Source organism: Lepisosteus platostomus, chromosome 2 (genome assembly GCF_059453375.1).
Source record: "Lepisosteus platostomus isolate fLepPlt1 chromosome 2, fLepPlt1.hap1, whole genome shotgun sequence".
Taxonomy (NCBI): Eukaryota; Metazoa; Chordata; class Actinopteri; order Semionotiformes; family Lepisosteidae; genus Lepisosteus; species Lepisosteus platostomus.
Window position 1 is genome coordinate 71,554,268 of NC_142612.1, and position 144,179 is coordinate 71,698,446.

At 38.6% G+C, this 144,179-nt stretch overlaps 2 protein-coding genes and 1 long non-coding RNA gene across 7 annotated transcripts; 2 read left to right on the top strand and 1 right to left on the bottom strand.

Annotated features, from left to right (window-relative positions):
* Positions 1 to 539: 539 nt before the first annotated feature.
* ccdc50a (coiled-coil domain containing 50a) lies at positions 540 to 32,537 on the bottom strand. Of its 2 annotated transcripts, none has more exons than XM_088616681.1 (12): positions 32,242 to 32,537; positions 21,431 to 21,493; positions 17,851 to 17,980; positions 16,201 to 16,291; positions 15,216 to 15,321; positions 10,006 to 10,569; positions 9,530 to 9,654; positions 7,555 to 7,599; positions 6,611 to 6,715; positions 5,428 to 5,507; positions 4,227 to 4,321; positions 540 to 2,995 (listed from the first exon to the last, which is right to left on the bottom strand). In XM_088616681.1, exons 1-12 carry the CDS (start codon positions 32,291 to 32,293, stop codon positions 2,970 to 2,972), a joined length of 1,482 nt encoding a protein of 493 aa, XP_088472807.1. In that variant the 5' UTR covers positions 32,294 to 32,537; the 3' UTR covers positions 540 to 2,969. The 2 variants fall into 2 exon arrangements, with proteins under 2 accessions (XP_088472807.1, XP_088472808.1); XM_088616682.1 differs by having other exon boundaries at positions 540 to 3,064; positions 32,242 to 32,536.
* An 8,922-nt stretch (positions 32,538 to 41,459) lies between these two features.
* On the top strand, positions 41,460 to 43,178 carry LOC148677012 (uncharacterized). The gene is made up of 3 exons (XR_015940926.1): positions 41,460 to 41,501; positions 41,949 to 42,036; positions 42,636 to 43,178. It is a non-coding gene; the product is annotated as an uncharacterized LOC148677012 (long non-coding RNA).
* Positions 43,179 to 46,684: 3,506 nt separating this feature from the next.
* Positions 46,685 to 92,743, top strand: opa1 (OPA1 mitochondrial dynamin like GTPase). Of its 4 annotated transcripts, XM_088616685.1 has the most exons (31): positions 46,685 to 46,871; positions 49,038 to 49,350; positions 51,472 to 51,568; positions 52,450 to 52,557; positions 53,525 to 53,578; positions 55,928 to 56,001; positions 57,127 to 57,234; positions 59,112 to 59,165; positions 59,680 to 59,784; positions 60,144 to 60,230; positions 60,641 to 60,754; positions 61,103 to 61,183; positions 61,463 to 61,537; positions 62,051 to 62,122; positions 62,471 to 62,570; positions 63,124 to 63,254; positions 64,056 to 64,128; positions 64,733 to 64,805; positions 64,901 to 65,016; positions 66,643 to 66,707; positions 67,194 to 67,270; positions 67,895 to 68,060; positions 68,817 to 68,969; positions 69,148 to 69,256; positions 69,861 to 69,940; positions 71,177 to 71,317; positions 71,967 to 72,083; positions 73,076 to 73,169; positions 74,004 to 74,114; positions 90,128 to 90,200; positions 90,472 to 92,743. In XM_088616685.1, the coding sequence occupies exons 1-30, from the start codon at positions 46,843 to 46,845 to the stop codon at positions 90,190 to 90,192; spliced, it is 3,042 nt and encodes a 1,013-aa protein (XP_088472811.1). In that variant the 5' UTR covers positions 46,685 to 46,842; the 3' UTR covers positions 90,193 to 90,200; positions 90,472 to 92,743. The 4 variants fall into 4 exon arrangements, with proteins under 4 accessions (XP_088472811.1, XP_088472814.1, XP_088472813.1 ...); XM_088616688.1 differs by lacking the exon at positions 57,127 to 57,234; XM_088616687.1 differs by lacking the exon at positions 53,525 to 53,578.
* The last annotated feature ends 51,436 nt before the right edge of the window (positions 92,744 to 144,179 follow it).

A 144,179-nucleotide genomic window follows, 5' to 3' on the forward strand; every position in this document is an offset into this window, starting at 1 on the left:
TAGAGGGTGCTATATATTAAAGAAATTCTATTGCGAAATAAATTCCTTCATGTTAATAATGTTGCTTATTATACTGAAGATCAAATTTGAAGAAAAAAAAAGCCAGAGAAAACTTAAAACACTACTGATAGATGTCTAATATCCTGTTTGGAGGGAGAAGGAACAGTTGGCACAGACCCCACAGAGTGTGCTGTTACTTTTCCATAGTAAACCAATGTCAAACAGTACATTAAAAAAATGTGATGTACAGCATGTTTGATAGCTCTGTTAAACACACCATCCTTGATCTTCACACAGTACCTATTGATAAGCATCTCGGAGCTCATTTAATTCTATTTTCAGAGTGAAAATTGCATCTTTAGCCTAATGAAAGGATGAAGTACTTCTGGAAGATCAAGAACTAGAGAACACAGCTGATTCAACACAGTCAGGAAACACATGACACTAAACCAAAATAAGAAAAAATAAAACAAGAACAACTTTTAATTCAAACAAATTAAACATTAAAATGTTAAAAAAAAATACAATTGTGCAAAATGTTAGTGAAAGTAACAGTTTATTTTCTAGCACACTGCAATATTGACAAGTGATGAAAGAAGCTTATGGAAAGCCTTTACTGTACTTGGTTTTAGTTTTGTGATTAACAAAAAAAAGTAAAAAGATCCAATGGGAAACTATCACTCTTTCCTCAAGCGAAACACGAAAGGGGGTAGTAGATCTCAGGATAATCGGAATGAACATTACTACTACACAGGAAGGCCACTATGTACAAATATTTCCCAAACCGTTGTTATTCCAAAACCAATAATCTCCTGTAGACTATAGCAATGTAACAACCATCAGTAACGATTTCTTTTACTTTAATTTCAGCAAGGTTTTTGAACATTTCTTTCTTTTATGTAAGAGATTAATACTTCACATGCATTCAACGTTCAATGCTTTACTTTTTTGCAAATGTTATGCAGTCACATGTCCATAGCTGCATCTGATGCAGTAGAAAAGTACTGTCTTGGAAGTGCATTAACTGAGGAATTGATACACACATATCTGCACACATGGACATACAATGGCAAAGTCACCTAGAAAATATTAGCTGGCATAATTGCACAATATAGTTTGACATTTTGGTAAATAAAAGAACTGTTTTTGACACCAACAACTGTTTTTCTTTCTTTAAAGGCAATCTCAAAGCAATTATTCACAAGTCAAGATCCCAGTAACAATGTTTTTCATGAAAAACACAAAACATATTTGGTCCTGGGGTACAGAATTCTAGACTGAGCCAACTTGCGTAAATGTTCACACTGGTTGGGCTTAAAGCCAAAGGACTGTAGCTTCCACTGCAGTCACATTGCTTATCAAGTCAACTTACATCCCTCTGTCATTGCTAAATGTTTTAAAGAAAATATTACTCTCAAGATAAAATTGACACTAATCCTGCACACCAAATATTTAAACGTGTGCTTAAATGTCAGATAACAAACAGGTCTATATGACGTGTGGCATAAATATATTGAATTCCCACATTTTCTACATTGCAATTTCCCAGGAAGTTTTATTTCATAGCTTTACATTTATAGATCCAAACAATTTAATAATCTTACATCTTACTGCCGAACGCATGACATGGCTGATCAGGAGATGCAGCTGTAACAAGTTCCCTTTCAGAGTATTTTTTAAATGGTATTTATGAAACAAGGTAGGAGTGGGTTCTATTCAGAAGGGTGCTTTTGTCTTTCGGAGTTACAATGACATTCATATTGGATAAGCACGTCTTGTTCTTGGAACAAAACCAGCTGACAGAGGGTGACATTTTGAAAATGTTAATGGTTTCAAACATGCATGGTCATGTTTTTGTCTTTTTTCATAAGCAAACGTCAGTCCACACAAAAGAGATGTGCTGATCTGGGAATGACTGAATATGCTCTTGAGAAGTTCCAAAACACAAAAGCACCCCCTGTACAAAAGATACTGATAATTTAATTCTTTAAGTTGTTCAATCAAAACTGGATTTCATAATACTAGCTGGATTGAAGATTGGGACATAAAACTGATATCGACTCCTGGTACTGAAGAACCACCATGAGATCTTAATGATTATTTGAATCAACTATTTACTTAACGTGTTTATAATACCACTGTTGCCATTTCTTTACTCACTGATTATTTAAATTAGATGCAAAACCTTCAAAACCTTGTGGCTCTCCAGGTGCAAGAGTGAATATTACTGAATAAAAACACTTCAGACAGATAGTCCCTTTTGATGGAAGACAATTACACTTACACAAAAGGTCCAGAACAAAATGAAGTGCTAGAATCTGTTTCACTTATTTTAAGACCGAATTCTAAAATTAAGTAGCTAAAGCGCCTTAAGCTTCAGGACAGATGTTTTCCCTACTATATTTTAAAAACCATTTAAAAAATAATTTTAAAGAGTGAATGTACTGTAAGAAACCCAAAACTCTGCATCAGAACTGGGCTTCCTGTGTCTTCTTTGTAACCCAGCAGTTAGTTACTGCTATCATCACATTTAACATACTGTAGAAACAATACAGGGAGTTTATATACCATAAGGTCTGCATGGAAGTTGCTGTTGTTGATATTGCTGTGATGACCACCCATGCTGACTCTTCCTCAGCCCATAACCATCCTGCTGCTGGTGCACGTCATCAGATGAGAAATGGAAATTAATACCAAGGATTTGATCTTCATGAAAGACTCCATCGGAGAACATCACATCTTAAAAAGTTGCTTCCCTCTTCCACGGTGATTTTGGATGACATTTCCAACATGGCTTCCGCCACATATTGATACATTCCACCTTTTGGTGGATTGCCAACTTTAAACAAAAGGTGTGTCCTTGAGCAGTTTTTACTGTATGTCTACTGAGATTTTTCCCTTTCTGTTCTCCAGATAATATGTAAACAGGCTTGGAAAGTCACTTACAATCTCTGAAAGACATGTGGTGTTTAGGCTTCTGGTTCCTTCTTCAGCACTGCATTATGAAGGAAAAAAAATGGAAGAAACTCAGCAGAAGGCTGGGGTCACTGTCTATAATAGGAACCTGCGGGAGAAAGCAGTCCTCATGTCAGCTTCTCTTTAACTCAGTAAAAGGAAGCAAAACTATTTTCTCTCTACACGCAAGTGTTTGTACTGATACCAACATCTAGAAGGGCTATTAATAGCTGGGCTATTAAAAATCACAAACAGCTGCACTTTTTCAACCTGATCTTGTCAGATCTCACTGGCTAAGCAAGGCTGGACCTGGACAGTGTTAGGATGCAAGACGTATGGAAAAGAAGGCTGTAAGTGGTGTTGGTGAGCAGTAGATGGCGCTTTTCGCTCTGGACCAGAATTTCCATACTGCTGCCTCGATAAGCTTAATGGGGACCACGCTGTGATGAAAAATACTTTTGGGATGCTTTGGAATGGAACACTATCAAAACACAAATCATTATATTAGAAGCTTAGTATCTATTTTAATATTGAGTGATGTGCTGTTAAAATTCTTGAAGGACCTATTGAGAAATTGACAGGGGGCCTGGTGCTCCTTTGAGGTTTCAAATAAAATCTGAGCTTTAGGCAACAGCAGAATGAACAGCTAGCTAATGGTTCTAAGAAGCTAGCTCAGTTTTTTATGCATCCTGTCTTACTGCCCTTCCATTCTGCTCCCTTTTGATAAAAACTGACAATCCAGAACAAACACATGGTGTCAGTCTTAAGAGCTGGACTGCTCCTCAGTTAAAATCAGTACTAAATCCAGAGATTTGGTTATTTTAGCGGCAGTACAGCTGTCAAAACCTGCCACAGGCACACATACACAGACCTTTCAACAACAGCATGAGCTCCCCTGCCTCAAAAATTGATTTCAGAGCAAATCCTTTGCCAGTCACGGTGCTATTTATTTTTACAAATCCCCCACAAAATCTTTTAGCCAGTAAAAATAAGGAGCTGTCTGCAGGAGCCTGATGAGACAGAAGTCGATAAACTGGATTAATAGGAATGTGTGTGTTTGTTACTGCTCTGAAAAGATCAGATTGGGATCAGATTGTGTAACCACAATCGCAAGCACACACACCAGGACAACTGGAAACTCCACAAATGTGGTCTCACTGAATCGAACACACCAAGAACCCTTCAAGCTCAACTCTGATTCTGCTTCACGGTTGCTGGGGTCTGCTCGTTTTCATTTGCTAACCTGTTCACACTGGGAGTGCGATAAATACCTTTGTACGCAGCTTCAGACCTGGGAGAGCAGGAGGAGCGTGGATACGCATAGGTGGAATCCACATTCTCATAGTCATTCACAGGAGGAGGAGGACTAAGAGGAAAGGAGAAAAAAATTCACATGTGGGATTGCAGAAAATATTGTTTTATGTGCCGTTCTTTCAGAACATACAACTAGTGGGTACCTTGTTTCCACAGGAATGCAAATTAGACTGGAAAAAAATATCAAATAACAGGAAATGCTTGTAAATTAAATGCCAGTACCTTATATGGCTAATTTCGTATCTCAAGCTCACTGGGCAAACAAAACATGTTGCTGTAGTTGGCGGCCTGTCTGGCATCTTGCTAGAGGTCTGTTCAACAGTCAGAGGTCTGAACTCAGTGTGAAGAGACTTGGAATATATCTACATTGTTCAGACAGGCAAGACCACACGACGCCTTTCAAATAAGATAAGTAAAATTATAGCACTGTAAGAAAGCAGAATATACTGCACAGCAAACTGTACAAAATTAGAATTTTGCATCACTGTAGAAACTAAATTATTTTTACTCTTATGTTTGGTCAGTAACACAGTTTAACCCTTTTCTGTCTTAGAGAAAAATTGAAACTAGTTATAGTAAAAGCATTGTCTTTGTTACCATGAAGTTGTAAATATTAGGCTCTGATGGAACTTCTGAAAGTTTATGAGTAAGATAGCTGTTTCTCCCAAGATTTATCTACCTTACGGGGTTGGTGAGGAAATTAATCTAGCACCAGCATGCCAGTTAACTTAAATCTTCTTTCTGGCATTGCCAGAAATGATATAACGACAATACATTTATGGATATGGTAGGTGTGTTTCTCTTTAATTCCTTCCTCTAACTGGCTTCCATTCTCAATGTTTATCTGTCTTTTGGGGTAGGTGAAGAAACCATTCTACACAAGCATGCAGGTTAGCTTAAATCTTGTGCACTTCAGACATTTGTACACACCCTCCTAAGTGGTAATACTCTACCCTTTTCAGATTCTTCGAGTAAACAACCAGTTCAGGGTAAAACTAGCCCTACCCAAATGTCATCGTACTTGAACTCAATATTTTGTGTTACATTACCAACAAGACAAACACAGATCAATGTAAACCTGCCCCTCCATTCACAACATTCTATTAGATATGACAGATGGAAGGGAATATTGTGCAGGCAGGAAGCAGGCTGTCATACCGGGCTGGTTTGTGCTGTCGCGGTCGCTGGTATTCGCACTCCTCGCGTGATCGAGGCCGAACGACTTCCTCAGGCTCCAGCTGGAACACAACAGCAGAGGCTCAGACCTCCTGATCCCCGACGCCCCCAGTTTCAAACACCGATTAAAGCCGGAGGACCAATGGGTGATGATGCATCAATAAACGTGATTGTTCTGTTAATTTGTGGACCCTAAAAAAGTATGATCATATCCCGTCCAAATACACACAAATTATAAATCTATTCCCTTCTTTTGACACACACATGGGAGGTCAATACTGAAGTCATACTGAAGCTCTTTTAAAGCCTCTTTTAAAATACAGCTCTAGCATCATGTAGGACATCTGAATGAGTTCTGATTTTATTACTGAACCTACTTCATCAATTCTTCTGAGTCAACTAGTTTGCCTATGTCAAAGATGATGCAGACTAAACTGCACTCCTGTATTTACATGATGAGTTAAAGTTTTAATCCAGTAATAAATGGCTCATCAGGTCTTTATTTGTTCCCCTGATGTTGCTTTTTTAAACAAAATATAATTTAGCACAATTTGTTATTCTTAAAGCAAATGCAATTTTTTTAATTGCATTACATTGCTTGTGGTTTGAAGGAGATGTAAATGGTTCAATGCACTGAGCACGTTACAAAATCGATGGCATCCGCCTTTGACATGTAGTGTATGTAGTGTGACATGTAGAATTCTTTTGGTGTAGTGGAGTTCACCGCTGTCTAAGGGATGGAGCTGTGTTTGTTGTGATCAAGTCCCCGTGGAGCAAAGCTGCACCCATCACAGTAATTAATTCAAGAAGAGTATGTCAGTGCATTGATCATTTGTGAATTGTACATTAATGTATTCATTCACAAAAGAAACTCAACCTTTCTGCACCTGTACATTATCGGCAAGAAATCAAAATACCACTCATGGAAAGGAGCTTCTAATTAACTTCTGTCAAGTTAATTAGTAAATACGCTCTGGCTAAAAAAAGGAGGTAAGGGCAAAACAGACCAATAAATGCAAAGTCCCAAAAATTTTTAGTCACTGGATGCTACCACTGAAAAATCCTTCTGATATTCTAATTTACCCCCAAAGTAAACATCTAATTTGGGAAATTTACATTCTGGTAAATTTACCCACAGAAACCTTAAAATAACGAGAACGCTCACCTTCCATTCTGCTTCATGTCGTCTTCTTTCTGTGTATCCTTTTTCTCTTTCTTTTGACCTCTTGTACACCTTCTTCTCCTCCTCCATTATTAACCGGGCAATTTCCTTCAAACACACCATGAAAACTAATAAAACAACACCACCGATGTCCAACTAATTTAGTTTTGTTTGGGCATTGCTACTGGAGTGCTTGCCATTTTTTTTGTTTTTTTATTCAATGCTGCAGACCTACAGTATTAACCTTTATTAAATTTCTAATAAAAATATCCTTTCATCCAGCCATTTCAAAAACAAAGACACACACACTCCAATTTTCCCAGAAGCCAATTAACCTACTACTATGTTTTGGGACTGGTAGAAGAAACCGGAGCACCCAGAGGAAACTCATGTGAACACAGGGAGAATATACAAACTCCAGGCAGACAGTACCCCAGGTCCTGAATTACACCCAGGGTCCTTAGTGGGTGCTAACCACTGTGCCGCCTAATGAAAATATTTAGGATATAATTTCAGTTTGGACAACAGAGGCTCATTTGTTTGACAGCAACAGATAATAAAGCAAATAGTCTAGCAGTAGAGAAGAAAGTACTGTGCAAGCACATTGCAGGACACGGTGACAGGAAAAAGAACAAGCTGGAAAGGGCAGATGACAAACACTCTCTGATGAATTATCATCCATTGGTCCCCGTCTGAAAGTCATTTAGTTCCAGATGTAGATGCTCAAAGCCTTTCCCGGAAGCATAGGGTGTAAGGCGGGATCACACTTTAGAGTGGACAACAGTCCATCGCAAGGCACACACTAATACACACATAATTGATAAGGACTAATTAACCCAACCAGCATGTCAGATGAGAACCGGAACACCCAAAGAAAACGCATGTATGGGGAGAAGACGCAAACTCCACACAGGAAATGCTTGGGAACAATGACATTGTTAGCCTACCTCATCCTGCGCCACTTGAGCTGCCCTCTTTTCCAGCTGGCTTGCCTGAAAAACACTCAGAATGAAGCCTTCCTTTCAATTGTACATACTGTAGTGACACACTCTAAAACAACACTGATTGACTTGCATTACACACCCACCCAATAAGGATTTGAAAACTGTTTTTTAAGACTCTCCGACTGAGTCTCCCACACAAGTACTTAGAAAACAATTACAGGGTCCTCTGACCGATTCAGGTACTTGTTATTCAGCACCCTGGAAACTGCAGTGCCTATAGGACAATCAGTGCCAAAATAGAGGAGCTATGCATCTCTCACCGATGTCACTACAAGCCTGCAGGCCCCCAGCAAGTCACAGGATAGTGACTGCAGCTGTTAGCTGGAAAGCCAAGAAAGTCCTGAATAACTAGTCCCAACACTATCCATTAATGAATTCTGGTCCCAAGTTGTCTAGTGACTTAACCTACAGTAGGCTTGAACTCACCAGCAATGATATACTGTAACTACAATAAATTTATGAGCATGGTACTTGTGGTTCTCTTTCATTCTTTCCTCGAACTGACTGTCATTCTCTAAGATTATCTGTCTTTTGGGTTTGGTAAAGAAATCAATCTAACACAAGCATGCAGGTTAACTTAAATCCTTCTGGCTTCATCAGCTACAGGGACAGCAGTATAAGCAAAACCTTCGTTCACATGTCTATCACAATACTCAGCCTACATTGGATATAAGAAGTCTACACACCCTTATTGAATTTGCAGGTTTTTGTGATGTAAAGCCAGAAATCAAGAAAAATAATGCTAGTCATTTTTCCATCTTTAATGTGACCTCGCAACCAACAAAATTCAATAAAAACCGAATAGATAATTATTAGGAAAAATTACTGAAATTAATAAACCTACAACACCGTGGTTGCATGAGTGTGACCACTCTTTTAAAATGGGGGTTGTAGCTGTGTTCAGAGTTAACCAATCACATTCAAAATCATGTCCAAAGGTAAGTAGCATACACCTGCCATCAATGAAAGTGATTCTGATTAACCCCAAATAAAAATCAGCTGTTCCTGTAGGATTTCCTTGAAACGTTGGTTGCATCCTACTGGGATAGCCATGGTCCGCAAGGAGCTGACAAAACATCTACGGGATCTTATTGTTGAAAGGTACCAATCAGGAGAGGGGTATAAAATAATATCAAAGGCATTGGATGTACTGTACCATGGAGCACTGTGAAGACTATCATCAATAAGTGGAGAAAATGTGGCACCACAGGGACATTGCCAAGATCAGGATGACCCTCCAAAGTTGATGACAGGACAAGGAGAAAACTTATCAGGGAGGCTACCAAGAGGCCTACAGCAACATTAAATGAGCTGCAGGAATTTCTGGCAGGTACTGGTCACTCTTTGCATGTGACAACAATCTCCAGTATTCTGCACATGTCTGGGCTATGAGGTAGGGTGGCAAGATGGAAGCCATTTCTCACAAAAAAAGAACATCCAAGCCCATCTAAATATTGCAAAAAAAACATACATTCAATCACCCCAAACTATGTGGGAAAATGTATTATGGTCTCATGAGACCAAGGTTGAACTTTCTAGCCTTAATTCTAAAAGATATGTTTGGCACAAATATCCACTGTATATGCTTTTTTTGCAACTGTACAGAATTTGGAGATCAATAAAGAGGGGATCCCATTCAAATTCATTTTGCGTTTACACTACATCTCTGTATGTTGGTTGGTCCCAGAGTCAGGTTTTCATACTGCATTTCTGCCAGTGAATTACAGGACTGTTGGCATTTCCATGGCTTCTACAGAAATAACCAAATCTTGCAGGGCTTGTGCTTCCAAGTCCAATAAATGTAAATGTAGAACACCAGAAGCCAATGGATAAGTCAAAGATCATCTCTTTTGATCATTTAATAAGGACAGTTTTTTGTGGGGGGTGCAGATTCTGAGAAGATAATGCGCATTCTCACCTTCAGCTCCTCCTCTTGTAGTCTCCTGGCCACTTCCAGATCCCTGAGCTCCTGCTCCCGGAGGTCCATGCGAGCAACACCCTGAGTCACCTCTCTCATGCCGTAGTCCCCTCGTGCTTTCCTACCTGAAGGGCGAGTATGCATACATTGAAAGATACAGGGCGCACTTTCGACAGTCAAACTAGATCACCCGAGGGTGGAGATAGTCACACCAGTGGGACAGGATTAATAGGTTAAAGAAACAAAGATATCTGAGAGGAACTTCCTGTATGATTTGGGTCAAATGCTAAGACAAACTGTTTGGAGTATTTAAAGACTGGAGTGACCTGAATCTGTTTTGTAGTCAGTTGACAGTATTGATTAATCAGCCTTGGAGCAAGCACCCTGAAGAAAAAGGAAAAACAGAGGCAGTAAAGGAAATTCCTAAAATCACCCACCACCACCATTGCCAGGCCACACAGGTGCCATTACTGTACCTGGGTCTTTGGGGTGGTGGCGGTGATGTCTGTCTTCGCGTGAATGAGAGTGCGTTCTATGCGCCTCTTCAGTCTGGTCCACGTGCTCTCGTCTCTCCTCCCTCCTGTGAGACAGGGGCTTGTGCTCTTCAAACACCTCATCGAGTTGCGGTTGCTGCCCCTGCCTGTCCACCCAGTCATCGTCATCAACACTCTCCTCTGCGGACCTGGTCCTGTTAGGCCCCAGATAAGGGTCTTCCTGGCTGTTTCTGCCTCTTCCGTGTTCTCTGCTGTGTTCCCTGTGGCGCACCCTGTTGAACTGGGGAGAGGGGGGTCTTGGAGGCCTCTCTTTCCTGCGCACGACCCTCTCGGAGTCGGGAGACTCCTGCCTGGGCTCCTGAGCCCTGCGAGGAGGCGAACGCTGCAGCTCGTCCCTCCTGTGTGCCACATCACCGTCCGCATAGATGGTGGACTGTGAGCCGCGAGACTCAGGCCTGTGCCTGCGGTCCCTGTCGTGACTGTAATGTCCTCGCTCTTTCCTGCTGTCGGGAAGCAGACGCTCTGGATGTCTGCCACGGCTCTGCTCTGGGTGGAGTGTCGCGGGAATAGGGTGAGAGGGTAGTTGGGGGATGTTGCATGGAAACGCACATGTGGAGAAAAGCAGGTGAGCAGAGCTGGGTTAGTAAAAACAATGATTAGTCACCTCTGGGGCAACAGGATCTACTATCTGTACAGACAGGGTTAAATGGCACACAAATCCAAAAGAAGTGTAGAAGCTTTACAAACAGGACAAAACAATAAAAATAAATATGATGAACTGGACAGACAGACACCAAAGAGGGATTTAAATTCACTTAAAAGAATTGGCCCCTGAGGACAGTTTTGTCTCCTTTTATTCACAATAATTCATTATTTAATGTACATGTAATGACAATTTCAGTCATTGGTGATGGAATATTCTCTCCGCTTTTACTGGGGAAGGATTTCTTTTCTTTCTAAGACAACACAACTTTGAATTTTAATTGTAGGAGAAGTTTAAAAAGTTTTAAGTTCAGGTTGTTTTACCCTAAGTAATTTGGAACTACAATGCAATTTTTATATTTCGGGGTTAGAAAGAATCAACACTGATGAGAGCATTTCATACTACAACGAAAGTAAAATGTACATAGTAATGTGTAAAACCTCCAATTTACATTTTAAATTTTCAGGTATGTGCAGCACCATATTGCCGTCTGCAAATCAGAATGAGGCAACAAAACCGCCGGTAACGTGTAAAAGGCCTAAACTATTTGCTTGTGAATACATCTTCTGATTCAATAGAAATATTGCTTTTGACTTTTAAATATTTGCTCGCACTAATGCATTACATTAGTTATCTTAGTGACTAGTGAGCAGGATGGGCCATTTCACATCACAATTCTCACAAACTCTTGCTCGCGCCCCTTGGTGACACCAGAGGGTTATGAGAACATGGTGAATATATACTGTAGTACTTTCTCCTGCCTGGGCTCAGTTCAGTTCAATTATTTAAATACTGAGATTTAGTAACCAGTCTGAGAAGTTGGGACTGCAGTTCACCTTTAAGTGACAGGCCACACTCAGTGGTGACCTGTGATAACATCTGGATAAACAGGTCTGTGTTGGAAATACCAGTTTCGAGGCTGTTTTTTGCAGAAATTAAAGCACTTGTTTTATGGACAGTAATTGATATACAAGAGTAGCTGCTTTGTCTCCTTTGTCAGCAGCTACTACCCTTTTCCTCAATTGTGGGTGAGCCGCACAGTCTGGAAATATGGCAAAAGTGCAACTTCAGAGTCTACACAAATGTACAAGCAAAGCAAAGATGGACAATTTCTCAATAATCTTGATCCTGTTGACAAAGGAGACTGTTGCAGCATGTACAGTACAATCCCCTACAGATTCTAACCCTGCCTGAAAGCTACTCTTGTATATCATTTACTGTCCATAATTCAAGCGTTTTAATTTCTGCCAAAACGCAGCCTGGAAACAGGTATTTCTAACATTGCCCGTACCTAAAAGCATTCCTAACCATCTCGGTAGCAAATGCTTACATGCCCTTCAGACCTGTTACACCTAAGAAAAAGCAGTAGGGAAAGTAAAAAAAAAAACTAAACTAAAACTTAAAACTAAAGGGACATTTGTCAAAGAATGTTTTGCCCGATGAAGGTAAAAGTCAAATATGAACAAGTATGGAATCCCTTTGATTCTATAAATCATAATAACTCAGGTTTATAAGCATCGCTGAAGCTGTAACACTGGATCTGTTTGTTGGAGGCTTAATTCCACAATGTTATTTTAATGGGAGCACAAAGAAAACAAAAGCCCTGTCCCTCTTTATTTAACTCTGTAATTGTCTACGCATAAAAAGAAAACCTTTACCACACATGACTGTAGGGCACTGCTTTCAGGCTCATTTTAAAGGACTTAAATGCATGATTTGACTTGATTTTATTTGATTTACTATTGTGACTAAGACTCAAACTAAGGCTTACGTACACACAGGGTTTTCCAGGTTTTAATCAGCTCTCGTTGTGTGGCACAAGCATCTCCCCGATACTAACTCTACCTCTAAAAAAGGATGCTACTCCGATCAAGACACAGGACATTTCTTCTCTTTGCTTAAAAAAGAATTTCCCTTTTAACTTATCTGACCAGAGGAGTTTATTTAGAATGCATGCACCCTCCCCTCATTTCCTGAAAGATGTAGGGACTTCACCAAACAAAGGAAATGTTTCCTATGAGATAAGGCCAGCAATAAGATTAAAGAACTCCTTTGTACCGAGTATGATTATATCAGAAACAAATGGAAGCTTCTGTTCATGTGCTTTGAGAACTAAAAATATTAACAGAATTTGTTATAGGTACAGTAATATAAACAGAGGTAACATGACAACAGATGGGTATTGCAACTGGTGGTGAGGTTTTCCTATTCCCATTGCTCTCTGCACATAACTACGAAGTTATTTTCTGAACATCAACAAGCCACATTAATTAGTACTGACATCTGTATTATTTGCAACAAATGAGTGCTTTCAGTGTAAGGTTTACATACTGTACACAGTAACATGCCTACTGCCAAAAAATCCCAATCTGGTCTTTAATACCTTATAACACTGTTTTATTTCAATGCAGACGTTGACTCCCTAGAGGTTGAATCATGCATTCACTTAAGATGACTAAAACATCTGTAACTGATAAATCAGGAAGTGTGGCACAGTTCTAGCTCAACAAGTTTATTTATTATTAGTACATATTGCATCATGACATACGCCTTCTCTATTTTCCTGGGTATAGCTAACAGCTGTCCTCTTAATTTCTCATGTTTTAGACGAGTGCTGTGAGTACAAGGCAGATGGGGGATAATGGAACTGATTTTACAAGATGAAGTAAAAAATACTGTATGCAGGAAAAAAGCACAAAGGGTTTGTAACAGAGACACACACACACACAACAGGGAGTTGCGGATACAGCCCGGAATGGACAGATTAGGTTGCCGTCCCTGGAGGGATCTTCCCTTCTGAATCATACAGGAAAGACTGAACTTGAAGTTCCACTGATAGCAAAGTCATGGCAAAATCCCGATACGCAGGAAGAAGAGCCCCTCCCTGAGAGAAATCACTCCAGAGTGCTGCTCTCCCTCGGTCTGTCCGTCTGTCTGGGGGAGAGCCCACTGGCGGAGGAGTACAGAGCAGGACTTGCCAAGCTGGCTTCGCCCGTCTGTTCAGAGAGAGGAGACTCGCCTCCATAGACCGGCACCAAACGCACGTGTTCAGCCCTTTTCTTCTGACCGCCTTAGCAGACTGACTTCAGTAAAAAGATAGCAGCAAGCTGTTTGCGTCAGGCCCTGCATCGTTTTCAAAGCAAACGGTCCTCAAATCTTTTGGGGATTTGCTTCGAATTTCTAAACTGGATCTTAAATCCACCAGGACCTGCAGAATATCTCTTCCGCAGAATTCCGAACACTTTGGGAATGACCACATTGCAGGAAGTCCGATGCCCAATCCTTATTTCCATGTGGATAGAAGAGTGGCTTCAAACCTGCGTTTCCAGCACTGAGTGGGTTAACTGAAGCAGCTAAATCATCTCCAGATTGAGAGAGGCTGATCAGATGGCCTCAGCCCACAGGATCCTTATGCTCACATATGCAAAAAAAAGGCAGAACTGGCACCTCCAGCTGGTTGAGAGGGAGAATTTTATGGCAGAAAGGCAAAAAAAACACGCCGCATCTCAAATTGTAACTTGAAGTCACACTCAAAGGACCTGCAGGGCCTTGCTTTCCTAGCTCCTAATCAATTTAAGACGAACAGTTGCAAGCAGTTGGTACCCAAGCCAACGTTTTGCTCATACCAGACAAGTATGTTATGCAATATACAGTATAATGGGTATACTGTATGTGATTTCCTATTTTTGTTCCAGAGTGACCATGACACTGTCTACAGACTCTAAGCAGATATAAAACAGTTTTGCATTTTACATTAACAAGAGATCAATGGACAGGAGCAAGGTTATTTTGCAGATGGCACATACATCCACAATAACTGTACTTTATATGCACCTGAAAGAACAGTGCCAGATTTGCATTTGCACTTATTCCAAGTGTATGTGACAGGTCATATATGCATTTCAGAATTACCATCACCCCATCTGCATTCTGTTGAAGTTCTAACAAGACTTTGCATATGACCTTTAGGTCTACCAAAGATAATGAACCTGAAAGAACAGCTATTTTTTCCAAACCAAAATTTTCCTAGCAATAGATTCACGTTAGCCTTTATCACAATTCTATTGCGACTCAACAAACCTCTTTCACAATTCAAACAATGATTATCTTTAAACGTCAGAAATTTCAAGAAAAAAAAAGTCTCCATTATATCTGGCACTGCCTCAATCACAGTCATTTTAACTTGTAAGAAGTACGGAATGCCCAGTTTTGCAGGGGCTGCAGTTAAAAATGGAAAAATGTGAAATCGCTTCTCAGCAAAAACTGAAAGCCGTGACACTCTCACAAGGTCAATACTTTGCTTAAATCAGCAAAATGAATGTGCTACTTTGCCTCCTTGACTCTATCTAAACTTGAGCGCAGACTGAGAGATGGCTGACTTTAACAGATTTCTGCACAGCCTAAAAGAGGAGGTGATCCATTTTTGAATGGAATTCTCCCACGACCACCACAAACCATGACAAAATCCATAAGAGAGGCAAATCCATACCTCCTTTCTCATCATAGTAGCTCTCTTCGTAGGGTGCCTCCTGAAGCTGTTTCATCCTCCTCCTCTCTTCCTTCATCTCCTTCTCCTGCAATTTGCGAGCAATGGCCTAAAAGAACAGTGGGTGCAAAAAAAACTGAGATCTCCACAAGACACCACCAGCCAGAGTTGGCATCAGTATAACAGAGGTGTGTGTATGTTATCTGGAGGTAGAATACTGAAACTTAGTAGGCACTGTGGTATGAGGATAAAAGTCTTGGCCTACAAATACAAATAGGTTCTAACACAGATCTCATTAACAAGGGGTGCTATTGACTATTAGACTGTGTTTCGGTACCTGCATAATCACAAAAAAGGTGACTCCTGCTGTTGTGCAATACCAAAATACAGGTATCTGCAACATGCTTGTGCACTGCAACTTAACTATATACCACTGGCATTACCTCAATCAATCAAGGTTTATTTATCAATGCACGAACAGCACAGCATACAGCGGTAATGTTGGCAATGAAATGCTTTGTCTGCGAGCTCGTTAGGAGGGATAGAAGAGTAGAAGGACAGGAATTTATAGGGATTAGATTAACATTAGGATACAATAAACTACACAATTGCAATTTACAATACAATTTACAGATTGTGCGAAAGAAACACAAGGATAGGAGGTATTTAGTGCTTTTCGCATGTGTCCTAACACAAGGATAGGAGGTATTTAGTGCTTTTCGCATGTGTCCTGAGAGTGCAAGTGACAGGAGGGCGCCCGTGCACCCCGTCAGTTCAAGGGGGTTGCCTATTCACCAGCGGCCGTTTGGGTAACTGCAGGCGTCTGCTGTGGTAAGCTGTTTAGCAGTCTTACTGCCTGGGGGAAGAAGCTGTTTCGAAACCTGGTGGTCTTGGTCTGTATACTTCGGTACCTGCAGATTCACCCATCAATTAGAAGAAAATCCCTCAAAAAGCAACTGGGATCTATAGGAACTGTGAGGGTTCTCACCTCATCTTTCTCTTCTTGTTGTCTCTGCTGCTCTGCCTGCTTCACGAGCTGCTCCTGGATCTCTTGAGCGATCTCATTATCACTTCGCTCGCTGCAGAAGATACACAAACAACGATAAATCATCACCTATGAATGAAAATTCAGTCACAAAACCACACAGCAGCTGGCCAGATACAGTAATGTTTTTGAGAGTATGCTTTGACAATTTGTTTATCTCCCTGCAATGTGAATAAGTACAAACGTGATATTAGAACATACCAAAAGAGAAATCTAGCCAGTTGGTCAAGCAAGATGACTTTAAGCATTTTGCGTATAATACTGATGTACAACCATTAACCATTTCTCCCAGCTCTTCAGGTTCAGGTGCTGCTGTTTAAAGTGATCCAGGAGAATAAAAACTGGACAGTGCATAGCACGGGGAACTCTTTCAAGACAGAAACACCTAAGAAAAACCTAATTCAGCAGCCAATTTCTGAATGTTTCGGGAAAATGTGTGAAAGCAAGACAAAGATGCTTAAATACAGGCATTTCATCTAGAAAATACAAGCACTGTATCACAGTACAATTCTGGATCACCTTTTTAAAATTAAGATCTCTTCTCACTTTATCCAAGGCAAGTAAAGCAGTGAAGAATCTCAGTTTCCAACACAAGCTGTGGTCACACTCATACAAGGCTGGATAGCAGAGAGGTCAAAATTTCTCCAGGACATCAGAGCTGTTGCTACTGCTCAAATCAAAGGCCTGTCCTCTGGACTGGCTATTAAACTTGGCCTTTACTGCAAAGAATACACCATTCTCACTGGATTTGTGTCTGGTTAAATAAGCTATGAAAACACATACATAATTCAACCAAATGAAGAGTGTTATTGGTAGCACACAAGTCCTTTGGAAGACTGATGCGGTCTCATAAGAGATCTGTCTGAATGAAGCCATTATCTAACCCTGATTCACAGCCACCTTCTCCTTCCATTTCACTGCTTCTTAATTTCCCCTGGGTATAACCAGGGTGTTGCTACACATGCAAGAACACCAGCGGCACGAACCTTTAAAGAAACAAGTCACTCAGAAAATGAGGAGGAAAAGGCTTTATATTGTCGCCTAGCACTGGGGGCATCTTTAGATTAAAAAGACAGGTTTGATATTCAAACTGTTATTTCAAGATTTTCTCTGGGGGCGATTTCCCATGTCCATGTACAGTAAGTCTACTGGTGGAAGTACAACACAGGAAGATGTGGGAGGCTCATTCACTTGGGATAATATTAGTGAATCATGAGGTTTCTTAGCCTAACTCAAAATTCGACATGTTCCTGTAATGCTACTTTAACACTGTACAAATGCAAAGTCATTCTTTAAGATTAAAGGTTTTTCTAAATATGTGCTTCCCTACACTACCAAAGAGAAAATGATCAGGTTTAATACTGGAATCAGAACACGAGACTCTGTTCATGTACTGTAGTACAGGCACAGCAGAAAATTTAAGTAATTGTCTGTCACCTAGCATTTTTCTTTCCTGCATCCTGAAATTACTTCTAGATGCTAAACAACAGAACAATATTTCAGAAAGAAAATAATAGCTTTTTGTTTGAATAGTCTTTTCACCTGGCCTAGCAGTAGAATTCTGTCAGTGAACACAGGGTGCTGGTTACTTACATGTCCCTGTGTTTTCTTTGGATGCGAACTTTGGCCCTCAGGTCCTCCTCCTCCTGCAGCTTCTTAGCCACTTGCAAGTCCTGCTGCACCAGACGGCTCTTGTGAATGTTGGAGGCCAGATGGCTCTCAACTGGAAGAAAAAAAATGGATGAGGAATGTAATGTGGACCAGCAAAATACACACCACCATTCTTCTGGAATTGAGTTTACTGATAGAAAAAAATCTTGTCACAGGGCAAGACAGAGAAGTATTAGACAAGGCTCTGGATTTATAAAAGGAAAATTGTGGGCTCGAATCCTGGGTGGAGTACTGCTGAAGTACCACTGAGCAAGGCTTTTCACTCACCTTGCTTTAGTGAAATTCCCCGCTAAGTAAATGAATTCAAAATTAAGTCACTTTGGATAAAAGCAGCTAGTGTTTTTGGTTATGTTTCTATCAACTTTGCATACCAGCTTGGTGCAATTTTTTGCCCATTTTTCAGAGTGAATTTGCTCAAGCTTTCCGAAGTTCCTTGGGGATCACTTATAGACAGCAGTTTTCAAGTCTTTCTACAGGTTCACAGAAGGACATTACTTTTATATTCCTAAGCTACTCCGGTGTAGCTTTAGCCTTGAGTTTTGGATCACTGTCCTGCTGAAAGGTGAATTTTTAGGTCTGAAGTAGTTTATCTTGAAGATTTGCCAGTGCTTTGCTCCATCTATGTAATAATCAGTTTTGAAAAGCTTTCTAATTCCTGATGATGAGAAGCAGAACTATCAGTAACACAATGCTGCCACTACTATGCTTTAAATAGGGATGGCAATACTGCATGTTGAGTTTGTGTCAGATATAACACTTTGCATTTAAACCATCAAGTTCCAATTCTGTCTGGTCTGACCACAAAAAAAACTTTTCTTTTGCCAAATGTTTTTATTTTCAATTAGGTGTTTTGTTGTGGGATTTGAGTAGATTTTTTTTTTTGTTAAATACAAGAGCCCTTAGTGAAGTGACTTAAGACCTGTTGATCTGGAACTTTTTCAAAGTCACTGTCAGATTCATGGTGGCATCCCTAACCAGTTTCTTCTTATAGTTTCTCTTCTTATCTTATAGAGTTAGGTGTATTTATTCTGAAATCACATGAAGAACTCCTAATGCAGTGGCCACACAACTAATTGTGTCATTTAGGTCATTTTCTGTACCTACATTAATTTTTGTTTGCCACAGCAAAGCGTTTCAATATGTATGCAATCATGACTTTTCCATTTTTCTTACGTATTACAGAATTACTTCGTTGTTTTGGCTTTGAATGCCTGGAGGGGTTGTGTAGCAAACAGTACTTTGCTACTTCAAAATGTCCTGACTGTAAATTTTAAAGCAACAAAATATGAAAACTGTGCAAGGGCCTCAATATTTTTGCAGGGCAGTGTAAATCCCCACTAAGCTGATTTTGTCCTGCATACTTTCCACCTCATTAGAGACTGCTTACATAGGCTTGGTACTGGGCCAACATGAAAACTTAAAACCCTCTAGTCTAGAAAACATCAATAGAGTACCTTCAGCCAAACACCTGAAACAGCTCAGGAGTTTCAATTTTACTGCAGCACCACACAGACACACCAGCTGGGATCTCACTAAGTCTGGAAAGCTGGGTTAGTTCTGTCTGGGCAGAACATTGTTGGAACTCATCCAAAGACTACCAGCTTGGTACCACAGGAGGAAGTGTTTCCAGTAAGATCAGCACATCGTCTGTTTTGCAAAGTGCGAAAATAAAAAACATCTGCCGAGATACAATATCTTTTTTCATATAGAAATCCAGATGCTAGTACTTGATAGACTGTCACCTTGTGTCACAGATGTCTCTTTATACTAAACTGCGTTCATTATCTAGGTGGCAAGGTAATAATAGCTAATTAAAATTCACCCATAACTCCATGAACATTGCTACTATTAGTGCTCTTTGTCCAGGCCATTATTTTAATTACTCCAAATACACAAGTACAGTGTTAGAGCAAAATGTCTGTTCATTTGTGATGCACATACAGGCCAGACAAAAGCACACAGAGCACTATACCACTTTACCATCATGCCATAGCTAATAATCTTGGGGATTATGAGGAGGCCATGATTGGTAAAGGCCAGGAGAAATTAGGCCAGGGTACTGGGGTAACATCCCTACTTTTTTGGAGAAATGGCCTGGGATTTTTAAGGACCAACGGAGACTAAAGACCTTGGTGTAATTAAAGGATGGCTCCTTTATTTTAAGGGATTTCGGGTTCTTGGGGGATTCTGCCGTTGCCGCTCCTGCCCCAGTTTGTCCCCCACCTCGGGATCGAACCCGGGTCTCCGGCGTCGCTCAACAGGGGTCTTGCCGGCTGAGCTTAAGAAGGCCTTTGTCAGCCCGGGTGGCCAACATCCCTGTTATGCGCAGGGGAGTAGAGGGTGGTGCCATCACCGCACAGCAACCGGCTCATCCAACCTGTATGTCGGCCGTTCGTTACAGTAGTCCCCATCACTATACAGGGGGATTAGGACTACAGGGTGAGAGCCCCCTGCTGGACCTACTAACACCACTTCCAGCAGAAACCTTAGTATTTTTTCACAGGAGGTGTCCCATCAAAGTACTGATCAGGCTCACACCTGCTGAGCTTCAGTAAGTTGCCATTTGCAGGGTGATATAACTGCTGGTAACAGGTTACAGATCCCCTGTTTTGTGCTCTCTCCACTCAATAAAATAAAGAAAAAAATAAATGTTGGTGTACACATTTGAGATAAACTATAAACATACTCCAAGGCTTACAAAGCAGAGTAATTACTGGATAGTGCCTGGGCAAAGAGCAAGACTGATAATCACACAGGAAGTCTGACAATCAAAGTAGAGGAATTTAGTGTTTTTCCAAAGTGTCACAGAAAGTAATTGTGGCACAAACATTCAAATGTGTAGTCTCACTTCCACTGCACATCTCCACACATTGTCTTTATGAGAAAATATAGAACAACATTTTAATACTGGTCATTATTTAAACATGCAGACGCTCTGAATGCCCTTTACTTTTAAATCACCTTAATGGGAAAAAGACATTGATTTAAAGACATTGAATAAACCAAATTCAACAAAGCTTAATAAAACATGGTATTTTTCAAATGAAAATGATTTCATTGAAGAAAACTCATACAAATACATAGACTTTAAATTTGATTACTACATGATCATCTCTGCAGTTCTAACACAATGCATAACTGCACGAATCACTTTGTAGGATCAATGCTTCAAAATGCTGTCCTCAATATGTGAAACTGATTAGAGAAATAACTCCCTTTTTCATTTAGCTATTTTCATCACTAAATAACTTGCTTTCATCTATATTAACATAAAAAATTAAAGTCGAATAAATGATTAAATGAATCAGTCCTGTTCTAAAGTGCTATCTTCTAACAGCAAATACTTATGAATACTAAGAACGAAACAAGGGCTAATTTTTGGTCTCAGTTTCTCCTGGGAAGGAAGAACGCAGGTTTTTATGAGAAACCTGCTGGACTTCGTATTCCCCAGCTTCAGTTTAGAGCCCAACACTCCACGACAAAGTGACAGAGAGGGACATACTTTCCTGTTCCTGTAGATTGTGAGCGAGGGCATGATCCTCCAGCACTGCAAAGTCCCGGCACACTGCCAACAAGACAGAAACAGGGTTAGTGGAGTCGCAGACCACACTTCACCACAGAGGTACGTTAACCCGAAAGCAACTTCCGAGTCCTGCGTTCCAAGACAAGACCGAGCCAGGCCATCTCCTCGCAGACTAGACTGGAATTACTCAGAAGGTCGCAGTGGTAGGTGAGGGCTAGGCATCTCAGTTACAGTGTAGGAAAACTACACCCCCTTAAGATTTTATGCTTTAACACATTTTGACATACAGTATTTGACCTTCAACTGGTCCTCACTAAATCCTAATATGAGATAATACTAAACTCATTTGACATAACAAATAAAATCCTACTTTGTCACTATTTATTCCACATTGCAAACTGTTCACATTTGTTTATCAAAATGAAAAAAAAAATCTTCTAGTCCTGTCATTCTAATATGAGGATGTTATTTGACAGCCCAGTGTGTGCAAGTCTTTTAACTAGGCCTTCTTTGGTAAGATCACAGCGAAGGTTTTTGCCTGTTGTCGGATTCAGCTTGAAGTTTTGCCAGTTTATCGTTATCAGTTGAGGGCGATCACTCCCGGTGGTCACCCTCTGTGTCTAAGGCAAAGAGGAACTGTTACTACTAACTATTCATCTAGCTCTAAAGTTTAAAAATAAAAATGACCAAATTAAAACAAAGTGAAACTGTGGTTGAGCAGATGCAATGTGTGAGGGCTTGTCTAAGGTCCAGTCTAAATTCAGCAGCCACGGCTTGCAGCTCTGCTGCACACATTAGCACTGAGTTTCGGTGAAATAGCACCATATCGAGGGAACTTCAGGAAAGCAAACAGGTTCTGTTTACAGTCACTGACTGCTTTGAATGCATGCTACTGTAGGGTTTTGATAAGTTCACTTTTCTCAGTATACAGCAAAGGACACAGGAACTGCAGTGACTGCTTATTATATTATATACATTAACATATGGAGAATCATACCACACCAGGTTTTGGGGATTCTAAAACAAAGTTGACCCCAAACTTTCCTGTCAAAAGATGGCAAAATTCCCATTTCTTTTCTTTACACACAGCATGTTTTCCAACATAAAGCTGCACCTTTTGTAATGTCAGACTTGGGTGTAAAGTAATCTGTCCACAGATAATACTTAACTACAACTATGTCATTTAATACCCATACGATTGTGGCAAAAGCACTCTAGTGGTTTGTTATTCTAGTTAAACCGAAATGCATTTATTGCCTTTGTACATGTGTGACACCCTGAACATCCATCCAATTTCTAAACACTTCATCCAGTTCAATGTCATGGGGGAGACAAAGCCTATCCTGGCAAGCAACAGGCGCAAGGTGGGGTTCACCATGGACAGGATCCATGAGACAAACACACACACACACACACACACACACACACACACACACACACACTGTGGCAGCAATGTTAAACACTGTGTCATCGTACCTCCCAAGAGTATTTGTGTAGTCACAAAAAAAAATAATGATAGATGTTATGCTCCGATGCAGTTTATTTTTTTGTGATTTATGCTGAACAAACCCACCTATTCCTATGAAAAAATACAGAAGTTTTGAACAGCCCCAAAAAAAAAAACGTATAGCACTTGATTGAAGAGTGAAGACTTAGATAGACATTACCTTATATACTGTAGGATTCAAAGCTTTAGCTCAGTGATGCAAAACAAATCTTATCTGCTTCATTGTCAACTATGAAAGTAAAACTTGTCAAGCAAGTTAGCCAGGGAAAAACACCACAAAGGAATTTTTGACATTGGACAGTGGTCATATTTGCACTGAGGCAGTTTTCAAAATATTTGGGAGGAAGTGAGACGATTGCTAGGAGAGAGCAGAGCTCTTAATTCATGTATGTGCTCTTTATTGGCCCACGGAAGAAGAACAGAAAGCCTACATTAAGAAGACAGGAAAATAGATTAACTCCTCAGAAGACTGCCTAAGCAGCTTAGAAAAAGCAGCACAGCAGTCATGTGGCTCTATTGCTTCTATGGCTAATATCACATCTCTGTCCTCATCTTGAACTTTGCGAGAAACATCGTCAAGCACTTAAATGTAAGTTTGAAAATGCAAAAGTGTTTAAGGTCACATCCGTGGGCTAATTTAAATTATGCTCGGTCTTTTTTTCTCTGCTTGGCTTTACATCTTCTCAAGTGTAAAGTCAGTAAAGAAAGCCATTCTTACTGCTACACCGCGCCACATCCTGTATATTAAAACAAGTGAGCACTACTCAATCTCCACCTCGATACCTCGCTGGGAATGGCAGGCTAATGAGCACGCCTTTCACAACAGCTCCACGATACTGCGCCTGATGTCCGCTTCTGGGTCTCTCTGCTTAATTACAGCTTCTAATTATAAATTCACAGTCGCGCATACCTCAGCCACTGACACCATCACCCTTTCAGCTTCTCAGGGGAATCCCCATCAGCACAGGCCACTGCGGGTACAGCTCATGAAGAAGCTCCTGCAGGCGGACACAGCCCCGCTGTGTCAGCCGGCTTAAAGCGTTCCTCACTCGTGCAGCCATTCGTGAAGAGCTCAACAATTAAGCAACTCATGAAGCAATCTGCTCCTCGTGATAAAGCTAAAGTAATTAATTCAGGAGATGGCCTTCTCTTCCCTGTCTGTAATTTAATTAAGTTGTGGTATGAAAAGGATACGCGCCGCAGGCAAACCAAAGCATTGTGCCATTTTTAATTTGAAAGCATGCCGTCAACTCAGTGATTGGTATATGAGTATGTTATTTAATTTTAAATCTGTACAGTGCAACAATTTAAAAAAAAACTTTTTAGGTGTGGGTGATACTGACAGCTAGAGAACTTTGATGTATTTAGCATTATCAGTACTTGCAAGTGCTAAATGAAGCTAAATGACTGTTACCTGCGTGAAGCTATCAGATTATGTGTAATGGTAGTGTGATATGGGCAGAGCAAGATGTGTATATGTATTGATGCATGTCTAGGATTACTGTTGGTTTTTAATGTGTAATTATTTTATGCTGAGTGGTGTTTTTTTTGTAGTATTGTGTTGCGATGCTAAAGACAAATTTCCATCCTTTGCTGGATGGACAACAAAGATGTTTCTAAAATCTTAAAACATTTTGTCAGCCTTACTTTCATGAATAATGGATGTTGAAAGTGACAGAGTTCCATGCTTTAATCAGGTGCTTATTCAACAGGCACCTGATCTGTCAGGGCAATTAACATTTCAAATGTTTTTTTTTTTCTTGCAGCCATGGTTCCTTAAAGATATGACGATTAGGTTTAATGTCAAGCGACTATAAAAAACCCACAAAGTGTTCAACACCCAGACTGAACGACATCAGAGGCGTTTTTACAAACAAATAGTTGTACACGATAAGGAGCCTGGGACTGCATATCTCACATCCTTTTACTACAGTTATCACAGACCGTTTTCTTGATGTTACGATCCAGACAGAAACGATGTGGTCATTGGTTTCAAGAAAAAAGACTTTACACCCAATTAGAAAAAACAACCCCCTGGAACAAGAGAATCTATGTCCTCCACAGCACTTGCTGCCAAAGAATGTACAAACAGCAGCAAACAGATAAACTCAATGAATGGTGCCAAAGACCTCTTACTTTGTAACCACTGGTTGCACAAACATGCAATGTCATTACACTCTGTGCTACCCAGGCATTTGGAGCTCGTTAAGAACAGTGGAGGAGAATAAAACGAAACAGGGTATTAAAAGAGTATTAAATGCTTGCTATAAAACTATAACAAGGCAGTTCCAGCAGACCAAGCAGAAACAGCTGCCACAGCCCCTCTGCACAGTGGTTCACACAGCTGGTGCTGCAATGATTTGGAAAGCTTCGGAAAAGATAGAGAGACCACTCCACACCGCCTGTCCTCACACGGCCCACTCACGCGCAACTCCTTCGGCACTGATGGGATTATGTGATCGCAAAGGCTGCGAGCACACAAGCTGGGGTCCTTTCAAATACAGCGCATTTAAGGACAATTAGCTGAAATCCGCAAATCAAATCAAGATCACTTAACTGCACTGTTAATCCGGCTTTTTTCCTTTTGTTTACCACGTCCGGAGATGGCCAAATCAGAGCTAAACGGACAAGTAATCACTAATTGACAAAAACAGGAGCAAGTGGCCTGCCCGTTTCTCATTAGGCTTGTGGCACTTATTTGATTTAATTGTAACACTGGGTTAAGCCTTCCAAAAAACTTCTCAATTTAACCTTTTAATGAACTTGTTAGATTACTTGTGTACTTGTACACTGGTAATGGTTATGCTGTATCAGTACACTTATATACTGAGAAACATTAAAAATGGAATTAAATCTCTCTCTTAATCTCTCAGGAATAATACACAATAAATTACTCTACTGTATATATATTCTATATACTGTATTGGACAGGTTATGTTACAATCCCACCTGACCGCTCAGTTTCTGTCAGCCATGACAGTAGTTCAGGCCTGATTAGGGGATTCTGAGCGACGTCAATGCAAACACATGACTGTAGGATTTTGATTGACTTCAATATTTTGCATTTGGAGCTTTTACCTCAAATAAGGTAAATTTAGGTTGAATAACCCCCACTCACCTTGATATCATTTCTAATGAAACGAATGGCATGTTAGAAAATGGATGGACAGATAATCTTTACTATATATAAGGGTTGTCAAATATCATTTCTGACAAGCGTGAATAGAAATTTAAGATTCCAACATACTTTGATGGGTCAAATGACGTTACATAGCTTTAGCTCCTATATTCAAACAATCAGAACTGATTAATACAGCACACTGATACCATGCAGTCTGCATATGAGGCCTTCATATGCAGTTTTAGACAGGATAAATACTGTACATATACTGTTAGTTAACAGTGAGCTAAATAACCTGTTAGCCACAGAGTATGATAGTTAATATTCATAATTTAGCCAATCAAAATAAAGGAAAAATGAGAAAGAATAGAAATCATAACCATCCTGCATAATTGAAACGCTATTATAGGCTACATTAATAATTCAAAACCACTCTCCACTTTAATCCTCAGTCTGCAATTAAAATAACACACATGCAGAACAGGTGCCTGAATTTCCTGGCCTTGGTATTGAAACCACCACAGGAAGCTTCCTAGGCCCTCCGAGATTTTTCTGTGCATCTTCTGGACGATTGCGGACGACAACATTTCCCTGAACTATACAATGTGCTACTGTCTCGCAACAGCTGGGAAAATAACTGCACAATTCACTGCACAGTTGATCAGGAGCAGTACCAGAAGCGCTTAATTACTTATAATGAAGTATTTAATCATAGTCAAGGCAACATACAGTACGCATTTTAAAAAGCTATATTGATTTTCTTAAGCCTAAATCCCAATACAACCACAGATTCCTATACAGTACATAAGCGCATTAGAATTTTAATGTTTGTCTGTTTCTGTGACTCATCGATTTCACCATCCATGCAATTAAAGTAATTATTGTTCAGCGTGAATACTTTCCACCAATCACAACTGCAACAAGTGAACACAACACTACATTCCAACAGAGAGGAGCATATATGTGATCTGCAAGCGTTACACGCCAATTTATTTATTTATCACCATGATGGAGAAGAGCCTTCTGACAATCAGACCTTCACCGAGATTTGCTGGAGCAGCCTCCAAATTCATTTTGTCTGGCACGGTGAATCACATCTCTCAGAAGCCGTCCAAAACGGAATTCAACAAGATAGAATGAGGTCATGCATCACACATTCGAACTACGAAGTAATTATACACGCAGTATGCAGACCACTGAAATTAAAAAAAAATATCTGTGGACAATGTTGGTATGATGGCAGAGAGATGAAATCTCAAAAATAAGGCTGTTGACTGTCTACTTGGTAACACCCATGACATTTAACAGAGAAGAGCTACTTTCCATCCATAACTACAGGAATTCTATTCCTAGGAAAATAAGTCCTTCATGTAGTAGCTGTTGCTATTAGAACATGGAAATCCAATGAATAGTAATGCTAACAGGCTATGAAAAGAGATACTTAGCATCACTATTGACCCATGTAATTGAGAAACAGCAGCCTAACAAGTAATTGTGTAAATTTCACAAGCCACTGGCTTCTCTGTTTCAGCAGGTATCATATCTGCCAGGGCCACAGAAGCACTGGCAGCCCAGAACTGATGACATCCAGTATTTCATTTCACAGAAAGCTACTGAACAGTAAAAAATAATAATAAAACAGGCCTACATCATAATCTCTGGGTCTCACTGGTGGAGGGGTGGGTGTTGATCTATAACACATTTGGCTCCGTGCTGGATATGTTTAGACATGATTTAAGGAAGCTTTTTTTTGCAATAATGTCACATTACAGTGGAGAGCAAACTCACATAATGTTATATAAATACTCTCCAGCTCCGTCTTTTGCAGTTCAATATTCACCTGGTGGTTTAGTAACAGCTTTATCATAACCTGCTTTGATCACAGAATATCGACAAATAAATGTTGCCAACTACAGAGGAGACTTGCTCACTTCAAAAAGTTAAAAGTTATTGCATACAACCACCACAGTAGAATGAAAAGCTCAAAAAGAGCAAACTAAACCCGATATTGAAAACCAGTGACACAACACCAATGCAATGGGTAACACAAAGAAGGATGGTTTGTAAGCAATATACAGCGGGATTCCCCCTTTTTTTTTAAATCTTACACTTCATACGCCCAGAATGTGGAAAAACAAAACGTAACTTTGTGGTGAGAAAACATCCTTTTGTAGACACCTCTGTTATTCCACTCGTTAATCCTCTCTGAATATGTCAATGCAGACAAGGAGAAATCCAAGCATGTGGGTTACAGTAATATTATTCAGCAGCTTCTGGTGTGCTGAATGGAGTCAAGATTGCATCAGACAAATGACATAGGCAGGTCTTGTCCTGCGAGCCGTGGTAGCTCAGACGGCAAGGGCATCTACTGTAGCTCCTGACTGGAAGGTCCCGGTTCAATCCCAGGTAGGGGCAAGCGGTGTAGCTTACTCTAATTCCTTCTAGATGGCTCCCAGGTCAACTCAGCCTGCTTTCCAAATGAGTACCGTGGGTTAATCCTTCCGGGGGTAATAGGCCAGCTGGAGTGTGATGCTGACCACATCACCTCCACCTCCAGTGTTGGAGGGTTGAGAAAATTGTGGCCCTTGCCTCCCATTCCCCCATAGGCCTTTATGGCCTGAAAAGGGGACCTTACCTACATACAGTGCCCACCAGTTCTTGTCTTGGTTAAGCAGCATATCTGATCTGAGTAGCTGTGCTATACAGTCTGATAGGAACTAAACAACCATACATGCAACCAAAACATGAAATCACAGATTTGCTATTGTATTTAAATATCTTCAATTGTAGGTGAGACAGCATCTTCAGAAAAACAGAAGAGTGGGTAAAATTCCAGTGAGACTGATGAACTTCTGCATTTTATGTAATTCTGATAGCCATGTGTTGACAAGTTCTGAATCCCCATACTTGTATGACAGCTAGGATGCTCTGATGTGACTGATGTGAAAGGCTTCAGTATCATTGCACAGGCTGTCACTGTTCTCATACCGATGCCTTTAACCCCGCCTCCCCACCACAGAAGAAAGCCTAAAGACGTGGCTGGCTTACATGTGAAGCATTGAAGGAGTGACATATCTGACCCAATAATGGAGTCATACAAGGTCAGGCATGCAAACCACTAGTTTCCCAAAGCTACCCATTCATTTAAGAATAGGAAAAGTATTGGTTTACAATCAAGTATCACTTCAAAATGCATTAAATGGATATGTGGTAATTGGGAAGTAGATATCACAGATGCCAGAAAGTCTAGTGAACACTGTTGTCTGTGTGCTTTTTATCTAATGTGTTTATTTTTGGAGGTATTAAAACGAACTACAAAGCCATATAAAATGTTGGCAGAGGTAAACAAAAGATGTCTTCAGTTCAGATTTTAAAAGGAGAGGGCAAACGATACTGTTGACAGTAATTGTCGTGGTTTATTCTCAAAGATAATTTCCAGACACCGGAGCTTGTGAGTTCAGGATAGACTTTATTACAAAAGAAACAAGCCAAGTTGGTCCATGGAGCAACTGCCTGTCCCAACTCAGAGGCTCTCTTTTATACAGCCTCACGCTAACATAACACATGCAATCACTCCCTCTTGGGTGATTTCCAACTCCTCTTGGTTTTGCGTCACTATTATTTCCAAACCTTGGTCATTCCTTCTAGGTGAAGTTTCCCCTTCCCTCTTACTCCTTTTGGGTAATTAAATTGGTAGCGAGACCTCAATGGCTTTCTTAAAAAAATATAAATATATGTTGTGAGGAGTACCACAAAGTATGATTGCCCAAGCATATATATTAGAGTATAACATATCTTATATTTAGCCTATTTATGCGTTTCCCAAACATAATTATATAGTCCCTTTTAGGTTCCCAATAATGCTATATGTTACTTTTCATAGCCCATAATATGTGCGCCATAAATCACCCATATAATGTGTAACAATGGTATTTGTGCAACACATTCATACAGAAAAAGAACAGAGAGGTTACTCTTCCATTAAAATAAACTCTGACGCAACTGCCATTCTCTCGCTACCATCTCGAGTAGTATGAAAATCACAATTAGTATGAAACGCTGTATTAGCAAACAGGCGTCTAGTTATCCATTCAATCTGTTAAGTATTTGTGGTAAAGACACGTACTAGAATTGCCAAACAGTGCTGCTCTTATCAGTCGTACAAATTTTGTTGAGACAGGAAGTCAAGAGATTCAGTTGGCTCCTTATTAAAAAGTGCCTTTGGAAACTAGACACTTTCTACTTTTCGGTTATGCTGCTTTCTCAGCCAAGTTTTTTTCCAGACAGCTGAATATCATTGCAAAATGAACAGCAATAGACATTTCAGAGACTGACCAAGTCAGGCAAATATATTTGTCTGTTCGGTTATGCATTCATTCTCTGTAACAAAGAGGCTAGAATGAAAAAAAAAATACTGCCTTAATGTTTACGATAAAATATTTTGTACAAATGTATTTTAAGAAACAAAAATTAATGCATGTCTTGTCTCCTAATACACTCATAGACCTGCTGATATTTTATCCAGCTGAGTTCTCAGTTACATAATTTAACATGAAATTGAACAATCCAATACATTTGAATTGAGTGAGCAACAGAGGTTGTGAATCCCTCACAAATATGGTGTTTGGAAATAATAATGTTCTAAAGGCATTCCAGAGTTTATGAGCCAAAGGTATATTTGAGTTTCACAAACACTCATCACAATTTTGACTATCAGTTAAACAACATTATCGACCCTATCAAAGCTACTGAACCCATTACTCTGTGCAGTCATGTAACCATCAATAAAAAGGGTGAGAGATCTAAACCAAGTAATTATAGACCAATAAGTTGACTTCTATTACAAGTAAGGTTATGGAAGCAATTATTCGAACTGAATTAGAGGAGCACATACATGGAAATCAGATACTAGGGAATAATCAACATGCATTTAGAAAAGTCACCTCTGTCTTACCACAAGGCCATCATTAAGTGATAATAATTAACAGAGTATGCCGTGATCCTGATTAATAAAGTCTGGTTTAAAATACCACTGAACTGCTGGATTTCACAGGTACATTAGAATTTAAAGCAGATCGACTGTTTATCGACGACTGCAGTTACGACATTAATCTCAATAACAAGTGTAGTTTATTTGGTCAATAGCCAGCCATACAATTGGCGGTGCCCCAAATCGCGACCGCATATTATAACAAACAGGTGACTCAAACGCAGCTGGGCAATGCGGGAGAAAAATCCCGCATCAAGTAATGGGACTCTATCACCGATGCATCACATATATAAATGCAGTTAAGTTTCGCGTTTTTCACGGCTTGCTCCAGATTTTAAAAGGGCAGTTCACAATCTACAAATAAATTGTTCACTCAAGTGAACATTATGTATCTACTGTACATCTTACAACTTCCTTCAATCCATCGCCTTCAAAGGAAGAGAACAAAGCAGAAAGTACCTTTTACACATACAGTATACTAATCAAAGAGAGAGGGCCTTGGGGTTTATTAAACGTGCGTGTTTTTTATGACCATCTTAGCTCATTTAAAGACAGGCAGGCAGGCAACAGTAAATCTGAGCTTGATGGCTTTTGGGGCTATCCAAGACGAGACAAACGAGACGATCAACCGAGCCACTGGCAGATGGGCGACCAGAGCCCATTGTTTTCACACACGACCAGATGTTGTAGTTACTACAACCATATAAGAAAAGACAATTAATAAATTAATGCATGTGAATCAAATTAACACGCGGCTGCTCAGAAATTGTCCCCAGATGTTAATAACTCAATGCGAAAAAGAAATACAAAATAGCAGCACCCCTCTCCACCAACCCATATACATACTCAGCAGCTCATCATATACTGTGCATACACAAAATGGACAAGGCAGTACAACGAGAAACTCGCATATATCTGAGGATTTCGTGAAATAAAAACGGCACCACTGTACTATCGGATTCTTATTAAATATATGCGGCACCACCTAAACAAGGAAACTGCATATCTTAAAAATGAAAGGGCGATACTGACGATACACTTAAGTGTCCTTTAGCACACGCACTGGAAATGAGGGAACACCTGTTTCCAGAATTCAAAATGCTATAAAATGAATCTCTGTTAGCTATGGTCTTAACGGCAGCAAAAATATAAAGCATAAACATAAAACCTACCTTCCTTCACTCCGGGTAGTTTATTCTGATCAATACTAGTAAAATCTGCCATGTTGCTGATAATATTGTAGTAGCTGTTTATCTTGCGTCGTGAAATTCGATCTCCCAGCGTCACAAGACAGATTGATAGTTTTTTCTGGCAGGTGTCCGATTTACGCTGTGAACACAGGCGCTTCTTTGATTTGCTCTGTCGCCCAACTCAATGGTTGGCAAGCTAATTTCTCGGTTTCTCTCCCTCTATGCAGACGTGCATTTGATGCAATGTTAACACAATGAGGAAAACGCTGAAATTTAGCTACGGAGAGCCGGGGGGGACAAGCACGGTACTCGAACGGAACTGGGAAGGTCTCAAAGCTAACTCATCTGGCTGATGTTTTGGCTTTGATCACAAATCACCACCTCTACTTCTCTCTTTCATGTGATGAATTTTGTTGTTCTCTAAAACTGTGTGCTTTCTAGGAAAATGGTTTTTAAATATGTAGTTTAATCAAACTAACATTAGTTTAATTTGGTCATTTATGTACATTTTTTACTTTGCGTATTTAGATCATGTATAGAAATGCCGTAACAGGTACAATAAATACTGTACAGTCCCACTCATGCAGAGGATGTGCTTTCATTGTGAACTGCAGGGCCTTCTTCGGAAATACAAATTCTGATTCAAACTGTTATGTAGAATCTATTTAAAAAAATAATATTCACATCTTCAGCAGGTTGCTTTTTTAGTTTACACAAAACTATTTTGCACAAGTAATTCCTTGATTTTCCACCTTTTCAGTGCGAGATAAACCATTACGTGTTCCTTCACCTCATGCAGATCCACACTCACACCTCTTAATCTTTCTACCTCTTTGATCTAATCTTCAAGTGCTTGAATATTAGATATGTGTTGCTGACTTTCCTTCAGTTAAACCTGGTGTTGCACACAATTAAAAGAGAAGTGTGTTTGTGGTTGTGTATGTCTGCATGTTTGCTATCTAAACCCATTTCTGTGTTTTCTAGCACAAAACAGAGGAATACCCCAATCAGTAACTCTGCTGGCAACATCTGATAACAGATGGAGAGCTCCTTAGGCCTTGAGATTGCCAGTTCATCCCAGGCTCTTACTGGATCTCTGGCTGGGCAGAGTCAAAAACCCTTAACATGTGGGCGCAGTGGTGGAATCCGATGCGAGGAATTTTACACATGATGTGATGTAAAAAAAAAGTCAGGATGCATGGTGCTCGTGGACCATGGGGTGTCTATCCCAACCAGAGGCTCCTGCAAATGGCCCTTTATAGTGAATGGTGCAATCTTTGGAATGAATGAATTAAATGAGGTCCTGCCCATATTAGGGATATTCATGATCCCATGCCCATTTTCACCCAACAGGGATGTAATCCAAGGTGGCAAAGTGATAAAATAGGATATAAAATCTAGCGCCTTGCTGTACCTGAATGAAGATTAAAGTAATCAGAACTGCAATTCAGACCTGTGAATCTGTTAAGAAGAATTAGTCGGGCAGACTTTCAGGTCAAATAAATACTCTTAACGAATTAACCAAAGCAAGAACTGACTGACTCCAAACAGCAATGGAAAACTAGCAATAGTTTCAGTATTTGACTTCTGTTACTGATTTCAGCCTTAATGTAGGCTCTGAGCCAAACTTTATTATCCATTTCCTGTCTTCAGTTTGTTTTCCCCCTTTTAAGAAAGGACACCAACCAGGGGTTAACATACCCCAGTTCGTGAAATTCTTTTTCATCTCAAAACATTATTATAGTCCCCTGCTGCTGTTCCAGGAAAAAAAAAGCAAACCAAAACATCAATATCTGTCATTTATATGTCATGTGGTTTTTGTTTCCCGCAGTCATACAAAATGGTTTACCAAATATTTGTAACTACTAGCTTAAGGGCTGTTCCATGAACCACTAGGCAAGAGGCCGAGTAGAGTGTTATACACATTGTGCATGAAGGCAGAATTGAATACTGCTTTAGCTCTTCCACTTACTATTTTCACAAAAGCTTTATACGCTTAATGTATTCTAGACTTTTTAACAGAAAAGACTTTCCCAAAACAAATTCAATGAAAGGTTTGTTCTTTGGTTTCCTGGAATTGACTCCGCAACAAGATGGTGGTTGTCTTGTGAATAGGCAGCAAGGTTTTATGCCAACATGATCTACTCTGTTGTCATTTCCCTAATAAATGAACATTAAGTTTCCCCATGTAATTATGTAAGTAATTAGGGAAATAAACAAAATGCTCAGTACTTGAAGCTGTGAGGTTGACGCCCAGGAAAGCCTCAGTCCAGTTAGTCTTAAATAGCAGGTTGTCGAAACCCTCCTGTTTTTTAAAGTGTAATAGCGCTTCTAAGTATTGATCAAATGAACAAATTATTTATTTAAGTGAAAGGAACTCTAGCCTTTGAGGCCATTTCATTTCCATTTCCATGAAGGAGAGTCAGATTTGTATTTGAATTTATCTCTAAATTACTTCATTCAACAAATCTCTTGCTTAATTGATTACAATGAAATTCTTCCAAGTCTTCTTTAGAAATTGGTGAGTTAATGGTTTCCTATGACACCTGCTGGAGAGGGCTCTCCAGCAGCAAGATTGGAGCCCCCCATGATTTTTTTTACAATAACTGGATCAGCAATTTTCTGTACTCTTTTAAGAACCTGATTGAGGGGTTTCAATTGGGAAGATAGTGATGGCTCCCATAATTACTATTCTGACTCTGTTCATATGAACAGTTCTAAAACTGTCTCCCTGTGTCTATTTTTCTTTTACAATACCACATATATTATGTTGTTCAAAGGGGTGATAAAAACAAAGTGTGAACCATAGAATAGAACAGTGCTGGCAATGACAGTAAAGAAATACAAAAAAATACCACATTATTCAGAAAAGCTTAAAACCATTAAAAAGGAACTGTGACAGATTGTATCTGAAACACGTTGTCTTGGGCTTGGCTGATGAGCAGTTGTAGATATGTATTGATTAGCAGTTTCCTTGTCTGTGGATCCAGAAAGCTTTTTGCTGTATGCTGAGATGCGTGCATGTATGCCAATTTTTTGTTTATTTTTTTGGATTGACATATAACAGCAGAATTGAAACGACATCTGATCGAATCCCATTAAAGCAAGAAGAGATAGGACGTTCTGGCACAGGTGCAATGATTTTACAGGTTACTAATGGACAGATTCCTTTGTTTTGATTTGACACCTGATTATAGAATGGCCTGTCAGATACAGGTTTCTGCAAGGCTTCATAAATCTCATAGATATCAATTTTGTCAGGCTGTGTATCATCAAGCTGCTGCACATGACATACTGTCTTAACATTTCCAGACACTGCTTTGTGGGATTTCATAGGGAGAAAATAATAATTTTGTGAACTATATAAACATACATACTGTACATAACATCAATAATCAGTGCTATAATAAGTTTTATACGAATACAGATTGCGGTCAGATAATCAGTGATTAAGGAAGACTTTTCTAAAACGTTTATAACTCACTAATCCTTTAAATAATATTTTTTAATTAGTAAAATTACCACAATTTTTTTTTAATTGAGGAGTCTAAACACTTCTTAATGAACAGCTTAAATATAGAAGAGCTCTTATGTGGCAGTTAACAGAGTCAGCATCTCCCCCTGGTGGTTGAAGGAAGAAATAGCTGGGACGTGCTCTGTGAGTAGACTTGATTTTCGGATCAAAATCTTGAAGGAAACCGGTTTACAATGATTATTGAATTTGTTAAAAGAAGGTAGAATGGATATAATCACAAAAGGGTTCAGAAAAAAATTTCTGCTCTCTGGAAAGCATTACATTTTTCTTCAATAATGTATTTGAAACATCTGTAGGATCAGGATCTGGGCATTGGCATTGTGGGTGTAATTTTGGAAGACATCTTGGTGCAGATACACCCATCTTAAGCATTTCTTCACCACTTCCATTGGTCTGAAGGGGAATTAGCCAGAATGAATCCAGATGTGGACCTGGCCTGTGAAAGGTGTAGGCAGATGCCTGATACTTTCTCCAGTGTGATTTGGTCTTGCACCAAGATTGATCCATTTCTCAGGCATTTTCCTGATTAAGATCTTATGACACCGATGGATCCATTCCCATCATAACTGGTGCTGAGAGGGGACCAGAGGGTGACACTCCTTCAGCCTGGTCCAGGAGAAGTCCGGCCTGATTGGATCCAGGCACTTTTCCAGGAGCCCACTCTTGGTGTCCTCCCTAATGTGGAGTATCTTGCCCGGACTTGGAGGTCGAATCCCTCTTGCATGTGCTGCCCTCAGGAAGAAGCACAGCTCCGATCCCTGATGGCTCTTCCACGTCCTGTTCCAAACTTCCTTGCACTTCCCTTCCCTGTGTTCCAGTCCTCCAGTCTGCCAGCCTGATCCCGGGCGAGTCCAGCATGCAGCCTGGGCCCGGAGTGCAGTGAGCCGGCCTCTCCCCCTGGACTTGACGCCCGAGCTCCTGGGTCTGTCACACATACAGCGCCCGCCCCTAGCCTCACCTATAGTCCATGGCTATCTGTACTGTATTTTCTCACCAAGCGCAGCTTGTAGTTACAGTACTGTATATTCTCCCTCCTCTTTCCTTCTTAAGTTTCCAATTGATTTGCTAATGTTGTTTTGCTTAACATCTCTTTCTTTCTTCATTTTCTTTCTTCATATGCTGTCTGCCTTTTTGTGTTTCTCTAAATTAAAGATTTAGACAGACTCTTGTTATTATAACTGTTATAGTCCAGTAAGTACTTCTGGATTTTTTGAGGGTGGACAGGGAAGACTAGAGGGATGCATTTACAGTTCTTGTTGCTTCAAAATTAATATATTAAAAATGAGAAAACTAGGATCCCACATACCCAAAACTAGCTAACTATAAGGATACATATTGATGGAGAGAGACAGATATTGCTAGCAATACTTATTGAGGTTAGAAAAGAAGTAACAAATGGTGTTTCCTGTCGCTGGGGCCTGACAAGACAGTTTAAAGTTAGAAAAATGAACAGTCTGCTGGCCTCTCAACCTATTGACCCATCAGGCCTCGTGCTCTCAAACGGTAAATCAAAATATTGGAAACCAAAAGCTTAAAATACCACAATGTAATGGTCACATAATTATAAAATGATTGAGTTGAAATCAATCAACATCAAAACCTAATTTTAACAATATTACTTATTACTTACTGTTCTTGATTAATTGTATCATTACCAAAATGATAGGATATACATGGGCCATATTCGGCCTAGAAATTGAATGTTGATTTTGTAAGTAGATAATATGCTTTGCAATACTGGCAGATTATTACACTAAATTTCACTTTATCACAATAAGAGAAGCCCCAAACTTGCAATCATGATATCACAGCCTTCATAGTCTAAGTCCTTATTATGTGGATTAGACAGGCATGTGTAAAATATTTATCTGTGTGGGTCATTAAGTGTATATGAACAACACAACCTGAAAATAACAAAGAATAAATTATAGTTTTTTTAACCAAAGTGTTGTTACAAGTTTACAAGGATATTTCAGTGTGTATCCTTGCCAACAGTGTTTGGAGCATTTTACATAGTAAAAACAAAAACACAAAAAAGATCTAAATAAAATCAAAAAGACAAAAATATTAAACGGAGAGGTTTCACACATCATCATGCCAGTGTTATAAAATAATTATACCATTTGACCAAAATCAAACAATATCTAAAGTTCTGAGAATGCACTATGGTATACTGTCTATTGAGTTTGAGCTTTAATCTTTTGAACTAATCTTTATTTTGCGCCTTTAAAAAAGAGAACACCAAAGTTTTAATTATTAATTTCAGAAGAACTTTGACTATTTTGTCAAATATATTTGATTTTTTGTAGCATATAATATTTCCTTGGTTATGACAACATCATCATTACACCTAGACAAAATAAGAGTAATAATAGATTAAGTGCTCATGATTTTGAAGACGAAGATGGTAAGAAATCTACTCAAAAGTCCACGTAATCAAAAAGAAAATATAAACCAGAATTGATCTTTTCTTTTGTATGGACTCGTTCGACATCATTCCAGTTTCAAATATGTGGTTTTGTCATCAGGAAAGAAAAAAAGTCACCAGTGACCTTTATGAGTGGCATAAAAGTCACAGTAACTTCTCAGGAGTTAGATCTGCTAAAACATTAAAAATAAATACTGCAGCCGTCACTTTACCACAGTAGTGACGCACTGGACTTGCGTTTAACCTGGTGATAAATGTTCAATATCTTCCAATACAGTCCAAACTCCTATTTTACCTATGATTGAGAAGCACATCTCTGAGCAAACTGCACTTAGGATATAATCAATTTATAGCTATCCCCATCTGAGCCCGTTGTCTTTCTTTTTGGATTACCAATTAATAACAAATTGGAGAGATGGTGACGGAATATTGTGGGCAAAACCATAAATAATACCCCTCCACATGAGTGATATTTTCTTCTCTCGTCATGAGAAAATTCTGAATTTATTTACCTGTCTGGTGGAAGATACATTGACTCCGGGTTTGACATTAGAGCCTTGTCATATGTCTGTCACGCTTTGCACGCTCCTTAAGAAGATCGATAGACTAAATCTGAAATATCCAGCGATTGATTTACAGCACATACCCCTTTCTGCACACCCCACCCCCACTGAAGCCTCCTGATAAATAACTAAGGCTTGTGTTGGAAGAGAAACAAGACGAGTCAAGTGAGGCTGCAGTGCTTGGTTGTGTCTCCTTGCATCATGGAAAGAATATTTTCAGTGAATTTTTGCTTCTGGCTTCTAGCTGTGCCACTGCTTACTGGAACGGAGACAGTTTATGGAAGGAACATCTGGAATCAAGGTGGGTCATGCAAACCCTTTCACTTATTCTCTGCAAACTTTCTACAAAGTTACAGATCTTCAAAACATGTTCTCATGCATGATCATGTTACTTTACATGATTAGTGGAAGGACCTACTTACAGTACATGTCATATCATTATTGCAGTTTCTGAAACCCTTTGAAAACACTTCCGTGCCTTCACACCTCTGTGATTTCCACAGACAATGATTACAAAAGGATTACCTGACCTGCAGTATCCTAACAGAAAAAAATCGTTTTGTCTGCAAATGTAAAAAACTACAGCTCTTGTATTAAGTTTTGAAACAAAACCTTTATGGGTTTTATTGGTCAAAGACCAGTATCTTTGTGTTTGATGTATCCACATTTGGACATTATAAAGGCAGGTAAAAACTCACTTCACTGATATGGAATATACAGTAAAAAACAGGTTTAATTGTCATGCTCAGATGGAGTTCTTCTTTGTCATTAATATAACCTTGGTAATGAGAATCTGGTGAATTCCCCCCAAAAACTAATAAGATACTAAATACTATTTTCAGTCCATTCTAAACAAAATGACATTGCCATGATAGTTTAACATCAGCTGTGTACTCAGATCATGATATATCATGGATTGACTGTCAAAAACCATATGGAAGTGAAAAATAAGACTAAGTACCAACAAAGTTTTGTATGATATTACACCTCTTCTGATGTTGTTAAGATGTTATAGTTAAGATGTTAACTGTTACACTGAGTAAGACTGTTCTGTGTTTGTACATAATGTAGTATGATATGAAGTTTTTTGAAGCGTTTACCTTTTTTCCTATTTTGAAGTGAAGTCAATTGTACTTCTAACATGCTAACTTGTAATGTATTTATAGAAAGGAAAGGCATCCTTTTCAGCTTAAAACATAGATACACTTGAATTTTGCCCTTTAATTTTTGCACATCCTTTACAGGAAATGGCTGTTATATTATATTATTCTGTTATTTCCTTTATCAACAACTGCTTTGTCCTAAGTGGAGTTGAGAAAGGCAGAAGAGCTGTTTACCATCTCTTTCATGTGCACCTGGGGGGGTCAATATTTGGAAATATTACTCCTACATTTCTATAACAGTGTTGTTTTAGTGTTTAGTATTTTTTTCTTTGTAGATTCAACCAAAAACAAAAAAATGCACAGTTTAAGATAAAGTGCATACAGTAGTTCATGTATGCTGATACACATATCTTTTAAATATGTAGGAAATCACCTTTTTCGCTCAAATGAAGAGTCAGATACCAAAAACAAGATGATAGCCCTGCTGTTGCACAAAAATGTGATGCCCATTGAAAACAGTGAGGTTAATGGTAAGTCATTTAATTCTTTATACACTGTGTGGATATTATATGCAGTGATATAATAACCTTGTAGGTGTGAATTCTGTGTTCATACTCATTTCATTACCAGTCTGATGATTAAAAATTTGCAGCACTCAGAAGTTACATTAATTCTGGGTCGAACTGGTACTCAGAATATTCCCCCATGTTCCAAATTTTGTATCTTTGGTTATTCAAAAGCAAAGTTCACATTAACAAAGGCACAACAATCACCACTGATGTTTGGAATGGTTGTGACTAAAAAATATACAGTACAGTATATTTACTGAATGAAAATCTGTCATTGTACCCTGTTTGAAGTGCTGCCTCAATGTGATTGTCCCCGCAACAACAATGGAGAGGATACTTTTCTTTTCTAAATTCTTGAACATTTTCAAAAAGACTGAGCTTTGTATTTAGTTAATTCTATTCTTTAATACATCAAATCACTTTATGATTCTGTCAGAGTTTGACTTTATACTTATCTCAACAAGAAAACTGTAAAATCCCACAAGTAAGTTTGTGCTTCTTGTTCATTATCGGGTCGTTTGTGTTTTGTTTGTATGTTTGTTTTAAATGGTTACAATTTTCTAAACTTCCTAAATAAAACACTTAAAAAATGTAATTCAATACAGTCTATGAGTTACTGAAGGCTGTAGTTGAGAGCTGAGAGATCGCTGGTGCTGTCTGGCACAGAAAGGGGGTGAGGAACTGAGAAGTGCCGATTTTTGCAGGTACTTCATTCCAAGAAGAAAATTAACAGGCTCTGAAGTGGGAAAATACAGAACGTCTAGTGGAATAGGTGGAATGGATACAATTACAGGCTATATAATTACACGTCTATATAATTACAATATAATCACTATATAATATTGTACATACAATATGTACAATAAACATAAACACAATCTTTTTCACTATTGTGATGGTATAATTACCTTTTGCATGTTTGATTGCATAATTACGTTTTGCAAATAATAGGCAAAGTTTGCATTTATTATTTGTTTATTTTGCATTATTCTTGGTTCTTCAGCAGATCTGGAGATGGTTCAGAAAGTAGCAGAACTGGAAGAGGTACTGTCATTTGATTTGGCAGAACAGCATTACTGTGCTTTAAAAGGGCATGTGCACTTGAATTGTAATGTTTCAGTTTATTTAATTTGCATGCACTGTACAGTATAGACTGTAGCTCAGCTTCGTGTATAATGTACTGTAATTCCAAAACCCATTAGATGTACCACTTCGAATTTTTATTTACCCAGATTTTTATCTTAACACAGAGATGGCAACAATTTCAGCATTCATAATCCAATATAACTGCAGTAGGATTAAATTAATGTTGCTTGTGGTATTTGATTCTATATTAATAAGATATATTAATGTTGCTTTCAAACTATACCCTGTATTTTGATCTAGATTAGATTGAGACTAGAATCCTAGAATCCTATCCTAATATGCACATAATATTAAGTAGTTTTCAGTTAAGGCAAACAAATAATTAAACTAATATATATATTTCAGCTGGAATCTCTAAAAGAAGACCTTGAACTACAGAAGAACATTGACACTAATGCAATAGGAATGGAGGTATCCTTCCCCAGCAAAAGAGGTCAGTAAAAGTCCCACAATAATTATTTGTACCAGTGAACAAAAAATGTGTGTTTCCTGTATTAAGTAAAACCTAAGAAGATAAATTAAACACATATTTAAACCATGATATTTATTTTCAAAATTACTTTTTTCCATTGTACTCATTGATTTGGTAGATGTTTTTAACGTATTTGCTCAGTAAATGTGTATTCCTTATGTGTGAGTGTCCTCTGGTTATACCATGTTCGAATTTGTTGAATAAATTTGAATATTCAGAGTGGTTCTGTTTTACTAATTTAGCCTAAAGTCCCACCAGATATAAAAATACTGGTCTTCACAGAAGCAGCATATTTTTTTTATCAATTGTGAGTTAGCATAGCAACCAGAACTATAAACAGAACCAATAAAGAGAATGTCCCTCAGAGCATCCACAGCAGGTGACACGACATCTGGAATCCTGATAACACAACCAGCATTTTCATGAAGGGCTGTAAAACATTTGATTTTAGATTTGAAAAATCTCCTGTTGGATGATGGTGGTGAGGGGAAAGTTGGAATAATATTTCAGAAATGTGCTTTTGGAAGCTAATGAAATTCCTCTTCTGTTTTTGTCCACAGCCTGTTTTTGGAAATACTGTGTGTAAGGCATGGTAAGAGAGACCAGTGAAACCAGCCCAGCCAGAAGAGTCAACTTAATGATGCCATTTAACAATAATGTGCAGATAAACATAGATGTGTATTATTATCTTTAAAGAGCAACAACAGAACCTGCAACAATAATCTTTAGTGCTGGACATGTATTGAAACAGAATTTTGTAGCTTTCACTCAGGTCTTTAACATATTGATTGCTCTGACTCTTATTTCTGTATTTGTTTGTTTCTGTTGTGTATACTTTTGTGGCTTTCCCGTTGACAAAGAAAATGAAAACAAAACCAAACAGATGAGTGAATTCTTTAAGAACAAGGTAACCAGAAATAGTACAGCCGAACCCAGGTACTGAAAAGCTTAATTAAAAGCTTCAAGACCTTTAAAGCTTTTCAGTAGACTTTAATGAAATTTAAATGTGTTGAACTTCAGCCACTTTAGTTTTATTTATAAAATTAACACGATAGAATTTGTTAAATATAAGCATTCTAGAGAAAAAAACATATTTAACTCTTCAAAATGTTTTAGCAAAATTATGGAATTGCAATAATTTAAAAAGATTACCCTAATTTGTAGTAAAATGACATGATTCACATTCTTGTAGGGTTTCAAGAGTGGTTCCGTGACTGAGACTCATGATTTTTATAAAACAATTTATTCTAATTATTATAAATTGATTTAAGCTTCTGTTTGCTTTTTTTTAATCTTGAACAGCGTTTTGTTTCAAGCAGATTACATCAATAGCTCTTCAATGGTTTGGTCAATACAGTTCTTTTTCTACATTGTTTAACTGTGCAATTATAATTAAGAAAAAAAACATCATTCTACTTCTGAATGGAAGCTCATTTCATCCAAAATCTTTCTGATACCTCCTGTGTACAACACATCTGTGGTCATTTTGGTGAAAAGAAGATTAACAAAGATCTGTATTTTTATCTGCATTATAAAAGCACAGTTCATTGCCATTACCATTAAGCTGTAAACATAGTTTGGTGATAAATGTGAATTAACCCAAGACGAAAAACTGGATAATGTGTATATAAGAGGCAGAACATTTCCAACAATAATTATTTGTACTAATAAAAACAAAATTGTCATTTTTCTGTATTCATTTATAGTGTAGATAACAAGATACATGAAATGCATATTTTAAGTATATTCTCACCAGTTCTTATTGCATTGTACTCATTAATCTTGGGAGATGTTATTATTGTATTTATTTAATAAGAGAGTATTTTTATGTGCGATACATGTAGAATAAAAAGTTGAAAAAATAAACTTAGATCGATATTATTGAAAACAAAAAGCACTTTTTGTTTTCTTACACACAAATATGTGTAAGAGACCTCCTTCACATTTTCTATCTGTAGTTGAATTAACCCAAATAACCACTAATCCTGGACTATTCAGAATCAATCTACTGTAGGTAAACACAGCTATTATCGCTGCTGACCTAAGAGTCTTCCTCTTGAATTCACATGCATTGCACTGATTTTGACCTTATGGAGCCTCAAATACTGTATACTGTTAGACCACGGGACAGTTCTGCTAATGAGGGTGTCATAAATTAAAGACAATTCACAAACAATAGTCTGTCAGTTTCATCACAAATATGGTATGGTAGTTCACACTTTTGACATATGTGCTTCATTTTAAAGAGCTGAAAAGCTGAAAGAGCTTCTTTTGGGAGGTAAGACCATAAACCTGTAGGTTGTGAATGTCTCCCCCATGTGGCAGATGTGAGCTTTCCATTTTCTTCAAGTTGATCCTACCCAGAAAATAAATAGTGGTAAAAACAAAAATGCACTCCCTTTTCATCTAAACCAAACTTTGTGTAATTTTTATTTTTGAGGCCTTTCTAAAAGTAGGCATTACTGATCTGAATGAAGAGAGTCTCCTACTTAACTAGGAATAGATCCATCTGAACACATGGGTACTTACTGTAGAATGGCAGACAGTTTGGCACAAACCCACCTCCAGACTGATGCGAAAATCATTAAAATAGATGGAAATTGTTATGAATAATTATTCTCTTCAATCCAAATGTGTAACTGAAACAAGGTTTATCAGAATAATACATGTATATTACATACAGTGCCTTGAAAAAGTTTTCCGAACCTTTCTGTCCCATTATGTGAAATTACAAAATAATGTTTACACTGTACATGCTGTGATGGACTGGCATGTCATGCAGGGTGTATCCCTCCTTGCACCCATTGCTTGCTGGGATGGGTTCCAGCTCCCCTGCAACGGATAAGATCACTTTATAAGCCATATACAATTATTTGCATTAGGAATTCATCTTTTTTTGCATACCCCAGCTTGCTCTCCATGAGACACAGACACAGACAGGGAGAGAAGCTTGGGGTCAGAGCGCAGGGTCAGCTATTGTACAGCAACCCTGGAGCAGTTGGGGTTAAGGGACTTGCTCAGGGGCCCAACGGAGTAGGAATCCTCTGCCAGCTGCAGGATTTGAACCAGCAACCTTCCGGCCACATTGCCACTGCTCCGCCCTGATTAGGATTAAGTGGTTAGAAAATGGATACTGTAGATAAAGAGATGGATGCATTTCTTAAACTTAATATTTTATTCAAAAACTGAACGCTCAAACTGATCGCTTCTAAGGTTAGAAGTCACAGTAAATGTCAGTAAAACCTAAAGAGAAAAAAAACTGAAATAAGTTGAATGCCTCAGTATCCAGACCTGTGAATTCAAGCAGCAGTTGCAGTTGCAAGATGTTTTGGGTAAATCCACCAACTTTGCACTTTGGCATGGTGCTGTGTGTGCCGATTCTTCCTGGCAGATTTGCTCAGGCTATCATATAGGGCTATCTTACAGTTGCCTGGGGATTGCACATGTACTACAGTTTATTCAGTCAAGTTTTTCCACAGATTCGCAATGCATAAAGCCAAGTATTGATCTGTAGTCCATGTTACTGAATTTGAATTGTATATTAATAATAATAATTAATAATAATTGCTTACACTTATATAGCGCTTTTCTAGACACTCTACTCAAAGAGCTTTACAGGTAATGGGGATCCCCTCCACCACCACCAATGTGCAGCATCCACCTGGATGATGTGACGGCAGCCATAGTGCGCCAGAACGCTCACCACGCATCAGCTATTAGTGGGGAGGAGAGCAGAGTAATGAAGCCAATTCATAGATTCAATAGGATTCAAGCCAGGTCTTTGACAGGCCAATTGAGGATATTTGTTTTTTTATTCTTTAGACTTTCTAGTGTAGCTTTGGTCTTGTGCTTTGGTGCTTTGGTTCACTGTCTTGCTTGAAAGGAGAGTTTTGTCAATGTTTTGCTATCTTCTAAATATCTTCCCATGAATTTAGACAATCTTTCCAGTCCCTGCTGATGAGAAGAAGATCTATAGTCCCTACCATACTGTCCCTACCATGCTTGACAGTAGTTATGGTGTTGACTGAGTGATGCACTACACTGATGCTAGGTTTGCATCAACAAACATTTCCCCCATCTTAACCACCGAACTCTTTGACTCTTGTGAAGTCACAGATGCATTGGCCTTTGGCTTTTTCAAGAGACTATATATAGAAAGTATTTTAATTTGATACTTATGATGTATACAATTACTTACATCTACATATTATTGTAATTACATGGAATTTAGGATAATACTCTCATATTCTAATCCTGTTTTATGTATTTTATAATTAATTACACCATAAATGAAATATATTCTGTTTAAGAGAAACAAAGTCTGAGGTAGGTTAAAAAATTAAATGGTAAAATATTTATGTGCGGAATTGTATTACATCATCTAAAAGCTATATAAGCAAAAGCGTGTTTAAAACAATTATGGTTAATGTTTCATCACAAATAGACAAGAGAAGAAATGTAGCAATTTCCATTTGTACGTTATTATTATTATTATTATTATTATTATTATTATTATTATTATTATTATTATTATTATTATTATTATTAAATTCGTGTTCCAGGTAGTTTGTGGTCCTTTTCTCCGAGTCCTATGTTGCCGTTCGGAACACAATCTTTGGTCGGACCAGTTTCCAGGAAGTGCTGCTGTCATTTGGTTTCTTGCAGTGTCCTTGTTAGTGTGCACCAAATGTTAAAAAATGAACTGAATTTTATCGAAAATTTATATCTTTCAAACAACTGCTATTTCTGAAACCATTTTAGAGCATAATGTTAAGGGCCGGAACGGCACTAACATGGTAAGTCTTCAAGTGCATCAATAATGAATGTTTTACTATGAAATAGGGCGTAAGGTGCACTTTTGGAAATAGTGACTAACAAATGAAATAAAAGTGTCTCTGGAGTTCTAGTAAGTGGCACGTTGTGTCTGTGTTCATTGAGATACTTACGGTCGGTGGCGAGGTGATGACAAATAATAATACACTGTATTGATAAACCTCACTGAGGGAGAGAAGCGATTAATCGCACACCATGATAAAGACCAGTTAATCCTTGTTCTCAGACTGGATCCGTGGAGCTTATTGGTGATTGTGTATACTATCATTGCTTTATTGACGCGTCGCTTGAATTTTAGACGAGAATGATCTCTCGATTTTGAATGTGAACTGATGCAGCCATAGGCCGTGGATTGTTAATTGAGTTCATTAGCCTTTACGGGAAACTTCAGACCCTGTAGACGAGTGTGGCACAGTGCCTATATAGTGCCTATATGTGATTCCGAAGAATTAGTTTTAAGTCTTTACTAGAAAACATGGGGCTTTGCTTATTGATTAAGTCCTTGCTTTGTCATTGTCGTCACGGCGTTTAAATGTACGTTAACAAAGGTTAAAACGAAGACATTTTCATGTTTTCCCATACGACTGAATAACACGGGAAGGAGTATTTACATCGCATATTGTAACGCGGCTACTGAACATATAAGATATGGCGGACAATTTCTACTCGAAGACCTATCAGCACTGTAGTACAACAACTGCGAAAGGTTACTGAAGTAAAGCAGTCTGGATTTACAAACAGTACTTTGGAGTGGTGCTTATGTGGCTTGGTTATTTAACAGTACGATACAGTACTGTATGAGACCAAGGTGAAGATATTAGCACTGCTGGACGCAAAAATGTACTCTAAAATATTATTTACTATGTAATAAATAACTGTTGGAAATGTGATCAGAATGTAGACGTTCGTGTATTCTTTATGGTCTGTAAAGCAACTTTGTCCTGCTGTATTACGACTTTGAATTGTTTATTTGATAATTTACTTGTGATTATTGAACTGTTTCTTGGCAAGTGATCAGACATTTGAGCTTTGAACCTGTATAAGGTTATGAGGGTTATTTTATATAATAAATCAAGAAGCTTCAATGCCAATATAGCCAGCAGCCATATCACCCTGCAACTCGCAACTGGCAACCCACTGAAGCTAAGCAGGTGTGAGCCTGGTCAGTACCTGGATGGGAGACCTCCTGGGAAAAACTAAGGTTGCTGCTGGAAGAGGTGTAAGTGGGGCCAGCCAGGTGTTGTCACCCTGTGGTCCATGTGGGTCCTAATGCCCCAGTATAGTGACGGGGACACTATACTGTAAACAGGTGCCGTCCTTCAGATGAGACGTAAAACCGAGGTCATTAAAAATCCCAGGGCGTTTCTCGAAAAGATTAGGGGTGTAACCCCGGTGTCCTGGGCAAATTTCCCATTGGCCCTTACTAATCATGGCCTCCTAATAATCCCCCTCTATGAATTGGCTACATTACTCTGCTCTCCTCCCCACTGATAGCTGTGTGGTGAGCGTTCTGGCGCACTATGGCTGCCGTCGCATCATCCAGGTGGGGCTGCACATTGGTGGTGGTGGAGGGGAGTCCCCATGACCTGTAAAGTGCTTTGAGTGGAGTGTCCAGAAAAAGCTAAAGAATTCAGTGAGCTGCTGAATTCTGCAGCTCACTACTTGGCTGCATTAATGTAACATAGGCAGAATTATTGATAGTGTCTTATCAGGGTTGTATGTACTCTGTTGTTTTGCGAAAGGGTAACAATTTTGGTCAAAAGAGTGTGACTAATTGCTTAAATAATGTCCAGATGTATTTAATTACATCTCATGCCCATTGAATGAATGAAATTGCATTTATTGAAATATACATGCATGGCCTTTCTCTACGACATTCTCTCTGTTTTTTTCATTAATCCCACCACTATTCACGTTCACTGTGTTTGATTAGCTTATGCAGACATGCATCCTGAGTGCTTTACCAGATTGCTGCAGTTGGCTCTTGACAAAAGGAGATTGCTGGAGAAGTGATAAAGATTGGAGATAAATGAGCTAATTTAGCCTGTCAGAAAATTCAGAAATGGATATGATGAAACGATCCGTGCAGGAGCATGTAGCCCATGTATTTATACGTTTTTGTTTTGCAGCCTGGCCTGCAGGAAACTGGTCACCACCAGCCCGGGCGTGAGGGTCCCCTTGCAGACACTGAACCCGCTGTCCCGAGCCATCCACCACAGGGGTTCCCCTGGCACCAGCCTTCACAGAGCCCCCCCGCGTTCTGCAGCCCGGCACTTCAGCTCCCTGTCCCGCCCGCCCCTGCGGCCCGCACGGCCCCTGCCCCGAGGCCCTGGGTTCCAGCCCCGCCGCAGCTTCTGGGTAGCCAGGCTCGCCACCAGGCTGCTGCGGCTCCGCTACCTTTTGCTGGGGTCAGCGGTTGGAGGAGGCTACACTGCCAAAAAGGTGCGGCACCGAAACCACGTATACCATCCGATTCGCTCCCGAACAAGAAAACCACACGGGTTACTTGCTCGCATTTGTGTGTTGGTCTCCTGTTCTTTTGCTCATGTTCCAGTGGCAGCCCACAAATTGCTCATCCTTGATCGTTTCCTCTCTTGGTATTGTCGTACAAACCCTAAGTATAAACCGTGATCGTTTCTCCTACTGGTATTGAGGAACAAAGCCTAATTTATTGAGGGTCTTTCATCATAGAAAACAAAATATTTAACAAATTTGTTTTTGTTAATTGGAACTCTTTGTGACAAATAATATAACTAACAACACGTTGTGTGTCTGAACTAGTATTACTAACCGGAACAGACTGAGAACAGAGAGAGACGTCTGGAATATCAAAATACAGAAAAGGTCCGCTTTTCTCTTTCCATAAGAATATGCACATCCAAGAAAGGTGCTCACTCCTAGACATTGCACGTCAGGGATTCTCCAGATGGCCACCAACTGACAGAGTTCCTGTAAGCGCACTGTAGCGCCAGCAGCATGCCTAATGATGAACAGCTCCTGTGAGTGGTCATGTCTGCATGTTCAAATTCTGTGTGCAGTTCAGGAGATGTTGTTGTGAGCAATATGAAAAAGTACAAAATTAAAAACTGGGTCGATATAAAATGAAAGCTACACAAATTGTTAAAAAGTCCACCATCTAACCGGACGTCATAAATATTGTCCAGTTTCAATTTCAATGTCCTGAGCAGGGTCATTTTGGATGTTCTTCTCCGGTCTCATTTCTGGGTGAGCGTGGCTGAAGAATGGTGTCAGTGAGGGACTGCTGCAGCCATGCTCACAGTTGTAGTGCCTTATTCCTGTGAGGAATTGAACTGCTGCTGGTGCAGCTTATTTGTGTAAAAATGACAAGCATGCAGTCAGACTGGATGACTTATAATACAACGTTTAGGCCTTGGAACCTTTTTCAGGTGAAGAAGGCTCCACGGCCGAGACGTTGTGTTTTCTTTCTTCTTTTTTTTCAGCACGGAATAAACCTATTACTTGTTCCTTTGCAGCCTACGCATGTTGACGCAGCTCCCCACCTGACTTATAATACTCTACAAATGTTTGCTGAAAATTAAAGCAAATTAAACACAGCTTAGTTTTCATAAGAAAGTAGTGATACCTTTATGAACATAATAAAATGCAATAATGGGTTACAGAAAAGTGTGGGTACCTGTTACGCAATTTACAATGTAAATTAAATTGTGTGCCTTATTTAATTTTATTATATTGATACAGCCCATACTTCTCATTATCTGCTGTTTTGTAGAAATATTCTTTATACCTTTTTGGATGTTTCCCTCTTTCAATGTGAATGTACATTTCAGCATTCAAACTGAACTGTGTAGTGTAAATGTGAACATTTTATTTTAGATAGATAGATAATACTTTATTAATCCCATAGGGAAATTTTAGTTCCATATAAAACTTCATCTAAAACCTTGAAAGAAATGATCATGCAATTTTGCCTTGTCTTCTGCAGACAGTGCCTAATTCATCCAACATGATGGCGCTGTTTCTCTTTCGTGCACTTAGTTATTGTTTGCTATCACTTGATGTCTTAAAGCTAGGAAGCTTTCTCTGAAATATTGTAGTTCACAAAAATCTGTTCAAAATGGTCTGGAGCCATAACATCTTTTAAGTTGTGAACAGATGCAACTTTGCATGACTCACCGGCCCCCGATGGATAGTTGCAGTTATTCGTCCATTCCTCTTTAAACTCGCAGTGCATTTTTGTTTTGTTTTTTGTAATGAACTACCAAAGCACATCTTGCTTTGTGGGATGGTGTTTCAGTCACAGATGAGATTTTTCATAGCAGAGGAGGTGTCAGAATGTGGTAGGAGAAAGGCTCTGATCTACTAGTTTCTTTCACTTTCACTTATCTCATCGCTCACTGCAAACACTCGATCAGAAAATCTGTGGCATGCGAGCAGATATTGATATTGCTACCAAAAAGTTTTGACAGCCACCTTCAATACGGTGTGGAAGACAAATGTGAAATATTTGTGCATATCTGTATAAAGACATGCTCTACTGTATGTCTTTTTAAATGAGTTTAAATCGTTATTGTTGTCTTTCAGACTTTTGATCAGTGGAAGGATATGGTGCCTGATCTTAGTGAATATAAATGGATAATACCAGATTTCATTTGGGAACTTGATGAGCATATCGATTTTGGTAGGTATATTGTTTAATATTTTTAGGTTTGTATTCCTGCTTGTTTTGCCAAAAGGTTTAGGAACATAAACCTATGGCAACATAAAGCTATACTTTAGAATTAATAAAAATTATGTAATTATTGTTGCCAGACATTCTCTTTCATACTACTGCTTATTCCATTCCTACACATAACAGGAGCATTACCACCATGTAGCCTGATCTGGTTGTATCTATGAAGCTAACCAAGGCTGGGCCTAGGAAGTACTGGGATAGGAAACCTCTAAGGAAATCCAGGTTGCTGCAGTTTGTGGTGTTAGTGGACTTCCTTCTGGTGCACAATTTTCAAACCAAAGCCACAGTTTGGTTGCAGGGTATACTGTGCCGTTAGAGATGCTGAGGTTTTAAATCAGTGTGCCGACAGCTCATGCTTAAAAAATCCCTTGGTGGTGTTATATGAGTAAATGTGTTAGCTCTGGTATCTTGGCTAACTTTTACTTTAATACTTTAAGTTAAAAATATGGTATCACAAAAAATATATATACATATATTTGAAATATATTAAAAGCTCTTTTAAATTCTCTAATATTTACCAGGAGAGCAGAATTCAGAATCAGAATGAAAGAATGAAATTAAATAGGTGTGCTAGTGTTCCTTTAAAAGAATTTGTAAAAGAACACAGTTACATTTATTTATATATATATACGTGAATAAACACAACTTGGGGCTATTTTCAATGCTCTATGCTACTTTGCCATTCTTCGAAATTCCTAATGGCATCATAAACACATCTACTCTCAGCCCTGAAAATCAGCATCATACAATGGAAACTTAAGATAAATCCTGTAAAAATAAGTTTTCTTTTGTCAATTTACTTCTTTACATAATATTTTTAATTATAGAAAAAATCATCAGTGCCCTACCTGATGCAGAGGAACTCGCCAAACTGCTACCTGATTTTGAGAAGATTGGGGAGAACTTCAGTTTTCTGAAAGGTCTAGTTTCCAAAGGTTGGTGTCTCTAGCTTAATGTTTCTTGGTATGGTTCAGATTGTTTAAGACAATGTCCGTGCTTTGCTTTCAAATTTTTAAACTGGTGTAGGATATGCCAGCCGGTTGTAAGAGATAGGTGGTGTATTCATTTCATTACTTCATTGCTTGATTAACAAAGGTACAAGTATTACAAACTTTCAATATAATGCTCTGCAGTTATTTAGTTTGAAGCTCTAAAAATATGATTTGGTTACTTTTGTACAATAATGCATGTTTGCTATCTTATCACTAGGTAATGTTATTGAAATAAACAGACACCAAATAAATATCGGCTTCATAAGTCTTTTCTTAAGATTCCCAGTTCCTTGAGCAGCGACAGATGTAACTGCTCTGCAATTCTGAAATAAAGTTCATCCACTAAAAAACATTCCTCTAAATTGAAGTAGGTTTTCGTTATGGGTTATTCTTTCACAATCCCTTCATACTGTAAATGTTTAGTTTTAATCTTGAAAGGGGTTTACGTTGTTAGCAGAGATTTGTTTATTTTCTTTAAATGCGCAGGAATTAGTGTAAGATAGAAAGATGCACAAGGTAAAATGGGGTTCATTTGAAACCCACCAAAAATTTAGATTTTAAATACTCTAGGCTAGAGCAGTAGTTTTGTTTAAAGCTGACTTCAAATAAGTACAGTATTTAAGCAAGGTTTTACTAGTTTGCAGAATTTTACCCCATTGACATAGTAGGTATTTCAAATATGAAAACATCCCATGATGGTAATGTAACGTTTATTTAGGACTGAATAGGTCTACTGTATTCCATACACATCTGAACACACTTCTGATGACATACTGGAAGGCTTTTATCTAGTAAAAATAGTGTAAATGTTGTTATAAAGATTTGGCAACTGGGGGACTTGAATGGAGTCTATATTATTTTTTGCTTGTATCTTTTGATTTTTTTCCTCCTTTTTGCTAATTTTTCACAGGTATGAGTGTGGTTAGTGAAGTCAAAGGAGCTTCTGATCTGCATCTGTTGTTAGGTGTGTAAACTCCACTGTCTGCTCCCATTCCCTGATTCAGTCTGGAAGGTCACGTGGTCTGACTGACGTTTTGCTCGTTCTTGTATTTCACGAGCTTAGACTTGCAAATACTACTGTTGTTTTCCCACACGTGGCTGTGGAATCAGAGTAGTGGTTTGGTGGACATCTCAAAACATGTACGTCATCAGTAGCCTGTCATTTTCTTTTCGCTTGGTCAGTTGCTTGTTGATCTTCAAATTTAGCTTCTCAGCAGTAGAAAGTTGACCAAGAAATGTTTCTCATTTACTGCAGTCCTGAACAGTTGTGTCTTTGTTGCCTTTTTAGTTCTGAAGTTAATTTACACGCCTGCAATTGCTTGTCAGTTTGTAAAGTATAAAATGTTATTGTCCTAGAGATATGCATCATAACTATTTTGAGAATACAGTCCTGTGTGCCAGTTTTGGCTATATGTGCTTAACCCACTAATGAGTAATGTTAGCCAATAAATATATCCATTTGTATTAAATTAGATGGAAAAACAGTTTATTTAAATTAATTTTCTCTTAAAGTGGATTTATAATTTCAGGATTTAAACAGCAACATGACCCTAAGCAGGTTTATAGCTGTAAATGTAAAGCGTATACAGTTTATCTTCATGAACAAGATTTTGAGTCTGAGTCTGGTTATGTCAGTGGCCAGTAAGGACCTTTGCAAGATGAAAAGTAATTGAAAAAACATTATATGTTTCAATTTGAAGCTGAGAATGCTGCACTCTTCTAATCGGAGTATACATGAAACAGACCAGTTATACTTTTGCTTTGAAGTGCACTTAACAACAGATAAAAGTATTGTTTACAGATATTTTTACAAGAATAGTCTTGCTGTGTTCATTTTTGTTTCACCTTTGTGCAGTGTTGCCAAGGTGACACAAAGCCTCTATTTTCAACTGAGATGCTGTTTGCCTCCTTTGACTTCCTTTCTTTCTTTTAATACCTTTGCTCTGTACCTTTTCTGATCTAATGAGAGGACTGGGCTCTTCACTTTCACTGTGTAATATAACAATACTGCTCAAAAGTTTGGAAAAACTTACCAAATTTGGAAAAGTCCCACCAAAACTGCTTTAGTTGGTGTCTCAATATGAATCAGTAGCAGGAGTATATGCAGTTACAGTATGTATCTCTTTAACAAAGATGACCCTTAATTGGCTTGCAATAATAAAGTCAGTGGATTTATGAGTTTTTTGATATGTCAAAGGCTATGTGTGCAGAGTATGATACCCGTTTCACAATCCAAGGTAATGTTGTGTGGAAAGCGTTTTTTTTCCCCTAAATAATAAGAAGCAAAAAATCTTAAGAATGACTTCTAGCAAATATCTTTTAAATATTGGTATTTATAGTGAATTAAGGATATACTTTCTGATAGTGAGGTCTGTTCTGTAAACCTATAATTTTCCTATTCTTTTGAGGATTACTCAGCCACTGCCTCTTCTAAGTAACATGAATGACATTTTGTTTAGCTTGAAATTAGCAAGCAAGGTGAAGGCACTCAGAGTGCATATTATGTAAGTTTGCCCTTTGGTATCAGTGAATCCTAAATGACCTCCACTGACATCTTGTATGTATGACTTACAGAATTATGACATAGTACCGTACTATATCTGTACTATATCGTAGTACAGAAATCTCAACAAAGAACACCATTAATATTTCCCTGTAGGGGAAAACATAATACATTATAAAATGTAAAAACATACCTGCCAAAACTATGGTTCCTGGTTGAATTAGATAAGCCTGGAGAAAGAAATGTATTATGTGCTGTAGATTAAATGTACAATTTCTTGCAGTGACATTTTACAGCTGACATATTTTAGATTGAATTATGTAGTAGTGAATATGCCTCGAATCTGTACCCAGAAAGATTATCAGTATTAGGAATAGACTATTTTCTACCTCGCTAATAACCACAAAGACAAAAATGTTTCTTCCAATTAATTAAAAACATCAACAAAAACAATATTCTGTCTTGAATTTTCCAAACTTTTAAGTATGATTGGGTTGTGGCTGCTTTATAATGTGTACTAATACGTATGGATTATTGTATATGGAAATTGGGTATTGATACATATGGATGCCACATATGCTTTTAATATATTTTGCAGTGTAATAGCACTAATTTTTATTACTGATTCTACAATTATTCTAGAAAAATACATATACATACAGGAAAAATTAGCAAGAATTTTTCAATAAATTGTGTATTTTACTTTGTAAAGTGATGTAACTATGTGCATTACTTTAAATATACTGTACATGTTTAAAAGAAAACATGCTGCTGTCCTTAACTGCATTTATTATCTTTTTGTACACACAGAATCATCAGGGGAATCTACATTCAGAACCACAGGAAACCAAGGATTTGACAGCAGTGATAAGCAGTATAAGAAGGCAAGTTCATAAGAAATTAAATTTATAATGAGAGGCATTAAAAACACAACAAATAATTGTTGGCGTCAGCAGCATTTGTTGTGTCTTTATTGTCTTTCACCATACAGGATACTGTATGTTTACAAAGAACAAGGGTTATACATACATACTGTATATAGTCCTCGTTCTTACGAGATACCTGATGAGTCTTTCCATTGGTATATGTCAGTTTATATGTCAAGGAACTGAGGTTTTAAAATTGAAATTATCCTTTAAAAGATTGGTACTGAAGCTTTTCTTCATATTTCTTGTGCAAATGGTACATACTTTTACAGAGGTGCTATAGGTTGGTGTTTGATGATCACTGTTTTCTGAATAACAGATCAGAGTAGTTCGTCTTCATATCATATTATGTGTTTCATATCCATGATGATTCATTACATTTTCGTCTGATGTTTCTGTGGTCACCCCTTTTCCAACAGACAAAGCCTAGAAAGAAAACATGCTGTTTGGCCCAAATTAGAAGTCATTTGAATCCTATTTAATGCTCAATCTAAAACTTTATTGAATGCTTCTGAAAGCAGCGGAATTGGACTGCTTTGAAATGTCTTGGGCAGTGTTTTTTTTAACCTCTATCTTAAGCTCAGCAATTCATCTTCCCATAGTAGAAAGCTGTAGCAATTACCCTGTTAGATAATTTATTATTTTCACAGTAAGTGCAGTGCACATGAAATATTTATTTGGTCCAGGGTAATTACAAATTTACTTTGCTTGATTTTTGTTTAAAAATATGTTTCATAAATCGTCCCTTTAAAGAGAGGCTTAAAAGGACTTTTTTTTCATAGAATTCGTTTTTTTCTATTTTTTCTGTAGCCCCCAGCTCCTCAGGGTCAGTGTGAGGTTTCAGTCAAAGCTTGGTTGATGATTCCTATTCCGTATATTGAGATTCACAGTTCTGAATTGAAAACGTAATTTAGTTTTGCATACCCTTTTATAGACCTCTACTTTTCCTTCTCTTCACTGGTTTTTGTTTTGTTCCAGCCTTGACGTGTTTCCCCCCTCACATTTTTTTTTATTTTATTTTGATTTTACTGTCTTCTTCCTCACCCCTTCCCTCCCTTCTCTCCTTTTGTAAACTCACGGCAGGGTCTGCTTGGGGAGCTCATTCTCATACAGCAGCAAATCCAGGAGCACGAGGAGGAGGCCCGCAGAGCCACAGGCTATAACACGAGCTCCTCGCAGCAGAAGCGAAAGGTGAAGGTTCCATACATTAAAAAAAACAGCTCAGAAAACAATCGATTAATTCACACTAACAGAAATTTTCTGGGCCACTCCTTGTGCTATGCGAGAAGCAGCAGAGCATTTTAGCCCTGGAAAATACATTTGACATGAAGGTACCACTTCATAAACTCAAATTTAACAGTTTTTTGTCATGAATGCCCTCCACTTTTCACAGTGTGTGAAGTCTCTGTGAAGCAAGTGGGCATGAGGACCAGTATCCTTTGTTAGCGCCGATTGTTCTGAATGCAGCATTGAGTTCTAACAGAATATTCTGCTGGGTTGTCTTGAAGTTACATCATAGTAATGCTCATCCCTGTCATCGCCTTTTCACTCTGTTCACTACGAAAAGCTGACTTCCTAAATTGGACAGTGGTACTGCAGAGTCATTGATTAGCCTGATCAATTCTAGCTTGATTATTGATTGAATATTAGTCCATCCATATGAGTCCTAGTACATGAGCTTTGCCGTATGTATATGGAGGTCTGTTGTGAAAACGGAGACTGTACAATACAGGTGGTGGACTAAATATATATTTAACATTGAAATTAATACTTTTATTTGTTCCTTCAATGGGTATCTCAAATTTGTTATATTGTTTTTGAAGAATTCAGTGATATTAAATGGAATGAAAAAAGGTAATTATCTTAGATTGTTGAAAATTCTGAAAGTCATACTGCCAGCTTTTATTTTTTTCAGTAAATTATTGCAGTTTTCTGTATCAATACACAGCAACTTAACATTTCCCTCTAGGCAATAATTTCTTGAAGTTTTTATCTCTATGATGTACTGTACTACTAATAAAATTATTTTATTATTAAAAGAGGTTTTGCACATTATAAGGCTCCCTTTCCCCAAAATACTGTTAGTGTGAATGAGTCAATAGGTGGAACCAAAATCTTGGTGATGGTTTGCTTGAGTTGTATGTTTGAAATAATCAAGTAGCATGACTTTCCATCGATTGACTGACATGCTTGGAAATCAGCTTAATAATTCCTTTACTATTGTATTCTAAATAGAAAATTAAAACTAACAATGCTTTCATACCAGTTAACTGATATATGGATATTTGAATTTCATTAAGAGGAATTCCTTCTCTCTACATTGAAAAACATCTTTCAAGCCTACTTAAAACTATTGGGATGTCTGGTTTTGATTTCAGAATTGCAAAGAACTACCTACCAAAACATTTCAATAATGACACTCCTTTAATTCTGGACCGCGCTTAAGTTTAAAACCAAAAATATAAAATGATGACCCTATAGAGGAAAATTTGAGATGTGGCTGAATGAACTACTCTTTCCTTTCACTTTGTAAAAATATTGTGAGTTTTCAATCTGTTTTTTAGAAATCTTTTTTCAAATTAAATGTTGAGAAGGGCGTTGCGTACAGTAGTATCTCCAGATGTCCATATACAGTACAGTATTTGCTTTTCCCATGTTGTTGGCCATTCTCATTTGTTTGTCAAGTCATTATTTCCTCTTTACACTAGGCCCTGTGTCTCTCTTGACGTCTGCGACCTTTATCCAACCAATACTGGTTTGGAGTGCAAATAAAGATTTTCTACAATCTTTGTCCTTTTGTTTGTAATATGATAACGCCTCTCTCTTTTACAGGTATCTCTGTTTCTGGAAAGAAAGCATTATGTCATTGCCACTCACTGCAAGTGATTTGCTCTTACTTGTAAATTTCCTGAGACTGCTTAATATTCTTCTTGCATGTAATGAAAACATTTCTTTCCAAAGTGGTTTATAGGTCAAAGGGTAGGTAACAAAAACAGGGTCGGCAGCTGTGGAGATTTCTTTTAAAGTCATTTATCTGAGAGGAAACATTTTTGTCTGTTATGTTTTAGGTATCTGACAAAGAGAAAGCAGATCAACTACAAGAGGAGCTTCTCAGAACACAGGTATAGACTAATACAAAAACAACTGAAGTCTTAGTAGTACATGAGAGAGTGGAATATAATTTAAGCATAACACTGCATATGGAATATAATTTCCTAAGGCACCCCAAGAGTGATACTGTGGGAGTATGAAACAAGCTACCTAGCCATATTATTCAACCTTTCCCTGGCTTCCTTCAAGAAACAGCTGGATGAGATCCTTGGATCAATTTGCCAGTACTTGCCAAATGAGCTTAAATAGGCCAATTGGCCTTCTCTTGTTTGTAACTTTTCTTATACATTTATTGAAGGTTACTATACAGACACCACAGTAGGAATGTACCTCATCCTTGTACTGTGTTGCTTACATAACTGAGTTCCTTTTAAGGAGCCTCACTGTGGTTTTAATTCTTTGTAGGCACTAGAACTGATTAATTTGTGAAGCAGAATAAAACTAAAATATTGGCTTCATCCAACTCCGAATATGACAATGAGGCAGTTCCTGCTGTTGAAAGTCTATTTCCATGGTGGTTTTCAGATGAAGTACCAGAGGATGCTCGAGCGCCTGGAGAAGGAAAACAAGGAGCTGAGGAAAGTGGTGCTGCAGAAAGACGACAAGGGCATTCACCAGAGGAAGGTCAAGGTAACGCTGTTCATGGGCGGGTGGCTATTACCAAAGCTTTAAAATAGCAGGTGAATAGAAGGCAACAGAATTTTGTCTGGCTAGTACCATTTCAGAGTTTTTCTTTTCTTAAAAGAGAAAGTGTTTTTCTTTTCTTTAATGGACATCTCCTCACATATATTTGCCTTGGTCTTGCACAGTGCTTCCTGCATGAGTATGATACATTAATGAGGTGCATGAAATTTGAAGTACCCTTCCCGAAAGCAAAAGATAACATCCATAACCAAAGATATTCCCTGTGCCAAAAGTCCACAGTTACAGGTTTAAATTCTGCACCAGTAATTTCTGTATCCAGAAATCTGTTTCTCTGCTTGTTGTAGAAATCCTTGATTGACATGTACTCTGAGGTCTTGGACGTCCTTTCAGACTACGACTCCAACTATAACACCCAGGATCACCTGCCAAGGGTAAGGCTTGCCATGGCGAGGTGCGAAGACGTGAGTGAGTGCTCTTCTTCGCAGATCATGGGGGAGCTGTGAGAACAGCAGGCGCTGGTGTTCGCAAGATCAAGTGACTCATCACGCCAGGCTCTTCTGTCAGGGCCTGGAAGAGTTCCAGCATAAGCCTTTACGAAAAGCCACTTTGCAGCTTTTTTTATGTCTGGGGCCTATATTGAGAACACCCAAGCACTTAAATCACCATTCCTTCTTATGAGAATTTAAGCTTGGAAATGCTTTGTGTGTAGGGTCCTAGTTTTTGAATGAGTTTTCCAACGACGGGGCTGGCATTTTCTGTTTTTCTGGCTGCTTCGACACGTAAAATAAGAGCCACAGTAGTTCCGGTGATGTCTGAGCTCTTTATGTTTTGGATGCCGAAGGTTGTGGTAGTTGGCGATCAGAGTGCTGGGAAGACCAGTGTCCTAGAGATGATTGCCCAGGCCAGGATTTTCCCCCGAGGGTCCGGGGAGATGATGACTCGAGCCCCTGTCAAGGTAGGCAAAATGTTCTGTGCCCCAGCTAAGAGGATGGATGTTGCCTATTACTGGGGTAGTTTTTCAATGCCTGTGACTGTCCACTCTGTTATATTTCGACCATGTCTGATGGAGACTTGTAAAGACATTCCTAGGTACTAACGTCGGTTACCGGGCAATAGGTTTTTAATGTACCTTAATAGAAAAACATACTCTGATTTATTCATTGTATACTTTGCTTCTTTTTTCTTACATTTAAGGGAATTAACATGTCAAAAAAATTTAATCCCACTTTTTTATGAGCGGGTTTGCCATTTTTCTTACCTTTCCCATTTTTCTTACCTGTATCATGGTTGACTGTTTTCCCAGGTGACGCTGAGTGAGGGCCCTCACCACGTTGCCATGTTTAAAGACAGCACCCGCGAGTTTGACCTCAGCAAAGAAGAGGATGTAAGTTAGAGAAGAAACCTACAGTATGTGATACATTGTACTTGCACTGTACTGGAATCAGAGAGCATCAAAGGACACCTTTCAGAAATTTAAATGTATAAAGAAAATGACAAAGTTTCTGTTTCAGAATATAAAGAGCTGTGAGAGTGGCTTCAGTTTACCTTATTAGATGTAATTCAGTTAAGAACATCTTTCTTCCAATGGCCTCAAAGTTTTAAGTTTGATTTATGCCCTTCCTTTTAAAAGGTACGTTTTGCTTTCTGTTTCTTCCACCCTCAGCTTGCGGCCTTAAGACATGAAATTGAAATCAGAATGCGGAAGAGTGTCAAAGAAGGACAAACAGTCAGTCCAGAGGTAAGACCAGGGAGTGCATGAGATTTCTACATTTACTCTAGAGGACCAGATAAAATACCGTGGCTCATTCACTTTTAAAATCTTCTCTTTTGTAATATATAATACTGGAAACCAATGAATGTGCAATAGATGGAATTAAATGGACTGTAAAACCGTGCATGCTTTCTCAAAGATTAAAAACAGTTTCTACTAATAAAAAGTATTAGTAAATTATAATTTTATATATTTGTGATTATGATTTTTAGTCTGGATATCTGAAACGATTAGTTGAGATTTTACTAAAATGCACTTTTCTATAAGTTATTGATGCACTTTCTTCTAAGCTCATTAAAGAAAAAGAGAAATTGACATTTATCATAAATATTTATAGTCAAATTTGAAAACACCTGCTTTGCATTGTTCTATTGTCAACTATCTAAAGTATATGGAAAAACACATATTGTACTGTATATCTTAGTTCCTTTGTAAAATGTAAGAAATAAAAGAGAATGTCTTACCATTTCTATTTTGTAGACCATATCTTTGAGTGTGAAGGGGCCTGGCATACAGAGAATGGTACTGGTGGACCTGCCTGGTGTCATTAGTGTAAGTGCTTTTTTGTAACGTTGGGTCCAGTCTGCTTCATTAAGCATTTCAATCCCTTAATGCATTTGTGTACTGCATTTCTTAAATGCACTCCATTTCTTAAATTTATTAAATTTAAGCATTGGTTTAAATTCAGCTGTTTAAAAGGAAATTATTTTTGTTGTGGTCACATGAATATGATTAAATTTTGTTTCTAAGAGCTAATTCTCTAAACGATAAGTATGCCAATAGTAAATTAACTTATTTAGCTTTTAAAGCAAAGGAACTGAAGGGAAGTGAAAGATATTGCAACAGGTTAGTTAACTTTGCCCCCTGTTTTAAACCTGAGAACTTCTTATTTTATTTTAGACCGTGACCTCTGGCATGGCAGCTGACACAAAAGAAACAATTTTTAGCATAAGCAAGGCTTACATGCAGAATCCAAATGCCATCATTCTCTGTATTCAAGGTAAGATTTACTTGTGTTTCGCTTAAATTGCACTACCCATGTGTAAAACATGCACTGAAAAAGATTACTTTGAAATTTAGCACCTTTTTCAAAACAAATGTGAGCAGGGTGAGATTTTCTTTGCCAGGAACATTATCCAGTACAATATTATCTAATTAATATACATTTATTTTAAAAAAATGAAATAATACATAGGTAGTCTTTCATATTTCTTCAGATGGGTTTAGAAGAAGCACTGTACTTTTGGTTTTGGCTGTAGGTGTTATTAATTTACTTATCTGACACATTAATCATAAATGACTTGCATTTGAACCCATTTACAGTATACCACTGGGCATTATACTGAAGTAATATCAGTAGATGTCTTGTTTGTCTTGGGGAGACCCAATAAATAATGGAACAAACAACTTTCATGATACTAGTGTACAATGTTCTACTCCTCATTGCTGCCAAGAAGTTCCTTTGTTTCCAGTAAGAACACAGAAAAAGTACTTTTTTGACATATGAACATGGGATTATTCTTGCAAGTGTTCTTGTTACTCTGACCTTTAAGATGGTTCTGTGGATGCGGAGCGCAGCATTGTGACGGACCTGGTCAGTCAAATGGACCCTCAGGGGAAGAGAACTATATTTGTGCTGACTAAAGTGGACCTGGCGGAGAAGAACCTGGCCAGTCCCAGCAGGGTGAGGCACTAAGGTTCTTTCAGGTAGTTTAAGGTGGCCATGCAAATCTGAGTCGTGTGGTTAAATTCAGTATTTATTCCGAACCCTGTCTTACCTGTAGAGGGTACTGTTTCATTAAATATCTACAATTGTATAGTGTTGGTCAAATGCCTGCAGTTACTGTGCCTGCACTTACTTACACCTTTTTAGGTATTTTGCAAGGATTGTATCAGAAAAAATTATAAAAGATTCTGTGGGAAAAAAACATTTTCAACTAATATTATAGGCCACTGTGTTTTTCCTTTATTTTCTACACCATCATTTATATCTTAAGTAGGGGGAACCTATAGATGCATGTCTATAATGTAGAAACCAACAGCTGTATTCGTGAATCATCTAACACCACATGAAGGTTGTCCCTGTTTGTGTTTTCTAATTAAAAAGCACAATCGTGTCGTAAACTGTCAAGAAAATTTTGGCTTTAGTTTATTATGAAAAAAAAAAACATGTGAATTTAGCTTAGTGAAGGAAAGTGAAGGCCTTAACAAGAGTGAGGTCTAAAATGAGGTTATATCTCCGACTGTAGGAAGCAGAGGGTCATGTAGATTGACTGATTGCCAAGAACCAGAATAATTTGCTTTGAAATTTTCGTGCATTACTTTTGTAGATGTGTGTGCAATGATGAATCAATCTCAGGATGATGAATCGAATCGTTTTCAGGGAAGGGATAAAAAGTTGCTATGTGGGTGTGATGCATCTCTTTAAAGGGAAGATCAGTTAATTGACGTAATTAAATACAATATTATGAAAATTTATTTTCAGATTCAACAAATCGTTGAAGGAAAACTATTTCCTATGAAAGCTTTGGGCTATTTTGCTGTTGTGACTGGAAAAGGTAGGCCTTCACTCTTCTAATTCTGCTCTCCTTACTGTCCCCCCAGCCAGTCTACATTGTATGGGTGACAGGGCCTTCTCCTTTTATGCCCCCAAGCTCTAGAACTCTCTGCCCAAGGATATCAGAGAGTCACCTTCTCTAAACTTCTTCAAATCCAGACTCAAAACCCTCTTCTTTAGAGAAGCCTTTACTTAACTGGTTCCGTTCTTTACCCCTCTGCTTTTCCCAGTACCACCATCCATGGTCTCCTCAGTATATTGTAATTGTGTTTTTATTTATTATTGTTCTCATTCTGTAAAGCGCTTTGAGAAGCCACCTTTAAAGGTGCTATATAAAATGCTCACACCTGAAGAAGGCCGAAACGTTGTGTTCTCTTTCTTCTTGTTTTCAGCATGGAATAAACCTATTACTTGTTCCTTTGCAGCCTGAACCTATATAAAATAAAGTTTATTATTATTATTATTATTATTATTATTATTATTATTATTATTATTATTATTATAACTGCCACAGTCCTTAAGATTATAACCTTGATGTGTCCATGATATATTGTTTTCTGGTTGCAAAATCGCTAGGGTACTTAATTGTTACCTCTTTTGAACAGGTAGTAGCAGTGAAAGTATTGACTCCATTAAAGATTATGAAGAAGACTTTTTCCAGAATTCCAGATTATTGAAGTAGGTTTTATATATTTAAATATTATTTCCAATTCATACCAGACTAGTACCTGCAGTACCTTGAGCAGTGTCTAAATGTTGTTTTTTCCTAAAAGGACAGGCATGCTGAAAGCTCATCAAGTGACTACAAAGAACTTGAGCCTGGCTGTGTCTGACTGCTTTTGGAAGATGGTCCGTGAGTCAGTTGAGCAACAGGCAGATGCATTTAAAGGTACTGAGAAGTAATCTCACTAGCGTCAGAATACAGGGAACAAGGCACAGGAAAGTTTATGAAAGGCAAAGCTGGCAAGCTGGCTGTTAAATCAAGGTCATAGGTCAATCTTTCTTGTAAGTCATACTATCATGTCACGAAGTGAAGGCTTATTGATCACATCTCGGGGAAAAAAAATTAAAGTTTTTATTTGCAGCTTCAGAAAGTAGTTGTTTCCCCCCATTTTTCTTTACTTCAGAGAACTGGCCATCTTTAGTGGTGAAGATGTGTCATGGCTGATTAGAAATAAGGAATACAGCTGGCCTGCAGCTTGAAAGTGGAACTTTTGTGTTTTCTGCTCCTGGTTTCCTGTTTCTCTTTAACAATTAAAGGGCTGCTAAACTATAGACAGCAGACAGGGGGTAGATTTATGATTCGCCACTGCTGCCTCCGTTTTCCATTGTGTTCCCTATTGATTGTTTTGCACATCAAAAGTTGAATGAAAACCTGCAGGGGACACAAATAACGAAGCAATTAATATAATATCCATTGTGGATGAAAAATGAGAGAACCGTAGCGCAAGACTGGTAATGGATCCCACTGTGTCGAGCCGTGTGGGAGAAATCAACAGTTTATACTTATTAGCGGAGCTCGCTGGCAAAGGCAGAGCGCTGTTTGAGGGAGCTTTTCAGCTTGTATTGATTAAGGCTTTGGCATGCTGCCATAGCTTCTCACCTCACGTCTTCTCGTATAAAGCTGTGTGAAACCTCGGTGCTACAGTAATTCTCATGAGAAAGAGTCTCAGCAGGGTCAGTCACAGGACTGGGTCGCACTTTCACAGGCGGCATGAAATAAAGTAAGTCACCAGCACCCCCGAAGAGGCTGCAATTGCATACATGGTTCTAATAGAGTGTGACATCTCCAGTAGAAGTAAGGGGGATATTGTTTTGACATTTAGCAAGGAGGCTGTCCTGTAATAAAGAGTGAAAGTGATTGTCCTTCACTTCCTGTCAGAGAAATAGTGTTCCTAGAATTTGTCTTCAGTTTGTACATTCTTTTCTGTGATGCGAACGAGGCTTTTATGTTTTGCGTTCGGGGGCAGACAACAATCACACAATGGTAATAATAGCATATTGTCCTTAGCAGGTGTCCGTGGTGCTGCATTATAGTTTTAGCTAATCTGAAGCATGGTATGTGAAGCCTTAGTCCATTTCTTTTGAAAGCCCGTATTGCTGCTGAATCTTCAGATGCTTTACAGCCCTTTATTTCAGAATAAATTGAAGAAATCTCACTGAAATCTGTACAGAAATTCCTCTAAGATGCTAAAACTTTTATAATCCCAGTACATTTTAACTACAGTACTAGCCTCTGTGAAAACCTAAGTATATGAAGGTAATATTTGACATCGGAATGCTTTTATGTTTTGTTTTATTGAAATATCAAGTCATAGAAATGAAATTTGAATTGTTAAAAAGTGCAGTGCTTCCTCTGGGAGATTATTTTCACCTTTTCAGTTTGGTAATGAGGAAGACACAAAGTCTGCTCTTTATTGTGCCAGAGCATCTGATGTCATTGAGTCTTAACTATTTATGATTTTGCCGGGAGACGAAGTATTGATCCATGCGCTCACAATGTGTTTTTTCTTAGCATCACGCTTCAACCTGGAGACAGAGTGGAAGAACAATTACCCTCGACTGCGGGAACTTGACAGGGTAAACCCCAGAATGTCTTACAGAGTCGGTGTTCACAGTTAGTAAGACATGGGTGATTTTAGTAACCGAAGTTCATGAATTATTAAATGTCTGTATCCGAGTGTCTCATAAACACAAAAGAATCTCTTGAATTTGCCAGCTCTTGCCTTTGAGAGATGTGATGGGTGTTACTCATTTATGTCGGTCAGTGTCGGAGCCTGGCAATGAGAATTGGGTTATAATATGGAAGGCCTAATTGGTTCTTTCAAAAGAGAAGAGAATATAGATCAAGATTTGATGATGTCATAAAAGGTCTACGATTTGTTTTATGTATTTCATACCGTGTGAGACTATGAAAAGTACATGTATTTTGCTGTTAGGTGTTTTTGTAATCTATACTAAACACATTTTGTCTCAAGGAGTTGAAAAGGCTACTATAAGCTCTTGCAGCTGTGTAAGTCATGTTGTATTGCAGACCTGTTCACTTTTCTATTTTTTTCACCCTAGAATGAACTCTTTGAAAAGGCCAAAAATGAAATCTTGGATGAAGTGATCAGCCTGAGTCAAGTTACACCAAAACATTGGCAAGTAATTTCGTTTTCTGAATAGTGTGTTAAAATGTTGGCACAAAATATACTTTAAGAGAAAAGAAAAACTTGTTTACAATGAACAACAAATATTTAAAAATTGCCAGGATTGGCTGTTAATCCAGTTTGTGATCTTCAGCATGTTCTCTTCTTACAAGCGTGTTGTTTTGATTGATTGTGTAATGTAAATAGTGTAGTCCAAGTGTGTTTTTTACTTGATCAGCCAGTTTTATATGCATAATTTCAGAGTACTTTAACTGAGATAAATTTTTTATATATGATGTTGAATATGTATTTATTTTAGAATGTGAAATAAAATATGTAGAACAGTAGAGTTTAGTATTTGAAAGAATTGTGTAATAAAAAAATAATTATCATAACCAAACAAAGCTGCCTGGTGGTTAAGTGAGCTTGCATGAGATTTATCAATGTAACCTGATCAATAAGATGATAAATTGCTTGTTGTGAGCTATTGTGTGCCAGCTCTGAGTGCTGTTTTTAGTTGGCTGTATCGGAGATGTGTATATTGATAAGAAGGAGCAGAACAAGGCCCTTTGAAACAATGAAATATGAGCATCATCCCATGATAAATGAGCAACCCTGTTGTATTTTTAACTCTAGGGAAGCGATTCTTCAGAAGAAGTTGTGGGAAAGGGTGTCCACTCACGTCATTGAGAACATCTACCTACCAGCTGCCCAGACCGTGAACTCTGGCACCTTCAACACCACTGTTGACATCAAACTCAAGCAGTGGACTGACAAGCAGCTGCCACATAAGGCATTGGAGGTAACAGCACTTTCATAGAAGACAGTCCCAGACTCTTAGAGATGGGTAGAAAATGGAGAATGAGACATAGTGATTAGTTAAAATAAGATGTGGCAATTTAAAAAACAAAGGTTGTGCTGTGTACTATGTTAAGATTACGGTTTACAGTGGCATTCTTTCTCAACATTCGACGGGTGACTAAGCTTTGCACTCCCAGAATTACTCTTGGCTTGGTCAGATTTTGTGGCACTTGTTTTTTGTGGACAAGGGTCATTCTAGGTTAATTGCTGAGCAAAAGCTAAATATGATACCTCTCTGGAATTCAGATGCTTCTTAGATGGAAAAGAGCCAATTGAAAGTAAATATTTTGAAAAACATTGCTCCTCCCAAACTACTGACTGGCTAGCTGACTTCTTTTTTTTTTCTCAGCAGTAGAAAGCGATAACCTTGTACCTTTCACATTTCTTCATGCAAACATGGCCTTGTGTTAGGATTGACACACATAAAAAGGATCCTAGTTTCCAAAGTATCAGTGTATGATAAACTAACCAAACTAAAACTAAATTCAAGTACAAGTTACTGCATTATACAGTTTCCAATTAGTTTGTTTGCTCTGTCTTGTACAGTTATTTCAGAATACATATTTTGTTTAATTTAGAATCTCAGAATCTTATTTTAAAGGAAAGGCAGCTCTTGTATCTATCTGTGGCTTCAGGTTTGGCAGAGTAAGCACTGTGTCAATATCTAGTTCCGTGACTTTCTCTGTTGTTTCTGCAGGTGGCCTGGGAGACCCTTCAGGAAGAGTTTGCCCGCTTCATGAGCGAGTACAAAGGCAAAGATCAGGATGACATTTTCGACAAGCTCAAGGAGGCTGTCAAAGACGAGAGCATTAAGCGGCACAAGTGGAATGAGCGAGCCGAGGATAGTCTGGTAAAATAACGCCTGTCTTCCGACACGTGTTGTGTCATGTGTGTAAGACTAGTGAGCTGCTGGACTGGAATTAATACTAGTTTTATGTTTTCAGCCTGCTGAGGTGAACCTTGTAGTTCTCTTTGTTGTGATTTCCTATTCATTAAAAATAAATGTGACTGTGCTTTGTGCCTTGCAGAGAGTTATCCAACACAACGCTTTGGAAGACCGGTCCATAACTGACAAACCACAGTGGGATGCAGCAATACAGTTCATGGAAGAGACTCTTCAGTCTCGTCTTAATGACAGTATGTTTTAATAAAGACAGCAGCACTTTAGTTCAGGGTTTCCTGTCAGACTTTATAAGGGATTAAAAAAAACAAGTTAACACTAAAACATGTGTAAATACAACATTTACGTATGGAAGTAATGACTTGCTAATACACTTGCAATTTACTGCTAACTATTAAAGAGAGACGTTATCAGTAAAGCCGCTTACCTGAGCTCAGGCTGAGAGCTATGATCAAGATGCCAGGGGTTTGAACCTGTGAAAAGCCACCATCTGACAGTGACTGGGATTCCTCAAGCACGAATGGGTTGGGATCCATCGGTCAGAGCTTGGCGAGCTTGCAGTGCAGTCAGTGATGGCCCTGCATGTCTTACACTGGGCTACGTAGGCTATGGTGAGTTAAAAGACGAGTGGCTTGAAGGAGGGGGCGGTTTGGAGGAGTCTGCTACACTGCCTCATCCTCCTCTGTGTGAGGTCACGGAGTTCATAGCTGGGCCGCAAGACATAAAAAACACACAGTCGGCTATTCCAGATCTCATTGTCAGCAGATTTAATGGGGGGTCCTTCAGCTTTTATTGTGAATTAAAATGTGTTTTATTTGTTATCTTCTTTTTGTCTTGTAGCTGAATCTGTAATCAAAGATATGGTGGGTCCAGACTGGAAGCAGAGATGGCTGTACTGGCAGAATCGCACACCAGAACAGGTCAGTACCTATTTTGGAACAAGTAAAGGTTTATTCCGTGCTGAAAAGAGAAGAAAAACACAGCATTTCGGCTGGGAGCCTTCTTCAGGTGTGTGAGCCTTCTTCAGTTTCAGCATTTAATAAACCTTTTCTTGTTCCTTTGCAGCCTGCATATGCTAATGCAGCTTCTTACCTGAACGTCTTATATCCTTTTTTGCCAGGTCCCATGAGTTTTGATCAGTATTAAATTGCGTGTTCTTTCTGAAATTGAAATGCTAAGATGCCTTGTTAGTTAAGTCAAGTTCTAGTTTTCTGTTGATGTGAACCACCTGAGTTATCAGAGCCACAGTAAGATCATTCTTGTGGAATTCTGGACAGAAGAATATAAAATCTATCTTATCCATCTAGCTTGGTTGGTGTTCAGTAGCTAATTGATTCAAGGATCTTATCCAGCTGTTACATGAAAAAAGCCAGGGTTTTTACTTCCGCAAAATTGCAAACTACATGACATCAATTTGAATGTTTGCCTTGTTGTAATACATTCAACAGAACATCTCTTTTCCATTTTTGACGGTAAACATTTTTTGCACTTTCTGATGGGTGCAGACTTCCATTTTTTTATTTCATCTGTAAAATGTTAACCACTATATACAGTTAACATGTAGGAGCATTGCCTTTTATCTGTTGGATCTTGTAAAACTCTTCCCAAATCATGGCAATAGAAACTTAACTTGTCTGCAATTCAGTTCTGTATATTTTGCATCCCTCTTTACTTTTAACTTCTTGAAAATATGTGACTGTATGGTGATAAAAATGGTGATACAAATCTTGGTAAAGGCATTTACTTTTTGGCAGTAAATTATTCAGAATTCAAAGTACAAGTGAGTCAGCTTGTACTCTGCGTACTATTTCAGCTCCTCAATAGCTGAAAGTACATGTTGAGATGAATAGTCTATATATCTGTGCTTCATTTCTGGGCTATGTCTTTCACCAGCTATGACCAGGCTTTCCCCCGTGGTCACAAATAGCTGGGTACTCCCAGCATTCACTGGGCTTGAATTGGCTTGACCACCTGTGACCTGGCCATATTATTAGCAAGAGGCCCATCACTCTCTTGTTGTTGGTGTCACAATGAAGGTTTCACAATAAGGTGTTCAGACTTCTCACCTGTGCCATCGTGGCTCAGGGTTCATAGGACGAGGTCGAATCCATTGCCAGACTACGACTTAAAAATGTTTTTGTTGGATCCACTTGCAGCACGTTCGCAGTGAAACCAGAAATGAGCTGGAGAGGCTACTGAAGGTGAATGAGGACCATACAGCGTATCTGGCCAACGATGAGGTCACTACAGTGCGGAAAAACCTGGAAGCCAGAGGGGTGGAGGTGGACCCCATTTTGGTGAGTATCAATACTTAGACCAACCAGACACTGACATACTGTATAAGTGTTGTTGGGCTAATTCAAATGTTACTGAGTTCAAGAATGTGCTGGTTGGATGTAGTATCATTCTTGTCATCTTATTTCTTGTATGTTTTAGATCTTGTTGTTTGTCTCCAAAACACTTCCTATAGCGTTTTGCAATTTATACTAATTCTTCAAATGAGTATTGTTTATTGCATTTATAATGCCTCTAGATACGTACTTATGGTTTCTGATTTACCAGAAGCTTGAAGACATTATTTGCCAAGTTAAACAAATTCATTGTTTTAATATTGTTTTGCAGATGTATGTGTTAGTATTGTCTGTTTGTAATCTGGAATTATGAAGAGATATAAATATATATTTACTGTTCAAATAGTTGCAGATTGTCATTGCAAGTGAGATAATAATAGATCAAAATCCACTGACCACGCTAATCAAGTAAAATCAAGCACTAGTGAACTTGTTAGAATTATGGCTTGTTTCCAAAAGACTTTCAGTTAATTAATCTGTTAGAAAATCCATTAATACCTTTTCATAGTTGTATGTACATGAAATACATCTTTGCTATTTTGTCGTTTTTCCTCTCCTAGAGTTTTATGTCATCTCTTTGTCTTGTTTTCTCCAGATAAAGGACACATGGCACCAGCTGTATCGACGCCACTTCCTGCACAAAGCACTGTCTCACTGCAACCTCTGTCGAAGAGGATTCTACTACTATCAGCGCCACTTTGAGGACTCTGAGGTTTGGAAGTCAATAATTGATCCATTTTTTCTGTCCAGTTATATTTTATTTTTTTGAGTCTCTTGGTCATTTCAGTGCTTTAATTGCTGTGTTCATGTTAGCCTTATGGGACTTCAGTTGGATGGACTTTTAGAACAACTACTGTAGATAATTAAACCAGATGCAGCTGGTGGTTTTGATCTTTAAATTTAATCTATTCTACTCAACCATTCTATGAAATTATTAAAATTCAACTCAAAGACACGTGCATATTACTGTATATTTCTCCATTAAAAAATGTAAATGTTATTATTTAAAAAAAACAGTCCAAAGCCATATTCATGAAGTGGAATAAAAGATAAGACTAAACAAAAGATGTAAAAGATAGAAGAACCAAGCACGCTGTATTTAGTATGCACTTTATGCTTACCTATGTGCTGTATGTGCTAGATTTGAATGGTCAAGGAAAGCTTTATAATATGGTCTCAGTGTCTCATGCTTTGTTTTATTACTATTTTATAAAATACAAGGATATGCTCTTAGGACAGTGTGGACAGTTTCAGAGTTGCTTATCAGCTTTCACACGTGTGAGGAATTTCACACTCAGTTTTGCCAATATAATGCTATCTTAAATCCTGAAATTAATTAAAAGAGAACTGGTAAACCTGTGAAAATTTCTTAAAGATATTATACAGTTTGGATAAATATTCAGATTACTTTTAAGTGAATCTGCAAAATGTCTATTTTAAATTGGATATGTACACCTTTGTTTCCAGACATAGCACAAAATAATTCCAGTTATAAAAGGTGAAAATATAAAATGAAAAATAGGAGAAGAAAAAAATAAAAGCCCTACCAGCAGAAACAATCCACCAACACGGCCAGATAGACACAAATAATTCTCTTTGCAGGAAGAGAGAAAAGCACTTTTGCCCCAACAAGACGATGGGGGGAAAAAACAGCTGAAACCCCTGCCAACCCAAAACAATAAATCTTTCCTGTGTTTGTTGCAGCTGGAGTGCAATGATGTGGTCCTGTTCTGGCGGATCCAGAGAATGCTTGGAATTACAGCAAACACACTCAGACAGCAGCTTACAAACACTGAAGGTACACTGAGACGACTTCATCCTTGCTTAATGAAAGCTGGGTTAAACTGAGGTAGCGCGCTGTCAGAAATGAGATGTGCTCAGGTTTGCACATGCATAGCCTACACACATCTATACTCTTTGTAAAGTATTTTTCAAGTGTTATTATGAAGCACTGAAAGGTGGAGTGCGCAGTGTTTTAGTTAGGGTAAAAAAAACGTAACCGTGTCTCTGAAAGATTTGTTCATCTGAATTGTTCCTGGGCCTTTTTTCCAGGAGCTGGAGGTTTTATGCCAAGGCCAGCTGTGCCAAAAGGCCAATTTTAAACTCTTGGACATATCCACTTTATTTTAATCCAGTCAGTGGGCTGAAGATTATTTGGAAAATGGATATTAAATTAAAAAGTTATGTTGCATTCTGTGGAAGTTAAGGAGGAAGACATTTTAAATTTTTATTTTTTCATGCTCAATGTCTGGATATGTTCTTAAAACACTATTCAAGTAAAGCGAGCTTTTTATTTATAGCTCATTTAATTCTCCCACAGGTTTTATCATGAGTAGAAACCTCAGAAAGCCCGACACCTGGTGATTTAGTACATATTACACTCAAGACCATTTAACACGGATGCACTGATTCATATTTATGCTGTTTTTGTTCTTTGTGAAGCTGAAGAGACTCCTGTTCTTAACAATGTATCACAGTGATTGGCTGCTTCCTTCTTGTTCTGATGCTTGTGGTGTCTTACCCTTTCACACCAAAATGTGACCCTAAGACCAAAGCAGCCCTCTCTTGAGTTCTCAGCACCTCTGGGTGATGAACATGTCTCTTCTCAGCTGCCACTATTCTGTTTCCTCAGTCCGCCGCCTGGAGAAGAACGTGAAGGAGGTGCTGGAGGACTTGGGGGAGAACAACGAGAAGAAGGTTCAGCTGATAACGGGCAGGAGGGTGCAGCTAGCAGAGGACCTCAGTGAGTACACATTGCTTTCCTTTGTTACCTTGGGGTGGCCTTCTGGAGGAGCTGGTGTCAGGAAGCGTCAGGAAGCACTTGGCTGGTAAACAGGTAAACAAGCCTTCTGCTTTATGACCTGAGGCTGCAGCTGCCTGTGACCTGGCAACTGACTGTGTTGAGACAAACTGATTTTGGCAGCCAAGCAACGTGTTGAAAGCTGTAACGTGCACAGGAAAAATGAGGTTCTGTTATTAGGTGTACCACTACTTGTTGCGTCATCGCGTCATAAAGTCTAACTAAGAATCCATTGGCTGGTATGTTTTGAATGTGCTTCACAGAAGGTTTTTTGGTTTCACACGCTTGGACCTCTGCACATATACAGCCTACACTCTAGAAACATGTCCTTTTTAGGTTATGGGTGGCACTCCTTTTCACTGGTGTTGAACCAGACAATCTAAAAAAATAATCTAAACCTCTTCCTGCTCACAAGGTGCTCCTCTCTGGCATAAGGTGCTGCATTGTTTTTTGGCCAGAAGGGAGCGCTGTTAGTCACTATAAACAAAATCTGTAACCATTGTGGTATTTTTGTTTAGAGAAGCCAAAGCTGTATTATTTGTATGGTATTAGCGTACTCTAATCTAATATATCCAAAGATGAATAGAGTTTGCAGTAGATACGGCATTGTTCATTTTTTAATACAGTTAATACAGAAAAATACTTTAGAAATAATTATGTAAGACTGACTTTCATATATTTGTGTTTGAAAAATGTCTTACAATATACTGCAGATTTTAATATTGTTTTCTTTCTGTCAAATTTAACTTTATAGCTAAAATTAGAGGCTTTTGACTTAGCAATACTTTGAATACTAGAATCAGGTTAAACCCCAGATTTTAGAGACTTAATCCTACTATGAAAAAGAGGAGGTAACAAGGAGAAGTTCAGAAATCTGAAATATTACAATGACAGTAAAAAAGTAAATTTCAGGGGGAATCTTTAAAAAACATGGGATCAGTTTGGTACAGTGAGTCAGTCATATTGTGGCAGTGAATTATTGCCTTTTTATTGTATGTTGTATCAAGGAACAGAACAAATGAATTTTCCTCTCTGCAAAGTTTCTTCTCTCCTGTCTGGATTTAATTTTAATTTACAATTAATGTGAAAGAAGAGTGGTCTTTAGAATTGCTCTGCATGTCACATCAGGATCCCTGTATATTGTGTTAAACGGGCCATAAATTAATAGGACAATCTGTGCAATCTGTGAGTGTGGTAGACAAGTCTAGACTTGTGCCTCTGCTGTTCTTCAGTAAACTGATAACAGTAGTTCACTGTGCACGACTGCCACCTAAATTGGAGTATTCTTTCAGATGAAGACTCCCTATTTGCCTTCCTTTCCTTAGACATGACGTTCTGTGAACTTGGTCTAAGTTGAAATGTGTCTATTGAGAGCTAAAAATTCTTTGTAATTAAAAAAATCTTGCTAGCAACACAGTAGGTCATGTACAAAAATCACAACTGGCCTTCCTTTGCATCAAGTATTGTCTGAGGCCATCAAGTATTGTCTGACCATTGTTAACTTCTAACGTAATTTTGCAACTGTCGAATTTAACTGTTGCAGAAGGAATTGCCTGTGAAACATGAAACGTACACACTGGCACTGCTGTTGTTAAAAAAACAAACACACGCCAAAGGCAAATATCATGATCTAGGTTTTTATGAATGTTGTGTTGCAGCACTTTGAGACGCTATATTGCTGTCAGGGTTTTGCTCATGGCAAGAAAGTAAGATATTAACTCATTCTTTTAATTGAGGAAGCAGGGTGTTTCATGTTGAACATCTCTTTGGTGTCAGAGGCCATATAACCAGTAAGAAAAGCAATGCTACAGTTTGCAAAATTGTTTTAAATGAGAATAGCCCTCCCTAGATGGGGTGCTTTTTGTTGCTTGCACACACCTTTTGCTTTAATTAATAAATCACGTGCAAAGTACAAAAAAAGGGGACACAACACTTGGAATGATTTATTTCGGGAAAGTGCGTAGGATATAGTCTTGTTGAAAGACGGAATTTCCTCTGATGAAGGAGGAGGACAGTTGGGTGACTCACAGATATTAAATCAGCTCGCTGTTGTGTACACTTGCTGTCCAGACGGAATGAGTGGTAATGAAGATCCTTTCACAAGGATTCCTTTGTTAGTGGTGTTACTAATTTGAAGTTTAAAAATGTCCTCCAGAACCAAAAAATCATCCAGAAGGTTTTTCCCTTCTTCGCGTTGATTTGATTTTAACGGGATATACAGGCCTTTAACAAGACCCATACAAATACTGTGCAGCTGATAATTGGTGTTAGAAAAACAAGTGACACTGGGAACGTGGCTTGAAGGAACAAATTAAGCATTTTGAGAGGAGCCATGATATTGAATCTGAGCACTGCTAAGTGCTTAGCTGTAAATAATAATCAGTAGCGTGGGGAGCTCTGCTGCCCTGGTGTGATTTGTTGTTGTAAAATAAGAAATCCCAGTTGTCCAGTGGCTGCCCTTCATGTTGTTGAGAAACCGTGTTTCCTCCACATGTTCCCCGAGAGGCGATGCGCTGCTAGAAAAGACGCTGCACTTGCATGGCTTATTCTCCCGCTACGGAGGCTTTGCAAACAGCAGCATCAGAGTTGAGAAAGTAGAGAAAAAAATAAAGAAGGGGGATGCATGAGTAACTGTGGCATTAGAAAGCGTTGTTTGGGCTGTTCTCAACGATAAGTTGTTCATCTTCCTGTCAGTTTCAGAAAGGGAGCTTTGAAAGAGCCAGGACCAACACTTTTTTTTTTGCTGTTACAGATACGGCTTTTTAAAATCAGGGTATTTAGAATAATACATTTTCCTAAAGTCGAAAACTTTGTCTTTGAACTGTGAAAAACTTTATAACGGGAAGAGCGGGTCACATTTAACTCTTGGAAGGAGTTTTATTTTTGATTCTTTCTTGTGTTGACCTGTTAAAACAACCTTAATAAAACACTGATGAGGATGCACCAGATGTAATTAGATTAGATGTTAGACATAAGTGTGTAATTTGTGAGAAGTGGTGATTGGCTCTTTTTTTGTGAGTACAAGCCATGACCATGACATTTCTAAAGCTTGGCTTTTCAGATGTTTTTGTTCGGAGGAGGTGATTGTTTTAAAAAAGTAATGAATTTGTTTTAAAACTGAAGAATAAGCCTTGTTGAAGCTCTTTTCTGCTTGTGTATTGCTGAAATATACTTGTGTATGCATATCAAGGTCTGTTGCTAACAATCTACCTGTACTTTAACACAGTCTACAACAGAAAAAAAAATCAGTATCGTATATGAACAAATGAAAGGCATGCTGTTCCAGATAGTTTTTTAAGTATTAAGTTCCATATTTCTAAGTTCATTTGAGGTAATTTAATTTGACAGCGGTGGTATTTCTATGTTGAACACAGGTGCCGCACCCTGGTTTAACCATTTACCTGCATCAGTAATATTTTTTCGGTACAATGCCATATATGGGAAGGGAACACACTGCTCAGTCTCCTCAGTCATTCTGTGTGTGCAGTGCGGCAATCCTGTCTGTATATTACCTGACATAAAAGCAGACTGTGTCCTTCCTGCAGTCAAAAGGGCTTCTTGGTACCTCAGACACTGCCAAAGCAAACAAAGGCATATCAGCTGTCAACTGATGTTTGAAAAGCTTATTTAACTTCCTCCATTTTTTTAGGTTTTCATAGTATTCTAATTAAAAAAAAGCAACAAAGCTTAAAGAAAAACCAACAAGCGCGAATGTTTCCTTGGGTCTTCTTCAAAGCAGAGGAATTCCTGGGCTTGCCTGGCCTTGCAGCCTTCCTGCACAAGGTGGCAATGTGTTCCGGGCTCAGTGGGGCTTTGATGTTGGATTAGAGAGCGTCTGCAGCAGCACGCCTGTCCTCCTGCCTCTGTTTGCTGTTTGCCTCTGCGTGATGCCTTCACATCACCCAGGCAGCAGGTGGCTGCTTTTTCAGAGTTTCCCAGGTTGCCAGACGCAATACTGTACATGCCCTAGCTTGCTTCCCCCTTCACTGTGCATGTAAGTGGAGAGATTGGTAAATATTGGTGTGTTCTAGGTGTATTATTAAGTCTGATATTAAGACCAATTAAATTATTCAGAACAATTTTAATTGTGTTTAATAGTCAACAGATTTACTTTGAAAGAGTAGTCTTTTGAAATGGTAACTGTATGGTGAGATTGTATTTTCACTAAGCAATTTAATAATAAGCAATTTTAAAATAACACCAGTACCCTAATTATAAACCTGATTAACAGAATACACAGCAGCTGGAGCAGATATTGAGATTTTCTCCTAGGCAAAAAGATGATCTGTGGTTTGAGAATATAATAAGGAATTCCTCTGCTTTTGGAGGCTGTTCACAGAATAGAAAAAAAAATGGGGTTTAGATATTTTTGTGTTTCTGTGTTCATTCTGAAGGCAATCAAATTTACAGAATCTAGGCAAAATATAATCTTGCAGTTAAAATAAAAGCTAGGATGAGCAAAATGATAATCTATACCATAAACGTATAATGGTGTTTTTTTATAATTTGTCAACTTCTTAATATTGTGTTTGTTGGAGATTATAAAGGAGTGAATGCTGCGTAGAGAAAATTCTTAGTGCTCTGCCCACACTGCAAGACTGAACAGGGAAGATACCGTTGCTTTGGAGGCAGGGGGGTCTTAACTCAGGGGCTATTAAATTCTCCTCACTGGGTTGTCATCGGTACGTTTTCCATTTTTGTGTTTGGAGTAAGAAGAGAAGGAGAAAAGATAAAAGAAAAAAACAGTCCTGTTAGCCCTTTGGCATGTCGGGGTAACAGAGGGTTGGAAAGCAAAGACCTTAATAAGACCGCTGGTATGTGTCTACCGAGGGAGAAGAGGTGCGACCTGGGGTCATTCTGTCAGCACAACAGGCTGAGAGAGCTCCCACCTGCGCAGGTGTCAGTAACTGAACCAGGGCTCACCGCTGCACAGCTCTCCTGAGAGCCCGAGACCTTGGAAAACCAGGCACTTCTTAGGACAAAGAGAAAAATGTGCCTCCTCTGGCTATGTCCTTTAGAAACCTCGAGTGTTCCCTTACACTCATGAGAGTATGTCCCAGTATTGTTTTGCAGGGGTGGGAAATACATTACAGCAGTTGTGCTAGGCTCGGTTGTGTTAAGCTCCATGTTTGAATTTAGTTAAGTGAATTGTCTGTAGAAGTTACATATACTTGGCTGCCACTTTTATCCAAAGTGACTTACTTAGCTTAAAAATAGTCGTTTTTATAGACGTTTGCAGCTTGTTTTGCTGAAGCAATTGTGAGCAAGGTGCCTGGCTTTAAATTAAAGGTAGAAGTCAGGAGTCCAGAGCCCTAACTCCTCTACTCCACACTGCCTTTAGCCAGATGTTTCCAAGATTTTTCACACTGATTTTGCTTGAAAGATGTTGGCCAGAGGGCTTACTGAAGTTAATCTCCCTGTAATGATTGCCAGGACTCTGATAAGCAATAGAAAATTGTTATTTTGTTAACAAGCTTAATGTACAGATTGACTGGGATGCTCACCCTTTTCACCTCTTGTTGTTAGTATGTTGTGCTGAATATTTTTTTTTAAGTGTTGAAATACAAGTTTTCAGTCCCTTAACACTGGTCCAAAATGCAAAAAAAACAATATGTTGTCATTTATGCTACATACATCTGCTGAAACTGTGCCTGGCTGTGATCAGTATGAGCTGACCTTAGTTCAGTCATCAAGTGTCATATATTTTTTGTCTTTTTATTGCTTAAATCACAATGTGTCTATATTTCTGTTAGTAATTCATGATAAGACAAAACCAACTAATCGGCTGTCGTTCTTAATAGGGGTGATTTTCCAAATTTTCTGCCTGGTGCCAAATAATTGCTTGCACAGCCAAGAATTCCCCTCTCAGTACTGCCTGAATGTCAGTTTAAAAAAATAAACTGGCCTTTGATTCACATGGATTATATCAGTAAATTCTGACATTGGTGAGACACAGATTTGAAAGCTGTCTTACTGATAGTTAAATGGACAAACAAAAAATCCCTTTAATGTGAACATTAATGTCTTTCTATGCATTTGAACAAACACGTTTTGCAATCTGTGTAACCTTCCTTGTGCTGTGTAAACTGTTTACAAGGAAGGTTTCTTCAGCCTGACACCTTAACAGCCTGTAGCGGCTCATCACTGATAAAATAGGATAAAGCGGTGTGCTGGTTTGTGTCAAGGTATCCTGAAATTTTAAAGCCTTCCCCCCAACCCTAGAGATGAAATTCCCTGAGACAGTCAACAGTTTCCGTCTGTGAGAATTCCCCACAGATGGAGGCAGGCTGCTTGGAAGCACCGTTATTGATTATCAGCTGTTAAGCACCAGAGACAGGAATAAAATGGATCCTCTGTAAGCTCATGCATTCCTCAAGGCCTGGCTGCATCTTCAGAAGTCAACACAGCAGCTGAGTGATAAATTGTTGTGAGACTGGAAGCTTTTTTTGCTTGTTAATATCTGGCCGACCTCCTGGCTCTGTTTCTAAGCTCTTGAATTTAGGTTTGTCAGTGTGTCGCTGTGGGAGGCACCTGAACTTTTCAATTTATAAACTTTCAGTTAGGATTGCTGCACTTCCCTGTTAATAAGTCTAGTCATTTCTGTAAGAATGAAAGAACCACTGTAAAAAGTTTTGTGTCACTTTCATCATTAGGCATTAGGGATCATCGTGGTACTGGGTATTTGTAGAATATTAAGAGCCTTAGTATGATAACCAAAGCTTTGGCATCTGTCTTAATAAGTAGTGTATTGAAATTGGAAACAATAGTGTTCTGGAGAATTTAAAATGGACTATTGGAAGGTTTTGAGCTGGTATTTTTGCATTTAACTTGAAAATCAGAGACACTCACTCAATGCATTCATGCAGCTTAATGGATCCTTTACCGTTCCGACACCAGCTATCTTTATGGTATACTGAAGTCATCCTCCTAACCCACAAACTGGCAGTGGGGTGTACTGTCATCTGCATGTTCTCAGATTGGGTTTCCTGCACTGGTTCACCTCCACCACCTCAGCCCTCTGGAAAACTCTCTCCCTTACTCTGTGAGCAGAAAGATCAGTCTTCTCCCTTCATCCAGAGGCTGTGGTTAATGACTGACCTCTTGCTTAAGCTATGCCTTTTACTTTTTTGCAAATAGGAAAGTGCATCAAAAGTCTTTCACTTTTTATTTTTGGATGTAAAAAACAGCGATATTTCCTGCCATGCTGTCTACCTAGGATGGAAATGAGCATCTCATTACTATAAAGGACTTTTGTATTGGTTATAGATTGCATTGTTCAGTTTGCATGTTCTGACCACACTAGCTGATATGGGGTGTCAGTGTACACTGAATTGATAAAAGGCAGGCTTCTTCTTCTTTTACATCTTCTCTTTCACAAACCCAGTCCAAAGATGAGTGAATTATTATCAGTCTGTGTCTGTGTGGCAGTCCGAAGGGTCTATGTAGTGTTTTCATTGTCTGGGCCTGCACTTTGGAATGCTTTCACCTTCTGTCTCATGTCTTCTGTGTCCTTTTATGAGTTTTTAGGAATTTTCCAAAATGATTCATCTTAGTGATGCAGTACATGCTTCTTTTACCCTAATTTTAGAGTTTTTAGTTCTATAAGCAACTGGAGCCATCCAGTTATCTGGTGAGGAGCAGTCAGGTTAATAACTTACTGTACTTATGTGCAACTCAGTTACTATGTATACTATATTATTACATTACTATGTATACTGTATTATTCTTATCTTATACTGATGCTCCCTCTATTCCAAAAATGCTTTGTTTGTACTGTTGAAAGGAAATATTTTAATTAATGTGTGTATTTTATTTATATTTTATTATAACTGGTATGTTATTGTGTAGCTATATCTACAGTATAATGCTACCCTTATCCTTCTCTCCTTTGAGTCAAGTTTGATTGCAACACTTATTAAAAAAAGAAGTGCATTAGACATCTTAACAGGGGAAAAACTGCACTCGGGTTCCTGCCTGCTTTGACTGAGGAATTTCAGAGAAATTTAAGAATTTCATTAAAAATGTATGTGAACACAAATGCAGTCTTTAGTATAAACAATGTTGCGAGAGGAAAGAGAAGACTGCACTGGCCAGAATGATAGGAATGTCTACACTGAAACAATGAATCACTCCACTTGAATTTTGTGACTTGGTAATGTTCTTGAATTTATAAATAAAAAATACGACTTTCTAGCTTTTTAATTTTTAAAATAAGCTAAAGTCTTTTGCTTCGCGTCAATGAAATTATGAATGTGTTGGATTTTTAAGTCTCTATCCATTGCATTAATTAAGAATGTGTTGGGGAAAGTTACTTTCAAAAAGTAATCCATTACAATTCCTTGCGTTAGGAATTACTTTATTTGAATTAATAAGACATTTTGGACTACAGACATCTTTTAAGAGGTATGTAGTGGATGCAAACGCTACATAGATCATTGTGTATAGAACTACATTTATGGTGCTTTCCTTATCCTACATGATGGCACTTGCAGTAGTGCTTTACAGACAGACATTCTTTCCAGTATGTCAGATGAATGCTCTCCAATGCGGAATTAAGACCGAAATCCAATAAAATGAGAAAAAGAACTGCTGTCAGACCTGTCATCCCGACTTGAGACGGCCAGAACACTAAGGCCTTATAATATGCTCTCCATAAAGTTTTGGAAACTAGCAGGCTTCCTGCAAAGATTAATGAGCTGTAACTCTGCGTTTTGCCTTCTTCCAATTAATCATCTTCCTTCTGAATTTCATAAAGCCTCGTCGCCTGTTTCTGATTCTTTTAAGGTTACTTTTAATTCCTAAAAAAAACGAATGTAGCATCTTGGATGTCAGTTATTAATGAATATTTCTTTGTTCTGTCCTTGAAGTTTTTCCCTTTGTTCAGGATTTCTAAGCTGTGTCATCAACAATGAACCTTTAACAAATTTCTTTCCAGTTAAGAATGAACCCCTTAAATGTTACTCACCAAAAATACATTTGTTTTCCCTTGAAGGGACATTTGCTGTTTTTAATAAACTAACATGATGAATTTTCCTCATGCCTCACGCCGGATTTGGGCAAAGAACAGCACATTATGTACTGTCAAAACATGGATTTCATTTGACACGGAAGTACTGTGCACTTTTATTCGTGTCGGTGTGCTTTTTTCACACACCCCTGTACACTCCCTGAACACGCACAGCCCCAGACACGGAAGGTGACAGCAGTTGTAGAACAGGACCCTAGTGAACAGCAACCTTGATGTTAAAAGCACATTTTAGAGCTGCCTTTGACAAATAGATGTTTATAGCACGCTGACAGCGGAATGGGAAACGGCTTCCGTCTTTGTAACAGCTGGAAGAAAGGCTCTTTCCAGCTCCAAGCCATGTGGTTACAGTCATGACCCCCTTTCACAGGCTGGGAAACACACTGGCGGCCCTCAAACAGACACGTCCCTGGTGTTTTCTTGACCCATCGACTGTCCATTCACTCCCCATCTGTTTCTGGTCCTTAAAGGAACAGGGGGAGGTCCCACTCATATAAATCTGTCATCGCTGGCCATGAATGATGCACTACCTCTTGAAGGGCAGCACATTGGGTGGTTTTCCTTTCTCTTAAAGAAGTTTTAAAAAAGGCCAGCGCAAACCATTCTGTCTTCCTGTGAGCAGCATCCAGCAGGAGAAAAAGACACATAGCTGAGGAAAAAGACAACGGACACCTATTTCTGCCTTCTTTTGCTGTCAAAGCTTGACCACCTTATATTTTGTTCCTTAAATCTTAAAAGGTGCTCTGTGAAAAGACGTTTATTCATCATTATTGTGAATGTGGATTTAACTGTGTTCTCACAGTTACAATTTGACAACAGGAAATCATTTTACAAAAAAAAAAATTGTTAATGTTAGTGGTGAGCATGTAAATTAAGCCCCTTCAGGAAACACCTTGATGTGACCTGACCTTCCAAACCACTGGTACAGTGTGGTCCACAGTTTAAAATACCCAGAATAAAAAGTTAACCTGCTCCACAATTTGTGCAGCTTCAGTTCACGTCTTTACCTTTAAACAGTTTGGGGTTAAAATATAGAATATTATGTTAATCATTGAGAATTTCTTGTTAAAAAATATTACCTGTTATTTTACCACTAGCTTTCACCAAGACCATTTAAAATTTCAAAGTTTTGATTTTTAAGCTGAAGAAGAAAAGAAACAGAATCATTATTATATTTAAATTAAACACAATGTAATTTCTTGAGAAAAAATACTACACAAAAGAAAAACTTCATCTCTATTTGCTGAAACAATCTTGGTCTTTTTGTTCAGTAGCCCTTATTTGCAGACACTGTGCAGGGTCACTACCGATAATCAACAAGAATGACATTCGGTAGTTTGCGTGCCAGAGCATGTACTGTAGGCATACCCAGTGTCAGGGACTCAGATCCCTCAGTCATGTAGGGCTCTATTGTCCTCTCGCTACACTGTAAATTAAGTAACATTGCCAGGCTCTGACTTGCCCTCACAGAATAAGATGGGTTTGACCCATCTTTACTCTGTAATTAAATACTTACTGGAAGGAGTTCAGATTTGCACATGATGTTTAAGCAGAGGAGACCTAATCCCTGAGCGTCAGCAAGCGGGTGGTCTACTTACTGTACACCTGGACCTGAGCAAAACGTGACTATACCATGAAGAAACTTATACTCATTCGCTTGTAGCTTATCTCTGAGAAAATATGTCCTGCAAGGACTTTGTGTGCTTTTTACATTAAGGATTGGGAGTCAATATATAGTGGCTTGTACATACAGTACAAATCAAGAAGCTTGAAAAGTGTCTGAGGCCATTTTACTCAACAGAAAGTAATTTTTCTGTTACTCTTATTTTGTTATACACGAAGATGTAATTTGTGTTAAAATTCTTAAATGTTTTGTACCAGGTGTAACGTTACAGTAACTTGGCAAATAAATATCAGTATCTGTTATGTTCTGTGTATAGGTGCATACCTTCTGTTTCAGTCTTTGCTTTGCTCCAAGGCCTGATCATTTAGATTTTATGCATAGTAGTGTTTTTATAGTATATAGTAGGATAAATATTTTGGTGGTAATACAAAGTATAGAAGCATTGCTAAATGTCACAAAATCTGTAAGCCTTTAAAAGAGATTATTCTAAAGTTACTTTGTTGTTTGCTTTCCTGGCTTGATCTCTCTAAAAAGTTAGTAAATGTTTTTTTTTATTTATATATATACAGTATACAGTATGCTTCTCTAGTGGAACTCTAGTGAAAGCCATTAGCAGGTCTGCTTTAATAAGAAGCAACACTACTGATCCCAGAATCCTGAAGGCTTTGACAAGCACAGTGGTCAGCAAAGCTCCAAACATAGACAGTAATTGATGACTGTGACTTTTTGCTACCCTTTCTTGGAAATGAAACTATCAGGACATGCCTCCTCCATCGCGCCATGCTTTAAACAGCATCTGTTTAAAAGATAAGCCCACATGGTGATTTGTGGGCTTTCACTGTCTGGGTGTTGTGTTGTTGACATCCTGTTTTATGTGGCACTTTTGCATTCACCTCTCACGTCTAGTTAAATGTGCATTAGACACATACTGTATGGGTTTAAGACACATTCAGGAGCACCGCAGGTCTTGAGAATCGTTTCATTAGAACAGTATGTCATCACTTCTCCTCAGTCTTAGCTGCAGGAAACAGACAATGGTGTACCTTTGGCTTGGCAGCCACTTATACAGAAAAATCCAGCTGTGGCATGAAAGTTCAGAAATGTTTTCTAATCCTCCTTCCACCCTTATAGACAACTTTTGTTAGTTGTGGATCACGTGAAAATACGACCAGTCATTTCCCAAATGTGTACTGTTGAAATCTTGTAGCTTAGCCTGTTACCACTTTTTAATATAGCTTTAATTCTAACGTCTGCTTTCTTTTCATAAGATATATTGCGGGGTATTCTATATTAAACGGATTAGAGTGCTTTTTTCTTTTTTTTTTTTTGGGTTCACGAGAACTCAAGCCCTGAACCCTCCCTTAATACCACAGCTCCCTTTTGTCGGCTGGGTGTTCTCTTCAGCCACAGTGTTTCAGACTCTAATTACAGGTCAATTATAGTCTTTACCAGCTTCTGCAGCAATGGGCATATGGGAGCTTAAAGCTGAAAAAGTGGGAGTGAAAGAGATATCATTTCATGTGGAGATCAGGGCAGAGGGACCTGAATGGGGGGATTCGGAGGTGTCCTGAATGGGAAAAGGTCCTGCGCAGTGCCTCTGAAAAGGGCTTCTGGGATAGAGGCCAGAGGATTATGGGAATATTCATGACCAGATAAAGCAGCTCATGAATTGATGTGTCTAGCGGCTCATCTTTTAGGTAAACAGGGACTAAATGGAGTTCAGATCCTGCTTTCTGGAGATGCACAGAGACAGGGAATCTATGCATTTGTGTACCATCCCTCCCCGCTTTTAAAGAATGGTTTGTTTCAATCTTTTCTTTCCCATTTTGTTGCATTCCTCCCTTAAAAAAACAGATGGTAGAGGACAATAATTATCCTTGTTTCACACAGTGTTCTTAAATAATAAAACGTATAGACCCTCTGAAATTTACTTCCCTTATTCTTTGTGTTTTAAAATCACAAATCTTTCTTAAAATTTGTTGGCGGTTTATTAGGATGTTTTTTTATAAGGAGATATTTTCTTACAGTGATTCGTTGTTTGATACTAATACTGGTTCTTTTGGATTTTTTTTTAAGTAAACAATTTAATACAAGGAATTCAACTGCAATTGAATAAAAAAAACGATGTGACAGAATGGCAAATACATGTTACGCTTTTTGTAAACAGGGGTAGCTGAACTTGAAAATAAAGCATTAGCATTTTAAAGTCATCTTAACATTTTGTGCAAGTTGTTCAAGTAGCCAGTTAAAATATATACTGCATATAGTATCTAAAGACTAAGGTTTTAAATCCCGGTTCCTTGTTCATTTCTATACGTTGTGTAGCCTCCATTTTATTCTGTTGCAGTGTACCAAATGGAGAAAGACATGCTTCTACAGATTTGTTGGGAATAAATTCTTGTTAGCAGACAAAACTTAGATCCTGATCTGGAGCGGTGATTAGTCTTCCCCTTTGAGAACTCTATCAAAACTCCTCTATTAGAGCTCTTATCTTGGCCATGATTTTTTACTCATTGGGATAATAAGACACAAGTTGACATCAAAATGAATGATGTTCAGGGGGAAGCAGTCATGTGTTATATTTTTTATATTTTGTTATATTTTATTGATACAGTATGTTACATTCAATATAGAACTCAGTGTCTAAGAATTCCTGTTCATTTAATTTAGTGTCCAGAGATTATTAAAAGCTTTCAAGCTGTTTAAATGTGACTAAACGACTTTTGGTCTTTCTTTTTCCATGCGGTTTGTTAAAAAAGCAGAAGACAGGACTTTTTAGCATCAATACTGGTTCATAGACTAATGTTTTCTGGTGCCTTTGCTGATAGTTGCCTACTGTATGTGATAAACTGTGTAATTTCATTGCATTTTAATAATATAGTATCAACAGTGGCAATGTCTTAGTAAAATATTTTCTTTCTACAGCATTTACAAATGACCACAAAACTAAACTACTTTACACACTTCTTAATATGTTTACATTTATGTTTGGAATTGTTTTTATATTTGGCAATTGTGTAATCCTACCTCACCCATTATAAATTAACATTACCTCATACTTGTAGTGGAAAAAAATGCAAATTATTCCTTCTGTACATACTTTTCTTGTGTGCAAGTTTTGTCCAAAACTGGTCAGTGATAACGTAGTGGTTTTTATTTAGGGGATTTATTTAGTAAGGGACTAGTACTTTTATTCCTTACGGTGAAAAAGGCTTCTGTGTGGAGATTTATGGCTTAGCAGGACTCCATAGGTATCTTCCTCCCTTGGGACATTCGTGCAGTTTATGGCCCAGGGAGCTTCCCTTGTTAACTCCTTCCCTCTCTGAAACTGACAGAGATGATTTACCGCCTCCTGTGTAAATCATTTTTCCTTAAAAGCGCAGAGCACTTGTGCCAGACACTTTGGTTGAACAGTTGCTTCTTTGCTAGTAAAGCAAATAAGGAAAGTTACAGATCTGTATGTGGTGCTTTTCACTCGTAAGCTTACAAATGTGTCCGTGATCAGCATAAACTATTTGATCACTGTTAGCTTTATATATGAAATAACGGAATTGCAGTACAATTTCGGTGTTTACCTTCTAATTTCCTTCTGTTTGATTGACCGGTTTGTTTCATTGGGAGGACTTCCTAGTCAGCAGATTTACCCATTGGCTTTTTACCTTTTATCTTCCATGAGCTCCTACTTCATTGAAAGCCCTGGAGCTCTGTTCGTTTCAGAGCTCAACTGCCTTTACTCTATCTACAAGACTTAGCCATATTATAGGGTTGCATCGCTTTCAAATAGACTTGTTATGGAAGCACAATTAAAATTAAATAAAAACAAAAAAACATTGCATTCTGGAAAGCAAGAGACTTACTGACATGTCTCTTCCCTTTAATAAACAAGAAAAAAATAAACTTTTTCTCTCAACAGCATCTCTCATTCTGCTTTCCTTGCAAGGCTATATTGGGTTTCACCTCTGCACCTGCGATGTCAAAGAGTCATGTCCCTCACTAATACCTTTATTAGGTGCTGTAATCGTTCCCAAGCTCCTTTTGTTTCCTGATATGTTAAGAATATCAAAGGAGAAGGAATTTCTTTTAGCATCCGCCAAGGGAAGGAACATGTTTTCACAGCTCCCAGTGCTTTCCGTTAAGGTTTTTTTTTAAACGATTCCACTGCATGTAGTGCAAATAGAAGGGAGTGAAGCCTTAGACTGAGTCAATTGCATATGCCATCAAGATCCATAAAAATATTCTACGAGCTCTGTGGGCACCAGGGATCCAAACCCTATGCATTCTCCACAGCCAAACTAAAGAAGCTTTAAAGCTCTCTCTGTTTGGACTTGAAGTCATCATAATTTGTGTTAAATGTATAACAATGCGAGTGTAATGGAGAAATGTTGATATGCATCCTGGCTTTTTTTTGCATGAAAGTGTCCTCTTCTTTTAAGTTTTCAATCAGGCAAGTTCTAGTTTTCACAGTATTTTCCGTGCAAATGAATCCATACGTTAATAATCTGAAAGCATCTCCTCTGGAAGGTGGTGGGGACAATGGGATCACTTTTTTAAAAAGGTTTTCTTACCTGAGGTTCTTTTAAAAATAACAAGCGTGGGATGTCATTTTTAGGTTTTGAATATCAATAATGATAATAAAACATGCATTAAGTGATACTGAAGTAATTTATTTCCATCTTGGCCAAAAAGGCCTTGTTCAGTCTTACTGCTTATACGTTCGATATACGTTCCATATCCAAAACAAAAGACCTGTCAGAACAGTCTTTGATGTGGCAATGAGGTTATGTTTTACTGCTCTTGTCAGGCTAAGTGGAAATTTACACCCTCTATTCATTATTAGATCTACTTACAGCATCAAAGCGCACCTTTATAGTTTTTTAAACTGTCAATAGGAGAGTACCATCTGCTCTTGCACTGTACTTGATACAAGATAGAAAAAAGTATAATAGAAAGAAGACAGGGAGTTATTTTAGCAAGAAAGATTGGAGAACATGATATTTGTTTGCTGCATTTGCTATAAGAGCCAAGCCTATTTCACAAGTGTTAACACCTTCAGAAGCTACGTTTTTTATGACCAACTTGATTGATGCTTTAGAACAGGTAAAGAGAGGAAGAATCACATTAGAAAGAGATTGTGGTATCTGTTCTAATCCCTGAGAAATCTTTTAAATAACTCCTTAGAACGTGAGAAGTTTTACCAAATAGTCTCTAGAAATTGAGTTTTTCTTGTAATTATTTTAAGGCCTACAACGTGATTTTGAAAAACACGGTTATAATCAAGTATATCTGTTTTCTTTTTCATTTTTATAGAAAAGGTCAGAGAAATTCAGGAGAAACTTGAAGCCTTTATTGAAGCCCTTCACCAGGAGAAGTAGAGAAACAGGTACAGTACTGTAGTCTTACGTATCCCCTGGAGCTATGTATTGGACTGTCATGATGTACTGTAGGTATGTTAATGATAACCATAAAGGAGCAATGATATTGTAGTAACTAGCATACAGGAGGAAAAATAAAAAAACAAGCACTCCTTTTAGACATCTTTCTAGAAGTACAATGACCATCAAGTAAAAATCATCGCTTAAGGTCATGGAAATCAGCACTCAGTCAACTTGTAAGTCTTTATTAAATCAAATGTCTTTTTTTATCTGTTTCAGAGACATTGGATGCAGACCTTGGATCACATAGAATATGCACTGATCAGAGATGACAAATATGTCCTCATACTCTGTTGTAAATTACTGCTAATTATTTGCGTCCCACCTTTAATTTTTATGGCCTTAATACTTTGGCACACAAAATTTCCAAAAGAATGATTTACCCCTTTTAAAATCTTCTTACTGAAATACAAGGTGGATTTAAGCCTGTTGAACAAGCAAGATGAATGTGAAGTAGAACTTTGTGTATAGTTTCTCTCACCTAAAAGCTGTTTGTCACCGATAAAGGATGCACACCAGTTTATTTGTGGGTTTTTTTATCACAGCTATATGTATATTTCTGAAAATAGCTCACAGCATCCAGTACAAACCAAGTATGTTCCAGATGCTAACAATTTTGGAACTGTTAAAATGTAAAAAAAAAATTTCCTTGGTTTTGGCCTGTTTCAAATAAATAGGGGTTTTGTAGAGAGGGAAAAGCTTTTTCCCCTTATGGAAGACCTGCTGCTGTTTATTAAACGCTTACACCATTCTACATCTGTTACTGATTCAGCACATTGGTCTCTGAACTAATGTGGTGTGGATCTCAGGATGCAGGAAGTGAGTGTTAACAGACAGACTCTCGGAGCTGAAACTGCCTTCAGTCTAGTGGTATCCTAGACGTTCAGGAACTTGTGACTGGATCATCGCCTGCAGTCAGATCTGCTTGTAATTTGAATGCTCTGAGAGACTGGGGCTGAAGCCTTCTTTACTCTGAATTCCACCAGATGAATGGAGGCTGATAGTCATTACCGAATTACATTCTTGTTCTGCTAAAGACCGAAGGCATTTATTTTAGTTAGCAAAGCGAATGTGGCAAGGTTGCTTTCCCTAAAGCATACATACATGTAGATACCACCTTTGTGTGTTTTAATGTTTCTGGAACAGTCTCTAGAATAGAATTTCCATTGGTTCACTAGTTTAAAACTCATGTCTTCTCTATAAGTAAGAAGGGACAGCTTTGTTGTCGATACAGCACTTAGGTTTAGTATTTTATTTTAATACCCATTGTAGATTAAAAAAATGATCATTAAAACACATTCTAAGAGAAATGTGTTTTTTTCATCAAGGATATCTTTATGTATAACACAGTTGTATTGATACAGACTCCAGAATTTTCTGCTTTTGTTTGCTCAGTGAATTGAGTATAATGTCATTATCAAATTGTTGTACTTTTTCTCCCTGTCACGTTGTCATCTGTCTTGTCTTTTCCTGATGTGCTTGCCTACGTGTGTTGTCCCTTTGGCAGAGAAAGCTTTGACAAGATCAAAAAAGCAACAGAATCCTTCCTGCCACAGCCAGCTAGGATACAGCTTTGATTTCCATTAGATGCCTAGTTTTAAAAGCCCCCTAAACACTGGCAGTCAATAAAAGCAGCTGGGACAGGAAGCATTTTATCTTCTAGAGCAAGTAAATTCCTTTTGAGCAAAAAAGATTCTAAACAGAGCATTTTGGAACAATGCAAAATGTTTGGTTGGCATTCATAGTACTTAGGATCAGCACCGTCCCCAAGGTAAATGAATGTGAAAGAAAACCTTTCATTTATTTTTGCAGTTCCAAAAAGTCTGATTCTAAATCCAAATGCTCAACACACACACATTTGCCCAGCACTATAGGCTATTCATATAATTATATTCCATGGAAACGTATTAGAATATTAAAACATTTTAACCTAATTTAAGCCAAACTCTCAGATGGCACTTGAGGAAGTCTGTTCTTTGCATATTGCATATTGTTTAGGCTGAGTTGTTTCTTCCCTATTTTTTGCTGAAAACTTATTGTTCAGGAAACTTCCTGTTGGTCAATAAGGGTATGCCACTGGAATATATAAAATCATGAGTCCTGTTGTCATTGCTAAGGTGATAAAAAAGTAAATATTGTCTATATACAGATATAGTACAGTAATTGAGAGTGACAGAACATACTTTTCTTTCCAGTATTTAATGCTTTGATCAACATGAAAGATTTCTGGGTTGTAGAATTCCTTTGTTTTACCAGTTAAGGTCTTGCATGTTGTATCCCATCAAAGGTGTTGTATTTATTAAACGTGATTGTGTTGAAAAAAGGACATTAATAAAAACGTCATTTTCCATGAAAAAGTGAAGGCAATTCAAAATGTAGTCTTTCATGACAATGAATCGTGCAGTGTACAGTATAGTACACTGAGATCTGCTCAGTTCGCCTCAATCCTGTGTGCCCAAGGTTTGCTTATTAAAGCATGGTCTGTACAGTGTCTTCTGGATCTCTGCTTCTGTTTCTTCCTTCAGCATGATGCTTAGGCAGATCCCTGTCAGCATCCTGATTTCATAAACCAGGGATTGCTAACCTCAGGGATCACTATTCCTAGATTTTAAGATGATTTAAGGATATCTAGGAACCCTGTGATTGCACCATTAGAGGACATAGATTGGGACCCCAGCTTAAATTTAAGTTTTGTTCTCCATTAGCACAGTATGTAAAGAGGATCAGGCTTGCACTTACTTTATTTTGCTTTTAACTGTACGTCGAGAAAGAGTCTGGTTAGGATAAATCTGTAAAGAAAAGCTCAAGAGATACTCCTTATTTCAGATTATTTTCTGTATACAAAATCATAAACCTTTTACAGCTACAAGGTAGACTCCATGACTGGTAAGCCACTATAGTCTGAGGTTAGGTAAGTGCCCACCCTTCTCCCTCAACGCAGTTTTGAGAATCCTTCTGCTGGTCAGCTGATTGATAACGCTGGGGGTATAGGTCTTGTTTTTCAAATAAAGCTTTAGCTGGTGGGTTTCCCTTGCGTTTCACAAGGGTGCAATTGTTGTTGGCATGCCGAAACCCAGTCAGGGAGGGGGCATGCCTACGAGCTGCCGAGCCCTGTGGGTCTTCTATGCCCTTGCTAACTTTCAGTTTTCCCATTTCAAAGAGTATGATTATATCCCCCCCCCCCCCCCTTAAAAAGCTAGACCTTCAATTTGTGACTTCATTCAGCTTCTTCAAGAAATGAAAAAGTCAGCCCCCCTCCCCACCACCACCACCACACCAAATCCTTTTGTGCTATCGGATAACGATGTTCTCAGGCCAGGGAGGACACACTATACCAACCATTAGCATTTCCAAAGGCCGTCACGTTGACTAATAGTCAAGGCACAACGTGGCAGTTGCTCAGTTTGTGCTTCCCCTATTATCTGGGTGACACAAAGAAGCCGAGGACTGGTAAAGGCCTGTCAAATCTTGTAATGTAGCAGACAGCCCCAAAGCTTTATTTTTCCCCTTCTTTAAAAAAAAAAAAGCCGCCTTGTTCTTTGTTGATTTTTTTTTTTTTAAAGTTCATGAATGGGCTCTGGGGTAGGTAAATAAATTCAGTGATTCAGGGGGTGGACAGTTGTGTCCGTGTTACTGTTTGTTTGCAGCCTTGTCGGAGGGATGGGACATCTCGGCCTGCTCTTTGTTCCCTATGGTCTCTGTACAGGTTAGGAGTTAATGGAGGGCCTTGTGCACAGCCGACAGAGCACAAATGTGCCAGCATGCAGGATACCGCACGTCCAGCCACCTCGACGGGGGGGGGTATTGAGGAGAGGAGCAGTGTTCTCTAACTTCTGTCTGTTGTTTGCTGGTCACCAATGCTTATTTGTCCTACAGCTCCGCTGTTCTGCTTGTGTAACCCTGGGCTGAAGAGCAACCACATCTTCAACAATTTTTACTGGCGGGGAGTGTGTGTGGGGAGAAGATGGCAAGATGAATAGTGCTTGCTGTCGTTTCATTCTTGATGGCAAGCGAACGCACCGAAACCTGTCCATATCGTTAATTTGAAATCCACCACTCTTAATTTCACCACTCCCCTTACCACACTGCAGAAGAGAACGCACTGGTGCCTGCCGGTTTCCAGAAGGAATGCTGTGATTTTTCAAATACACACGGAGAAAAAAAACCACATTGCTTGGTCCCAATGCGTTTTCTGCAGTCAAGTCTGTGCTTTCCTTAAAACAAAAATAAACCTTGTGCAAGTGCTCAGATCAGTGTGACAAATCTGATATTCTCCTATATTCTTTTCACCAATTAAAAACGTATGTACAAGTGTTCAGCTGTAACTGCTTTAGGCAGCAATGAAATGTAATTGTGGAAGAAACAGATCTCATTCCTTAGTGTCTACCAACAACTAGATTATTGTTCCCTTGGGCCTCATACTTTAGGACCTACATTGTGTTTGTTTTGCATTTATGTGTGCTGGGTACATCCTCAGTACAGCCTTCTAACTATGTAATGGGGTGTGTTTCGGTGTCCGATCAGAGCAGGTCACAGAGGTTAGAATCCCCAGAGTTCTGTCTGACACAGAGGATGATTAAAGAACTCCAGCCGCCTCAGCCATCATTAGCTGATAATGTTGATTTTTAGTTACTAAGTAATACTTAGTAACTAAAACAACACAGGTTGTTTATTTACTGATTTTGTCAACTTATGAAACCAGTGATTTATTAACCTGTAGTTAATTTAAGAGATCTTAAATAAAAATAATTCAAAGGTGGGAATGAATTAGAATTGAATTAGCTTCTTGAAAATGAAAAGCGGGGGTTCAATTAATTACTAATGCCAAACCTATATCTCTGGCCTAATCTGTGTGGAATCCGCAGTAGTGGCCACATCCCCCCACACACATACGTAACAGATGAGAGAACAAGACTTGCTGTTAGATTGGTGTTAGGCACCCGTCGCCCAGTAAACATCAATTGATACACCAAAATAAAAGAAGCAGAAACACAGGAGTAAAGACTCCACTGTGGCTTATGCCAGAGGCCTACTTTCATGTGGAGATGAGAGTTGTCATGGATAATAGAGAGCCAAACAACCAAGTGAAAGGCAGGGGCTCATGGCAGTGTTGTGGCTGGTGGGATGGTTTTAGGAGGATTATGTGCATATTCATGACCACTATGAGGCCAGCAGGTGAGGCCCAGGGCCCAGTAGCTCATCCTTTAGGTAAACAGCTCCATACACATTCTTGGTTGCCAGGATGAAAGTGTATCCACAGTGTGACTGATCTCTTAGAAAAGGGATCCTGATACTGCTCCACTTGTCCTGAGATGGAGACACTGAAGGTTTCTTTCATTACTAAAGTGGCACTGTGTGGCCAAACCAAAAAGGGTCTGGTGACATTACTTGACTGGCATGAATGGTATCTTAGCAGTCTTAAAACCCTGTGCAAACAAACGCAAAGCCCTGGCATTTATACAGAGAGCAGACTAGCTTTCTGTCTTTTTGCGTGGTTTGAAAAATAAAATATGGATAAAACTGGTTAGGTAGAAAAGGGGTTTGAATATATAGATTGGTTGATTAGTATGTGAGTAAGATCTTTGTCGTTGATTTGTCCGTGCTCACGTGCTCAGCCACTGGTGCTCTTTAAGAGTGGGGAACTGATTTAGCTGTGCTCATGCCGTGGAACTCAGGTTTTTGTCATTTTCACTTTCTTTTTGCTTCTGCTGTGTGTTACATAGATGCTATTGAGTTTATATAAAGTTCCTGTAAATAATATTGGATTATTCATATTGATGTTACTTAGTGATACAGGCTGTGCTCAATGAGAACTGGGCATGAATTGATAAATAGGGTAGGTTAGTTACCACACAGCTCTTTACTGAAGGTTTTCTGTCATTCATATTGTACTCTGTTCTCCTTTAGATCATTCTTGTATCTTTATTCAGTTTCCAAATTTTAAAATGATTTCGGCAAAATCTTACTTACCAAGCTGAGTTATATAAAAAACATACAATAGTCTTCCAATCACAAACCATAAATGCCATATATTAACCATGTTGGGCAATAGATGTCTTTGATTATTTTCTTTTTAATTAAAATTCTGGCTTGTCAATCTTGTCAATTTTGAAAAACTATTTTATATAATTTTGTAAATGCTGACTGAATTTAAAACATCAAAGTCTTTACAGGACCCTACCAAAGTACTTAAAAAAAGGAAGATATTTAAGGGTATATGCTCCTGTATACTCCTTTCCTAATTATTGTTTAATCATTATCCCAGTTAAATTTCTGGCTGTTTTAGTCTGCAGCTGCAGAGAAGAAAACTATTTATTTCTTCATCACTTCAATGTGTCAGTGTCTGCTTGGTCACTTGACTCTTTGTGTCACTGTGTTAAGAAACGTACATATTGATAAGCAGGGCTTTATTTAAAGACTGTTATGATACACCTAAGGGAAAGCAAATTCAAGTTTGGTTAAATGGCCTCCTATAATTTATAAAGCCATTTGCCTTAAGTAAATGTAAACAACATTAATTAAGTTCAATAGCATAATTCAAATATAAATTCAATCTGTACATGCAAAGGTGCTAAAAAATATGGATGAGGAAAACTAGAGCCAAGTTACTAACGGTATATGGAGAAAGTGAATTATTTAAAAGAAAAAAGTAGTTAGGATGGAACAAGTCGGTCAGCATTCAACTGCTTCCCTTGCAGAAAGTTCTGTTTTACAATTTGCCTGTTTATTCACCTGCCTGTCGCCCCGTGCCAAAGCCCTCAGCAGATTAAAGAGCTGTACACAGAGTGCACACGCCAAGGAAGACTGGGTGTCACACAGCTGTTACTGCAAAGAGTTTCTCCAAATATTGGACTAAAGTCTTGGACAACTGTAACTCTCCCGAAGGCTGTTGACAATCACCAGCTAATGGCATTGTTTCCATTGTCCAGCCTGAGTGCAAGCCCTAGCTAGGCCACTGGCTGTTTCCTGAGGGAGAAAGGGTGTGTGTGCAGTTGAAAACACACACATAGTTTGTTGTGATCTGTAGTGGAGAATGTTTGCTCTGCCAATACAGAGAACTGTTGCCCTCTCCAATCCCATCTCAAATAGCACTCCCAGGAAAGAGACTCCTTTTTGTCTCAATATATAGCCCCTCTTTTACCACGGGAAGGCAAATAATTATGGCATTTAATGCATAGACAATGCGATTGCAGCATCCCAATGTTTTCAAGCAATAGTTCAGTCTATAGTTGTTCCCTTATTCAGCACTAGTCTGCTGTTTTGAGGCAGAATGAGAGACAGGACATTTTCTGAAGCTACTGTAGCCCTTCACCTTTGGAAAGGTGGCCGACTTAACACCTTTGCAAACCCCAGTGGATAATGAGGTCTTCTGCCATTCATGTGCTGTTTGACATAGGTAAATCATTATCACTAATGCTATTTCAAATTTGTTATACATCTTGCTGGTTTCTAATACACATCTGTCTAAAGTCATTCATTTTCACTTTGATTTGTATACAGTACATAGAAATTTAAGAGCAACTTCATTGGCTAGCCAACAGAAAAGGATTACTGTAGGTAGGGTTCCTTAGCTGTGGTTAAAGGCACTAACTCACTGAAGATGAAGTTAAAGCTACTGTACTGCAAACGATAATGAAAGCCATCTTTCTGATCACCTTCCAAAGTAAAAGGTATCATTAAACCGATATTTTTCTGGATTATATGTTTGTATGTTATCAGGAAAACTGAAAGCATTAATGTCATTAACGCAATAATATGTCATTTGAATTCAGTCATTCTTTACATTTGTTCTGTGGAAATAAAATATTGCACTAACAACAAAACATGAAATAAACCTAAGCATTTAACCTGAAATGCATTTATATGACTTATTCTCGCTTTGTATTTTTAAAGAAACAACGATGCTAACAAATACTGTTATCAATGGTCACTTTCTGCATAAGCACAGAGGATGCTAAGTTTTAAATATAGTTTTATACCCTCCTGTTGCAGTATGAATCAAGAACTTGAAGTCTAGCCAGGCCAGGTAAAATATACAAAGATATCCGCTGAAGAAAACATATGGTAAGAGTAATTTTCAGCGGATTTGTGCCACATGCAAATATAGCACAAAGAGGAAGAAAAGCGATATTATTATAAACCCAAATTGTTCAGCTTAACTAGACAACGAGACAACAAGGCAGGCTCACCACTGGAAATACTTTGAAAGGACTTTGGAAGAGAGGTAACTTGCCTTACAGTGCACCAGTATGCTACTGGTGTACTAGACACAGGCTACAGTTCCACTGAGGCCTGATTAAACCCCTAGGCTATGTGAAAGATTGGGTTGAAAAAAAGCTCCAAAAAAGCTTGCCAAGGGAGTTACCCCACACACCTCGCTGCCTAGCTGATAGATGGAATATGTCCATATTACCCCCAGGGCAGAGTCTGACCTTATGCCTCTCAGCCTAGAGCTAGGGATTGGAGTTTGCTAATGACCTGTAAGAACACAACCAGAAGTCCTTCTCAGAGGCTCACCACAGACAGACAGAATGATTGCATTATTTCTTTTTCCAAGAAAAGTTCTTAGCGCTGATTTTTCATCTTTATATAAATTGCCGACCTATATTGATTGTCACGGTTTTCTGATTTAGTGAGAAAGAGAGAAGGCTCTCCCTCTCTTTAAAATGTGCAGCTCTTTTGCTCTGCATTTTAATTAGCCTGACTACAGACCACTCCCTACACTGTTAAAGTAATTGGAAAATTATGCAAACAAACTGCCACTGATATATATACATCCTATCAGTGTTTTAAAAGTAATGGGGAGGAAGAGGAGGGGTGTTGCTGAGGCTTTGGGAGTGAGTGGGAGACCAGGGGTGTGAGGAAATATCTATTGTTTGAGAGAAACAATGTCAGAGTTTATGTATTGTTGTGATTCCCACACTGTGTGCAGTTTATTGAGCAGTCTGGCTGATTACAATGGCTCTCATTCTTTCAGATAAAGAATCTCCACTGACTGGGGTAAAGAGAAGAGTGACAAAGTAAGTCGCAGAAAAATGAAAAGACTTCCAAAACCTTTGACAATAGTGGTACATACTGTATAAGGAAAACTAAACTGAGCAATGTGTTTATATTAAAATGACATACTGTCTCTATATACAGTAAAGGAACAAGTAATAAATTAATTCCATGCTGAAAAGAGAAGAAAGAAAACACAACGTTTAGGCCATGGAGCCTTCTTCAGGTGTGTTTTCTTTCTTCTCTTTTCAGCATGGAATAAACCTATTACTTGTTCCTTTGCAGCCTGCGCATGCTGACGCAGCTGCCCACCTGAACTACTTATATATACAGTATACTGCTATGTGTGTAATCAGTGAATCAGTAATCAGATTAGCTGTAGTTATATTTTATATTTTTTTAATAAAAAGTAAAATATTTGTATTATTAGTTATATATTTTATCTATACTGTATATCACTGGTTATAACACTTGTAGAGTGGTATGTGCTTAACAGTAACTACTGCCTCTGGGAGCTATACAGTACAAGCTTAATGTGGCCCGTTGGCAATATTTCTTCCTTAAATGTTAAAGCTTCGTTTTGACCTGCACAGCTTTCCAGCTGCTCTCCTTGCCCTGAGACATGACTGCTTCGTGTCAGTCATGACAAAATCCTCCTTCATTTACCTCTGGGCACAAGGGAGCAATTAAAACTGTCTACCTGCCCGGGGCTTCTCTTCAACCTCTGACCACTGACGTGAGGCGAGGCCCCCCATGCTGACAGACAGTACTCAGGAGTGTCCAAGCAAGACCACCGCCTCCCTCCTCCACAGGGTCAGTGCCTGACCACCCAGAGCCCCAAGCTCTCCGGTGCTGACAGCGGTGCCCGTGGGGTTATGTGGGAGAAAGCTTGTACGTGCTTAATTGGGCAAATCGATGCAGTGACACAACTGTGGTCAAGTACGGTGCTTCATTCTTGAGCTACACAAATAAAGGAGAGCCAGAAAGGCGTCTTGTGGGTTACAAATGGCCGAATCCCTAACGGCTGATATGCTACAATGAGTTAGACACTCTGCAGTTGAGGATAGACGTCTGTCCTACCTGTGCAAATAACGGTTACATTTCTTTTAATTCTTACAGTATACAACAATAGGTTAACTGTCTGCTAACTTGATAGTATTGATAAATAGTTCAGTGGCTTAAAAAAGGGCAAAAGGTTTGGACACATTCTGTATATGAGGTGTGTTTAGACTTTTGTGGACGAGTAGACTGCATTTTGCTGGATGACTGCTTATGGGATTACAAATGTAGCAAAGGAAACTATGATTTCTGATTTTTTGTTTTTCTGTAAGGCACCTGACACATTTGGATAAAAAGGTTTAATAAGCTTAGGCAGGTAGAACAATGCAAGCATTAAAGTGTATCATGCTGTCAGTGCACAGCATTGGGCAGGCCAATAGTGGGTTTGTGAAGCTGAAGACCACCTGACCCAATAAGCTCTGTGTGTGTGTGTGCTACAAGGTGACCAATAGCGAACATGCTCAAATGAAAGGAGAGTCATATGACGTACTTTCCATGTCTGCTAGAAATGATTTGAATTGTATAATTACTAATCAATTAAATAAATGAGGCTCTTTTGAGATCTACTTTCTTTGTTTTCTGTTAAATGATATCTCCTATTTCAGCAGTTGCTGTTTCAGTTACCTCAAAGGTATGTGAGATACATAGCAACCTTGCATGGCATGTGTTTTAATAAACAGAAAATTTCATATATCCATGATTCATTGATCCAAACATGCTGGGCTCCGTAAGTTTATTTATCAATCGATTTCCATATCACTATATTTCCTGGTGTGTGCGCACAAGTCTTCAGGACAAGCCATGTCTGAGGTAGACATCTGGACTAAAAAGAGAAAAGGAAGCACAAAGAGACAAAAAAATGTTGAAAAGAAAGAAAAGAAAAGGTTCCCTTGTTAGATCAAAAATCCAAGACGGGATGATCCCTCGTGTAATGCTGAACAATGAGTCCATAAAGGAAAGGAAACAGCAGTATCTCCCATTCTTCATGTGGATCTCCATGTCAACCTTTCTTCTCCCCGTGGTGGTGGGTGAGGCAGCTCTGAACTACTGGGTTAGCAGAGCAAAGCAGGCTTTCATCCTTCCATATTCTAATCAGGCTGATTAAAAGCCTTCGTCGAAGTTATTCGGTGTCCAGACTTATCCAAACAAACAGCAGTGCTGGGCAGCTGAGGCAGGGCTAAGGTCCTGGTGGTCTGTGACCTTGGCTTTATCATCCCGCTGTCGCCATCGCCCTTCAAACACCGAACTCCCCATCAGTAGCTTCTGTGGGGCCCTAATACCCAGCTCACCTACTGAGGTCAGCCCTTCAACATAGACCCAGCTAGTTTTTAATCAGCTCCGGCAGCACTTTTGTTAGCATAGCCCTTAAGGTCCAAGCAACCCACTCTTTGTTCAGCTGGCTTACAAAGGGGAGTCACTGAATTCTAGACACATAGAGGTTACGATGACCACAGACCACATAGTTTGAAATGCTACTGTGACTGCCACATCCACGTCTACTGACACACCTGATGCTGGTAATAATTCGCTCCTGCAGGTGAGTAGAAATATGATCAACTGCATTTACAGAGCACCCACAACGGGTGTAATAAACATCTGTGCATGATTGTAAAATGTTGTTTGAAAGATATTAAGTTCCAAAGGGCCATATTAAGACATTAAAGATAATCTGCTGCACATAAATGTTACATGTTCATGGACAAAGTGTTCATGGACAAAATGTCAACTTCATCCAAATCCTTGGCTTTAAAAGTATGTTAGTAAACCAATAACAGAAACCAAACACAGACGTTTAGTAAAAAAGTCTAATTGATTCAAGATTAAGGGGGAAATCCTAGGCTATGAGGGTGTTCAATTAAAAAAATAAATTAACTGTCAGCATTAATATCATCAAGAAATCTCTAATTTTATTAGAATTCTCTGCCTAGCAATTTGTTCAATTAATGTCTACTATAAAGCTACAATATTTTATCTCGTTTTTAAAATAACCACATAGATGAATATACAGTAGGCGAGTGGAATTTCTAGCATCTGACAACCTTATCCAAAGTGTAAAAATTACATTCCTTTAGAGAAAGTGAAAGGAACAAAAGTGTAGTTACAACAATGTAAAAGAAAATGAGGCTAGCACAAAGTGGGAGAGCTACATCCCATAAGTGCCATTTTACTGAAAAAGAAAAAGTGGAAGAACTAAAGCTACAGACATATGGTGGAGATACTGTATAAAGCAGTGAATCAAACACCGTGTTTATAAGCATTTACAGGTATTAACTGAAAAAAGTGCAACTAGCAAGGTTTAACTAGAATTAAAATCAGTAGTGGGATACAGTGTCAGAGTTATTGAAACTTGTAGTTGGGAGGTAGGAGATCACAGGTGCTGGCTGACTCTACAGATGAGACTTCAGCAGACACAGAAAAGGTGATCAGAGACTGAGCAATCCTCATTTTAGTGTTCATTCCACCCCTTAGGAGCAGGAGTGGAGCATGAGCAACCTCAGGAAATGGCAGAACAGAGAGCAGAAACAGTCTGATGAAAGAGGAAGAACAGAGAGGGTGAGAGCTGATGCAGGGAGAGATAAGAGATTGAAGATGAAGATGCTGAAGTGCATAGATGACTTTATCAAAACTGCAAAACATTCTTTTGATCTTTATAGGTCTTTTTTTGTTGATTATAATTCACACAAGAGATTTGTACCATAGCAACAGTGTACCATAGTGTACACTTATATATCACTTTTCTGGACACTCCACTCAAAATACTTTATAGGTGATGTAACCACCACCACCAATGTACAGCATCCACCTGGATGATGCGACGGCAGCCATAGTGCGCCAGAACGCTCACCACACATCAACTATCATTGGGAAGGAGAACAGAGCGATGAAGTCAGTTCATAGATGGGGATTATTGGGAGGCCATGATTGGTCAAGGCCAATGGGAAATTTGACCAGGATGCTGAGGTAACACAACTACTCTTTTCAAGAAACACTCCGGGATTTCTAATGACCACAGAGAGTTAGGACTTTGATTTTACATCTTATCTGAAGGACAGCACCTTTTTACAGTATAGTGTCCCCATCACTATACTGGGGCATTAGGACCCACACAGACCGCAGGGTGAACGCCCACTACCGGCCCCACTAACGCCTCTTCCAACAGCAACCATAGTTTTTCCCAGGAGGTCTCCCATCCAGGTACTGACCAGGCTCACACCTGCTGAGCTTCAGTGGGTTGCCAGTAGTGAGTTGCAGGGTGATATGGCTGCTGGCAATACTAATATGATGAAAGATTAATATGATCATAGAACCTTGAATTAAAATAATAGTTATCAACTACTAAGGTGCCAGGGAGACTTTCAAATGAAAACATTTTTTACGACCTTTAATAAATGAATTGTAGATTATGCACACAGTCAATGGTTAAAAAATTCAAAGGAAGAAAATGAAAATTCAGGTTTATATAATTATTTGAATATAATGAAAGTGTGCAATCTCAGATGGTGAGAACACACTAATTTGTATAGTGTCTTTTGTAATATTGGTGTAATTGTGTAGCTTAGTGTATTTAAGCTGAGGGTTCTGAATCAGTCTACAGTATGTCAACTTAAGATGCCAAATGCAATGAGGGTGGCTCTGGCATCAAATGCTTTAACAGAGTGACATGCCCATAAATCAGTGAACCTCAGTGGACCCAGGAGCTGTAAATGAGAAAGATGGGAAAGAGTACAGAGAGGGTTATGCGATTCTAATCGGACTTTTCTGTCACCTTCAAACCACTGTTTCTGACAACTCTACCCTGATGAAACACAGGTGTGTGGCTGAGCCATTTTGCTCCCATTTAAGGCTATATATATTACATTGAAGCTTCCCTAATTCTAGCACATGGGGCCCAAGGTAAACAGGTGTTAGTGGAAGGATGGGTGGAACACAGTGTGGGGCTTTTACCATTGTATTCCATTCTCATTACCAGGAATAGCTCATCCATTTACAACCAAGCACTTGCACTTTGACAGGCACACGTTTGACTGGAGCTGTCACATGGGGTTTCATTAAATCATCCTAGGCAGGCTAACGAAGGGTCCCAGAACAAATTAAAAAAAAACAGGAAGTGCTGAATCGATAAACACCAGTTACTTTTCTCAGAAGAAAAGCACGTTTTTGCTTCAGAACCGATTACACAAAAATGGAGTGTAACTATTGTCAGGGATTAGTAAATTAGGAAATGATATTGTAGCCGATTTGTTGAGAGATAATAGTTTCTACAATCATCCTAAAGTTAAGATAAATAAGAAACAAGCTTAAGGAGCCTTAACTCATTCCTACAGTGAACCGGTGCAAAGAAGTGTATTTTTATTTTTAATGGACATTTTAGGACTGTTTGTATCTGTGCGTCTCTAGTGAGAAGACAACAGGAGGATCAATACAAAACAGTCCCAGGTACGTCAGGAGCTGCAGGCAGCTTTCTTGTCTGCCAGTGAAGTCAATTAAAAGACGGTAACTTGAGCCCTCCCTGTTGCACGACTGGCTCTCCGAGGACTGCATTGAAATTTGAGCTGTGGAGGCTGTGGGGGAGCGTGCCAGCTCTCCTGGAGATCTGAGAGCTGGTGGCTGTGGAGGCAGTGCAGGAGCTCACCTCTCCTCAGGTCATGTGGGGGTCGGAAAGTGAGTCACTCCCCAGAGACACCACCTGCATTCAGCTGAGAAGCCTGCAGTCCTGCTAAAGGGACAGGAGTCCACTCATTAGATCTTCATTCATATCTGGACAAATGACCCCAACCCTAACTGTAACTTCATACAGTCCCCCAAGCCTAAAACTAACCCCCACCCCCCACCTTATCTTTAATACAGCTGCTGTGTACAGGCATCAGGAGGCAATCTGAGATAATCCATTTTAGGTGGATGGAATGACAGACTACATTGCAAAGAAAAGTGGTCTTGTGAAACATTTTTTGCAGCCTAATAATTCTATACTAGTTTTTTATGTGGTGTATTTTAACTACAGTAGAATGCCAGACATAGATGGTTTCCTAGTTGTGTTGCCACCACAGAAGCCACATAACTCCAAGTTTTTTAAATAGGATGTTTGTTCTCTGGCATATTTATCTTTCTCAAGTGAATCATTTAAAAGCTATTTGTAAGACTAACCTGAATGTGGGATAAGGTGCCACAGTAGACTTCTGTTGTAGGATATCTTTGTTAACTCAGGGTGCTCATTTGCAAACCATTGCTATATTTCACCGTTGTCAAGAATCCAATGGACTTAGGGGATTGATCAGGCACAGGTTAGACCAGAATGCTTTTATTTTGCATGAAAACAGCCACAGGAGGCAAGAGTTTTTGCATCTCATTTTCATTTTATTTTTGCTAAAGTGAATGTACCCTGGTTTACCACTTAACAAATCTGTAAATACATTATGGCTAACAGGAGGCTCACCAGTTAAATCAGCAAAGGCTTTTATGCAGTGTTGGTAACCAGGAGACAATAGCATCTGGGACCAATGGCTGGACTAGGGAGGCACTGGTAAACAAAGCAAAGCAAACCAGGTTTATTGGCCGATAAAATGCTTTATATCTGCGTGCCAGAGCAGCACTTGACCTCTATATATCTCCCCTAATGAAGTTAGCAAAGCAGAGCTCCCCTGGCACACCACAGAGGTGCAAGATGGCTCCAAGCCGGGCCTGCTAATAAGAGCTGCCACTTGGGTTTTCCAGGTCACAAACCAAGAAGAGCAATTAAATCAAATTGGAGGCTTCACTGAAGTCCAGGACACACAGGGCCCACGGGGAGGCTTAATCATTAAATGACCTACTTTTTGTGATGAATGGTAGAAGAGAGTGAAATCTGTTGCAAGTCATTAATCTGTGGCTAATCAGGACGAAAGCAACGATATTTTATTTGTTAATTGGCTGGTTGTTTAAAACTAGCGCGAGTGAAAGAGAGAAGAACAAGAGAGAAAAAGATGCATGCTCCACTGCGGATCTATAATAGTGTTGCCAAGGTGCAGATGATCACAAAAAGCAAACAGGACACCTCCTGAGAGCCAGTTCTCTCTCTCTGACTCTCTTCCGCTATTTCTCGTTCTCTCCCTCTCCTTCACTTATGGCCTGAGGTGCTTCTATTAGCTGGGAGTGAATAAAATAGAAAAGGAAAACATCACTAACTTTCCAAATAGAAATACACAAGTGGCGTGTTTGTCATCCATTTTGTCCTGAACAGGACATTTGAGGGTGACAAAGTTTCAGTAATATTTCTATTTATATTATACTTATCTTGAGAATAGCAGCTGCATATCATCAAAGAGTTTCATGCTGGAGCAGTAAAATTTTCCTTGACAGCTATAGTAGATGGCTCTTTGTCATTTCACCAAATTCAAGAACAGATGAGCAAATACTGAACTCTTTTTTAAGCCGCATTCTTCAGTACTTTCTGTTAAAAATGTAAAAGAAAAGTGAGAATTTTAAAATAGCTTTTTTAGAAAGTGAAAGTAAAGCTGGGGAGTAAAACGACACTTAAAAATATGTTAACCTGTTGAAAACTTTCAGCATTGTTTTTGACATCCATTTACAAGTTTTTGATTATTTTGCTTGCTGCAGTTACCCAGCTAGTTGTAATAGATGATTTGAACTTTTCAAGAGCATCAAAACGCATGTTTCTTGAATGTGACTGATGTATGAAGGTTAACTGTAATTTTCATCAGGCTTTATTTAGTAATTCCGTTGTATACATAGCTGCTCAGTGTGCACATATGGCTAGGCTAACGATTACTGCAAACTTTATCGCTATGTATAGCAGTGCTTTTAAAAAACTGGAACTATATTTTCAGAACACAAAGCAGAACTTCCTTTTCCTTAGCCAGACTACAAAGAAGGCTGTTCTACCACACTATCGGGGGTCAAACAGTAACAGACAAGAGGTCAGGTGGCAGGTAGCCCATTGCCAGATAATGGTCTTTCGACAACAATTTCCTCAGATGATTAAACCAGCCACACATTGTGTCAGTGAGGATGGATGACATCTTTGCAGAGGCTTTAGCGGTCATGAAAACGGCAGTCTTCACAGAGGTAACATTTGCCAGCACTCATCACTTCTTATCAGACTTGAAGCTTTTCATGACCCCAGGCCAGGAAAGGGATAAGGGGACACATCTTTGCTCATATACCTTATCTTGCAAGTACAGTATTCTTGAGATAAGTGTCTTTCTTGGTTTTTGGTTGGTTGCAAACAAAAGGCCAATAAATGAATCCACAACATCGGTTTCTATGCAGGTTTTGGCCACTTTGTGAACAGAGCTGCTGACATCTTCAATCATCCAGTCATTTTGGGAGGGAATATCCCAGCTGGCCTGGACCTACTGTAGATCATAGTGTCCCCTGCTGTGTTAAAACCAAGACAACAAGTCAGTGGCCACCTGATGTGTGTTCCCACTCCTCATGTTTCATTGCACAAGACAGTGGTAACTACTAAACTATCTTATTAGAAACATTCTTAGATTTTTCATCCTCACAGGAGCTTGGTCAAATGTTAACTGCACTTCTCAGTGCATGGAGCAAGCACATAAAAGTGTTTTTTGTAATAAATAAGCAGGGCATGTGATGAGTATGCAATGAGGGAGTACCTTACTCCTGTGTGTTAGGAAGGAGTGGCTGCTTTTTACACCCATTTCCAGTGAACCAATTAACATTGTGACACCATTTCACAGCCTAGTACAGAAACACAAAGCTGCTGCAACCTAATTTTCAGCTGAGGATTTTGTATTTGAATTTGAAGGATATGCTTAAACACTGGGAGCAGTTTGTCATGGAAAGAATTCCATAGTAGAGTTAACGAAACTAGTAATGCTTTTATTTTAGTGTCACTAGATATTTGCTCTTCATGTTTCTTCAAGTGTTATGTCACAATGTCTGACATAAACAGACAGCACTTATCTTGTAAAAATATTGCTGATCATTTTGTTAAACATACTGTAAAAATGTTTGGCGAACCACAGCGGTATTTTTGGTTTGGTGTTGGGTGGTTTATCCCAAGAGATCCTAGAGAAAATAAGAAAATATCTCATACAGGCCAAAACAAAAAATCTTTGCATCCCCACATGTCGTTTCCATGCAGTAGGTATTGAAGAGCAGTAACAAAAAAAAACATTAAAATGGGATGAAATCTCTTCAGCTTTACAGTACTGATTTAAACTATCGGTAGTTTACAGCTGGATCTGAAAAATCTCCTTTATTAAACTTCAAGGAACACCTAGGTGAAGCCTATCCCAACAGCTTAACTTCAGCCCAGACCCTTGTCTTCTCAGGGGTGGTCAGCAGTCACAGATATGCATGTGTAAAAGCGGGAGGGTGTTCAGAAGTGTTCAGGGTAAAGCTCTTTCAACTCCATCTGACTGAGATGCATAGGTTTCCAGTGGGGTAGGAGGTCAGCCTGCGTGTCAGCTACTTGAGGAGATGGCTGATTGTCAAGACAGAACCATCTTCCTCCACCAGCAGGTTGACTCCTGTTGAAAGGGAGTCTGTGCTCTGGGGAGGTTATTGTGAATGCGTCTGATTGCTGACAAAGCCTCCTGGGGCCAGTGGTCAAGATGACTGGCTAGGAAATGAAAGGTGGAAATCCACACCCTGCTGCTTCTGCCTAATTTGGCAGGAAGCTGGTGTCTATCTTTAGAGCTCTACAATAACATGCCTTGTGGCACAATAATGTTTGCATAAGTCTTTTTTTTTCCTTCTAGTATGTTCCTGCACTCCAGCAAATCCAAATAACTTAACATGCCAGGCCACTTCATTTCCAGACATATAGACTGAATTATCTAAATTCAATAAATTGCAATACAAGCCAAAGTGTTTATCACTGCTCAGATTTGTTATAGTTCTGATAAGTGAGTGTACAGTATATGCAGCAATATGTGAAATACTGTTCAGTAAAAACAAAAACTTTAGTCAACAAAACAAATCTGTATGGGTGTATATACAGTATGAGGCAGGCATGAAGGTAGTCATTCACTTCGAACGTCTGTATCATAACAACTGTGAGCCTGTGAGCCGTGAAACTTGAGACACTCTTTGTATAAATGGGACAATGGGGAACATGCTGAAGTGGATGATGAGGCTGGAAAAAGAACAGCATCATACAATTGCAGTGTGCCATGAATGTTCACACGCAGAAGGACACAAATGGTGCTCATTCAAAGTGCATCTCCCTTCTGCACACCGTTAAAGATACTTTTCATGGATATCAGTTATTTCACAGGACAATTGTTTGAATCCGCCAGCTAAATTCATAAGGATATACAGTATATGCATGCTGTCTATATGTACAGTGCATAGCACAATGCTTTACAGCGTCTTGGGAGAAGGAAATCTCTTCACATAGGCTATGACCTCTGGATAATGAGGGAGCCATAAATGGCATTCTATCTCACTTCCAGCACACTGCCTGAGAGTCTGTTTGGGAGTAACAGGTCAACATCTCTGGGGTCTCCCCCTGGGGGTCTAGGTAGTTGACCTGCAGGAACCTGAACCTAGCAAAACAGCCACAGCGATAATTGTTTCTGCATTCCAGGAGGATGTTTAAACAAACGGGGAAGTATCGGGCCTTGCGAACGTGTTACAGCAGAGGCCAGAGGAAGAGATGCCCTTTCAATTTATTCTGTGAACGCTAGCGGGGTCACACGCCGGAACGGCAAGTAGCAGGAAAGGACAGCATTTGTGCTCTTTAGTGGTGTGGTAAGCTCTCTTTGAGGATGTCCGTGATCTAGAGTACCTGTAAAAAATCACCTGGTGTTCATTTGTAAAAGGCCAAAATCTGTATGAGAATACCAATTAACTTCCTGCCCTGATTCCGGTCAGTAAACTCTGAACAGCGCAGTCACTTTTTGAGAGAGGGTGCTTCTGGCGCTGTCAGGCATGTTAGACACCGTCACTGCCGGGCAGCCACAAAATGAAGATGAAGAGGTCAATTCTTTTTGCACCAATTACTTTCTTCCCATGTCTCCCTACTGGCTTCTGCAGGAGCTTTTCTTGTTAAGGGCTCTCATTGTTGGTGGGTGTTGTACTGACAAGGCTTTGCTGGCCTAGATGACAGGCTGCAGACTAATAAGGGCTAATTCATGGCCTGTCTTTAAGGGCTCACAGGGCAATGAGCCAGGTTCCCAGGATACCTACAGTTGGATGTAAAAAGGAAAAGAAAAAAGAAAGAAAAACAGCCCAAACAAAAAAAAAAAACTACAGTCAGGTTCCAGCGCTTTCAGATCCCACGCAGGTAGCTTTTCAAAGGGACATAGTCTACTTCATTTGACACAAGGGCATTTCAGGGCCCAATGAGGAGGTTAGGATGTCTTTTAAGTATCCCATCAACTGCTTTCAAAAGATACTGATTCATTACCAAAGAAAGGTATTCATTTGTATCGGTACAAACATCTGAAATATGACAATGTTGTTAATTTTGTTAAGATTTTGTAAATTAAACACATTCACTGTAATTTGAGTCACAGAACTTACGCAATAAGTAGAATCAGCATAATGCACTCAAAATAGAATTCATCATAAAGTAATTGATTCAGTTATGATTAGAACAAGAACAGAACAGGTGGATGTCACCTTCAGGAAAACTGCTTTTTCGTCAGATAAGTAAAGGGAAAATAAATTAATTGGCAGAAATAGAGAAATACCCCCAGTCATGACATCAATAAAGAAGCAATGGAAGATAAAAGGCCAATATGTTTGTGTTGCTGCAAGTCTGACAGATACCAGTGTTTAGTGATGAAAAATATACAGCATTCTTAGGCATTTCATAGTTACTTACTGTAGCTATGCGTAAACAGCCAATTCTGAGTAGAAAATCATAAAATACCTTATTTTTTACTTTTTAAAAAGACCACAGCCCATCACCAACTGTACCATAATGGATGGCAGTATTTTCCCGGAAATTTGCCCTACACAAAACAGCTTTTTGTGAATAAATTGCCTAAACACTTGACCGCATAGCTTCAGCCAACAGCTGAAGTGTTTTTAAGTCCTATTTTCCTGCTGTAAACATTACATTTGTAAAAGAAAAAAGAGAAAATGCTATTAATTCTTATATATATTCTTCAGAGCCACCATGTTACCCAATAATACTTTATTAGAGGGGGAAACAGAGGATCTATAATTGGGGTTCGGCAGTAGCACAGGCTTCTTACAAAGTAATCTGAATACAGAAGAGTAGGCCCTTTCCCTGAATTGGAAATCTGTGAAAATCTTTGCCAGTTAATCTTGACAATGCAGCATATCTTCCTATACAACACTTGCTCTGTATGCTATGTTCTATTACCGCTAAGCTTCAAATATTGAAGAATTACCGAGGCATATACTACAGCATGTTGAGATAATCTGTTAATTTTTTTTTTTAACACCTTACAACATCATGCTCAGGTGTGCATTAGGAATGCAAGTAAATACCCCCATTTTCTTTTGCTGTAGCATTAAACATTCAAACACATTAAAAAAGAAGCATTTTATTTATAAAGTGCATCAAAAGAAATGTATCACTCTATATACGCACTGTGAGCTAGTGAGAGGTGTCTTTGAGGAGGAGCAACCTGTTACTGGAAAACACCTGCAGAAAGACACCTGGACTGATTGACTGATTAGCTCACAGAAGGAGTAAAATAAAATTCCAGGCCTGGCAGAGGCAGTATCACGATAGGCTGTGCATTAGCCACTCTGGACTAATTAAGTAATTATCAGAACAGCCAGGAGGAAAAAAGGGTTCGACTATGACTAAGGGTGACTGCTAAGGGTGCTTAAGAAAATATTCTGTACTGAGGGGCATTACAGGTGCAGGGCAGACAGGCTGCATGGTAGCTAGAAAAAGGATTAACACCCCAAAAGACTGATGAACATAGGGAGACAGTGTACAGCCACCCCAAAAGAACTGAATGTGAGGGAGAAGAGCTGCTTATCCAAACCTCCCTAAGATGAATTGGGAATAATGATATGTGTTCCGAAGGGTTCATATTTTTTCTTGCCAGGTTCAGTGGGGTTGAAGCGCATGGCAAAGGAACAGGGTCAGCGGAACTAGGTTGACTGGAGGTGTTAGTGCCTTGAAGTGGGGCATCACCTGGCAAGACAGTAAGGTGTCTTACTATACTGTAGATACTGTTCTGTTCTAAATCACTGTTGGTAAGATGATAGTAGCTATTGAGCACAGGTGATTAGGTGGTTTAACCTATTGAATGCTATATATGGTGAAAATCAAGAAAAACACAGAAAGGGGCTGACGTGTCTCATTTATTGATCACAAGAGAACAATAGCTTTGTGTCCTCAGTATGTAAGTTAGTGAATTGGTGCTTGCTTTCTGGGGCAAAGTGTAACAGCTAAAAAGTGTGTCACTGATGGACCACAGGTCGTGATACCTTGGCAAGAGTGACATAACATCATGTTCAATCTTAGTGATTGTCTGCAAGTTCCACAGTTTTAGAAACACCAGGTCAGAACAATCTATCAATCAGCGGTTCCTATGCAAGTAGGTGACAGAGCAGTCATTCTTTGTAGGACAGATGATGATACAGGGCCCCACGCCCAACTGTGTTTTAATCAACGTAACAAGTTGAGGTGGTGTGAGCAGCACCTCAGTTGAAATTGCCAGAAATGGAGTCACCCATAAACCAGGATTTTATGTAGTCTACTCTGGTGTATGTCAGCAAGTATGTTGCAGATGTGCAAGAGTGATTCACTAGTTGAGTACAACGGACCAATCTATAGGGAGGTACAAATGTGATTGTCTGGGCAGGAGTGTCTTGTCCTTGAAGAACTTTCTTGCGAGATGAACATGTGGTGGTTCTGGATGTATCGCTTGACTTCAACCCCATTGAACATTTGTAGGAGGAGGTGAATTGATGTGTGGTATCTGGGTCTTGGAGACCAATGGACAGGCACATCCTTGTTTAGGGTCTTACAGAAGAACGGGACAGAATTTCACAAAATGTGCATCGCAGATGTCCATTTTGTTTTGCATCCAGTGGTGGCTACACATTAGTTACTAACCTGTGAGTTTCAAAGCATATCCCCTGTTGATGGCAAATGGTAATCAGAATAATAAATCTAGCATTCTTGTTTAGTGCAACATTGGCATTCCTGCTACAGAAAGGATTTTGTTGTTTTCCTGACAATATATTTGTGAATGTATTGGTTATAAGTGTTATTTCTTTTGATGCTCGGTAGATGTGCAGAGTTAACATCTTTTAGGTACAGTACATACAAGGTACTTGTTTTCCAAATTTGCTGTTAACTGTATGATTTTTTCAGTAATCATTCTGGTTGTCACCAGGTGATTATGAATGTACTTGGAAGATATTGAACTTTGAAAGAGAAGGTGTTTACAGACTGCAAAGAATAACATAATTACAAAATAATGATCCTTTAAATTAGAATTTAGGATATTCCAATTGAATTTCTTCCTAATTTATGGAATTCTCTTCTAAATGGCGTAATGCTTAGGGCCATGTTTGCTCATTAAAATAATTATGACTGTGATATCATTTTGACTGATTATGCTTAAGATGGTTGAAATCCAAAATTCGTCTCTACATATATTTTGACAGTTTTACTTGGTGACCAGGCTGTTATTGGTGACCATTTTTAATTTATCAGGAATAAATCATCTTGTAATAACTAGGTAAATAACTAAAATTATTTAAATAGTTTATTTCTGGAGGTTTTTATTGGCTCATCAGTTTGCGATCTATGCAAATAATTTGCCAAACGTGTTTAGGATATACAATATGAATCTTATGGCGTGATAAGGAGAAAAAAGCAGTTGTTTGTTGTACACTTCACCAAATGGTAATTACCAACCAACAAATTTAAATAACATAAACACTCTTCTGTGTTCCTGGACAACCCATGACCAATTTGAATTCTAACGATTTGATGGTCATATTCATCTGTTTGTTGACGTGTCTGAAACTCTAGAAATACTATATTTATGGAAGTTGTTTAGTTTCCTCTTAATGTCTCCATTGGTTTATTTGGAACAACCTGCCTGGCAACTGCTTGGTGATTTTCAACTCCCACACAGACAGGATTTCAGGATTCATGTCATTCAGCAGGCAGCTGCCCTGGCAGGCCAGAGCACACCCACAGCATGTCAGCGCCTTGTAAGTAAGGGCAGGGAAGGGCATCCTAGCACAGGGGGAAACTAATGAATTCAGGACACACTGATCAGTACATGCTGGGACTCTTTCAGAGCAGGTTAATAATGATCACGTATCATGTATAATTCATAAGATTGGAATTAGAGCCATTTAATATCAATTGATTCAGTAAACTCCATTACCTTGCTGTTTTGTACATCGCAATAGACAGGATAGTGTCCCTATCCATCAGCCTGTTCTCCAGTGTCACTGTCTGCTCAGATCTAATATTTGACCCTCACTGGCAGATTTGATAAAGTTGCTGAAGCATAAAGTTGCTTTCATTTGTCTGCTCATATGATCTCGCAGTGATGGTATCAGATGCCTTGAATTTTTTTTCTCCATTAATGTAGCTTATCAACAGCAGTTTAATAATATGCAAAGACAATCTATGGTTTGAATATCTCATATTTTGCTCTCTATGCCAGTATGTCTGATACTAAAGAATAATATCTAGTGTCCTCAGGTACTGTTCTAACTCTGTACCTGAGAAGTGTAAGAAAGTGTTCTCTAAACATTCCATAGTCTTCCAGTGTGATGAGTGCATAAACCAGAGAAACTCCAACAGATTTAATTCTGTATTTAAATGAACAGATTACATTTCTGTACAGTTGTCTTTAGATCCACACTGTTATATTCAAGGAAAAGGGGACCACATTTACTTCAGAAATCACCCTGTTTTCTGCAGTGCTGTGGATTCCTGCTTTAAATGTTGAAGAAGACAAATGTTGGAAGACTTAGTATTACAAATGTATCATATTCTGTATGTATGTCTGTACCTTGATTCAATTGCTTGTCAGCTGTTGTTTGTAACCTGTAAACAGTTGTGACTGTCTTGATCTATGAGGAATGAAACCCTGGACTGTTGTCCACATAAGGATTTATAGATTCCAAGAATGAGCTGAAATCCACATTAAAATATTACATGAACATGAGAATTAATTCAACAGAATTTCTACAACCGTAACAACTGTCAAAAAACTCTCTCAATGGAACAATTAGAATCATCATTCTGTTTACTTTTAAAAACATTTATTGGACAATACATTTGTTTCTTTACCATGTTAATGTTATCTTACAAATACCTGAGACACAAGAAATACGTTTAATGTATACATGTATACCCATTAAATGTTTGGGATAACAATGAGAGAGAGAGGAATGATTAACCATGTTTAAAAGTATTCTGTAAACCGTACATGTGTTATGAAAACCTAGCTTAAAACATTTAAAAGGAACAGTGAATGATTCTGTTTGCAAGCTCCTCAAATGTGTATAAAGAAGAGGAAATAGGGAAATATAATCACCGTGACAACACTGAAGAAACAAATGCATTTCCCCTGAGTAAAAGGAATGAATGGGGAGTATTCAAGTATGAAACATTTAACAATACCTTTTATGTCATACCTCAGCAAGACTGCAGTTTGCTTAAGATCTTGGACTGTGACTTACACAAAAAAACAAAGATGAAATGGATTAGAATATAATTCAACAGATGACTGAATCAAGCTTTACTGGATTGAATCAGATTTATAAGAGAAAGAACAGGAAAGAGGGACATGCCAAATTAATTTAATTTTATGGGAGTAGTGATTTTAAAATCTAACTTTTTCTTCAATGCACAGCTACAGCTTTATTCTAAAGAGGTTTACACTCCCCAAGAAAAGGAGAGAAGCTTACATCATGATTCTGAAGATTTGTGATTTGTATTCACCAGGAAGGATGAAAGCAAAGAAGTACCATATACTCCAAATCCTTGCATTATAATGACATTATACCATGCAAGAACTAATTGTATTTGTCTTCATGAGGATACTATCAAAATACTTTAACGCAAATGAGCTACACAGGATTCAGCAAGAAGTCAGGTAGATTACGCACCTACAGTATATTACAGTACTTATATATATTGATTTAATCAAGATTTCCTATGTATTTTTCCACAAGTTTTAATTGTTTAAAAAGGCTAATGTTCATTATATCAGTACAAAAACAGTAAAGATGTTGTTTGGAAATAAAGTACAATGGAGTTTGCTAAAACTTTGTAGCAAAATAATTTTAAAATGCAATTATTACTTGTGTTATTATTTTTGTAAATTGCATCTTGTAATTAAAAAAATAGTAAAGGTATTAAAATTATTAGGCACATTACAATACAGTACATGTATTATTTATACCATGATTTACTATGGATGTTGTCCTGTTTTTGTAATTATTTTCTGCAATATATTTCCTGTACAACCTCAATCACTGATTCCATTGACAGTGACTCTTTAGGCAACTACGTTGTAGAACTTTAAGCACCTGTATGTTTTTGCTGTAGACAAACTCTTAAACAACGGCAGGCGAAAGCTCTTCACATGAAGGATCTCTGTTTTTAACTGGAGAATGTTAATTTTGTTGACAAACTTCATCCTAGGCCAACATTTGCAAACACACTTCTTAATTCTTTGTACAAACTCTTTAAAACCAAGGACATCTTCTAGTTTGCACTGCTCTCCAAATCCCTAATTAGAAATAAGTAAAAGAAGAAAAAAACAAAAAACACACAGAAAAACAAAACACTGCCTTTGTTTTAAAACCCCCTTATCTCTTAAGAGCAGGCCCTGTGCCCTTACATTTTCCTTCACACTCACTGAGGAGGCTGCCATATTTTCTGTTGAAATGGTCGCTGTGGAGACCAGTAATTTCTCCTGCCATGTCTTTCCCTATTGATACCTCCCTTTTTTCCAGCATAAAACAAAAAAAGATCTGAATGGGCACTGAGGTAGGTAAATGTATTCAGTGACATCGGCCGGATGATTCTATTCTGAAAAATTCCTGTAACATTTGTTTCCAGGCTTGTCTGAGGGCTGGGACACTGTGTTGGGCCCTTTGTCCCACGTGCTCTCCACACAGGCCCGCAGTTAATGGAGGCCTTGTCTAGGGCCATTGGAGCAGAAATTTTAGCTGAGGGGCACAAAAGGCTGGCAGGCCACCTCAGAGGTTGCTATGGGAAGCCCTTCTCCTAGAAACTCTCAAAGGAAGTGCTGGATAACAAGGGGAACCATCGCAGAAACATTCAAGTACCCTTACTCTCACACATCTGGCCTATCTGTGTTGGACTCTTCATAAAGGGAGAGTGGGGTTTTCTCACTGTCTGTATTAATTCAGATTGCCTTTTTGCTGCCTCTTCGGGGTGATATAATGCATAGAGGACATTGTGAACACAATACAGTGTCTTTTGACTGCCTGAGAACCGGGTAGTCCTGAAACAGGTGCATGTTGAGAGGTGGAACGTGAACTGTCTGTGGTGTGTGCTTCAACAGGAGCAGACTCTCCCCTTGGTTATTTATTATTAAGTATTTAGCCCCGATTAGACAAGCTTAATGTCTCTTGATCTTGTAGATCTTTTGTGCCTACTTATTTTCATTTTTGATACACATGTATAGGAATCTTTATGTGTTGTCGATAGTAATTTTAATATGAGTAATTCTCATATGTGCAAATATGTGTATGTGTATGTTTGAAATAAAAAGAAATGCAGTGACATTCAATATTGCTTAACAGCTTTCAAAATATTGCAGTTCTCTACTGGGTAAAAGGTTCAGACATCATAAGCATGACACTGCTTAAAAGATAAACCTTGAAATCACTTCACAACACAGATTTTTAAGAGTGCTGAGGCTATACCTTCTTTACATGTCAAGTATATTAAATATGTGCTGTTTCATTTGATTATGTGCTTTAAAATTGAAGGTTTGTAACTATAATGTTCATTATTTGGGCTTTTTTTATGAAGGACACTCTGAAAGGAATAACTAAATATGCCATTGAATAAAATGGTTGTTGAGATCAGTATTTACTTAAGTACATATTCCCTCACAAACAGGGGACACACCAGCAACTTCATTAACTGCTGATAGACAGTTTCAAAATTCAAAAGATGAAGTGAGGAATGCATATATAAATCAACCATTTTAAAACATTTCCAGCCCGATGAAAACACACCGAAACACGCTATCTACCCTTTCATATGCTGCCCCAACCTAACAAACTAATTCCTAACTAAACTGGAATTAAATTCTAGTTTTTGAAAATAAAAGGAAGAGATGAAAGGGACTCATACTTACAAGGTCCAGGAACTGGGGAGAGCCATCTGAATTGAAACACTAATTCCAGCTGATTGAAGCAGCTTCAGCAATGAGTAGCCTGATGGGATATGAATTAGGGGATTAAGGATCTAGCTAGTTACTGAAATTGTGGCCGCAACACGCTCGACCCAGATTATGACACTTAGATACTTAACAGATGAGGAAGAGGAGAAAAAGAGAGGAACGCGGGAGGTCCCAGTGAAAATGGACCACACGTGCAAAAAAAAATTAATAATTCACTGGAAAAAAGAAAAATCACAAGGCAGGGCAAAACCAAGCATGTGGAGGTAGGCATGTTGCCAGAACTGTTTTAGTTTAAACAGCTTGAGGTTTATAACAAAAGAAAAAGGTATAGGAGAAGGAAGAAAGAGCCCCAAGCACTTCAAAAGAGGAATTAAAGAGAACTAATCTTTTCTGTATTCGGAAAAGGGGAAAAATTGAAAAAAAAAGGTTTTAATATGAGAATTCCTGAACACTACAGAGACAAAATGATTATAGACTTTTATTTAGTTGCTCTCTTTTATTCTCTCCCTTCATTCTGTGAGTGAATTGAGGGTTCATCTAGGATCAGATGCAGAAATAAAAAACAGTTAGCTCACAGCTGTCTCTCATCAGAAAGGGGCTATTTCCCAATTTGGGCTCTCTTTTGTGATATATCTTTGATTGTAGACCATGTATGTCTGATTTCTTACTGTGTAGATTTATGTGGGAAAATATGTAGTCAACAAGGGAAACATTATTTTAGACTACTAAATGAGGAGTATAGAATTCACAATACTTAATATTTTGACTCTGGAGTCTGCCATGCAAAGTTGCAGTGACCTGCAAATAACTTAATGGATGAATGTGAGTTTCAGATTAAAACATCCATATTTTGAGACCCTATATTCCAGTAATGGATTGGTATCTGGATATTAAAAACAGTTTAAATGTATTGATTTGAAACAGGCAAAGAGCAAATTATACCATTTTATTTTTAGAATCAAAAAGCAAATTTGAAGACAGGACCTACACTCCCATCACTTAAGACAGGCTTTCATTCTCCCAGAAATCCCAATAACACTGACAATAGCAGGCCGTGTGTCAGAAAGACCAGATAATACTGTACATACTAGGATATCAAATCCCAAGTCAGTGCCATAAAAGACTTTCTCTGCTTACAAAACAGTCTTTTTTAGTTGAATTGTAAGGTGATCAAGCTTCATTCCGCTGAGATCATGCTTTTGATTCATCTAGGGAATTAAACGTTTTGTTTTACTGAGGTACACACTACTCTACACCTAACTGTAAAAAAATTCATTACCTAAGAGGGTAGTCTCTCCTGGGAGAATCAGAGTTCAAAGCAGCATGCTTATCTTGACTACAACCACAATACAGTAAACAGAATATTATCTATCACTGCTTAAGAATTTAACGCTTTAAGGTAAAATGAAGGAAAGTTTTATCCAAGCTGGAAAGTATTTTAGCTGTGTATTTACAATATGTTAACCTGAAATCAGTGTTGTAGTATATAAGGCAATACCAAACACTCTAGCACATTAAAAAGAACTTCAGCACATGGAAGTCCATTCTTGCTTGGGGAAGGACTGCATGCCACCTGTTTTTGGTTGAGTCCAATATACATTTCTGTTCTATCAAGTGTTTTGCAGTTCAATTCAGAATGCACAGCAGAAAGAATCACAAAGGAACCCAACCAACAAGCAAAAGGTCAATTTATTAAAAAGCTGTGATTGTAATTATAATCTTTGTCTAAAGTTTAGTAAGTATTGCATTAAATGGGCATCTCTGGCTCTCTACATTCACAAAATGACAACTTTCAAGGATTTCACGTGTCTCTAAGTCCCTTAATATGTAATAAGAAAACTCCCTTAAATTAAATTTAGTCTATTTTTTAAAAACATATTCTGAAGTTGATCACAAACATATTCTGCTCTGTCAGAAGCAGTGTGCATATAGTTGCGATTTAGAAAATAGTCGATATGATAAGAGCTAGCCATCTTATCAGACATAGATGTGAGGTCAAATCTAATCCAGAGATTTTGGGAAACTTTCTGTGATGTGCTGTGGCAAAGAGTTGTCTCATGGGAGCTGTGTGTTTGTGGAATGTGTATTTTATGACATATTGCACATACAGTATGATTCATATGAAATCAATGCAAACAACGTGTATTAGATTACTTACTCTTTATTTTTTGCAGCCACAATACGGTAGCTTAGTGCACAATTCAACTGAGATTTGCAGTTTTCACCAAGTATTTCATACTGAAGTGACACTTTTTCAAAACATTTTGCAGATGTCATGTTCATTAGAAAAACGGGAGTCACCTGAATGGCCAGCAGTATTGTATTGTATTGTATTTCCAACATGATGAATGTCTGGGAACCTCTGGGACAACATGTTGATATCCACAGCTGGTCACCTGTTTGAAGAGTTTTGGGTGTTATTTAAGATATAATAGCTTGCAAAAACAAAACTATTTTTTTAATAAGAATAGAAGCCAAAAATAAAGTGAGACCTCACTATAACAAGAAAGATTAGGATCCCTAATTTCACCTCTGGCTACATGCTTCATTCCCAGTCCAGAATTGCTAGCCCCCTCTCTCATGGCAGGCATTGTATTGATTTGAAAAGGCATGCCAATAGAGAGGTGTGAAAGCAGACTGACACACAACCTTTTATGCTCTCCAAGTATTCCAGAGGAATTGCTGACTTGAACCGATATTGAACAGTTCATCTGAAAGTGTACACTTTCTGGTAAAGATGATAAGCAGCGTGATATGAATGCTATGAATGGCGGCAGCAGCATTACTTCCTTGCAGCCTGCTTGCTTCAGATTTCAGAAGCTAAGCACGACCGGGCCTGGTCAGCATTGGGACGGGAGACTTTCAGGAGAATCAGTTTGCTGCTGTTGCACCAAGAGCTGTTGAGGAACAAGGTAACACTGTGCTCTAGGGAGTGTAGGAGGTGCTGATCTTCAGATGAGATTATAAATTAAGGTCCTGATAACCTACACATCAAAGGTCCCATGGAACAGTTCAGTATTGGAACTGCTGTGCTTGGCTTGGCACCTCAGTACCTGTCTGAGCTATTATCGCCCTAATCCCCAACTCGCAACCTTCGCTCTTCTAATTCTGGTCTCCTGTCTGTCCCGGAAGCCCGTCTACATTTTATGGGTGAAAAGGACTTCTCCTAGAATGCCCCAAAGCTCTGGAACTCTCTCCCCAAGGATATCAGAAAGTCACCTTCTCTAAACTCCTTCAATTCTAAACTCAAAACCTTCTTCTTTAGAAGAGCCTTTCATTTCTGTTATACGCCCCTTGTTCATTACCCCAACTTCATTAGAGTAAAGACCGTTTCTCTGCTGTTCCGGTTAAAATCTAGTTTGAGTTTAGATAATCCTGCCTTTCTAAAATCTCCCTCTTAACTCAATAGGTGAAGCGATTTCTGACCTCCCCACCTAATCGACGGTGCAGTGGTACTGCTGGCAGTTGATTGGCTGCCCTGCATCACCCAGGTTTGTATGAAACTAATGCCCTGTTAATTGGACTGAATCCACCTGGCAGTAGGGCCGAGGGTTTACTAAAGGTGCACCTGAGCAAGAAAAACATTTCCAAAGGAAAAAGACAAACATTCAACAAAATAGGAAACTGCAGTTTGGAGTCATTTCCTGCTAGCAGTTTTGAATAACAGAGCTACCATTACCTAGGCTGTACAATGACCCAGCCAAGGATACTCCACAAAGATGAACTTACTACACCATGAGTGGCAGGTTAATCACCCTAAGCTCCACCCCTTCAGTCCTCTTGATGGACAGGTGAGCCTCCATTTAAACCAGGGGTGAGGCAGAGTTTGTAACTCTGACCCAAAATGGTGGAATAAACAGATAAACAGTGTGGATTCACTACAGGTAAGCTCAAAATACAAACAACCACTACGTAGATTCAATTCACCATCTGTAATAACAGTTATAAACACAAAGATGTTGATATTGCCATGGATATTTCTTTGTTCTTTGTAATGCCAGAGATAAAATGGAAAGTTTAAGGGACCATGAATGATCTTTCAGGATGTAAAAATGCAAAGAATTAGTAGATGTATTCATTATTATTTGCTTTAATGTGAGTATTGCTATGAATACCATGGTTTAAGTTAAGGCATTGGATAACTTAAGATATACATTGAGTTGCCATTATAAGGCAAAACTGCCCTGATATGCATCAGGTCATAGCTTTTATGTTTTTAGATATTAGCAAACCTATTGTCACATAAGCAGTAAACAGTTTTAGAAGTAATTAAATCAACAAGTAATAAATAGCGCAGGAACTGTGTAGCTGTTGTACATAATCAGCTTTTGTAAATAAAATAAAACTAATTTATTTGTAATTAATCCAACTTACAAATTGTTTTAATTTTTTGTTTTTATTGTGATGTTATATTGAGTCGTACCAGTGGCTGAGCATGTCTGAGTATTTGCTTTCACAACAGTTTAAAGTTTGTGGTTTTATAAAGACTGCAAGGTTACAATTACTCTATATTGAGAGATTACATACAGTATCTCAATGTGTTTTTCAAAGCCTGGATCAGTGGTGTTCATCTCCAGTCCTCTGAGACCAGATTCCTATTAATTTTAGTGGGGCTTTTAAATAGCTACTGAGTGAGGCTTAAAAAACAGAACTTTATCTCTCACTCCTTATTTGAACAGTTGAATTAAGTACTGTAATTAGGATAAGGAAAATCATTGGATCCTCAGCCCCTTAATTGTTGGAATTATCTACCCCTTGCCATGCTTTAGAATTTTTAAGTGAGATAAAACACAGAAAATAAATATTTTTGCAGTGCAGTACAGCAGAGTATCTACAGAAGAACTGTCTGGAGGCATTCATGGTTATTTTATGCTCATAAACCAGGTGTTGCTAAAAGGTCACTAAAGGGTTTACATACACCCCTCAGTATTATATTAAATACATTTAATTGCTTATCAGGATCCTCAAATGATTTGATGTTTATGGGCTTTGTAAATATTTATATTCTGGGGTAGCAAGATGGCACAGTGGGGTATTTTTGCTCCCTTGCACCACCGAGGTCCTTGGCTCATTTCCTTGGGGCACTATTTGTGTGAGGTTTGTGTGTTCTCTCCGTGTCCATGTGGGTTAAACATACAGGCAGATTAGCTGGCCCTGGTGTGAGTGTGTTTATGTGTGCCCTGTGATGGATCCATCCCTAGGCATCCATCTGTGGACAGGACACTCATGCCTAGGGCCAGTTTTTCTACTTTTGTAAATTACAGTAAATTATTCTATAACTTTTTGCCAGTTGCAGCATGTTTTTTTTTTGCTTTTGTATCCTTCAAAGTAACTTTTACTACTAGTGGATACAGAGTTTATATTAAAAAAGTGTAATTGTTATCAGGCATATACTGATTCCATTTGCTAGTCATCTTTTTCAGATTTAATTTGAAACTAGCAGCAAACGTAAGTTGAAAACGTGAGAATTCACGCTAAAGTCTCAACACAATTTGTCCTCCTGGGTTTGCAACTTTATTTGCGCATTAAGCACCATTGACAATAGCATGTACTGTCCACAAGAGGGGGCTGCAATGCTTCTTGAGATGCTCTGCGAACATTCCCGAAATCAGTTAAATCTAAGAGCCGTTCAATTAAAACCACCGAAGGTGAGATCTCTTCTGATACTCTAAGACAATCAAAAACAACACTATGTACTAACCATTGACAGTGATTAATGTAAATATCTTCTGCAACTTTTAAAAATAATTTTAAGCAGACCTTACCTTTTAGCAGAATCAGTAGCGTGAATCACAAATAGTGGGTGCTATGCTTTCGTGTAACAAGTACAGATAAAAAAGAAAATCGTGACTTAGTTCACAAACAGCATAAGTAACTGTTGCAGATTTATAGCAATTGATTTCAATAATTATTTTAACAGCAAAACAGTAATTTTCTCACCACAGTGTTTGCACTCTACAAAACCCTGCCCATCATATTTCTGCTTCATCTCTCCTTGTTTTGCCTTGCCTTTTTGTTTACCGCCTAATGATCTGCAGTTATTAATGTTAGTCGCATAAACATGAATGACAAACACTTACATTATTAAATATTTCCATTATGTGGAAATTAAATGGAGTTTGCCTGGTTTCAGTGAAGACCATAGTGACATTTACCAAGGGGCAGTATAAAACAATGCAGATGTTATACAAAATATTGGTTTGTAAATATTAAGGGTTCTATGTACTGTTCACATACAATATAGCTTATGTGAATTGTCATTGTTGTGTGGTCGTATGTGAAGAAGTAGATTATCACAAAAAATACTGAGTACGATTGTTTTCAGTTTTGGGAAAAGCAGTCATCTGCTTTTAGATGGGAAACGTTGGCAGTGACATCATTTTAACCAAGTGTGTTCTGTTTCTGACAATAAAATAAAATCAACATCTGTTGACATGAACAGGGAAATGGGAGATGAGATCCAGGTTCCTCAGAGATGAAGAACAACGACAAGTGCTGTGTACATATCTGGGCATCCAGTTGATGTATTGTGAGTGAAACACATAAAAGCAGCAACAATTCAAGCTCTTGTAGTCATTTTTGCGGTTGCCTGCTTTGATAGTCTGCGCATCATGGAGTGGCGTCTCTTGCAAATCCTAGTGGGTATTTCTCAGAGCAGATTGAGTTACAAATAACAAATAGCTGAAGCAAAGAGATAAATTAAATGCAGAGGGGTAAATCTGGGACAAGAAGAAGTATTACATGTTTCTGTGCTTTCCAAATGCTCTATTCTAATGCAGTGCATATGTCTTATAATAAAGTCCTTTACTTGCTTCATAATCCAAAGCTTTTGCCATTGCAAATACATACAGAAATTATGCATTTGAATATTTTTGACTGCAGTATGTATAATATTCTATACATACTGTAGCAGGTGGCAACATAGCATTAAAGGTCTTGTTCTAATCTCTTTGTCATTCACTAGTCTCAGTGAACAACAAATGTCTTTGAAGAATATACTCATTGTTTCATCCCTTTTTGACACCTGATTTAACCACCCTTTTTCCTTTAACTTCCCTAACCTGGCCTGAATGACTTGGCACTCTGTTTTAGGATAATTAAAAACAGTCTGTTCACAGTGTGTCTTTCTCCGTTTCTGTGTTGCCTCCGAGTCAGGAATACCATCCTCTCAAAGGTCAGTTCTTGAGGAGGTGTCGAGGTCTTGAACATGGCCTCTGGGTGGATTTGTTAGCAGAAGAATTTGCTACACAGAGGACAGATGCAGATTTGATATATGGGATTGAATATCTCCACGAAGATGTACACAGGAAGGTTTGGATTAAAAGGCGACAAAAGACAGTCTTTCCTTAAACTAAGAATCCATCCTGCCGGCTCCTAGCTGTACAAAAATGTCGATATTTTGCAGGAATATAACTCTGGCAATCCTCCATGGGGGAGTCAGAAGTCGTGAAGGGCCCAAAACTGCAAAACCCCTACCTGACGAGGAGTTCTAAACCTTTCTAACTTATTTTAATAATTTTATTCCGTAATACCGGTTCCATGGGGCATGTCAAATTATTTATTCAGTATTTATAATTCTGAATCATTCTAAGCAAATTATCTTGGTCAGGTTCTGGGACAAAAACCTGTATTTAAAATGTGCCACAATATAAGATGATTGTTGCATAGTGTGCATTCAGAGGCATGATAATACACTTTATTTACTCTATGGAAATAAAATAGTTTTTTTTATCTGATGAGAAATTTTGGGTCGACAAAAAACAAGAGCTTCGTATTTTTCAGAACTTGGTAATTAGATAATGGTAATATATGTACTAATCACATTTTCTTCATTATTTTTAGAATTGGAAGCCTGAGTCCTGTAATTTATCAATCCTGAGGTACATACTGTAGTCACATAATATGTCAGGTGGCAGTTGGACTATGTGTTATATTGTCCTTAAGGGAAGTAGGAAGCAAAGATCAAGATTGCATCAGCAACATGAGGACATTTTTGTTTGAGATCTGCAGGTAATAAAATACAAGGTGGTAACTCTTCTGTGCCAATTTCAATATTCAAGACATTTATTAGCAACTGAGAGGCAGTAAACTGCACACAACCCTGTATGTCTGTGAGAGGGATTCTTGCAGTTTTATGCCAAAAGACCCAACAATTTGTTGTTAGTTCTTTTAATTGCCTTTCAGAGACTTTAAAGTGGTCAGTCTCTACCACTTGTTAAACTCCTTTGCTTAGTTGACAGCACAAATTGTTAATATTAACTAAACTGTACACTGTCTAGAAACATTCTTGCATGAAACTATATGTACTCTTTTTTTGTAATAAAGAGGTACTGTATGTTAGGTACATTGTAAGATGAGTACATCTGAGGCAAATAAAAGGTTTTAAACTTTCAAGATTGTACAACATTTTAAAAACTTGTCTGCACTTTCTGCATTTATTAATATTGCAGTGATCCAATGGTAACCAAAATAAATCAGGGATTTAAAGGATGCTCTTCCAGGATACTGTCTCTTTTCTAAGGATTTGGAAATTAACTTTAATTCTATTCAATGATAACTCAGAAGAATATTGCTTTAAACTGTATTCTTAGCAATCTCTCTTGCATGGATTAAACTTTGTTCATGAAGTTGTGGAAGGATGACTAGGTTAAGGTTAATAGTTCTAAATTCTTTTTGGATGAATAATTCTTATATCTTTCTATAACATTGAGTGGAAGAGGTAGATAGAGATTATATTGCACTGAGAAGTGAAGAGCCAGATGCTAACTTTACTAAAGCATATTGCTTTTCTAACATCCAATGTCCTACCTGCTCCCAGTTAAAAAACAATACTATTAAAAATAAAAGATCTAATCTGATTTAATATGGGTCTCTGCCGAACATAGTTCAGCATCACTAAAAATATTAATGTAATTATGTAGCTATTTCAATTATTATTGTAAATGTTTCTTAAAAGGAAGTGTAACAGCTATGTGGTTTTGGAGCCAAATGAAGGTCTTTAAGAACTGAAAAAAAAACTGTTGCAAGAGTAGAAAGAAACAGAAGTCATTTTATTGACTCTGATGAGGCCTACATACAGACTTGGGTGAGGAACATCAGGTCTTTTCTTATGGAACTGGACCTAGTGGATTAGGCAAATGCAGGCCCATAAGGGGGTGGAGATTAGTATAATGTCTTGACAGGACATGATGGATTAGACCTTTGTGAAAGGATTGTAAAGTTGCAGGACTGGGGCTATGACATCGCACAGTGCTTGCCAGTCCAGGGATCAGCACCTTGTCGACAAGGGATAATCCTGTTTGTGGTGTCTCTTGGAAAATCTAGTTGGAAAAGGCCAATAATCAACTACAATGTGTTGCTTTCTGGGTAAATCACCAACATTCAAAGTAAACAGTGCTGGGTTAGGTCTAAACTATGCTGTGAACTTTGGTTATGCTGAGGTATTGATGGGTTAAACAACACTTACAAAACTACACAACATGTATAGTTTTGCATAGCTTTCTAACAATTGATTATAAAAAAAAATGTTTTACCATCTAATGCCAATTTGTACTACTTTTGTGACCTTTTGGAATGGTGTTACTTCATGTCTTAGAACAACATATTAACTTGGAACAAAATTTAGGAATATCATTTTTTGCAAACATTTGACTGCCTTTTGAACAAAATACTCAAAAGTTCAATTTTCCATGATAATGCTATAATTTGTCTTAAAGACCTTTTCCATAATCTGCAATGTTCCTGTTTATTGCAATTCCTGTATGTGTAATGCTCTTTTTTGCAATTCCAGTCATCATTCTTGAACTGCTACATTTTTCAGTGATTGATATTGAGGAAGCAATATTGACGAATTATGGATAAAACGTTACTGTGTTTTCTCCTGAGATTGTTTTTTGGCACTGTTGCCCAGGCCTTTCCAACAGCAGTTTCTGTATTAATGATACAGAGAATATTTTTTACAGCTTTCTGAATTATAAACGAAAGGCCATGGTCTTGCTCCAAATTCATCTTATGTGCCTATGTATGATTTTGATCTCAGTAACACTTCTGGCACCTCATAACCTCAGCCTCCTGCTGCGTGTACATGGAACTGCACAGTTGGTGATAAATGTGGGCATTTTCTTGACGCACCTCTCTTATCAAGCTGGCACACTTTGGCTGCTGATGTCCACACTTAACTTCCCATCTTCACCTCCTTCGGAATAACACACTGGCTGTTCTACCATAAGGCCTGCCTGAATGCCAAATGAGTCTCTGCAATAAAGATAGCTTGTATTCTATTAGTGTAATCATTATGTATTCTGTAAGTGCAACTTAATGGATTAAATGTCTTTAACTGGCAATTTTGTTTTAAATTGTAGTTGCAATGTTTAATTCAGTAACGTAGAGGGGTTCTTGGAGAGCTTGTGTTCTGAGGCTGTTCTTTTGCAAAGTCTGGAAATGATAATGTGCCCTTTGGAAAGCAACAGCAGACTGAGCCATCATTCAGGCATCCTTACACTATACTCTCACCCCTGTTATTGTCTTGAGTAGATCTGATGTACAGTATAATTAGAACTATGAGTGCTTGTTTGTGATAACCAGCTGCTTTGTTGAGATTTGGTTATCCTTTTCTATGTCCCCTGCATGCTGTGATTTCTCTCTCCCTCTGTATTACATTACAGCATCTTCAGGACTCTCTTCTCCATTTTCACATCTGATAACCAACACCATGTTGAATTATTTTATATGCTACAAATTATATCCTTGAAGCACAGCTGCAGTTTAGCCTAGTTAGACCTGTAATTGTCTATGGATGTTTTGATGCTTTCTTTACTCACACATACCAGTGAAATGATCTTTACCAGAAATACACTTTTGAAGTATGTAACATTTCTCCTCAGTGTAATTTCGGTTGAACTGTGGTTTACTCACAAACCTTTCTTGATGCTGACCTTAGCCCGAAAGGGAGGAGTTTTCAAGTTAGAACTGAGATCCACTGTACCAGGGGAAAGATTTTTCATTAACATTTTAAAAAGTAAATCCCATTGAGTAGATACAATCTAAACGTGTGCAAAATGTGTTTTTTAAGAACATAAGCCAGTTTACAAATAAGGGGAGACACTTTGACCCATCTAGCACATTTGCTCGCTATGAGCTAATAGATCTGAGGACCTCATCTAGATGTTTCTTGAAAGAAGCCAAGGTATCAGCTTCACCAACATGACTGACATGACTGGGACGTTTGCTGTAGACTCCCTCAATCTTTTATGTAAAAAGATGTTCATATCAGAACAGTTTTAAATACACTTCTGCATAGTTTCTACTTGTGTCCTCCACTCCATGTTTCACTGCTGATTCTAAAGAAGTTTGCCGAGTTGACTTTGTTAATGCCTTTGAGGACTGGGAATACTTGAATCAGGTTCGGTCTCTGAACAAGATTAACAGGGTCCAGTTCTCTTATCCTGTCAGTTGTTTTCGGTTTTAGTCTATGGAAACAGCGAGGAAGGGTTGGTCTCATCGTCACCGGGGTTATCTTCATAGTGTAACGCATGCCTGTGGAAATGTGGCAGGCAGGGAGGGGCGTGGAGACCCAGGGAACGCCATCACCCTGCGGAGAGGAGGAGGAAGCAACACACTAACGACATTACCCAGCCTCCTCTCTCCCTGCTTGCCTGTCAAAATGTCACTCAACCCTCAGCAGTCCTCTGATGGCTACCTGCCCTTGTGCACACTTGTGCCAGGAGGGGCTGGGAGGGGGCGGCTTCTATTCTGTTGGGCTTCGTCCCCCTGTTGTCCTCTTTTGTTGGAGCCCAGCTGTGGCTTGCTCTTCAGCTTTTCCCCTTTGTCAGGCTCTGCGGGACGCAGCACAGCCTAGTCCCAGCACTGCCTCATAGTCTGTGACGGAAGGCCAGCCACCTCCTAAGCCAGTATTACTTGTGCAAACCGTAGGTGGAGTCTCTTTTGGTAATTTTGGACGTGGCCCAACTTTTCTCCCGCATGAGAATACAGGCGGGTGCTGAAGGTGGTTGTTACAGGATTGCATGAACTATCTGGAATGTGCATAATAACATTTTTGGTTTAAGGGAAGTGTCTAGGTTGCCCCGGGTCTAGCACCAAACCTGCTACTTATTTTCCACAGCACCGCCCGTCTGACATACATCTGCGGCTTTCCTTTTTCTGGTCTCTCCTAAGTCAATAGTTCAGTTTGTACCCATCGAGTTTTTGACTGTTCTTTTGATGCAGCTAAAATATTGTAAATGAATATTGGTATTTTATTCTCATGAGCAAGAGAGGGGAAAAAAACATTAAAATGTGGTCAACCTTGATCTGAGAGCTCAACAGAAACAAACAAAAAGGTTTCTTCTGCAATCGCCTGGCTCATCTTTCCTGACTTTAAGAATGACTGAGATCATTCACAAAATGAATGCTGGTGATCTGGGCTGCAGGTTTGGTGTCGGTATCTGTGAGAGAAGTGGCAGTCAAACATGCCGGTGATGGTCAGGTGATGTTCTTGGAGCACAGTGAAGATCTCCCACTAGCTATTAATCACTCAGTGCCCTGGCTGTGTAGACCCGGTTGCCGTCGTGTCCCAGTGTCACTCAACTGCCTTGACCCTAAATCACACAGATGAAGCTGCCTCCTTCCGTCTCCAATCCACCTCAGCCCAGCCAGTGGTGTCAGTCTGTCAAAGTGTCAAGGAGGCCAAGACCCATCTTTCTTCCAGTGTGACAGGCAGTGGGAGTCTGGGCATTAGGCCACTTCATGAAACCGGGGGAGGGCTGGGTGTGGAAACAAAGAAGGACACATGTCACCTGGCTGCAGTAATGATTCAGGTTATACAGGAGGGGTCCCTGGAGAGAGCCTTTACAACAGCATACTGAGTCATCTGTCTGCAGAGCTCGGTGTGTCGCAGGGAGCTGCTGGGATGTGCTGTAAATCGTTTGGTGAAACTGAAACCTTGTTTAACAACATTTAAACAAAATTATATATTTAGAGTTTATTTCAGCAAAGAATGATAGCCATATAATTTAAAGATGTAAAGACAAAAATAAAAAATTACACTCAACTAATTAATAGGAGAGTTTTCTGTCCGGATCACAGCACAAATTTGAAGACCCCAAGCTTGAATCTATTTTTTTATAGAAGAATCTTTCGTTCAAAGTGAATATTTTTTTCAGATTACTGTTGATTTAGTCTTGAACTATATAGTTTATGATGTTTGACAGTATGCAGTGCAACATCACAAAAAAGTCATTTTGTTATGGGGGAAATGAATGTGTCTGCACTGATAGACAGCTCCCCTCCTTCTGGTTTATCTTCTAGACTTGTTTTTAAATGTGAAATTCCGCAGATTGGGGGATTAAATCTTTAAAAAAACACGGTGCTCCCTATAGCTTCTGCAGTAGGGCTTATTTTTTCACAGAGCTGCATTCAATTACATTTAAATATAAGGAACAAAAAGTGAATCTTTAAAAAGGGCAAGTTAATGATTTTGTTTTTATTGTGGGGTGGGGGAGGGGAGATGCACAAAACAAAAGTATAAAAAAGGGATCATAATGACAAGTTATACCTACTAGAAAATGGCTTATTTTACAAAACCAAACAAAAAGATCCTTTTCTTTCCTGTTTTGTGCTTTTACCCTCTGGCATTTGACAGGAGCTTGACAAGAGCTTTGGAAAGGCAATAGTTCCTTCTGTCTCTGTCAGACGCCCACACTTCCTGTCTGCCATTCTTCCCACCTCTTGTCAGTTCTTCCTATTTGAATTTCTTTGTCTCTTGCTAATGGCTGCTTGCAGGATGCCCCCACACCTCAGCTGAGCTGCTCATATTGTGCTCCCCTCTCCCCTGTAGTGTCTAGCCTGCTGCCTGCATTGTCCCCCTACAAATTTCCCTGCCATTGAGCTGCACCTCTGTTCCATCACTTTTGGATCTTGACAGGCAGTTGGTGCCTCCTTATTGATGTTAATTATATCATCTGTTGTGTGATACTCAGGCTGTCAGTGTAGGACAAGTCCTAACATGCCTTACCTTACATAGATAAGGCAAAATTGATTGGCTAAATTCAATACCAATTCCTTTAACATTCGATTTTCCAGAAAAGGATGAATATTAATTCATTTTATTGCTAGTATAAAAGTCTTTTACTATTCTACAGCTTTTGCAAAACATGTTCTTTTGTTTTGTTTGTTGTACAGAGGCAGTAATCCTGAAGTTTCTAGTGAAGTGAGCACAGTACTGCCTTGTTATATCAAGACCTGTTTATGTATGAAGTGTATAAGTGTATAAACAAAACAAAACATTGTAGGGATATTCTGAGACTGCGTGTTGGATGCCTCATTTGTTCCAGTTTGGGCGCAATGAGCTGCATTTTCTTAAATGAGAATAGCCTTCTCACTGGAGGCTTTTGCGAGCTGCCTTGTCAAACCTATTGCAACACTCTGTGTTTGAGATTGACACCGACTCTGGGGAGCAGTTAACCGGTGACAATGCCCGTATGCACCTGTCAAGACCACTCAGGTGGAAGTTCACTAGGAATAACAACACCCAAGTATTAAGTGTATTTAAAATGTTTTTTTTGGTGTCTTAGTCATTGCAACATTGGCTTATCCTGCTTGGCTGAGGGCCAACCTCCTGGCTATCGGACGAGGAGTGAACCCAGGGGCTGATGCACAGCTGGAGATGGGGTGGTGGAGAAATGCAAAAATGCAAAAGATGAGTGTGAGGAAGAAAAAAAAAAGCTTACTGTATGTACAGTATTGATATTTGTTTAATGTGAGGAAGTTACATTAGCAATAATTACAAATTACTGGCAGTTGATGCCGATTGAACTTGACTATTGTCATCCATTAGTAAGCTCGCAGACAGTAAGATTGACTCTTGAAGTAAAGAATGTCCTGTGTCTGCTTGTGGCCTAAGTAGATACAGAAATCACATGACTACCATGTACCTTTCTGTTTAAATGATGACTGTGTATTTACAGAAGGCCACTTTTTGTTTGATTAGCTGCTCATTTCAGGGCAGGGGGCACCCTCACTTCATCATTACTTCTCCAGGCAGAAAGGGGCAGATTCTTACTCCCACATGAGTTAAATGTTGCAAACTGAGTGACAGAGGTATGTTAATGTGTAAAACTTGATTGTCGACAGCGTTGCCACCCTGTAGCCAGAACTCAAGCGAAGCAAGGCTGGACCCTGGGATGGGAGACCTCCAGGGAAAACCAGCTGGGCCCTGTAAGTGATGTTGTTGGATCAGTAGGTGTCACTCTTCCCTCCAGACCCAAGTTAACAATCCAATGTACCAGTACGGCAAGTGGGGACACTGTGCTGGAGGAGCTGCTAAGGAAACATTGAACTGAGCCCCTGGCTGCTAAGTCTCTGAAAATCCCGTGACACAGTTCATAAGAGTGGAGGTGTTAAGGCCAACTTCCCCCTTCATTTTGGAATATATTTCTCCAGATCTGCCATGGGTCACCTGGGTGTTGCGTAGTGGTGGATGAATTGAATCTTCTACTATATGCAAAACTCTTAGGGATACCTTTCTCTTTTAATAATAATAAGACTGGAAAAGGACAAAGGACTGAATTTTACACCTCTGTGTAAATGTCTTATATCTAGTGGGTTTAGGAAAGAAGTCTTTTTGGCTTTCAAATTTTTCAAGGCTGGCGGTGTGCAAGAAAAGCTAAGGGTAGTGATTCGGTGTAATAGAAACTATTGAAATTTGAATTGCAACTGCATATCTTTTTTCCAGGCACCAAAAAAGCTTCTTTTCTGTTTTTCAGATGACAACATGGTATGTTTGCATGATCCTGTTCTGGAAAAACAAGCTCAGCTAAAAAAAAAACGTAAAGCTTCTCTTTGAAGTGGTAACTGTAAAAAAAGCCTCTGTGCTTTCATTTTTGTTTCGTTTTGTCAGGCAATGATTTCTACTTTTTCAGTCCTAATGTAAAAATAAGTAGAACCTAAATGTTGTTGAAATTAGATTAAGGTTTAAAAAGGCTTCAATTTAACTGTCTCCAGTTTAACATTTTTTTCCAGAAATACACTTTTTTACCTGCAAGCATATATTTAATTAGGCATGCAAAATTCCTTATATTTGCCTGTTCATCACTGTTTGAAGCCTTTCAGTCCTAAAATTTGCATGAGAACTAAATTATCAAGAAGTCTGAGCAGAAAACATTGATCTGTCGTGAACAATTAACATTAAAGCGAAAGGTCTCATTATTGTTTCGCCACTTAATAAATGCATTCAATTTAGACCAAAATTGTTATAAAACTAAACGTTCTCTGTAACTCTGTAGTTAATTAAATCACAATGATTCTCACCTTAAGTTTAAGAAAATGGGAAGATAAATAATGGTATGTATTGTATCAATTAGATTGAGAATATTGCGTGGTCGTTATGCTCCGAGTTGATTAAAGACAAGTTCCCTTTAGACCTCTAAAATAATTTTGAGGACTGAAAAGCAGTTAATTTGTTGGCCCCAAGTGAACATTTCCACAGGGGGTTTGTTTCTGTAAGGGGTCAGGATGTTAAACATTGCAGACTTCAAAACAGGACACTACCGGGCGGCTTAACTCCAAATCCCATTAAACTGTGAATTTAGACTCCTTTGTTTAAGCCTCTGGGTTATTCCCTCATACTTGCGTTTAATATACAACCTGCTGAAGCCTTTGTCCCTTGGCCATAGCTGTCCACTGCCTAAAATTCCTCTTGTCCTCGCCAGCTTTGTGGAACCCATGTCTACTATTAAAGTGTCATGTTTCTGCCTGCCATTTCCGAAACCCAGCCAGCTGAGAAGCTTAAGCAGGTGATTTCATTTGTCAGTGATCTACTGTACCTTTCCTTTCCAGAAACACCATGACTCTTTAGTCACAAATCATCTGAACATGAAGCTTTATCTTAAAATGTTTCAGCAAGATATTTCAATGATCAACTACAGAGAGACCTCAAAACATTTAGTCTGTGTACATTCAGCATGGGTTCAGTGCCTCTGTAAACATATCCCTTTCCTTGAAGTACAGATCTGTACACTTCTGCTGAGGGGTCAGTGTTCTTATTTGTTTGTTCTGGGATCCCTCTTCCACCACCAAAATGAGGATTTTATTTCCAGAGATCACAACTCAAAATCATCAGGAAGTTGGAACACTAGGATGTTCATGTCCTCACTATGTCTTCTCGGGAACTCCTCTGGAATAACCAGAACACCACTGGTTTACTCGTACTCTGTATATGAATTGGTCAATCAGATAGAGGTTTCCAAGTTCAATTCCTGGAGAGCCTAGCGTCTCTTAGTGTTCCAATCTGGCGAGTCAATTAGACATTTGACCAAATTATTTTTAGACATACATAGTCTTACAGTTGATTACTTAAAACATTCACTTCATTCGTTAAAGGTGCATTTATTTGTACACCTCTGTGCATAGTTAGAAATATAAGTATTATCCAATCAAACAATTAGTCCAACTATGTAACTGCGTTTGGGTAAAACAAAACCCAGAAGACAGTAGGCCTCTCAAAATTTGAATATGATCTAACTCGTGATTTAACCCCTCAGTGTTTTCACACTGTGATATGTACCAAATTGTTAGGTGTGGTATCACACGTATTTCTACTAATATCCATTATACTGAAATGGCTGTTTCTGCAGAAGCACATTTAAAATATTTAACTACTTCTGCTGCGACCCACTATGCCTTCCTCTAAATCTTTTTCTAGATCTCTTCCTCATTTCTTCTCGTCCTCCCTGGGTCTCCTGTGCTATATCAGCTGCTGACTTCCCTGTCTTTCTCACACCCGAAGAAGGCTCCACAGCCTAAATTTAGTTTCCTTTCCTCTCTTTTCAGCGTGGAATAAACCTTTCCTTGTTCCTTTAAAATATCAATGAGTAATTCACTAGCTAAAGAGCAAAGGGAAGGAAACCAAAGAGCATTCTGATGCATATTCTGAAGTCCTCTCTGCTTCGAGCGCTTACAATGCTAAGCAGATTTAATACCACAACAGATGATGTTGGGGCTGTAGAGGTTGCACATTAGTAACTGGTGATGTAGGAAATGCTGGGCTGCTTATAATTAACTTGAACCCACTTAATGAGACTGTAAATGATGGTACAAAGTGACTCCAGTTCTCTGGAGATTGTCTAAAAATATACAGGGTAGTCTTCAGAAATCATTACCATGTGTGATGCCTGTTAGCAGCAGAGCAGGCTGTGCAGAACCACCTCTTTGATTGCAAAAGCCTCTGGCTGAGTGTTTTAGGCAGTGGTTCCAAGCCTAATCTTGGAGGACTACTGTGCCTGTTGGTATTCGTTTAAAATCTCCAATGCTAATTGTTGCCTTTAATTGATCTGGTTTTCTTCTTCTGACTGTTTTATGTTTATACTCAGTCTTGTTTTTTCCAGAGGCTTCAGCAAAGAGAACTTTAAGCAATTTCAAATGTGCTTACTCTTATTTTTGACTAAACGGTCTTTAATGGGTAAAGAATGTTTGAGCACACATGTGAGAATGACAATGTTCTGTACCACGCATTTTCACAATGAGAATTTGATGGGGTTTTTTACTTCTGCAGGGCACCCGTTAGAACTATTTCAAGCACAACACCTGAAGGGAGTTCTGAAAGTCAAAAATTGCCGTGGTGTCGATCATTACAAATTCTGTCAAAAAATTGTAAAAGTGCAAATATATGATGGTACCACAAATAGAATATTGTTATCAGTTAGCCTGTGATTAAGGCTGGAATCTCCAGGCTGGAAGGAGAAAATCCTTTGTAAACACTGGTCTTGGATATCCTATCATTCCTGTTCGGACTTTACATGTTGAACGTTCTGTGACAGCAAAATGATCTTGCACCTATACAGATGTGCATTTAGTCCCATACAGGGTGTTATTTTTAAAACTATAACTATAATACTTCAGAAAACGTTTGACTGATGCACAATGGAAATTGGAACGTTTTCAAGTATGTTAGAATTCTTCTAACTTCAATATCCATTTTAATTTTTTGATATAGTCTTATAAAATGTCCTAACTCTGGTGCCTGTCCCTGCCTATAAGGACTTGTCGACCATTGCTCTTCTCTGCACAGCGGCTCTTTCTGGTCAGCCAAGAGACATGCCTGTGAATGCAGAAATAAGTCTGCCAAAAATGTCTATTCACAGGCTGTAGCTATCAACTGCACAGCCTGAGGGTTTGGTATGCGTCAGAATTCCATTTATTTATAGTTAATGCTGCCTTTGATAGTTTTTAAAAATAATTTTGGTACATTTTATACTTTCCATAGAATCTTTCAGTGCAGACCAACACACTACAGTATCGCCTTCAATATAATGGAGGATGGAATCTGAGACGTTACTGTCCTAATGCATAGCAGTGGTACATATGTAGATATGGTGCTGAATAGATGTGTTTGCATGAAATATGGATATTTATCCTGAAGATAAATTCTCTACAATTAAGAAGCAGTAATTTGAGAGTACTACATTACTTCATTTTAAAAGTATTATACATAGTTTGTACTCATTTTCTAAGAATGTCACATTGTTTAGTGTTGAATTATCCACTCACAAGTAAGCCAAGTAAGTCAATCTATGTCATTCTTATGAATTAGTCATTTGGATGCCTTCATCACATTTTAGAAATCTATTGGAATATAACACTGTAAGTTCTTATGTCAAAAACATTCTTGATAAATGTGGACTGAATTGTTGCTTTGATTAAAAAGAGGAAAAGCACCAGCTAACCAATGCAGGCTTTTTTATTGTGGGTTGGCTAAACGTACAGTATGTTTCAAATCACTGGCTCGTCTAATAAACAAAATCCATCAAATGTGTGCATGCAACATGCATACACACACATGAATAAGCAGAGGAGGGTATTCCCACCTGATTATTACTTTTTGATTAGTTAACGCATGGCAACTTCAAACCAAGCTTCAAACCTGATTTCAGCCTGGAGAGAGAAATGTTAATTTTAAGGTTTGTTAGTGATCCTGCTGTGAATCTAAAGAGATTTACTGCACAGGAATTCCGTCTCCAAAGCTGCTCTCTCCTGGAGAGTGCTTGGAGTACAGGGGGAGAGTGGAGTAACGGGAACCCATGAGGATGCAGGCAGCCCTGGGGTGCAGCTCCTATTGTTCCCCTCTGTCCTGTGGCTCCAGGATAATATCCCCCTGCCTCCTGGACATGCCCACTGCCCCGAGACACGGACACGGGGCTTCTGTCAATATTGGTTTTTGTTCAAAGGTATTAGTTAGTCTGAGAGTGCTAACAAAAGGGTTCCTCAGAAGCCGGAATAAGAGGGAAATTACATTGGTTCTCCATGCATAAGTCTGTTTGCACTATTATGCCTTTCAACAGGTTTGCCACTGATGGACTACGCCCAGATCCGTCCTCTGAGTCTTTTTTTCAATTATTTACACCGGCTCCGATGCCTTCTCCAATTTTACATGAAGTTTGCACAACACATTCCCTTAACTTCGGTGTTGCCATGCTATTGTTACATTGGAAAGTTTATTTTACTACTCTCAGGACCAAATCACATGTGATGTTATGTGTAATTACATAGGGTAACATATTTGATGTTACTGACAGTTACATATACAGTATATCCATATTGAAGCAGTAACTTTACACAATATGACAGGGCAGCCAATCTGGCTGTTATTATGATGCAATTTTTTTTTCTCTAAGTATTTTCCTGTTCTCCTCATGTGTGTACAGTGTATGTGATACACAGGAAGAATGAATTGGAACTTGCGTATTCCCCTTCTTCCCCAAACCCTTAAGGTTTCATTGTGTTTTATTCTGAAAACTGTTCAAGACCTGTTCTGGACTCCAGGTTAAAGTCCTGTGTCTGAGGGCCATGTGTATGTAAGATAACCACCTGTATCCTAACAGAGTCCTTAGATGGCTGATACTGCTACAACAGCAGAAACAAGATGGTTACTGACTCTGGGGGTAAAGGTTACTGAGAGGTCATAAATTAAAAGACATACACCCTGATAAACCTCGAATTATGTCTTCTTTGTGATAATATGTTCCATGTATGTTCCCAATTATTCAAATGAAGGTTGCATAAAGCATAATTATCAACTGTATTGGCAATACAGTTTGGCAATGTTTCTTTTGATTTATTCACTTATTTTGTCAAGAAGATATTGACTTTATAGAAGATGGTTTCAGTATATAAAGATGAAACGGGGGTTAAGTGTTCATTTAGATTTTTTGTGCAAAAAGTCTGGATAACTTGGAAAACTATCTAGGTTGGCTCCCCTCGGTAGTGTGTGTCCTATTTGGCTAACAGGAGTCAGTAAACCTTGATTATTTTAAATCAGATGTCCTGCTTACTCAACGTTTTCTATGGGAGTCTGTGTTTTGGTCAGATTATTTGCCAACATGGACTTGGGCTTCATTGCAATGCTGATAACACTCTGGTTTACTTTAACACCAGCTCAGATATTATTGATGCAGTCTCTGCATGTTACATAATCTTGTCTGCTAGTAAGTTATACAGTAGATGCCAAAGATCTTTCTTAAGCTAAAACGTGACAAGACTGAGTGTATGCTCTTAAGATGCCCAATTCAGCTTCACAAAGTCAATGACTTTATTGTAGATGGTTTTGCACGAATCAAACCTTTGATAAAAGACAGAAACTTTGGTATTTCTTGAGACCCATTTGACAGTCAGTTTAGGTATTTGAAATCAGTCTGCAATGCCATCAACATTGTACTGCTAAAGGCCTTGTTCTGCCTACCTGGTAGTGAAATACGGATAAATTCCTTCATTTAATCAAGATTTGAAACCTATACTGTGCTTATTAGGGTGTTTTCTAAGGTAATAAATGAGCTGCAGTATGTCCATTATTCTGCAGCTTGTGTGCTAACTTTAAGGTGGTCCTGCTCTTGTAGAAGGAACTAAACAGTGTTGCTCCAGGCTAATACAAGAACTTATTCCATCAGTATAGTTCAGCTTAATCTGAAGTCTTCTGGTTTTGACTTTCTTACTCTGCCAAAGACCAGACTCCACACAACCAGCTGTAGAGCCTTCCTCTGTGCGTCACCACATCTGTGGAACTCATTGTTCTAATCCATTACAAACTCTGCTGTTGATGACATTTTACATTTTTGCCTAAAGATGTATCTTTTCACTACAGCTTTTTACTTATAAATTAATTGCACTCATGGTCTTACTCAGTCCTAGCTGTGCTTTTCTGTCTTTTCTTTTTATTTCTGTTAAACACGGTGCTATACACAATCCTTTGAGCTTTTTGAAAGTGTTCATAAATAAAATTGTATCATTATTAAAAGCTTTGTTTCCTCCACTTTTGTGTAGAAAGTGCAGATTCTGTGTAAAGTGCATCAGTCAACAGAGTCAATAATATTACAAATTTACTGAAAGGTTGTGTTTAAGGCTGATTCTGGGAAATTACACATAAAAGAAAAGAAAATGTAAATGGTAGATCATATATGTTATAATGTTGTGCTGTTTTGTGTCATGTGGATTCGATTAAATTATTTTCTTATCCTTGTGCCAATTACTTATTTGCTCAGTTTGTTCAACTCCTGTTTGATTTTAAAAATAGTGAAGTTAATACCTACAGTACATCCACATTGAGACTCAGTATTACTGCTTTTCATAGATTTTTCATCAAAGTAAGTAAATGATTTCAGATAGTATTAAAATGTATTATGTAAATAATATTCTTGAAGTGTTTTAACTGAACCACTACAGAAATTGTGAATGTCAGTCATTTTCGAATTTCGCATTTAGCTGCCTGGTATGTAAAAACTAGTTTTGGAAGAACAGTTCTGAAGCTGGAAAACTAAATGGAAGTCAAGAAATGAGTGTCTCCTTCTCTGTGCTGAGCGTCTTTTAAAGGAAGAGATGGTGAATAGGAAGGTGCTGATGATCTCTCCTCTGTTCAGGCTGTTGCAGGTGCCTACATTCACTCATTAAGAAACAAAGGGCAGTAGCAATGAACCTTTCACATCCCTGTGGCTGTTGATAAAAGAATGTTTAGGGTAATAAAACAGTAGAGATATTTCTGTATACCAATCTAAACATGCTATGCCAAACCAGATGTACTGTATGGCACCTTTTAATTAGGCTGTGAGCTGCTTCACCTCACCTCCCTGTATCTCTGACATCCTCAAGTCCCTGCTTTTCCCTCCTTAATGCATTTCCTGTCCTAAATGCAAGACTTCACGTGATACAATTGTCTTCTTATTATTAAGTTTGAAGACGTAGCAGGAGAAATAGACATTCTGAATGAGCAACCTTTTGTTTTACAATACGCTATTGATCATGGTTACACCTTTACTGGCATTTCTGCTTGTGCTTCCTGGCATTTTAAACAATTTTGGTGTGAAAGAGAGGCTCCAGCAGCATCCGCACAATGCAGTTTGTGTCCCAGGGCTTTTTCTACCGCTTTGGGTTTTAATCATTCTCTTTAAGGTGTTTTAGGGTTTCAGTCTACAGACCAGTCTTTTACAGCAGGTTCCTTAGTATTTCATGTGATGCTTCCTTTTCTTGACTGTAAGGGAATAATGTTGTTGCAGCCAGGAAAAGGCACTGTGTTTTCATTCTTCCTCTGTTCTTTTGCAAGACATGGGGAAATGAGAGAATATAATAGCTCCCCTGTTGGCTCCCACCCCCATCCCTACTGTAGTGGGCAGATAAGGAGTTTGTAGAGATGCACTGTCTCTGGGGAGTCTGAGCTGTGCAGGCGCCATGCACCCAGGCTGCTTTCTCACTGGAGAAAAAATCCTTTTGTGCATCTGGGTGTAAATGTGTATTTCAGATTCCTGGAATGTCAGATGCTATCAGGCATGTGTCTTGGCTGTTTAATCCCACACACAGGGTGCTGCCTAGCTCCTAGGATCCTGAGTAAAAGGGAAAACTGAGAAAGCTTGTGTGTGGGATGTCTTGGAATCTGCAAAATAAAGGTTATAAGGTCATATTTTCTTTGGAAATTTGTAGACATCTTCTTTAACACTAACAAATGATGTTTCAATTGGGTGCCAGCGTAGAGCCCTGGAAGTTACTAAAGATAGTTTTATAAATGAAACAGTTATAAAATGACTATTTTCCTGGAATGTATTTTATGGAGGTTTGTAGAGGTTTGGGTAGATGAAGTTGCTGAAAGACGTATAGGTTTCAGAAGGACTCAATTGTCCTAGATCCACACTCACCACAGAGGCTCAGAACTCTTGTTGCTGATTTTGTTGCATTTGGTCTTCCCACTCACTAGAAAGTGACTGACACTTATTTGAAGAAGCAGTCTCCCATTCACGAGGAGAAAAACAGTTCTTTAGGCAACGTCCTCTGAACGTAATCCCTTGCTAAGTTTACCATACTATGTTGGTTCACCTCCACTGAATCTGTTCTGAATAGCTTCTCTGAATAGCCTCCAGTCTTCTCATAAGAAAATCAACTAAGTGGAATCCCACCTGTTCTTGTGTAGTGTGGATGTGAAAAATATTAATCTGATTGATTTGAGGGGGAGTCTGACAGATCACACAGACTGTTCATTTAATACCACCTCTGTGGTTTAGAAAAACCAACATAATGTGCTACATTCTGTCTAAAACAGGTTCTTTTCTCTTCTTACTGAAGATCAACATTAGGCACTGACTGGTAGCCAATTGCTGGGAGGGATCCCTGTGTCCCTTTTCCTAAGCTGTCTTTTAGTTGTTTAAATGTTTGCTGGCAGATGATTCTGCAGATTACGGGCTGCAAACTTTATAGTTTCAGTCAACAGAGTATTTACAGTGTATATGAGAACTATCTGACTTTTGTTAACTGTACAATTAATCATTAATAAAAGTTAGGTCATACCAAGTTATCAGCATTCTGTTATTGCTCAGTTTATGTATGTCTTTCGCAACCCCTGATTTGAAGTGTTACCTAGGATCCTGTAGACCTGAATGCCAAAACCTATAAAAATGGAAGTCAATAAGATATAATATGAAAGAGCAGAGCATTCCAAGCAGGTTTGAGATATCTGATGGAAGTTCCATGATAAACTCAGAAGCAATGTCAAAGTTTAAATTTCCTTTCTTCCTTTCCTGATTCAAAATAAACTTAGATTTCATTAACATACTGGTTACGTTGCAATGAAATGAAAGCATACCCTTATAAAACAGTTAAACACTCCAACATTTGTCTTTTAAACTACTGTTGTATATGTACTCATACATAAACAGTATACAGTATATAACAGAATCTTAGTTGAAGAATTTCCATGAGTGTAGTTAGTCTTTTGGAAAGTCCGACTGTATGTTCAGTGTGGGCATAACATTGAAACACAAGTTTGTCACGTGTAAATCAACACAGACCCCTCTGAATGTATTCTTAAATGTCTGCATTGTAATGGTACTAAGGCTGACTTGACATTTGCAATTTGGTGGAATATTCATATCAAAATGTTTTCCTCCAATGTGTAAGTTATTGTGGTGAGCATCATCTTAACGCATCCACAACGCATCCACCTTGCGTCTGGGCAGAGGCAACATTGACAGTGACCTGTTTCTGGACTGAACGCATCTACACATCTACTGCTACATCTGT

Bases quoted from the DNA above. Each gene is read 5' to 3' on its own strand.
- opa1 (XM_088616685.1), top strand. From the start codon at position 46,843: ATGTTAAGGGCCGGAACGGCACTAACATG. The intron at 52,558-53,524 runs GTTGGTGTCTCT...AATTTTTCACAG, and splicing joins GAAAGGTCTAGTTTCCAAAG to GTATGAGTGTGGTTAGTGAA. The intron at 71,318-71,966 runs GTGAGTATCAAT...TGTTTTCTCCAG, and splicing joins TGGAGGTGGACCCCATTTTG to ATAAAGGACACATGGCACCA.
- ccdc50a (XM_088616681.1), bottom strand. From the start codon at position 32,293: ATGGCAGATTTTACTAGTATTGATCAGAATAAACTACCCGGAGTGAAG. The intron at 21,494-32,241 runs GTAGGTTTTATG...TCTTGTTGGCAG, and splicing joins ACTACCCGGAGTGAAGGAAG to TGTGCCGGGACTTTGCAGTG. The intron at 17,981-21,430 runs GTATGTCCCTCT...TTTTTCTTCCAG, and splicing joins CAATCTACAGGAACAGGAAA to TTGAGAGCCATCTGGCCTCC.